Consider the following 143,600-nt stretch of genomic DNA (forward strand, 5'->3'; position numbering starts at 1 on the left):
GTTGGAAGATCCAAAGGGCTCTTCTCAGTCCTTATCTTGACTAATCCCCTATAAGTATTTTACTCTGTTAATTCCTATTTCTTGACTTCCTCTCTTTCTGGGGCTTCTAAGACAAAGAACCCTCCTTTTCTCCCTCTGAGCACTCCTCTTGTGCTTTTTCAGAGTCTCCTTTTCCTCTACCTATCCCTTAAATGGGGCTCCCTCTTCACTCTCTCTTGACACACTCTCATTCCACTCTCATTCACCACCATTGTTCCATACCATCTGGATGCTTATATATCAGTCAGAATTCTTTACTCAAAAGGAATAGAAAGCCCAATCAAACATAATTTAGGAAATATGGCTCACATGATTAGAAAGTCCAGAGACTGAGCACAGATTGACCAGGGGCTCAAACAGTATCCCTTGGACCCACTCATTCCCAGCACCCCTCAGCACTGCTTCCTTTCTTGCTCACAAATTTGCAGATGATTCCTCCTTCAGGGAAGAAAGATGGTAGCAGCATCAGTTTAACTTCAACTAGAAACAAAGTGTGTCTCCCTGAGATGATGGGACAGAAGTATTGGACCTTATTCTCATTGGCCAAATTTGGTTACAAGTCTAACCCTGAGCCAGTCCCTATGGCCAGGAGGAACAGGATATAATAATTAATTGAGTCCACTCAAAGCCTACTTCTAAAGTTGAGAATGGGTTAGTCCCTTCCATGTAGCTAAGAGTCAGGGATGGGGTGCCAAAGGCCAACAGATGTTAAGTGTCAAAAACAACAGATGCTGGGATGCCTGACTGGCTCAGTCATTAAGCGTCTGCCTTTGGCTCAGGTCATGATCCCAGGGTCCTGGGATCGAGTTCCACATCAGGCTCCCTTGCTCAGCAGTGTCTGCCACTGCCCCTGCTTGTACTCTCACATTCTCTGGCTCTGTCTCTCTCTCCCTCTGGCAATTAGATAAATAAAGTATTTTTTTAAAAAAGATGCCAACTGCAAAAGGAGACTTCCAAATCTATCCTTCAACCCAGGACCTTTCTCCTAACTTCAGACCCATGTGATAAATTGCCTTCTGATGGGGCACAAGGGTGGCTCAGTCAGTTAAGTGTCTGACTCTTGATTTTGGCTCAGGTCATGATCTCAGGGTCCTGAGATAGAGCCCTGCATCAGGCTCCATGCTCAGTGGGGAGCCAGCTTGGGAATTCACTCCCCCTTTCTCCCTTTGCCCCTTCCCCTACTCATGTATGCACTCTCTCTCTCTCAAATAAATAAATGAAAATATTTTTTTAAAAATTGCCTTCTGATGTCTCCACTTGAATGATCCACAAGTATCCCAAACTCTGTATTTTCCAAACAAAACTCATTTCCATGAGAGCTACTCTTTCATTTAAATTCACCTTCGTAATGGATGACATCACCTTACACCCATTTCCTGATCCAGAAACTTCAGTGTCATACTTAATCCTTTCTTTTATCCTATCCTCAGATTAAATCAATTGCCACATCCTCTTGAGTCCAGTAAACTGTTAAAAGTCAAGATATATGCATCTTGTATTCCCTACATCAAACATATATACTGTAATACAGCAACCACTAAAAACTACATACAAAGAGATATGGTAAATAAAAGAGAAAATTTTAAATAGAATAATAAAAAAATTTTCAAAAACTCCAAAAGAAGTCAAGAAAAGGAAAAGCAAAGAAAAACAGAAGTCAAAAATGAAAAAAATAAAATAAAATAGGAGACGTAAAGTCGAACATCTCAATAATTACAGTAAATGAAAATAACATAAACACACCAAGTAAAGACAAAGATGATCAGATTTAAAGTTAAAAAATACTTAATTATAAGCTGCATACAAGAATCCCATCTTAAATTCATGACATAGGTAGGTTAGAATTAAAAGGATGAAAAATAATATACTATGTGAATACCAAGAAGAAGAAAACTGGGGTGCCTCTATTAATATTGAAGCCCACCTCAAAGAAAAGAAAACTACCACTGAATAATGATACAAGGGTCAATCCACAGAAAAGATACAACCATCTTTTTTTGAGAGAGAGAGAGAGAGAGAGGGAGAGAAAAAGGGAGAGAGAGAGCATGCACAAGCAGGGGGTAGAGGCAGAAGGAGAGGGAGAGAGAGAATTCCCAAGCATTCTCCCCGCTGAGCATGGAGACCAATGACGACGTGGGTCTCAATCTCATGACACTGACATCACGACATGAGCCAAAATCAAGAGTTGAACAATTAATCAACTGAGTCACCTAGGTACCCTAAGACACAACATTCTTAAATGCATGTATCTAACAACAGAGTTTCAAAATAAGTAAAAACTACTGACTGAGCTGGAAGGAGAAATGAATGCATCCATAATTATGTTTGGAGATGTGAATATTTACTCTCTTAATAACTGACAGGACAAGCACAGAGAGAGTCAGATAGAGAAGAACCAACTCCCCATCAAGGAACTGGATCAAATCTACTTTTGCAGAATACTTCATCCAAGAACAGCAGAATTCACATTCTTTTCAAATGCCAAGGAACAGTCACCAAAATAGACCATATTCTGGGTCACTAAATAAATTTGAAAAATTGAAAACTTCTAAAAGATATCCCTGAAGATAATGGACTTAAATTAGAAATTCACAACAAAAAGTCATCGGGAAAATCCCGCAAATACTTAGAAAATTAAAAAACAAAACAAAACAAATTTGTAAATAATCCATGCATTAAAGAGGAAGTACCAAGGGATATTAGAACAGTTTGAAATGAAGGAAAATGAAAACACATCTCCACATGTGTGGGATAAAGCTAAAGCAGTGTGTAGGGAGAAATGTAGTTCATTAAATGCATGTATGTGGAAAGGTGTCCTATAGGTGTCACAATCCACAATCTAACATTCTACCTTATGAATCTTATGAGGGAAAAAGGAATAAAATAAACCAGAAACAATCAGAAGGAAAGAAATACTAAAGATAGATATAATAAAGTTCAGAAATCAATGAATAGTAGAGGAAATTGACCAAACCAAAAACTGCTTCTGTGAAAATATCAATAAAATTGATATTCTAGCCAGACTAACAAAGAAAAGAAAAGACATGCATTACCAATATCAATACAAATAGAGACTATTACTACAGACCCCACAGACATAAGTGGATAATGAAGAAAAAATACTATGAACAACTTTACACACAAATTTGACAACTTAGTTGAAATGAACTGATTTCTCAAAAGCAACAAACTACCAAATCTCACCCAAGAAGAAATAGATGACCTTAATATTCCAATGTCTAAGAAATCAAATAAGTAGTTTAGTATATTCTGAACAATATAACTCCAGGACCGTGTGGTTTCATCAAAATATTAGCAAACCGTATATATTTGTGTGTGGCTTTACCCATCCCAACCACCCAAGTGAGGGTTATCTGGGCAGTACAGTCTGGGTCAACATTTGAAAATCAATATAACCTACCACATTAATATAGTAAAGAAGAAAACCACATGATCATACTATCTAATGTAGAAAAAGCACTTAGACAGCACCCAGTATCCATTTGTCATTTTTTTTAAGGCTCTCAGAAAACTTAGAAGGGATCCTCCTTATCCTGATAAAGGGCCTCTACGGAACACTGAAAGCTAACATCACACATAATGGTGAAAGGTTAAATGCTTTCCCTAAGACTGGGAACAAAGCAAGGATGCCCACTCTCATTATCGACTCAACATTGTGCTGGTAAGTCCTGACACTGCAAAAAGGCAAGTAAAAGAAATAAAAGCTATACAGATTGAAAAGAAAGAAAAACTGTATTCACAGAGGCTATGATTGTCTATAGAGGAAATTCCAAACAATCTACAAAAAAGAAAAAACTTCCAGAACTAATAGGTGAGTTTAGAAAGTTTGTAAAATAGAAGGTTGGTGTATAAACTGTTATTTTTAAATATGATTATTAATCATATCTATATATACTATCAGTGAAGAATTAGGAGCTGAGGTTTTAAAAACAGTATATTTGTGGTAAGTCCTTAAAAAATAAGATATTTAGGTGTAAGCCTAACAGAACATGTATGGGATCTGTATGCTGAAAATACATAAACACAGATGAAAAAAACTTAAACAAAAAGACACACCATGCTCACTGATTGTGAGACAACATAGTTCAGATGTCCATTATCCCCAAACCAACTGTAGCAAGAGCTTTTCTGTAGAAATTGAAAAGATCTAGAAATAGAAAAGATAATTCTAGGGTGCCTGGGTGGCTCACTGGTTAAGCATCTGCCTTTGGCTCAGGTCATGATCTCCAGGGTCCTGGGATAGAGTCCTGCATCAGGCTCCCCGCTCAGTGGGAAGCCTGCTTCTCCTTCTCCCTCTCTCCCAGCTTGTGTTCCCTCTCTCACTGTGTCTCTCTCGGTCAAATAAATAAATAAATAAAATCTTTAAAAAAGAAAAAAAAAGATAATTATGAAATTTATATGGGTATGTAAAAAAAAATAGCCAAAACAGTTTTGATGAAAAAAAAGAGTTGGAGGGTTCACACTAACCAATTTTAACATTTATTATAAAGCCACAGTAATAAAGGTATTGAGGTGAGGTATTAACAAAGGACAGATACATAAATCAATGGAAGAGAATAGAGAGTACAGACAGGGACCCACCTAAACATAATTGATTGTTTTTCAACAAAGGCATGAAAGCAATTCAATGGAAGAAAGATAGCCTTTTCAACAAGTGATGGTGGAACAATTAGACATTCATATGCAAAAAAAATGAACCTCAACTTATACCTCACACCTTATACAAAAATTAACACAACATGATAATAGATAAACTGTAAAACATAGACCATATTTTACATGGTAACATGGTTTTACATGGTTTTACAAGATAGGAGAGCTCTCCATGACCTTTATTTAGGCAGAGTTCACAGATATGACACCAAAAACATAGCCCATTAAAAATTATTGATAAATTGGACTTCATGAAAATTTAAAACTTTTTTTCTGCTATGAGAATGAAAAAACAGGCTACATATGGGGAGAAAAAAGTTGCAAATCACATATTCTGTAAGGGACTTTTATTCAGAATATATAAAGAACTCTCCAAATTCAGCAGTGATAAGACAAAAAAAATGGGTCAAGTATTTCAACAGCTGCTTTACCAAAGAAGATATATGAGAAGTAAGTAAGTGCATGAAAAGATGCTCAACCATCACTTGCTTATGGACATGCAAACTGAACCATCACCATTATGCACCTAATAGAATGGCTACAATTAAGGGGTGGGGACCCACCTAAAAATACTACCTGCTGACAAGGATTCAGAGCAACTAGAACTCTCATCCACTGTTGGGAAGAATAGTCCAGCCACTCTGCCCTTCAGCAAGTGATAAAGAAACCATAGATCATCAACACAATTTAATACTAATAAGAAAAAATAAAAGTGAAGTATTGCCACATATAATAATAGAGAAGTAATTCAGAAGCATTAAGCTGAATGAAAGAAATCAGAATCAAAAGGTTCTGTGGGGCACCTGGGTGGTTCAGTGAGTTGAGCTTCTGACTCTTGATTTTGGCTCAGATTATGATCTCAGGGTCCTGAGATCAAGTCCTATCCATGCTCACTATGGAGTCTACATGAAGATTCTCTCTTCCTCTCCCTCTGCTCCTCCCCCTTCCATGTTCACTCTCTTTTCTCAAATAAATGAATAAATCTTTTTTTTTTAAAAGGTTACATATGTATGTATGATTGTATGGAATCATTGTATGATTCCATTATATGACATCTATAGGCCAAAATTATAGAGAGAACCAAAACCCCATAATTTTATACCCAGTCAAGCTTTCATTTGTATAAAGGAAATGGCAGCACGTAGACATTTTCAAATGTGTGTGAACTTAGGAGCCAAGACACATTGTGGGGTTTCTTTTTCTTCAGATTTTTATTTAAATTCTAGTCAGTTAACACACACTGCAACATTGGTTTCAGGAGAATTCAGGGACTCATCACTTATATATCACACCCAGTGCTCATCGCAGTGCCCTCCTTAATGCCCATCCCCCACCTAGCCCCACCCCCACTTATCCCCCTCCTTCCACCCTCAGTTTGTTCTCTATATTAAGAGTCAAAGAGACAGTGGTTTTTTTTTTTCCTTTGAAGTATTCATTTATGAAATCCAGCCAATAAAGAGATAAACCAAAGTAAAGAATTCAGGAAACAGACAGTGGTGAGCACAGAATTATTTAAATACATAATCAAGATGAAACAGCTCCAGTAATGAGGAAGTCAATGTTCTAAAATCTTGACAACAGAAAAATAATTAACAAAAATTTGCAAGTTTACAAGGAGAAAATGAAAGGATTTCTAGGGAGGGGCTAATGCCATCATATTTCTCAACAGGGAGTGCTCCATACCCTCTTGAATAAAAACATAATTAGAAACCACTCTAATCTTGTTTGTCAACTGTAATTCAATAAAAAAACTACCCTAATCATTTGTGTGTTTATAATTTTTTTTCTTAAACCAAAAGTGATTTTTGAAAAACATTAAATTTTGAAGTAATTCTAGAATTACGGAGAAGCTGAAAAAATAACACAGAAGATTCTGTGTGTACTTCACAGGTTTCTCCTAATGTTAACATTTTACATGATCATTCATAGAGAGTTATCGAAACCAGGAAATCAACACTGATATAATATTATTAACAAAACTACAGACCTCATTAAAATATTGCCAGTTTTCCCAATCTTGTCCTTTTTCTGGTCCAGAATCCGATCCAGGATGCCACATTGCACTCTGTTGTCACTTCTCCTCAATAATTTCCTAAGAGAGAGCTGTTAAGACATCATATCACTTGTGTGGGGAAAAAAAAGCATTTGAAAATCAGCAATTACTTCAATTTCACTTCAGTTTCTTCTTTTTCTTTAAAGTCAGGTAAAGTTAAATTTAATACTCTATTTGAAATGCTATTGCAATAACACCAGAGTCATGTGAGTTGAGTAAGAGATTAATATCTCAATATTCTTCAGAAAAAACTAATCAAGGTGCTGAGATGCTCTTTGAAAACCCTTATTTAGCCAGAAAATAACACCATGCTTGGGGACGATTGTAGGCAATGAGAAACCTTTGAAAAGTTATCAATCACAGAAGGGAAATGATTTGTTTGCTTCAAAACATACCTGTAGCAGCTATGCAGGGAATGAATTAGGGGGTTCACCCAGAGGGGAGGCAAGTTGGTAAGCTGGGAGGCTGATAACACAACATGAAGACCATGTAGGAATCCATCTAGTTCTCAGTAACAGAAACTCCAAGTGTCAGTGGCTTACCCAAAGGAGGGGTTTCCTCTTTTCACAAGAAATTTAGAGGTCAGCAGTTAGCTATTTCCCCCAAGAATCCAGGATCCTTTTTTTTTTTTTTTTTGGGGGGGGGGGGGGGGGGTTCTTTCTTTCTGTTCTATCTTATTACTTCATGGTTCCAAGATAGCTACCACAGCTCCAGACATCACAATCATGTTTAAAGAAAGAAAAAATTCAGGCAGGGTAAAAGGCAAGCCTCCATGAGAGTTTTGTTTCCCTCTTCTTGGTCACAACTGCCAATCTTTGCTCACTAAGGGCAAAAGAGGCTGGGAACATGAGTAGCCTGAGTTATAATGGACATTATAGACACAATGACACTTCCAGTGTAGAAGGAAAGATGTACATTTGGGGTAAGCAATTAACAATGTCTGTCAGACAGGTGTGACATCAAGAGCCCCAAGCTATGTCAATGAATGGGAGCTGGAGATGAGTGAGTTTTACATATGAGATATTTAGAAGACAGGAAGGGCAGAACTTGGTGACCGACCGGCTCTCAGGGATGAGGAGGAGAGAGGAATGAAAGATGCCTCTCCTGCTTCTGAGTTGGCAGAACAGGTAGGTGAATGGCAGTGTTAGGACTCCAGGGGAAGATGCCACCTGCTACCTCCTTGGGGAGTCCAGTATACTGAGCAGTGTTAGGAATGTGTTCCTTGGTGAATTTTTAAAATAATAATCAAAACAACCACCATCTAATAAGCATATAAAATGGGCCAGGCATGGTATTAACTGTTTTATTTGCATTATCTCATTTAATCTTTGTAACAACTAACGACTCAGTGCATTTGGCCTGTTTTGGTCATTGGAATATCACTAGTGTCCAGAAAAGCACCTGGAACATAGAGTACTCTTAAAATATTAAACAAGGGAAGAAAGACCAACAGGATTATCATTATTTTATAGGTGAAAAATCGAAGGCTCAGAGAAATTTTTTCAAAGATTTATTTATTTTAGAGGTGGAGGGAGGGGTAGAGGGAGAGGGAAAGAGTGAATCCCAAGCAGGGTCCAAGCTGAGCTAGGAGCCCCACTCAGGGCTTAATATCATGACCTGAACAAAAGATTGAGAGTCAGACACTCAACCGATTGAGCCACCCAAGCGTCCGTGAGATTCAGGAAGGTTAAAGGGCTGCCTCACAAGGTCACATACCTGTAGACTGGTGGACTCAAGAGCTCAATTTAGCTCTGTGCTTTTCCATCATGGTTTACCACCTTCCTGTTAAACTAAGATGTGAAACTCCCACTTCAGAGACGGTGGAACCACAGGGAAATTGGAAGCTTTCCAGATACCAAATCCTTTCATAGCTTCCAGATCAGACTTCCCAGTGTCTCCCCACCCAGTCGTTTGTCATTCTAACATCCTTAATGCACTCCAGTCACTCTCTGCTCACTCCGAGGTCTTCTCAACCTCAAAGCAGTCCTTGGGCTCTTCTTGCTGCCCTGAAAGCTCAATTTGGCTCCCAGGTGGATGGATGGCTCTTTCTCACCCATCAACTCTCAGAAGCCATCCCTGACTACAAGACTAAGTCAAGTTCCCCAGGGATAGGATCTCCATACACCACCTACCCCTTTTCTATAGCACTTCTTGGGGCCTGTAACTAAAAAGATACAGGCATGAATATCTGCTCGTTTGCTGAACTCAGGCTAGAATGTTTACTGTATTTCCAGTGTTCAGCACAGTGTGTGGCACATAGCAGATGCCTGAAGGGATAGACTCTGATGGACTTGTGGATATGATGGATGGATGGTGGGTATGATGGATGGATGGATATAGTGAATGAATGAACAAATGGCTGGAGGAACACATTTGGATGGATGCTCTAGGTAAATACCAGATGCTATGTATGGACAGAAAGACAGCTGGATGGATGGGTGGATACATAGATGGATGGATGGATGGATGGATGGATGGATGGATGGATGGATAGATGAGAAGATTTCCTAGACCACCTATCCCAGAATGGTCTCCATCTCACCGTCCAGATTCCTTGGGCTGCGGGTTTTGATGGCTCCTTCTTCCTTTGCTGACAAAGACTGCCTGGTTGGGTATCACCTGAGCCCACACTGCTGGGAAAGTAGCCAAAAGATTCCAAATCTGACTTGGGTGTGCAGCAGCAAGAAACTGTGGGCTAGTGTGGAAATATCCTCTCCCTGGGGAGAAGGTGGGCCCATGGCAATTATGCAGCAAAAAGGGTTCTCAAAGTATATCTGTCTTGCACAACAGGTTAGAGTTAAATTTGACCTGAGCCATACATCACGCTGTCAGGCTCCCATTCAACCACATCACTGAGCCAACAACCTTTGTGAGTGCTACTATTTATACAGATACAAAAACATGTATTTACACAGACAGGGGTATGGGCGCAACTGAAGCATTCTGATTAATTGTATCCTTGGGGAGCAAGACTTCTTTCATCACTCTTCCTTACAGTAGAAGCTGGTTCAAGGATGTAGAGATGGAGGGCTTTGAAAGGCCAGGAGTGGGAGGTGTGGGAGATCATCGATTCACTTGGCAAACACTTCCTGGTACCCACTCTGGGACAAGCCCTTGGGAGTGGGAGTGGGGTGGCAGAGGGTATGAAATTAATAAGACATAATTTTGCCCCCATTAAAGTCTGCAGGTGCTGCTGACTGACAGGAGGAAGGATGGTGGGTGGTTGAGGATTTAGACTCTTGTAATCAAGTAGATGGAGATTGGAATCCCAGCTTCACCTTGTACTTGCTGTGTGACCTTGGCAAGATGTGTCAAGTCTCTGAGCCCAGGCTTTCACGTCTCTGGGTAAAAAGAGTTATAAACTCTGCCTTCCAGAGTTTATGTGAGTCTGGAATGAGACAATGACGGTAAAGCCTGGCACAGAGTAAGCACTCAAGAATTCCCATCATGGGCCCATCATGATCATAGCTAATACTTTTTCCAGGGTTCCTTATGTGCCAGGTGCCTGGGCTAGCTTGCTTATTCCTCACAATGGCCCTAGGGAAGATACTCTTACATCCCCTCCATTTTTCAGATGAAGAAAGTGGGACACAGAGATATTAAGTGACTTGGTGCTCAAGGTCATACTTCTACTAATGAGTGGGAAAAGCCTTGAACTCAGAATACCAATGCAGATCCGGGGGGGGTCAGAGAACCACCCCAGGATTTCTTTAGCACCCTTCCAGCACCCTTTTCTTAACTGCGGTGATCCTTCTGGGGACATTGCTTCTTTGATCATTATCATTGCTAAGAGCCCAGTGTTTCCTAGGAGCCGTACTGTGTGGTGTTCACGATTTGAAAAGATTCATAGAAATAGTGATGAAATGAAGAGTCTAACTCAAAAAGCATCGTGTAAGGAAAGACTTGAACTCCAATCAGGCTCTGATGTCACTCTCCTGCCATTGGGCTTTGGACCACTCACTTACCCTCCAATGCCCTCTCAGCTACTTCTTTAGCAAACACCTCTCTGGTCACTGTTTTGTTTTGTTGTTGCGTTGTTTTGAATATAGTTGACACACAATGTTACATTTGTTTTGGGAGTACAACATAGCGATTCAACAAGTTTATACATGACGCTATGCTCACCGCAACTATATGGACACATCGCTACTATAATACCATCAACTCTGTTCCTGATGCTGTGTCTTTTATTCCAGGATTTTTTCATTCCATGACTGATCACTGTTTTTAACATTTTACTAATATTAATCTTCATAACAATTCTAGGAAGGAGGAACGATTATATCTCCATTCTGTGGATGGGAAAACTGAGACACAGAGAGGTCAGGAAACTTGCCAAGGTCAGACAGCTGGTAAGGACAGAACCAGGATTCAAACCAGGCCACCTGGCTTCATGGTCATCAGTCCTCTTACGCATGATGCTCTTTACTGTCTTTACTCGCCTTATCACATTCTACGTATCCTCCCAACAACCCACAGTGGGTAAACATTTTCATCTCTGTTTTACAGATGAGGATGCTGATGCTCAGAGAGGTAACACCACTGACCTAAGACCTCTGGGTCATGAGTGGGCGGTGCCCCAAGATAGAGGCCAGGTCTGCCATAGTGAGGTGTTCTCCACACAGCTGCACTGGGATCTTCCTGGGGCACAGATCTGATCAGGCCACTTGCCGATCAGATATAGGCCTTGGCTCCTCGACGCCCTCAGGATGAAGTCCAACCTTGCTAATTGGGTTGACCTGATGACCAGTGCGCTCCTACCCGGTCACTCACCATTCTGGCACGATGGGGTCAAAGGAATGACAAGCACCTCCCAAGGGTGCCAGACCCTCTGTCCCAGCTCAGCAGGTATCCTGCTCTGCTGCCCCGACAGATCCTGGAACCTCCCACTCCACACCCTATGGAAACAGAAGTGCCCCACCTCCACCAAGTCCCTGTGACTTCCATGGGGCTGTGCCTGGTCACCTCCGTTGGCTGTATCTGGGCCACTGTCTCTGATATCTCAGCAAACCCCACAGGCAGCCCCCACCACAAGCACCACCAAATCCAGAGGCACAACCACATGTGCTGAAGGGTTTCCCGCTAGCTGGAAATAGCCTGACCCTGCTAGATGCTCTGTAAGGACAGAAGGAGGGAGGGTGGGAGTGGAAAGGGTGGGGATTGAGGAGGGAGAGAGCAAGGGAACAGGGTGGGAAAGAAGGCAGGAAGGAACCCCTGGGTGGCTCAGTTGTTGTCTGACTTCAGCTCAGGTGACAATCACAAGATCCTGGGATCAAGTCCCACATCATATCATTGGGCTCCTTGCTCAGTGGGGAGCCTGATTCTCCCTCTGCTTCTCTCCCTGCTTGAGCGTGCTCACTCTCTCTCTGTGTCTCTCTGACAAATTAAAAAAAAAAATTTTTTTAAAGGAGGGGAGTGGGGAACCCATGGATAGTCCCTTACACCATCACCATTCCTAATTCATCTGAACACCAGAAGAGATGCCCCGCTTTGCTCAGTTCCCACATTACAGCAATCACCTCTCCATGGTTAAGTGATGGTCTTGAGGGTCTCATATCTTATCCCCCTGAGAAAGCCCATCCAGCTGTTTATTTTAAATAATGACAGGGCTCCCCAAAGGCAAACTATGCCCAGGTCCTACCCCAGACCAACAGAAAACAAATCTGCAGGATAGGACCAAGGCATTGGTAGTTTGAAAATGTTTCCCTTCCATCCCCCCATCACCCCTGCACCATTTCCACTCCCCTTGTGTGATTACCTCTCACTGGTCCTTTAGGTCTCTCTTCCTCCAGGAAGCCCTCCTATTATCATTCTCAAAACCCAAGCTGGGTGTGCCTCCCCTGAGCTTCCACAGCACTGAACATTACTGTATTCACACTTACGGCACCCTGGTAAAACTGTACATTTACTTTATTTTCGCCTCTGAACCTTGAGTGTTACAACCAGATTGTGTCTTATTACTTGCATGTGTCCCCAGAGTCTAATACAAATGTCTACCTGATTGTAAAAGGCCTTAATAATGGAAATAAATGGGTGAATTGCACATTGAGGATGCTTCTGGAATTTTACTCCTGTAAATAACAGTGAGCATCTCCATAAATAAGCCTTTTCTTGGGTTTTAGAACATTCCCCCAGAAGTAGGGCTACCAGGACAAGGACATAAAGATTCATGTGTCTTTTGCTATAGATACATGTGTCTTGCTCCATACTTTTCCGTTCCCTCTTCTTTATTAAGACCTGGGATATGCCACCCATAGCATTTGGGTAGAACAGACTTGCCTTTAATCCCTTGAGTAAATTTTCTGTTTAGTCCAATCAGGATATCCTATCACTCCCCACACCTACCCCCTGCCACAGACAGCAATGGATTTAAGGAGAATTACGTGATCAAAGCTAGACCCATGGGGCCAACTAGACTCAGATTCAACACTTCTTTTTTTCACTGTCAGGAAAATGCATGACCATGACCAGACCCAGAAAGCAGAGAGCTCCAATGCTGATGACATCAATTTTGTGGCCATAAGGGGAAGTCCCATTGCTTAGTAAGGATTATCACTACCCACCACCCCCAGCCCCCCGCAAGGAAGCAAAGGTGGGAAATGCACAAAAAGAAATTGACCCTGGTCACATTGCTGCTGGATTAAGCCTCACCTGAAACTTCTCCACCTCTCAGCTTTTGACTTTTGTTAGTCAATAAATTCCCTCTCTTGTTGAAACCATATTAAGTTGCTTTTTTAAAAAAGATGTTTTTTAGGTATTCTCCACCCCCCCCCAACAGGGGGCTCAATCTCACAACCCTAAGACCAAGCATCACAAGCACTCTACTGACTGAGCCAGCCAGGCGTCCCTGAGTTGCATTTTGCTTTTACTTTCAAACATAAGCAACCGAATGTATATACTACAGGCCGCCAGATTGTTTTTCAAGGATTCTTCCACGTTGGCAATTAAGCAGAAATTGTTTTAACCTGTTTGATAAGACAGCTGCTTCGAAGAACTCAATATTTCAGGATATCGGGGTCACAAAGACTCTAGAAAATTGACTCATTCGTATTGCTTACTCCCCCCACCCCCGAGCAGTAGAATAGAAGGTCAGACAATATCTGTCACCGTGACCTGGAGAAACAGGTAGATGCGAGACCAATTTCTGTTCCCAGATGATGCTGTGGGTTTTTTTTTTTTTTATTTGTTTGTTTTTATGTCTGTGACTTTAAAGAATAACCTTTCCTGTTGGTTTTTCTTTTTCAATTCTTAAATATAAAACAAACCTGTTCATTGCAGGATAATCAGAAATATCTGTGTTTCAAGTATCTATTGATGTTAACAAACCATTCCAAAATTTCGCAGCTTAAAATAATTTTATTATGCTCCCACATTCTGTGGGTCAACAATCTGGAAAGGACACCATAGGCATATGGTATATATTAGTACCACAATGGGCCATTAGTTGGGAAGACCCAAAGGCTGGGACTGACTTGACTGCCGGGGGCCAAATTATCTGGAGGTGTCTGAACTTAAATGTCTGGTCCTTGATGCTGGCTGGCTATTAGCTGGGACTTCAGCGGGGGCTGTCAGCTAGAACACATACACAGGGACTGTGTATGTGGCCTGGGCTTCCTCCTATCATGGCTGCCTCAGACTTCTTACATGAAAGCTCTAGGCTCCAAGGCTTGTGCCCCAAAAGAACTGGACCCAAGCTCCATAGCATTTTATGACTAAGCTTAGGAAGTCACATAGCATAACTTCCACCATACTTTAGAGAGCATTCAGTCACTAAGGTCCTCCAGATTCAATGGGAGAGAACAGAGACCCCATCTTTTGCGGGCAGAGGTATAGAAGAATTTGTGGAATGTTTGGGGTTTGGTTGGAGGGGGGCCTTGGGCATGTTTTTAATTTACTACACTGTTCAATCAAAAAGAAGACAAAAAGCAACAACATAGCTCTCGCCACCCAGAGAAAATCACAATCCACATCTTGTGTCTACTTTTATGAGTACTTTTTTTAAAGGCTTTATTTATTTGAGATAGAGCAAGAGTCAGAGAGAGAGAGGCAGAGCACAAGAGGGGGAAGCAGACTCCCCGTTGAGCAGGGAGCCCAATGTAGGGCTCCATCCCAGGACCCCAGGACCATGACCTGAGTAGAAGCAGACATTTAACCAACTGAGCCACCCAAGCACCTAATCCTTTTTTTTTTTAATGAATCTTTTTTGTTACTGATTTTTATAAAACTGGGCTCGTTTTAGTCAAGGCTCTTTTACTTTAAAGTGAGAGAAATCCAATTCAGTCTAATGTAAGCAATAAAAGAAATGCACTGGCTCATAGAATTGAAAATCGTAGGGGCTGACTTCAGGAGCAGATGGATCCAGAGGCTCAATGAATGTCATCTGAATCTGTCTTCCCATATCTCCTGGTTCTACTTTCCCTTGTTTGATTTCATCCCCGGCAGGCTCTCCCACATGGAGGCAAGAAAGGGATACCACAGCTCTTGGCAAGCATGGTTCTCCGGCCTTAGGCCAATCGAAAGAGAGTCACTTCTCTCCTGAGGGTTTTAGCATCATCTAGGGATGGCCTTCACTGGTCAAGCTTGAGTCAGGAGCACAGGGCATCCTGGCATGACATGGCCTGCCCCGAATATCCTGGGGAGATGAAAAGCTCACATCCACTCCAGGGATCATACAAGACATGCAGTTTTGTTCCCTGTTTTTCTCAAATTAACTTTATATTTACATCAATGAAAAAACTTCCAGAAACATCATTTAGAACGACCGCTTAGCCCTATCAGCAGATGCATCCTTATTTATTTACGAATTTGTTGCTGGACGTAGCTCTTTTCAGTTTTTCGCTACAACTGTCAGTCTAGCTTGCCTTTTAATTAAATCTTTGCAAGAATCCACTAAATATTATATCTGGATGTGGAACTGCTGAGTCCAAGGACACACATGTTTTCAATGCTCTTGATGATTTTTTTTTTTTTGTCAGATTCCCTTTATAACAAGTTGTAGCAACTTCTGCTCCCACCTCCATGATTTAAGACTGTTGATATCACCCTGCCCAGACCCATACTGGATACTAAAACTTTAAAAACAAAATCATTACCAAACAGATAAAATGTTATTTTGTGGTTTTCTTTTCTTTTCTTTTTCTTTAAGATTTTATTTATTTGAGAGAGATCACAAGTAGACAGAGAGGCAGAGAGAGAGAGGAGGAAGCAGACTCCCCGCTGAGCTGAGGGCACAATGCGGGGCTCAATTCCAGGACCCTGAGTTCATGACCTGAGCCCAAGGCAGAGGCTTTAACCCACTGAGCCACCCAGGCGCCCCTATTCTGTAGTTTTCATTTGTATTTTTTTTTTCCTTATTGCTAGGGAGGTCTCAGTGAATTTCACTTCCTTCCATCAATTACATTTCTCAGGAGAGAAGCAAAACGCCTGTGAGGGTAGCCCGGCTCAAGGCCCACAGCGCCCAATCCCTCAGCGGCAGTGGGAAGTAACAAGAGTGCTATTTGTGGTGACAATTTAAATAATAGTGGCCACAGTAATCAAACGTTGCGCCCAACACCGTACGTTGGTCATAGTGTCTGACCTCCTGGGACATCATGGGTAGCCCCTTCCACTGGGGCCCCCTCTGGTAGACAGGGAGCTTTGCTCAGACCTCGGTTTCATGGCTATGAAATCCTCTCGGGATTTCCGCCAAGGGGTTTCTTTACTGTGCCCTCTGCAGAAAGTCTCCATTTCATCCCCTCCCTACTCAGCCCCTTCACTTCCAAACCATACAGTCGCAGAAAGGAGGCAGGTGTCTTACCACACAGACGGTCTGGCCAGCTTCACTGTTTCTTGTTTTCTCTCCTCCTCCCAGGGGCAGAATCACCCCCTCTCTGTCCACACAGCAACACACGGATTGCCCTGCGTGGTTTCAACACGCCTTAATTAGGGAATGTGGCTCTCATCCTGCCAAGGTTATGAAGGTATTTATTTCCATACACAGAACAGGAAAGAAGTGGAAAATAAAATGTTCTCTAGGCTTTCAACATCTATAAGGTAGGCTGCTAATGTTGCCCCATTTTATAGATGAGAAAACTGAGCTTAAAAGAAATACCATCATTTGTCTGCAGTCCTCCACTTGCATGGGCTAAGAAACTCTCAGGGATGCTGCTCCCGGAGCCACAAGAACCATCTACTCACCCCAAACTTACAGCACGTCTTCTTGCCCCCAGGCCTTCCCTCCTGCAGTCCCCCCAACCCCCTGTTTCTCACTGACCATCCCACACCCTCCCATTATCCCAATATCTGCTGTGCCAAGAGGCCACATCTGCGTCCTGCAGCCGGCCAAACAGAGCCCAGCCCCTAACAGCTGGAAGGATCAGTCACAGACACAAGTCCCCATGGGTCCGAAAGTTGAGCTGCTTGGGACCCCAAGACCTCTCTGTCCAGCACTCCCCGGCGCTCAGCCTGGAGAACAAGGACAACCTAAGGAACTCCGGAGTGGCTCATAGCTCCTCCAGACAGAGGTAGAGATCAGCCTGTACCAGGGCTGGCAACTGACTCATTCACCCAGATCCCTTCCCATCTTCTCAGCTCAAACAGCTCCTGATGCAAAGCTAATGCTCTCCTCTGCCTCCCTGTGTGCCTGTTCTTGGGGGCGGGGGCTTTGGGTAGATTTCTGAAAAGCAATTATGCTTATTACTGGTTAGGATTTCAGAAACCTTCTCTGTTTGCTGAGTACATTAATTGCCAACCGTTTCCATCACTCATGCTTCCTGACAGCCCCATTTTGCAGGTGGAAAAATGTGCCGATGCAGTGAGCAAGGGAAAAAGGCTGTAACAGAAAACCGAAGATGGAAGGAGAAGGCCTGGAAGACGTTACTGGTGTCCATGGAGTTCCCAAGCCTTCACCCTGGACATCTCAGTTATGTGAGCCAATAAATCCTCTCACTTAAATGGTTCCAGGTGAATTTCTTTCACTTGTAATCAACAGGTTCCTTGTTATGCCTCTTATATGTGGTGTCTTTAAAATATATATCATAAGGGCACCTGGGTGGCTCAGTCGGTTGAGCGGCTGCCTTCAGCTCAGATCATGATCCCAGGGTCCTGGGATCAAGCCACGTATCCGGCTCCCTGCCCGGCAGGGAGTCTGCTTCTCCCTCTCCCTGCTGTTCTGCCTACTTGTACTCTCTATCTCTCTGTCAAATAAATAAATAAAATATTTTAAAAATATATATATGTTATAAAAAATAAAATAGGAACTATATACATTTTTACCAATATATTTCAGTTTATTTTACAAACTAAGGGCTCATGTTAAAAATTGAAACCATCCATCTAAGGTATGGATTTGGGGTTAAGCGTGGGCATGCCCCCTTGCAGATTCCCACTTCAGCCACAAGGGTAAAGTGAAGGAGAGAGGGGACAAGGGCTATCGAACACAGAAGCTCTGCCGCAGTGGACAAATAGTGAGCGATACGGCAGAGCCAGGACAGCTAAAACCTGTACAAAGCAGCAGAGAGCAGGCGAGTCATTTAATTTGTGCCTCCATCCCCTAAAAGGCTCAGAAATGGGAGGTGTCCTACGCTTTCTAAAATAGGGTGTAGACAGGTCAGGAAATGGCCAGAGTGTTAGAAGTCTGTAAAAAGCAGCTGTTAGAGGCCTCTGCCTGAGGACCCCTCACTCCGGCAGAAGATTAAAGGGTGTCTTTGTGGGTTAAGGCAAGAGACTCTGGCTGTGGGAGTCTCCATCCGGAAGCCAGGCAGGAGCCAAGTTCAATGAGAGGTATAATCTGAAGGCTGAGGCCCCGCTCTCCTCTCTACTCTGAGCAAGTCAGGCTTTCCCCCACCAGGTCATTGGAAGATTCTACTGTGGACAAATGAGCAGCGGATGAGAAAAGGCATATCAATACTCAACAGCTTTGCTCAAAGAAAAAGCCCAGCCAGACCAGTCCTTTTCCAGGCAACACCCTTCTCCGATGCATTTACTCACGTGCTTAATTAGTTACAAAGGAAGGAAGGCTGTAATTACCCACACAATGCTGCCTTGTGCTTTTTTAATTTAATAATGTGCCGTGGACACATCCGCGTCTGTATGTATAAGTCTCTTTATGCAGCAGACAGATCCGTATGAAGAACAAGATAACCATGCAGTCTCCAAGAATCACACCACAGGTTACTTATTTACAGAGCACGGAGTGTTCTTTTCCGATGAGAAATCTGAGGACTGCTGCTTTCGTCAAAGGATCGAATTTGGTCTCATCCGTGAGGGACACTCTAACACCACACGCTTCTTCTGTGATGTACTAGCAAGCACGCAATGACTTGCAAGATATTCCCGCCAAAAATGCACATCCCGAATCCAGCCAGGAAGGAACAGACAAATCTAGAATGTGACATAGTCTCCTAGACTCTTCAAAAATGTCAGTGTTATGAGAGGGATCCTAGATTGGCAGGAAGCTTAGCTGGAAAGGACAGTTCGGAGAGAGTTTGGGAAATTTGCATATAGGATGTAAATCTGAATACAGAATGGATGGAGTGTATGAAAGTAGTACTGTTGTCATTCTTGAGTATGGCACAGACATGGCAAATTGTTGGCTATTGGTGAGACCAGGTAAAGGGTATGTGGGTGTTGGTTGCCCAAGTCTTGCAAGTTTGCTAAAAGTCTGAAATTTTTCACAATAAAAAGCTGGGGGATGAGGGATTGGCTTCTGGAGACTACGCGTGATCCATTTGGGCGGGCGACTCAACTTCACAAGCGTGTCCTCTGTCAAGGGGGATAATAATAGAGCCTACCTCACAAGCCTGTTGAATTAAATGAGATAATGCCTGCAAAGTGCGTATCAGAGTTCCTGACATACCAAATGGTAACTGTCACGATCATCAGCCTCATTCTTTTTAATGGATGCATAATTCCATTGTCTTGAGTTTCTCTTGATTTGGCAGGGAAGTCATCGCCCAGCTAATGAGCTGTGCTATTTTCTTGTCAGCTCCAGATAGCGTGGCCACAGATGATGCCGTCTACAAGGGAGTGGAGCAGAAAGAGGTCTTGCCCCGACGGTTGAATCTGGATGCCTGACCAGTGGACTGCCGCCCCTTTCCCTACCTCCTTTGGGTGAGAGCTCCCTTTTCAAAGGAGCACCCATCCAGAATGGTGTGGTTTGGGATAACTTTGTTCTTTCTACTTCCGCTGAGGCAGCCGCCCACCCAGTCCTGGATAACGCCCTTTCCTCCTGGCTGCAGTGGTTACTGTAAGCATCATTTCAGACAGGGTCCTCCCTAGGAGTCGTTTGCCGGCACCATCAGGAATACCTACAGTGAACCGGAAGCACAGACATAGATGCAGCCCAGCCCCGGACAGAGGCGACCCCCAGGTCTAGAAGGGGAGATAGCCAATACGGAGATCCAGTTCCCTAGTACCCCAAATCCCCCAAAGATCGCTACTTTTCACTTCTCTGTCATTCCTACAACGAGGCACCAAAACTGAACTCGGAAACCTACTTTATCTGCAAGAGAGAGGTTTTAAGTTTGCCCCAGAAAGATCCGCCGGGAGCAATTTCCTCCCAATTACCACTAGTTTCTCAACGCTGCTCCCTTGGGAGGCTTTATAGAGGGGCGATGGTGCCGGCTGATAATGTCAGGGGATCTGCACTATTAAGTAACTTCTGGAAATCCCCAAGGCTTAATGACAATGCTTTTCCTTTGAACTCCAAACTTCTTCTTCTTTTTTTTTTTTAAAAAGCATTCTCCAGCTATTTCATTTTATTGTATTCAGACCATCCTTTGACGCAAGTGGGACAAATATAGTCCTATCCGTCCCTGCAAGAGCAGAGGAGGTGGTGCGGTGTCGTGGAGAAGAACGCGGGCTCTGGCGTCAGACCACTGCAGTCACTCTTGGCTCTGCCAATTAGCAGCTTTGTAATCCTGGGCCAGTGACTCGGCTTTTTTTGAGCCTCAGTTCTCTCTCCTGTGAAATAGGGGTTAAAAAGTACCTGCTGTGTGGCATTGTGGTAAAGCTAAAAGGAAATAATGAATGCAGGGGCAAAGCCTGGCACATAGTAAGTGGTCAATAAGTATTACCTATTATTATTATTGTTATTGTGGTTGTTACTGTCACTGCAGACAGTCCAGGGAAGACAAAGGTAGATAAGCAATCATGGATGGCTTCCAGGCAGAAGCATAATATTAGACATGGAGGTAGATACAAGGGCCAAGAAAATTGTCCCTGCTCTCTAGGACCTCACAACTAGGTTAGGAAAGGGGGGAAAAATCAGGAGCAGGCAAATAATAATGCCAACAATTAGAAAGGGGTCTCCTATCAAAGATGTTTCAAGGAGGCATCAACACACAGGTGCACAGTGTAGGCACTGGCATGAGCTCCACGGGGTCAGACGGGAACTCATCAGCAGAGAATAGAGCCCCAGGAGATGCTCGAGTGAACACATATATACATATACAGGTTCGAATGTTCAGAGTGTGGACATTTGTTACAGACAGATGTGATTTGAGAAGTGTCTTGCCAAATTCTCACGGGGAAGACATGCCATGAAGTTAGCCTGGCTTAGAATTCAGGTCTGTCTGATGCCAAAGCTCCCAATCTATCTGTGACATCCCACTGCCTTCACTGATTTCTGCCTACATCTCCACGGTTCTGAAGCATAGTGGGTGGAGAGGTTGGAAGGATAGGTGGATGGCATATGGCGGGTGGATGGAGGAGAGAGGGTAGATGGTGCTTGAATGGATGATGGGGGATAAAGAGAAGGATGGTGGGAGGAAGAAGAGGTGGGTGGTGGCCAGATGTGCCGTGATTGGATGGGTGGCTGATGGCTACAGGAAAGGTAGGGAGATGAATGGATGGGGGGATGGAGGAATGACAGATAGATGGACAAAGACACAGACTTGCTTTATACATAAAAGCTCAGGAGATGTACCCTATATAATGAAGTTTTAGAATATAGGTGAGGTTCAGTGGGGTGGAATCCGGAGCCGACGACCAAGAAAGAATTCTTTAGACATCTTTGGTGCAAAATGGTGGTTTATTAAAGCATGGGAACAGGACCCGTGGACAGAAAGAGCCACTGCCCGGGGTTGTGAGGGGTGGCAGGTTATGTACGATGGTGTTGGGGGGTAAGGAAAAAGGGAGGTTTCAATAAAACTTTCGTATGCTAAAGATCTGCAGAATACCAGATACCAGAGGCCTTGCCATTATCAAGGTCGTTTTTTTCCCTTCTTAGCAAGGTATTAACATTAAGATAGTTGGGAGATTCCTAAGGAATGTCAAATATGTCCCACCCAGGAGTGGGGGTGGGGGAAGGTTGCGCACAGTGTCAGCTTGGGTTGTCAGGGTTGTCAGCTCGGCCAACCTTCTGTTCCCTCATCATATAGATGAGACACTAGCCTGGAGTGAAGTTCAGATGACAGAGCAACAAGGTATAGTCAGGTACTTAAGAGCTCGGTTACTCTTTGTCAACATAACGATTCCATGGTAGTTCGTAAGTCCTATAACTGAGTACTTACTATGTGCCAGAGCCTGTGCTAAGCTCTTGAGAGGGATTATGTCACAAAAATGCTGAGGTCGTTGCTATCATACTCCTACAGAATTGGGAGTTCGGAGGTACGTCTCTAGGTTGCACAGCAAGTAAACAAGTTGGCAGAATCAGGACTCGGACTCAGGCTGTTAAAAACCCCAAACTCCTGTGCTTACCCACTGTGATGGACCTTCTTCTCAGAAGAAGCATCAGAGCACCAGCTAAGGGTTACGACATTTTCCCAGGGAAGAATACACCAGGGCTGAGTCTGAAAAGCCAGGAGAAGGAAGGGCTGTCGAGGCAGAAAGTGCAGAAGGCCCAGCACCAAGGAGCCATGACAAATCCCACCCCACGGGAGAGGGAAGCAGGAAAAGAGATGAGGCTGGAGATGTAGGCTGGGACCACGTCAAGGCGGGCCTCAAGTGCCATATCTAGAATAATTAATAGTAATATTAATAGCAGAGTACTATGAGTCAAGCATTCTACTAAGTACCTTCCTTGTATTAGCTCATCTGATCTTCTTAAATATGTGAGCTCAGTTGCTACTCTTTGCCCAATCTGCAGCTGAACATCTGAAAGACTGAGTCACTGAGCTGTGTGAAGGTCACACAGCTGAGAAGTGGCAGAACCAAGCCTCGAACCCACATCTCTCTGACTCCATGATCCGTGTCTTAACCATGATGCTGGACTGCCCTGTGTGAGCTTGAATTTAATCCATTCCACAAGGGTTTGGGCTTCCTCCTGTCCAATGGGAAGCCATTGGAAATTTTGGAACAGGGAATAACCTGATAAAACACATGTCTTTGAAATGTCCCCAACAATGCAAGTTGGACAGAGAAAGACAAAACTGGCCTCTACTGTAAGCCCACCTTTGATTGGCCTCTCCTAAGTGCCTCATTCTGCCTAGACAACTTGGAGCTCACCTCCCAGCCCCTGGACCCCATTCATTGGGTCAGAGGCCAAAACAACAGCTTCTCTATGGGCCCGTAAGCAGGATCTGACCCTCACTGGGCCTCAAATTCCTAATGGGAAGGGGGTATCTCCTCCATCTTTAAAAAATATCTCTCCAGGGGCACCTGGGTGGCCTTCGGCTCAGGTCATGATCTCAGGGTCCTGGGATGGAGCCCTACATCAGGCTTTCTGCTCAGTGGGAAGCCTGCTTCCCCCTCTCTCTCTGTTTGCCTCTCTGCCTACTTGTTATCTCTCTCCCTGTCAAATAAATAAATAAAATCTTTAAAAATAAATAAAAAATAAATAAATAATACCTGGTTTAAAAAAAAAATCTCTCCAGCTCTAACATTATACTTCCCTCGGATGTCCTCTGGGGCTAGTCCACTCAATGTGTCACTTTTAGCCACTCATAACAGCCTTGGGAAAGTTGACATCTGCATTTTTCCCCACCACCGTGAAATTCCAATGGCTCTTCCTCCCAACATAGAAGAGTTATTTTGGGCCACGGTTCAATATAAAGCTTTGTTCTCCTAGCCCTTGTGTGTCATCACCAGCTTGTCGCTACAGAATCCCCTTCAAGACACCTTTGCCTTCCGGAGCCACTAACTCCAAGGGGAAGTTATTTATAAGCCTCTGACGGTGCATAATTGCTGATTGCGTCTGGCGGAGGGGTTGTCAACAAGTAGCCTTCGCTGGAGACTGGCTTTCTTAATGCCAGCAGATGTGTCAACTGTCACTTTGTTGAGACTCTGGGGAAGGTCTGTTTTCCATTTAAATGTAGCCCGAGAACTCAATGGAGGTGGTGGCAGGGATTGTAAAGCAAATGGTGAACGCCACCACTGGCCTATGTCCTGAGGCGTATTCAGGTAGGCCTGGCGCTCTCAGTCCTTGATGGAAGGGCAAGTTCTGATGAGCCGGATTTTGTGGTATCCAGAGGTGTGGGCTTGGAACCAGACTGCCTGGGTTCAAAGCTCAGCTCTGTTTCTTCGAGGGGCTACAACCTTAAGCGAGTTGCCTAATGTCTCCATGCCTCACATTCCCCATATGGAAAATGGGGATGTTGTGGATTTAAGTGAGTTATTGTGTGTGAAGTCGTTAACAGTATAAGCACATCATAACAGCTCAACAAAATGTAGGATGTTGCCGTTATTAGTATTAGGATTCCAGGCATAGTGAGAGCCCCCACTGGCCTGAAGAAATAAGGATACCACAAAGCAGTGGTCCTTAAAGAGCGGTCCCCATCTTTATGAGAGAGCTTGTTAGAAATGCAAATTCTCAGACCCCACCCCGACCCACTGAATCAGACTCTCTCAGGGTGAAGCCATAAATCTGGGTTTTAAGAAACCCTCTGTGTGAGGGGCGCCTGGGTGTCTCAGTGGGTTAAAGCCTCTGCCTTCAGGGCTCAGGTCATGATCCCAGAGTCCTGGGATCGAGCCCCACATCGGGCTCTCTGCTCAGCAGGGAGCCTGCTTCCTCCTCTCTCTCTGCCTGCTTCTCTGCCTACTTGTGATCTCTGTCTGTCAAATAAATAAATAAAATCTTAAAAAAAAAAAAAAGAAAAGAAACCCTCTGTGTGTCATTAATACACAATGTCATCTGGATGGCATCCCTCCCTCCCTTTCTCCTAACTGGTCATCCCCTAAGATGAATGAAAATGGCAACATTCCCTGTGTGACTTAGGGTGGGCCTTTTCCTTTGCCTGGGCCCTTGTCTCCATGGTGAAATGGGTGAAAATACAGGGCTGGTGTGGGGAGTAGGTGATATTAGGACTATGACAAGCCTGAATGGCCTCTCCCACCTCTCTTTTGTCTTCCCAGGTTACTTGAGGAAAATGTCCCAGGGACAAAAGGCAGCCCCAGCTGATTCCAGCTTGGTTCACTGGCTTTGGAAACATGCAGAGAAGAGAAAGTGAAGAGAAAAACCAACGGAGATGAGTGACTGGGTGGCTCTCAGAAGGCAGCTTCCTCATCTCTGGGATCGAGTTCCTCCTAGCCATTAATAAACATGGCGGCCAAGGGCCTTCCATCCAGATGACTGGGGGCAGAGGAATGGTTTCTGAATGATCAAGACTCAAATCCTGGTTCCAGCTGAGTGACATGGGCAACTTGCTGTACCTCCCTGAGCCTTTCTGTAAGACAAAAATTATCATCCCTCCATTTAGGTGGTGGAGACAAGGAAATGAGATCTCTGACCAAGAGGCCCTTCTTGAGCACATACTGTGTGCCGGCTCTGCAGACAGAAAGGTGACAAGACAGAGGGACACCTGCCCCTGTGGAGCAGATGCTCCAATGAGGGAGAGAGATATTCAGCATCCAGTTACCAAGCTAATTACCTTACTTCAGCGGTGATCCAAACATGGTGGCAGAAGAGGGACTCACTCTGATGCGTGAGCTTCGAGACAGGTGAGGAAATGGTAACATTTGGTCTAAGAGCAGGAACTCCGCAGGCAAAATTCCAGAACCCTGAAGTCCGCCTTGAGAATGCTGAGCACTAAGAAGCAATAAAGGATTTTCAGCCGGGGCATGAAGTGATAGTAAATCTGAGCTTTTTTGAAAAACCCTCTTATTTAATAAATAAATAAATAAATAAATAAATAACAGACCATACCAAATGCTGATGAGGAAGTGAAGCCACTAGAACTCTCTGGCAGGAACGGGAAATGGTAGGACAACTTTGGGAAGGTTTGGCAGTTTCATATAAAATTAAAAGTACTTTTATTACCATCTAATCCAGCAGTCCCATTTTTAGGTATTTACCCAGGTGAAATAGGCCGTATGTTCACACACACACACACACACACACACACACACACACTGGAGGCCGATGTCCATAGCAGCTTTGTACAAAATCACAAAAACCCAGAAACAATCCAGATGCCGCCTGACTGCTCAACAGAGAAACCAAAAGGCCACTGCTAAAGAGTAAAAAGAAACAAAGTACAAGTCCATGCAGAAACATGGCTGAGTTTCCTGAGAAGGCCATGTGAGAGCAGACTAGCCAGCACCCACTGTATTGTCATAGTCACGTGCTATTTGAGACAAGCCAGAGCTCCAGATAGAAAACAGATCAGTGGTTGCCAAAGGAGAGGGGGAGGGAGGGGCACAGGGAGACTTTGGTGGGGGTGTCATGGAACTGTTCTATATACCTTGATTAAAGTGATGGTTATGGGACCGTACATGAAAAAGAGGGAATTCTACTGTGCGTGAATTATGCTTTTTCTTAAAAAAAAAAAAAGTATTTGTTATAGAAAGGAGAATAGTTAGGGCTGGGGGACCATTAGAAGGCTTTTGGGGGTCAGGTGTCAGAGATAAGAGATGACAAGCTTGTGCTCAGGATGGGGCGATAGGGATAGAGAAGCAGGCAGATCGGAGAACTGGTCCAGAGGTGAGTATATACACAAAGTGCCCCACAGCATAAGGATGGGCACCTTACCTCTCTCCATGTCATCTACATGAGCCGTATGTATATATAACTTTCACATACGTATCTGCAACTCCCGCCAATCACAGCATGTTATGGCCTTGCAGTTTCACCAGGGGCAGTGGTCAGGTGCAGGAACAGAGGCATCACTGGGGGCAGAATGGAACAGAGACTCACAAGATGACAGTGGGGCAGGTTGGAGTCGAGACACATCTATGATGTGAACAGGGTCCTGAGCAATGGCAGCAGTGGCACAACCAGGCCTGTCAGTGAATAAAGAGACCCATGTAAGGGTAACAGGTGATCCTGACAGGTCTGTCCTGGGCTGTGATGACCCCTCCCTGTACCTGCTTATATATCCCTCTCCCCTGAGTATTTGAGCCTCAAAGCAAAGCCATGAATCATGGTTCAATTCTCAGGTCTAATTATTTCCTTGGATGACATTACCCTGTCCCTCAAATCGTGGACACAGAGTGAGTCTTGAGCAGTAAGACCTGGTGTAGGAGTCATGGGACCTGAATCATTATCTAGTTCTGACCCTCTGACTTGGAGTGACTTATTTTCATTCTCTGGGCTTTGACGTCTATGTTTGGAAAATGAACTGGTTGATCTCTAAGGACTCACCCAGCCTTTAGAATAAACAAATTCTACCCCCAAAAGTTTTTGTTTTGCCCATCCCTAATTCCAAAATGTGTGTTAAAATATCTTACCAGAATGAACAGAGCAAGATAGAATGAACTGATTAGGAAATTGAGATGAAGGAGGCCAAGGGTAGGATTAAAGGCTTGTACTTTGCTAATGATTAACCTTATCCTTGACCTTGGAGATTGAATTTATCTCCAAGATTTCTAGCAGCCAAAGCAAAGAAGCAATCAAGATTCATTAGATTAGGGGCACTTGGGTGGCTCGGTCAGGTAAGTGTTAGACTCTTGGTTTTGGCTCAGGTCATGATCTCAGGGTCCTGAGATCAAACCCCATGTCGGGCTCTGCACTCAGCTTGGAGTCTGCTTGTCCCTCTCCCTCTTCTCCCCCTGCTCGCTTGCACATGCTCTCTCCTCCCTCCCTCTTGAATAAATAAATCTTTTTAAAGAGTTACATTAGATCAGAACTGTTTGGTAGAAATTTCTGTGATGAAGTCTTTGATAGAGTATTCTATACCTGGCCCGTTCAAACGTAGTAGCCTCTAGCAACACGTGGCCATTGGGAACTTAAATTGTGGCTAGTGTGACTGAGGACTGGAGTTTTAAACCATTACTTAATTTTAATTAGTATAAATTGCAGAAGCCTCTAGTCATAGGTTTCACACTGCTGTTGTATCAGAGAGTGCAGCTTTAGATAATTTATGGTGTTTTCTCAGAGTTCCAATTCTAAATTTACTGTCTCAGTTTCACCCCTCATTGCCTGGTCTGCCATACTGAAGGCAGACCTTGCCATTATTTCCCCTTTGTCAGCTGGTACAATGTTATGTTTTGTCACTAGCGGCAAGAGCAGGACCCTGAAGGAGGAAGGGGTTTCTCTTCTTGTTTCCAGCCCACTCTCCAGGGTAGGCTTCCACAGCTTGCCTGGTTTCTGCAGCCAGGCTCTTGCAACACCTGCAGCTTCTGCAGGTGCCAGCTCCCCCAACACACATGGCTTCTCCAGTGTCTGGCAGCTTCTCCAACATTCAGCCATGGAGAGCAAGCACCAGTCCCTGCAGGGCTCCCGGAGACAAGCAGCTTTCCCCAGGACCTCTTCAAGTGACTTCAGAGTGGAAGGCCACAGACTAAGGACCTCCTTGTGAACAGCCTCCCCTAGCAACCCCCCTTGGGCAACTTTATAGCAAGTTCTAAGGCATTGCATCTCCCGGCAGATGGCTCCCCACTAGGAACCCCAGGGGCAAATGTACAGCAAATCCTGCAGGTGCAGGACTCAAAGACTCATCCACTCTCTCCTTGGCCCTCTCCAAGGTCTGAATCAGAGCCCTAGGGCTGGGAGCCTTTCCTAGGGCACTCTCTTAGTCCCAAAGGCAGCACTACCCTCAGAGCCTTGTATCCACTCTTCCAGTATTCTTCACGGTTCTGTCTCACTAGCCAATTCTTTGTTACTCCGATCTTCTCCTATAGTTAATTTTATATTAAACTTTCTCTGTTCCAATTTCTGTGTAGTTTTTATCTCTCGATTGGACTGTGGCTGAGATAGGAGTAGTCTCTGGAGACAGACCTATAGAAATGGGATTTGGGTGTTGATGTGGTCATGCCCTTGGGCTTGAGAGCAATAATGAGCTCCTCACCACTGGGAAATGGGATGCTAGTGGTCCACAGCAAGCAGCGCTGATTAAATAAGCTATCACCTGTGGTTGACTGTGATGAAGAACCCATTGAGACAAGCGCCCGGGGAGCCCCGTGAGACACTTCACTTGACTCTATGGCCATAATCATGACAAGAATGACTAGAGTGTGGGATATATTCCTTCAAGTGGACTGGAATGCTTACAGAGGGAAAAAATGCCAAGTTCAGTTCAAACCATGGTCTGAGAATTAAAAGGATAGAATTTAAGTGGATTGAGTGTCCGACTCTTGATTTCAGCTTAGGTCATGATCTTAGGGTCATGGAGTCCAGCCCCGAGTCACACTCTACACTAGGCTTGAGATTCTCTCTCTCTCTCTCTCTCTCTCCTCTGCCCCTACCCCCTCTAAAAAAAAAAAAAAAACAAAAAAAAAAAACAAAAAAAAAAACAAGACAAAAGAATAGAAGTTAAAAGAATGCTTTCTTTCCTAAAGACATAAGGTTGATATGACTAAAAATAGAGAATTTAATTTTGTGAGTGGCTGAATGTCAATAACAATTGAATTTACAGCTTCATTGAGTTGTTTATGTGAAACTGGATTGGGAAAGAAGGGGATCATAAAATGGGAAAGGAAAACATCTGATCGAATCCATTTGAAACCTACAATCTTGAACCCCTGTGTCATTCTGAGTACGCATTATCAATGGCAGGAGCTTTCTCCCTGGTGTATTAGGACACTAGCACTTTTTTTTCTTGAACCCTGTAATAACTTCATCTAAGGCAAATGTCTTGAGAGGATAGGCTCACTCTCCTCAACACCCACCATGACCACCCCTAGTTGCCACTAAACCCATTACTAGGGTTAAATATTAGCGTGCTTTATGGAGACAGGTACACATGATGACCTTGGAGGAGACATCTTAAATATCCAAGAATTATAAAATTGTGGTAATATTTATCAGCGTGAATCTGGGATCATGCATGGGTCTGGATTTGAAGAGTGTTAGACCAAGGATGGTGGACTGTAACACTACAGTGAGCAAATTCATTGATGTAGATGAACCTAATAGAGAATCCAGAGTTATTACGTTATCTCATACCCCTGGAGGTATCTCTAACTGCTCACTTGGTGATTGACTGAAACTTGAACTCAACGGTGACTTACATTTAATGAAATTGAGAGGCCACAGCCTGGATTTACACACATAGAATTATATGGAAGAAGAAATGAAAAGATGTGGGGATATGAGAAGGTTTGATTGGATTTGTCATGTACAACCTGCACACCCACCCACCAACTGTGTTCCATGAGAACACCCAGAAGACACTCCCTTGATTAAGGCATTAAGAAATACATTTGAATTGTTCTTGAAAGCTCTGTGGTTGCCCTTTTTGAATGATAGGTTCAACTATAGGGAATGTCACCATTGATATGGGCTCCCTGATTTCAGTGAAAATCATGGGATCCTGAAGTAGAAAAGGACAAATGGCATTACTTAACTCCTGAAGATCAGGTGGGTATATCTAATGGTGGCAGGAATGTACCAATAACTAGATGTCTTGGTACACAAAGATCTTTGGAAATGGCTAATCGATCATGGAATCCTAGGGATGAAACAGATGGACACCCTAGTAGGGAACTGCCTGACTTCTATAACAGGAAAAGACTCTCGGTCTGGTAGCCAAAAAATCTGACCCAGTGTTCACAGTAAAGAGTCATGGCTCTCATCCAATTTTGAAACCTAGGTCAATTCACAGAGTAAAAGCCCTTTGATTGAAGGAGCGGTGGGGTACCCTTGAAGAATGACTCTGCACCATTGCCTCAAATATGCACAGTAAATCTTCCTGTAAGAGTTCCCCAAAAGGACTGGCAGTCATTTGCTATAGTGACTTTTTTAGGAGGAAAAAGAAAATTTCAGAGATAAGTAGATACTGGGTCTGAGCTGATGCTTATTCAGAGACCCAACCACTGCAGCCCAGAGTGGGGTTTACGGTGGTCAAATGGTAGAATCTTAGCTCAAGTCAGAGTCACAGTAGACCCAGTTCATCCACAAATCCATCTTGTACGTTATTTTTCCGGCTTCTAAATTTATCGTTGAAATAGACATAGTTGACAATAGGCAGAGTCCTCATACGGGCTCTCGGACCAATGGGAGGAGGATCATTATGGTAGGAAAGACTGAGTGGAAACCCTCAGAATGTCCCCTTTTGTTGCTGTGCCAAACCAGAAGTAATACCACCTCACTGGGAAAATTGCAAAGACTGATGTCACTTTCAAAGACTTGAAAAAAGTAGGGATAGTGATACCTATCATATATCCCAATGAACTCACCAGTTTGACCTATGAGGAAATCAGACAGACCTTGAAAAATGTGAACTCTTATAAATATAACCAGTGACACTTCCCATGGCAATTGCTGTTCCAGATTTAGTATCTTTAACTGGAACACATCAACATGGCCCCAGGCACTTGGTAGGCAGCTGTTGGATTGTCCAAGGTCTCCCCACACTCCAGATCAACGTGTACAGATAGCTAGAAACAGTTTGCTTTACTTAACAGGGACAACAGTCTACTACCTTCCCAGTTGTGCCCTATGAATACACAAGTTCTGTTCTCTGCCATAAACAATGATCTGTAGAGATCTTAATTATTGTGATATTCCGTAAAATGTCATACCTATTCACTGCATTGATGACATTTTGCTAATTGGATCTGAGCTCTTTTATTCATTTCATATTTTTGTTTTATATGCAAGTTTTTGAAACTCAATCTTACGATTTGGTCTTCCGATAACAGTATTCAGTGGGACCATGACGGAACTGGGGGACAATTAATATAGCTAGCAAGGGATACAATGCCTGTTGGGGATGGTGCTTCTCTTTTGGGAGACAGGCTGAGAACTTCTTCATGTGTAATCAGGAGAACTCTATCTTATTAGATGGGAAGTCTAATCCCATTGGGGATTGCTTGGATACAGTGTAGAACCCACACCTCAGGGTTATCCCCGCCGAGGGTCGACATAGATGGACTGTTTATGTGCGAACTCACACCAGTCAGTGGCTGAAAGCTCCTGGGATTGCTGATGTTCCAGCTCCTCTAGCCTGCCAGGCCAATGGCAACAGGAAGTGCCTGGGCAAAGAAAGGCAAGGGCCCGCTTTTGGAAAGGGTGGCAAGGGCGAGAGGATGCACATGAGGCCCTGATAGGGTCTGCTCCTCTGCAGTTTCCTTCTCTCTAAACCAGGGAGGAGAGGGGCGCCTGGGTGGCTAACTGATTTCAGCTCAGGTCATGATATCAGGGTCCTGAGATTGAGCTCCTCATTGGGCTCTGCCCTCAGCAGGGAGCGCACTAGAGAGTCTCTCTTTCTCTTTCCCTCTGCCCCTACCCCTCTCAAAAATATGTATAAAACAGTGACACCTGGGTGCCCCAGCCAGTTAAGCAGCTGCCTTGGGCTCAGGTCCTGATCCTAAGTTCCTGGGATCAAGTCCCACATCAGGCTTCTTGCTCAGCAGGGAGCCTCCTTCTCCCTCGGCCTGCCATCCCCCCCTCGCCCCCCACCGCTTGTGTGCACTTTCTCTCTGATTAAAATAAAAATTAAATTTAAAAAATAAATTTAAAAAAAATGTATAAAACTGGGAGGAGAATTCCTACTTCATAGGGTTGTTTCTGTGCTGCTAACTTGCGAGCTCCAAGAGTTAACTATTCATCACTTGGGGGCCCTGAATTGCCAGGAGAACTAAGAGAAATGGTGTACAGAGAGCAGCTGACAAAGAGTCCAGCCTCAATGTGAGTCCCTTCCCTCTCCCTTTTAGTAACTGCTTGCCTAAATCCAGGACCTACTCGGTGCCCGTGTGGTACAGGTGTTAATCATTCTATCCAGAAGAGAAAACAGAGGCTGGGAGGGTTTAAGTCACCTCCCCCAGGTCACTGACTGCCTGACTCCAGAGCCCTGGTGCTTGGCCTCCATGTAGCACCACACCACCAAGGGCTGGCTTCTGACATGCTCGCCAACAGTGTCCATCGAGGAGCTCAGGTACCAGATGCCTGGGAAGCATCCGCCCTTGCCAGATGTGACCCAGATTAGCTTTGGGAGAAGCTGCTGCCACGAATGGGCCTGTCTTCTGCTTCTCTTCCTTCGTAATTGGTGTCCCAGCAACATAGCTCAGGTGGGTGGAAGAAAGTCTCCTTTCTACCTGCCCCTAGGCTTTGTCCTCTTCTGCCCACACACGCCTCCGAGGTGTCACACAGCCTCACCTTCTGAGGGCTTCCTTCGGGGGATTAATTTTGAGTCTAGGCCAGGCTCTTTGTTCTGTCAATCTGAGCACAGAAGACATGGACATTCTGCCTGCTTTTTACCTTCTGCCTGGGAAGGCCCAGGCTGTCACTGCTCACCTCTTCCTCACTGAGATTGTAGTCTCGCTGAGGCAGACTAGGCATGTTTTTAGGGTACCAGCACAGAAAGGCACCAGAAAGGAGTGGTGATAGGTGCAAACCAACGTAGTGACCAGGAAAATGGTTCCTACATTTGGGGTGTGCTTCTGACATCAAGGATTGGCTCCTTCAACTCCGTACCCCACCCCTGTGCCTACTTCACCACATGCTAGAGACTGGCGGACACGAGTCTACAGACCAGGTCCTTGAAGAACTTGATTTCCAAAAATGGCCGTGCTATGTGGAAGCGAGAAGTGAAGTAGAGAATGTACTTCCTCCCTCTGCATTAACAAGCGTGTTCTTGGAGCATTCTTTGTTCCTTTGCAGCAGTGACAGCAGAGGTCCAGTGACGGGGGCCTCATTTTGTTTTACTAAGAAGAAGGTCCTGGGACATCCGTTTGCTTGCCTTCAAGCAAGGCAGAGGCCATGTGGCCCTGGAGCCAAGAGTGGTCACAGTTTCCAGATCTATGCATCTCAGCTGAGGCAATGTGGCCTTGGAGCCAGCCAGTGACTGAGACACAGGCTTCCTGAATCTTCATCTTCCTCATCATAGAAGCTCCTTGGGTGGACCAATCCCATTGGCACATTCTGGGAGACATTCCTGAAGGTTCTGCCTACATCTGGGAGGCAGACGGTACATCTTGCTTCTCTGCACTCATGGGCACACACGTGGTCTTCAGCAGATGGCCACAGAAGCCTCTAGACATTCTCTGACAATTGTGGGGCCTACAGGCAATTGTGGAGCTCCAGGCCACCCATCTCATACTGAAAGAGGCTCCAGAAAACACATACCTGACTTCATTTGATTTTCACAACAACCCTATGAAGAAGAGGCTGTTCATAATCCCACCTTACAGATAAATAAGTAGAGGTTAAATAATCACTCTAGGCCACAGATCTGTGTGATAGCAGAGCTCCTCTTCACTTTCTCCTATCCCCAGCCAGCATCCTCCCCTGCTCACCTCCACCCATCATTGGCAAAGGAGAGGAGAGGGCTGGGCAGGAAGGATGGAGAGAGATCTCTGGGAGCCAGGCAGTGTTCAAAGCACAAACTATCCTTGGAATGTTAGAAAGTTCTCTTGGAAAGTCCTTCTCAGCCTGAGGCACATTCTTTTAAAGTACTTTCTTGATTGGAAAAATCTGGTGCTGTGAGGCTGGAATTGAACATGTGGGAATGGCCCAAGGATATTGGGTAGCACAGCTGCAGAGTAAGGACGCATGTCAAGAAGGGGGCACCATCAGAGGTCAGAGCCAGGTGGCATCACCCAGAGACAGGCCCCAGGGGGCAGTCAACATTGTCAGGACCATGGCAGCTTCAAGGGAGGAACCCAGAGGATGAGTGTTCCAAAGGCACTCATTAGCTGTGCACCCTTGGGGAAGTGACTTCAACTCCCTGAGACTCAGCCTTCTCATCAGCCCTCTGCCCGAGAGGCAGAGCATTACAGGGGTTAGGACTGCTGGCTTTCCAATCAGACAGCTGAGTCCTTGGCTTTGTCACTAGTTGCGTGGTTTCTTTGTGCCTGTTTCCACATCTGTGAAATGAGGATGAAACTACCAATGAAACAGCATCATTGGGACAATTCAATGAATTGGCATAGGAAAAGGATTTTGCACTGCACCAGGCATATAGCAAACACCAAATACATGTTAGTTGTTGTTTTTCTTACCTAAGAAGGAAGTGTGAGGATTAAAGAAGACAGTATAGGGGTGCCTGTGGGGCTCATCTGCCTTTGGCTCAGGTTCTGATCCCAGAGTCTGGGGATTGAGCCCTGCATCAGGCTCCCTGCTCAGCCTTCTTCTCCTCTCCCTCTGCCTGCAGCTCCCCCTGCTTGTGCTTTCTCTCTCTCTATCCAATCAATAAATAAAATCTTAAAAAAAAAAAAAAAGAGACAGTATGTATGTAAGGTCTCGTATATACTTTGCCTTTGATGATCAGCTCAGAAAGTGGTATTCTGGTTATCTAATACTGCCTTAAAAACCATTCCAAAGCATAGTGGCTTAAAATAACAATGATCAAGTACCTTGCTCACAAATCTGCAATCTGGGCAGGTCTTAGCAGGGTTGGCTCATCTCTGCTCTGTGCAACATCAGCTGGGAAGGTTAGAGGGGGCCTGAGGGATTCACCTTCCAAGATGGCTCACTCCCATGGGTAGCCCGTTGGTGCTAGGTGATGGCAAAGAGTTCAGCTGGGTCTATAGACCAATGGCCTATGTTATCGCTCCATGGCCACACCATGGCTGCTTGGGCTTCCTCACAGCATGGCAGCTGGATTGTCAGAGCAAGTGTTCCCAGAGACGGAAGGTGGAGCTTCCAGTCTCTAAAGGTGTTAGCATGAAGATGGGCCCAACTTCACTTCCGCTGTATTCTGTTAGTCAAGTACTCACTGATCCTGTCCATTCTCAAGGGGAGGGAGACAGATTCCTCCTCTTGAATGGAAAGAATGTCAAAGAATTTGCAGCCATCTTTAATGGAGGTAATTTGTGTATTCACTCCAGGTACTAGCCCTGGGTCCAAATACACAGACAGAGGTGAGTAAGCTCTTTGTTCCCAAACCACTCCCCAACCGAGAAGTAGATGATCAAAGCAGGTAAGAGGGACCCCCTCCAAATTGGATAAGTCCTATTTGTTATTCCAGATTCAGTAGAAGAGAATTTGTGAGTCTCTCATCTCCCAAGATCCCTGGGTCAAGTGCCTACCTTGCCTCCCCCGAATCCTGCTTCCCTCTCCCTGGGGCTGGTCGGCGAGCCCATGGTTGTATTCAGGGATGCAAGTCACAATGATGAAGCATACAGGCTGTGGAACCTTTGGGTATCTTCCTAAGCTCTGTCAGCCTTACGTATCTCATTCAGGAAATGGGCATGAGATGCCCTACATCACAAGGTCATTCTGAGGCTTAACTGAGGTCATGAGTATGTAGGGTGCAAGGAAATTAACAAGTGACCCATTGGGCTAATTTTTTTTTTTTAATGTGGAGTATTTTTCATTTCAGAAACAGATTTCCTCTTTCCCTCTGGCTCCCCACCCTACTACCTACCAGGTTATAGCGAGTAGGCAGGAGTCAGGAGACTTTAAAGAACCCATTAAAAGTGAGCCTTCCTAAGATAGATAATGAGTATAGATATAAGTACAGCTATTGATAGATAGTATAGTACGTAGAGACAGTATGATCTCAACTATGTGAAAAGATAGAGAGGAAATGTGCGAGATGTTAACAGTGGTTGACTCTGGAGGCTGAGACTATGGCTGATTTTTTTCCCTGCTTCTCCTTTATAACCTTTTTGTGTGCATCCCCATATCTTAGCAGTCCCCATGTTACTTTTAATAAAGACATTCATATGAAATGAATAGATATGTGATGGCGCCCTTCCCATGCACCCCCACACATCCTCCCACACAAACTTGTCTTTCTACAGAGCAGGATTTTCCCAGGATGATGCTATTGGACCTTTGGGCCGACAAGTCTTCCTTGAGCTGGAATAGACCAGGCATCGGGGGACACTGAGCCTCCCTGCCCCTCGCCCACGGAACTGTCAGCAGCGCTCCCCAGTGTCAACTAAGAACGCCCCCACGTCATGCCAAAAAAAATTGTTCTTGCTTTTCAGAGATGCATTTGGGGTGAAATGTCAGGATGTTTGTAATTTAGTTTCAACTACTTCAAAAAAAATGGATAAAACAATTATGTGGAACAAACATAACAATTGAGAAATCTAGGCCATGGATATACGGGCATGGGTTCAATTACTCTTCTTACTTTTCTGCTTGAACATTTTCACAATCAAAAAGTGGGAGGAAACGCCCCCACTCCCCATTTTCCAAATGCCCCCGATGGGTGTAGTACGACCCCTTGCTGAAAAACCTCTGGCCACGTTTTGTACCAGCCTCTTTTTCATAGATGGTGAGTCCTGTTATAAGTCGAAAACTCCTACAGTGGTGCTTCTTTGGTCTTCAAATGTTTCCTCGATGGCATCTGGAGGTAGGGGGACTGTCCTCATGGTAATGGAAAGAAGGGGCCCTTGTCCAGTCCACTGGGCCTTGCTGGTTCCATGAGGTGTCCCCCGACCTGCCTGGCTAGTGGCGTCCTGATGGTATGAGCTGAAACTTGTGATCTGTTCCCACTGTCACAGACTCGATGCCTCCGCCTCTCTCCTGGGCACATGCGTGGCTCGGAGACTCAGCAGCACCCTCCATGCACCCCTGCCTCAACGTGCCACCTGGCCACTCCAGGCTCATCCATTCTTCCCTGGGGGCACATAGGGACCTCTGGGGCTCTCCCGTGCCGTGGCCACCCTGAAATGATTCCTAACCTGGGGACAATACCGGAATGGCATAAGAGGTTGTAACAGGGGAGCCCAACCATCCACCCATACCTTCCTCATCGGGGCATTTTATAGATTTCATGTACACGCTCCCTTCAGTCACACACCTTTCTGAGTGCCTACATTGCGCTGGGCACTGTGCTAAGAGTCTGGGCTCCCCACCGACAGCATATACACACCAGGTGTCTTTTGATATGTGAAAAGGCAAACAGATCCTGCTGCAGCCTTACCGAATATCAAGCAGCTGTTACAAAGAATAAAAGGAATTGATATGTACTGATAAGGAAAGATATCCAAGCAATGTTGTTCAAAGGAAAGGCAAGTTTCAATGTAATAGGCGCAGTAGATTTGGAGCTGTTTTCCATGAAAAAAAAAAAGTATAATAAAAAGAACTGAAAGCAACCCTCTTTCTGTCCCTGCATTAAATAATACTACGACCAAGTCATAATTTAGTCGCTTGCTCTAGGAAATACCTGCTCTCAGAAGATAAGACAGCATCAGACACATGCCTTACTTAACGAAACAAAATTTGCTCATCGGGACTCACTTCAAGTCCCTTGCCTCTCTGGGTCCACAATCCAAAGCTCTTAGGTCATAAATTTTGCCCCGTCTCAACCAGCTACCTGACTTATATGACCCACTTTAATGAATTCCCCACTTATATGATCAGCTCAGCCTTTAATTCCCCGGCGGTGTCCTTCCTTGAGGTCTTCACTTTCTGACGCCACTAAGACGTGTTCTGAGTGGTGTTCTCCCTTCCTGCAGGAAGTTGGATACACTTAGCTTTGTCTGATCAACAAGTTTTCCTGGTAGTCTTTTAAGGAATCAATGATCAAGAATTATAATTACTATGTGCTAGGGGTTGAGCTGATGGTTTTGTAGAGTAATCTTATTCTGTGCGATGTTTAGTCTCACGTGTTCACATTTTACAGGCAAAGAAGTAAGAATTAGAATTTGAACAACTTACCCCATGTTACATGGGGAATAAGTGGCAGAGACAAACTCAAGATGTCGGATGCCGGAGCCTGAGAGTCGAACCCCCTGCTATGACCTCTGTTCTAGGTGTTATTGTAAGGACCTATTTAGCCAGAGCGACTCCATCTTGGTTAAATAGCTATTTTGTTGTTTGTGCAGTAAACTTAAATTGACCCTGCCCCCCAGAGAAACTTACTTAGAAGCAAGTCCAAGAAACCAGTAAAATGTAGTCAGCTAGTTCCTGATAACAGAGCCCAGAATACAAGGAAGAGTCAGGCCAGATGGAGACATCTAATCAGTACTGTTTGTAACGGTGAGAGGTCTTGCCCAAACCAAAGTGACGCCATCTTGGGAAGGATGACCATCTTATTCACACTGAATATGTTAACTGACTAAGCCTTCCCAGAAAGTACTGTTTGTAATGGTTCCTGGTATGGGGTAATCTTGAATAACAAGTCACCAGACCGGATGGAACTAGTCAATCAGCAAGAAACAGACAAACCCGGTGGGTTGAGATACCAAAATATGGGTTGCAGTTTTACCCAATAAAAGGTAGCCTGTAAGATGGCGGCGGCGGGGGGTCACTCTCTTCGGAGACGGCCCTGGCCGGTCAGTCTGACTTCTAATACTTGGCATAGAATAAAGCTCTACATAACTTTCACTCTGTCTCAGTCTCGTTCCTTTGATAACGGACCCAGCATTATGACTATAGAACAAGTTGTTCAAAATCCCAGTAGCTTAAACGTTTTTTCTTTTGTTCTTTTCTTTTCTTTTTAAAAAAGATTTACTTATTTATTTGACAGATAGAAATCACAAGTAGGCAGAAAGGCAGGCAGAGAGAGAGGGGGAGGCAGGCTCCCCCTCGATGCAGGGCTTGATCCCAGGACCCTGGGATCTTGACCCGAGCCGAAGGCAGAGGCTTTAACCCACTGAGCCACCCAGGCACCCCAGCTTAAACAGTTTTTTATTTTGCTTATGGATCTTCATTTCGGGCTGGGCTTGGGTGAGACAAGTGCCTCCACTCCACATAGCATCAGCTGAGGTGGCTCAGATGCTGGAAGCTGGAATCATCTGGAAGTTCATTCTTTCGCTTATCTGGCAATGAATGCTGTCAGCTGCGACCTCAGCTGGGCAATTAGCCATCACACTTGCGTGAGGCCTCTTCCTGTGACCAGGGCTTCTGCATAATGTGGTGGCTGGCTTCCCAGAGTGAGCATCCTAGGAAAAGAGATTTCCAGGTACAGCCGTATTGCCTTTCATAACCTTGCCTTGGAAGTCAGGCAGCGTCCCTTCTGCTGCATTCTATCCGTCAAGGCAATCACAGAGCCCTCTCCAGATCCCGGGGAGGGGAAGAGACCCACCTACGGATGGGGAGTAGCCAAGTCTGGAAGAGCACGGGACCAGAAATATTGATGTGGTCATTTTTGGAAACACAATGTTCCACAGACCCACATACGTAGTGTGCATGCATATAAAACCTGAAATATTATATAACAAATAGTTAGCTAAGGTTATTCTGGAGCAATTAGGGTACTTTTTTCTTTTTAATTTATATGCTGCTTGGATTCTTGTAAGTGGTGTGTAGTACACTAGGGCAACACATTCTTCAAAGTCTAGTGTCCAATCTCTAGAAGCTCATGCCAAAGGTGAATATAGATACTGACCATTGGCTCATTCTTCTCCTATATCCATTTTCTGCCTCCTGCTGCTCTACTTTGTGCCTCAAGAGATGACCTCTATGGATGGTATTGCCTGAATTCCTTTCCCCTCTGTCTTCTGGTTGGGGTGATCCTATGGGAGCTGAAGTCAGAGGGTGAGGGGAGAGAGAGGTGGGTATCTATTCTCCCCTCCCTACCTGCCAATGGTTCTCCTGATGGCCACATTTCCCTATAGGCCAGGACATACATTGGGGAGCCCCTCTTCCACAGCTACAGGTCTCACTGGATTACAGTAATACTTCCTTCATCTCCATTTTTCAGAGATAATGGCTTGCCTCTGTGGCTAGTCCCTGGATCACCTCATCATCCCTTATGGGTTTCCTTAATCCTCTCTATTCCTCTATAATTGTTTCTTCATTAAACTCTCTTCAGTTAAGCCCTTTAAGTGTGCTCTCTGCTCCCTACCAAGCCCCAGTCCCTGATTGATCCAGTAAGACACTGATGGAGACAAACATGCAAACAATGACATTACAGTGTACTGACTGCTTTGAAAGCATGTATAGGAAAAGAATATTTATTATTTTTTTTTTTAAGGGAGAGACAGCATGAGCAGGGGAGAGGGAGAGAGAGGATCCCAAGCAGGCTCCATGACCAGAGTGCAGCGCAACGTGGGGCTTGACCCCATGACCCCGAGACTATGACCCAAATCAAAATCAAGAGTCAGACGCTCAACTGACTGAGACACCTGGCACCCGAAGAAAAGAAGATCTAGGTTTAATTTTTTTTTTACTTTTTTTAAGATTTTATTTATTTGAAATCTTGCCATTTGCGATGTGGATGGAACTAGAGGGTATAATGCTGAGCAAAATAAGTCAATCAGAAAAAGACAATTATCATATGATCTCCCTGATATGAGGAAGTTGAGAGGCAATGTGGGGGGTTTGGGGGTAGGGAAGGAAAAAAATGAAACAAGGTGGAATTGGGAGAGAGACAATCCATAAGAGATTCCTAATCTCACAAAACAAACAAGGTTGCCAGGGGGAGGCGGGTAGGGAGAGGGTGGTTGGGTTATGGACATTGGGGAAGGTATGTGCTATGGTGAGTGCTGTGAAGTGTGTAAACCTGGCGATTCACAGACCTGTACCCCTGGGGCTAGTAATACATTATATGTTAATAAAAAATTAAAAATTAATTTAAAAATTTTTATTTATTTATTCGACAGAGAGAGAGATCATAAGTAGTCAGAGAGGCAGGCAGAGAGAGAGGGGGAAGCAGGCTCCCCGCTGAGCAGAGAGCCCGATGCAGGGCTCAGTCCCAGGACCCTGAGATCATGACCTGAGCTGAAGGCAGAGGCTTAACCACTGAACCACCCAGACACCCCAAAGATCTAGGTTTTAAAGAGAAGAGTCAGAGAAGTCTTCCCAAAGAAAATGATCCTTAAATTGAGTCAAAAAAAAGATAAGCCAGTGTTCACTAGTTTGTGAAAAAGAGAAGACTGTCCCAACCTCATGAGGTTTCCATGGATAAGGAAACAGGCCAAGAGAGGTTAGGTGACTTACTTGTGGCCACACAGGATGTAGCATAGACTCAAGCCATCTGCTTAATCCATCACACTATGGGAAAAGTTTATATTAGTTATATTAGTTGAGATGTTTTTGGCTGCAAACAACCAGGGGAAAAATTACTTAAGCATTAAGGAAAATATTTATACAATACATTTATATAATCTTGTTATATAATAACAAGAAGACCAAGGTAAGGTAACTCCAGGGCTAATTAAATGAAATCAAATGTTCAACAAAGTCATCCAGAAGATCTAAATAGAGGAATATGCCATGGATTAGACGACTGAATATTGTTAAATCAATCCTCCTTCAATTGACTTATAGATTTAATACAATCACAGTCAAATTCCCACAGTTTATGTGTGGAAATCATCCAGCTAATTCTACAATTTACATGGAAATACACAAGAGCAGCCTAGACTATATTGAAGAAGAACATACACTACCAGATATCAACACTTAATATCAAGCTATAGTAATTAAGTCAGTGTGGTATTAGTACAAGGATAGATAAATAGACCAGTGGAACAGAACTGAGGTTCTAGAAATGGAACCAAACATGTACGTTCATTTTATTTCCAACAAGGATTCAGTGGCACTGGAGAAATGTGATGTTCATATAGAACACAGGCTTGGGGAAAAAAATGAATATTTACCTCACACCATATATAAAAATGAATGTGATATACAGATCACAGACCTAAATGTAAAGGTTAAAAAGAATCAGGCTTCTCAAGGAAAATATAGAAAAATATCTCCATCATCTTAGGGGTAGGTAAATATCTCTGGAACTGAGCACAAAAACAAACAAACAAACAAACAAAACCAGAGCAAAACAAAGCAAAAAAACCCTACATGGAAAACATTGATAATTTGGACTTCATTAAATATAAGAACTTATTTTCACCAAAAGACATTACTAAGGAAGTGAAGAAGCAATCTATAGACTGGGAGAAGATATTTGCATTCCATATATCTTATATAGAACTTATATCCAGACTATAAATGAACACTTACAAATCAGTAAGTAAAAGACAAAACAACTAACTTTTAAGAAGGGAAACAGACTTAAACAGGCACCTTTTAGAAGAGGAAATGATAAAAATGCACTTGAAAAACTCATCAGAGAAATACAAACTAAAACTATAACACGGTACCACTACTCACCCACCAGAATGGACAAAATTCTTTTTTTAGATTATTTATTTATTTATTTATTTGAGAGAGAAAGAGAGTGAGAGAGAGTATGAGAGGGGAGAAGGTCAGAGGGAGAAGCAGACTCCCCATGGAGCTGGAAGCCCCATGCTGGACTTGATCCCAGGAGTCTGGAATCATAACCTGAGCCGAAGGCAGTCGGTTAACCAACTGAGCCACCCAGACACCACAGAATGGACAAAATTAAAGACTGGTGATAGCACCTGTTGATGAGCACCTAGAACAATAGGAAATGTCACACACTTCCAGTAGGAGTATAGGTTGGTTAAACCACTTTGGAAACTGGCAGTATCTACTAATTAATTGTTATTTATCCTATAACTCAGCAATTTCACTCCTAGGTGTACATTCAAGAGAAAGGAAGACACCCTTCCACGCAAAGATGGGTACATGAAATGTTTATTGCACCTCCCCCCCCCCCCCCCCCAATAATAGCCCAAAGCTGGAAATAGCTGAAATGTCCATCAGCAGAAAATGAATCAACAAAATTGTGGTACCACTGGAATACTACACAGGGATTTTTTTTTTTTTTAAGATAAACTACTGGTATACATAAAAACATAAGTGAATGTCAAAGAAAACATGCTGAACAAGAGAAAACAAACACAAAACAGTTAAGTACTGCTTGAATCCATTTATATTTATTGCAGGCACAATAATTTATAGAGCTAGGAATCAGAACAGTAGAGGCTAGATATTGCCTGGGAGGGAGCACGAGAGAACCCTCTGGACGGCTGGATATGATCTGCATCTCGACCTAGCAGTGGTTACTCGAGGGTATACATGCATAAAAATTTGCCACGCTCTGTACACTTGAGGTTTGCGTATTTTATTGTATGGAAATTACGCTTCCGGTTTGAAAACCTGCTACTGAGCATTTTCACTCTGCCATCCTTCATGCGTGGGCTTTGTTCCCACCATAATCACAGGACGGCGGCTTCCATATCAAGGCATCACATAGCGTCAAGAATTTGGGGAAAAGGGAGAACCTCTTTTCCTGTGCCTCTTTGAAAAGTAAAGAAACATTCCACAGAGACTTCCTCGTCTCTCATAGACCACAGTCTGGTCACATGTGCTGGCTTAACCCAACCACGGGCAAGGGAAGCGGGAGTGTCCTGATGTAGTTTACCTCCCTCCTGGTCACATGGGAAAGAGAGGAAGACTTGCTGGGTCAATGATAAATGCTAAGTTGTAGAAATCGGTTCTTGAACAAGGAATTGGGTTCACCCCACAGAGGATACCTCACAGGGATAAAGCAGAATTTCACCCCTTACAACCTCTTTTTGTCTTTTTTTCATCTTTTTCCCTTAATGTATCTATCTTCATTGTTTTCCTGTTTAGGTGATTAATATTCATTGTAAAAGTTCAACGAGTATGTGAAAACCAGCTGTAATTAATTCTCCCCTACCCCATACCATGATAAGCACTAGTAAAAGTTTGATCTGTGGTCTTCCAGAATTTTTTCTTGACATACATGTCATTTTATATATTTAAATGATTTTTCCACCGGAAGAAATAGAGGCACATCGTATTTGTCAAATACTATCACTCGCCTACACATTAAACCCTTTTTATCATTTTCTCTGCTGCAACCCTCATTATTCTTCAGGTGTCTAGTGGCCAAGTGTTTCAGGGAAGATAGCCCCCTCCCTGGATCCAGGGGTGAATTATGATTAGTGTGAAAGAGTGGTTCTGATCCATGCTGCCCATCAAAAATACCTAGGAAATTAAAAGATCTATGTGATGGGGACACCTGGATGGCTTAGTCGGTTAACCTTCTGCCTTCAGCTCAGGGTTCTGGGATTGAGTCCCACACTGGGCTCCCTTCTCAGCCGGGAGTCTGCTTCTCTGTCTCCCTCTACCCTGCTTCCCTGCTCTCATGCTCTCTCTCTCTTTCAAATAAATAAATAAAATCTTAAAAAAAAAAAAATCCTATGTGAATTCCTAGGTCCCACCCCCAGAGAGATGCCCAGACCTCAGAGGTATTTCGGAAGATACCCCAGGCAGCTGGGATTGAGATCTGCCGGTGTCAGCTCTTGGCAATGTACCCGTTCCCCCATGGGTGCTGATTGGTTTAAAAATGAGGCACATGACCCAGTTCTTGCCATGGGCAATGAGGGGAAATTGATGGACATTCTGAAGCAAGTTTCCTTAATTTTAAAGACAGACATATTAAGGTCGTTTCTGTCTCTGCACACCGCCAGCAGCATGCCACTTTTGGAATGATGGCAGTCACCTGGGACCGGGAGGGGAGGAGACGAAGAAAATGAGCCAATGGCCTGGAGATGGCAGAGCATAACTGTGGAAAGAGCTTGAGTCCCTGATGATATCATCGTGCCGCCAAATCTGAACTTCTTGAGTGAGATAGTAAGATTTCATTCACCCTTTCACCCCTTTGATTTACATACAGCCAGAAGCTTCCTGACTAGGGTAACAATGGTTCACGATCTGCTTATCTACTTCATTGTTGTGGGTTTTGGTTCTTATTAAGTTGTGGATTTGTTGCTTGTTTGCTCTCAGCCCCCCACACAGGTGCTGAGGAGAATCACTTGTTGGAGAGAAGGACTTGAGACGCACGAGGCACTCGAGGGACTCCAGCTTGGAACCTGGAAAGCAGCTACTCTCCCCAGACTGGGAGTGCTGCAGAGCAAAAAGGGGAGATGCTAGCTAGAATTGGGGAGGCCTAGCTCAGCTCCAGGAGTGAGGGGTCCAGGGGTTGTGCCAAATGTGGTCAGTCAAGGTCAGGAGCCTCTGCAAGGGTCAGCAGGTGGGGAGATCCTGAGCCCTGGGGGACAGAACGGGCAGAACTGAAATTGGGGGCCGGGGAAGCCATGGAGGTAGAAATTGGCCTTAGGATAAGAGGGTCCCCTCCCAGTCCGGGCATATCCCATTTCATCTCACTAAACAGGTCCTAAAAAACAGATGTCCTTAATAAAATATCAAAAGGAGGGCGCCTGGGTGGCTCAGTGGGTTAAGCCTCTGCCTTCTGCTCAGGTCATTATCTCAGGTTTCTGGGATCGAGTCCCGCATTGGGCTCTCTGCTCAGCAGAAAGCCTGCTTCCTCCTCTCTCTCTGCCTGCCTCTCTGCCTACTTGTGATTTCTGTCCATCAAATAAATTAAAAAAAAAAAGAACTCTTTAAAAAAAAAAACAAAAGGAGGGGCGCCTGGGTGGCTCAGTTGGTTAAGCAACTGCCTTCAGTTCAGGTCATTATCCTAGAGTCCTGGGATAGAGTCCCACATAGGGCTCCCAGCTCTGCGGGGAGTCTGCTTCTCCCTCTGACCTTCTCATGCTCTTACTCTCTCTCTGAAATAAATAAATAAAATCGTTTTTAAAAATATCAAAAGGAAACCTATTCCCATTATATTAAATGGGAAAAACTCAAAACTCTCAACAGATTTCCTGAAATTTTACTGAGGTAAACTCTGTAAAATGTATATATGTGTATATATCCGTATACATTCATATACACACACATACATACATACATGTATAATTTTTTAAACTATCACGTTAGGGGCACCTGGGTGGCTCAGTTGGTTAAGCGTCTGCCTTCAGTTCAGGTCATGATCCCAGGGTACTGGGATCGAGTCCTGCATCAGGCTCCCTGCTCTGCTGGGAGTCTGTGTCTCCCTCTGCCTCTCCCCCGCTCATGTGTGCATGTACTCTCCCTTCCTCTCAAAAATAAATAAATAAAATCTTAAAAAAAAAAACAACAACTATCATGTTAGGAGCTGAACAGTCTGGGTCACTTGGCTGACTTTTCAACACTTCTCCATGTATTTCTAACCTAGCCATTTGGGTTGGGGTACAATGTGTGAAACTTTTTCTTTTAATAATTTTGTTCAAAATGTCCTAATGAGTTTTAGGACCTAAATATAAATGTTTTCTATATAAACAATTGCCCCCCTCAAAAGCATTGTTATTGACAGACACATCTACACTATCAGTTTGGGTATTATAACTAGGAATCATTCTAGTGGGAAAACATTAAGGAGGGAAATATTCTGCAGGATATGCCTGAATACTTGGGAGGTATCTCCTTACAGCTCAACCCCGTCTCTGGCAAAAGTCACGTAGTAAACACACCATTGTGTGTCGTAATTGACGTAAACTGTCCTCTATTGTTGGACATTTAGAATGTTTCCAGTTTTGCACAGCTGTAAACAAAGCTGCATTAAACATCTTTGTACAAACATCCTTTTGTCCAATTACCTCTTTGAGATAAATAAAATCCTTGAAATGAAATTGCTGGGCTGAAGATTCTACAAATTTAAAATTTTGATACGTACAGACACATTGCCCTCCAGAAAGGTGGTAGCGACTCCACAACTTCCCCACTGCTGGAACATTGAACATGCATCACAGCGGACACTGGCCCTCCTAGATGGAGAGGAGAATGGATGGCTTTGTTAACATAGCCTTTGGAAGCAGAGAGCTTCTTAATTCAGGTACCAATTACATTTGGAAATGAGGTTAGCACATGGAATCTTCCCATTCATCTCTCTGGGAGTTTCAGGATTCCATTCCTGGGCAGATGAAACAATAAAACAAAACTGGGGAAATGAAGTCAATGCAGAGCCAGGACGTTTACCCTGATAAATGTTTTCATTTAGGACAGATTTCCAGGGCGTGCTTGAGCACTGACTCGAAGGAATATCCACAGCAGCCTCAGTCCCCGGCTGTTCCCCATGAGTGACCCTTCCTCCCTAAAACATACATGCCGAGCCCATTAGCCCCCTTCTTAAAAGTAAATCATGATGCCCCGCCCAAAATGTGTTCTTGAGCATGATGCCCAGCCTCCTAATCGAACAGTTGCAGGTGTCCACTATGCCCTAATGATGAGGACATCAACAATGATATAAAAGTTAGCACTTACATAATGGGGAATTACTGTTTCATGGGTATGAAGTTTCACTTTGGGGTGATTAGAAAGTTCTGCAGATGGATGGCAGTGATGGTTGCACAGCACTGAGCATGTACTTAATGCTTTGGACACTTAAGGATGGTTAAAACGATCAATTTTATGTTATGGATATTTTACTACAATGGAAAAAAAAAGTAAAAAAAAAACAATCCTGGCTTCCAGTTTCAGTCCAGCATGTAAGGAACTTGGAAGTCACCACTCTGTCCTGACAACAAGGAGAGATGCTGAACAAACTGAAAAATCAACAGCTCTTCTTGGATCTGTAAGAGAAATGAGGTCCCAGGGCAGACGGCTGCCCCCAAAATTGGACAGACAGGCAGATACAAAGAATCACAGTTCTCAGGAGCAGAAACCTCCCTGGGAACCAGTGCCAAGGCAGGAACACCTGAATGACAATTGACAAGTGACAGGAGGCTCAGTGTGAATAAGACTTGAGGGATATAGCCTCTTGGGGGCCCCAGTCATGGGGAACCCCTAGACTTTTACGAGTTTCTCTTCTAGGAGCCTGACCAGGTTCTCACAGTGAATACTGGAATTTCAGTGAATATGGGTGGAAAATCCCTTCATGCCTCTCCCAGGGCAAGAGGAAATACACAGAACCACTCTGTTCTTACCATTGCCTATCCTAAGGAGAAACTATGTTACCAGAGCTTGACCTACCGGGGTCTTATCGGAGGCTAACCGATCTAGGGGAAGAAAACACCCAACTTCAGCACTCTCTAGCCATCTTGTCCCACTTGCGGGAAGGAGAAACTGAGAAATGCTTATGAAGTCCACAGCCCAGACACACAGCCTCATTAGAAGACTGAGACCTAATTGCAGGATGATAGCCGGCTTGCCCTCCCCTACACTTTATCACCACATCACTAAAGGCCTATTTACCGAAGTTTCTTTTATCTGGTCTGGATTTCAACAAAAAAATCGCAAGGCATACTCAAAGGAAAAAACACAGTTTGAAGATACAGAGAAGACATCAGAACCAGATTCAGATATAGTAGGATGTTGAAATGATCAGACTGGAAATTTCAAATAACTATGACTATTATGCTAAAGGCACTCATGGAAAAAGTAGACGACATGCAAGAACAAATGGGCAATGTAAGCAGAGAGACGGGCCTTCTAAGGAAGAATAAAAAAGAAATGTTAGAGATGGAAAACAGAAATGAAGTGGTGTCTGTCTCCCACCGAGACACATAACGTGAGGAATTCTTTGAAACTGAGCATAGGGGTTCAGATGCAGAGTGGCTTCCAAATAATAATGTCTATTCCACATATCATATGGGTTAGGGCTGGACCAACTTAAGTACTTCATTCGTACCCTTCTCCTGGCAGGTGCTAGCATCTGGTGCTGACTCAGAGGGAAGGTACTGCCCTGACCTCACTTTCCCTTTACCAAGTTCAGGTTCAAGTTCACAGGATTCAGAAGAACCTCAGTAAACCCAGCCCTAGTAGGTAACCTAAGGACAGAAGCAAAAAGAGTTTTAGTGATTGCCCTGTCTTCCCCTTTTTATTTTTCCAGTCAGCTCACTCTGCCTTCCACCAAGCTTTGAAGTGTAATTCAAAGGCGTGAGGTAACTTACTCCCAAACAGCTACCCAGTCCAGCTCTCAGCCCAATTAACAAGCACTCTATCCTGAGACTGGGCAAGCAGGAGCTGCTGGGAGATTATTACTCAGCTCTCCAACGAGGCTGTTGGGAGAAAGGGGGCTTTTTCCTCCAGAGGCAGCAGACAAATCCCTCTGAAGGGGAGGAGGGAGGTGTGAAGAAGTTTGGCGAAGCACCCAGGGGGTCATCCGACCCAGACATGAGGCTGGGAGTCTGGGAAGACTTCCTAGAAAACCAGTATTTCAGATGAGTCTGGAAGGAGGGCTGGCTGGGAATTAACTCTCCCTACAAGGGAGAGGTACTCCCAGTCAAAGTACTTGTGTGTACAGAGCCCAGAGGTGAGAAGGCAAAATATATGCAAGGAACAAGCCCGGGGTGAGAGCTTAGAAATCTAGTCAGTGAGTGGCCCAGCCCTTAGTGCATCTCAGACTCCCCCCAGAGAATATGATGTGTTCCTTCTAATCCAGTCATGAGCTTGTATAGACACCTATGGAGAATCTGCCACCCACTGTCAAGGACAGCAGGGATCTCGGGTTAAGAATCCTTTCCGTAAGTCAATCCTTAAGCAGCAGGTGTCCAAACAAGCCCAGAAAAGGCCAAAGTGACAACCGCCACAAAGCAATGGCTCTTCAACACTTTTCTTCCCTCTCTCTCATTCATTGGAAAACTTAGTGACTGATCGTCTTTATAGGCAAGTAAAAGCTGACTGAAAGCTTTGCAAGTATGGAGAAGGTTTGACAACGGATACATTTCCCTGTAGAACAAATGAGTGTCCAGCTAGACTTTACGAGACGCCCCAGATGGCACGACGGCAGGTGTTGTCTCTGGGGCACTTGGGTTTCTTCATAAAAGGAAGCTCTGGGCGACTGCTTGGGGCAGGAGAGGAGCGGGGGATGTTGCCAAATGAGCCTTCATGCAAATATTTTGGAGCTTAGCTGGGAAGGGCTGAGAGTGTCATCATTCAGAATGCAGCTTTTTAGACAACCCCTATGTCTAGTTCAGCACCCTCTCCCCCATTCCCGTAAGCTTCAGGAGTATGGTCCCAAAATCTGGAACCTCACTGGTTAAAGTTTTCCAGAGATCAAACCCCTGAAGACAAGGGGTCTAAGTGCCCCATGACAAAGAATTTCAGTCAGTGCTCTTGTTTTTGGCACCCTCCTTTACCTCTACTTCCTGCAAAACCTGGTTCTGCCATTCTGGAGCCTTCCGGGATTCTGGGGTGAATGGGCAGTCCATCAGTATATGCCCCTTCTTGGGCAAGATGGCAGGCGCTCCTCCATTCTGCCAAAGGTTTTGTCATTCCCCAACCCAGTTTCTGTCTTCATTTCTTGTGTTTCACAGTTAGAGATGTATCCTGGTCTCATCAAAGATGGAAGGGGTGTGTGCGTGTTCTCCTTATCGTATGAAGGGGATTCAATGAGAAGAGAACAAGATAGAAAGGAAACCCAGCCATCCTTGAATATACTTAACCCTACTGAATTGTGCACTCAAGCGTGGCAAAGACAGCACGTGTAATGTGAGGTGGGTTTTTTTTTTTTTTTTACCATAATTAAAAACGAAACTTTGGGGCACCTGGGTGGCTCAGTGGGTTAAGCCTCTGCTTTCAGCTCAGGTCATGATCTCAGGGTCCTGGGATTGAGCCCGCATCAGGCTCTCAGCTGGGCAGGGAGCCTGCTTCTGCCCTTCTCTCTGCCTGCCTCTCTGCCTACTTGTGATCTCTGTCAAATAAATAAATAAAATCTTTAAAAACCGACACTTAGCCATCTTAAAAGCAGAAGTCTCCCCATTGAGTTTTCTATGGATTTGGAGAACCAAACACAAGAAGCCATTTCCTTGAAAACCTACTTACGTGTAGAACGTGAATATTTTGATTCCTTCTATACAATTTATCGAAACAATTACTGGGAGTACCTAGAGCAGTTGTTCTCAAAGTGTGTTTTCCAGACCAGCAGCATCAGCATCACCTGGAAACTTGTAAGAAATGCAACACCCACCCTCACCCCTGACCACCAAAAAAAAGAAATGCAAACTCCCAAGCCCTAACCCAGACCTAGTGAAGCAGAAGTTCTGCAATGTGTGTTTTAAAGCCTTCTATGACTTCATAGTGCATATCAGCTTTGTGACAGCTGATACACAGCTAGGTCTGAGAACCACTCATCCAGAGCCACGTGGGGGGAGAAAAGAATGAAGCCAATATAGGCTGGCCATCAAAGCAATGGTCTAACTCTGTAACATGGATAAAATGCAAAGGAAATCATCAAATGGAGAGAGGAGATAATTCATTGGGTGCCTTCCATGCAGCAGGCACCATGGCTGCCAAGTTAGGTACTCAGTTAACCCTCACAGTTCCCTTGAAAAGAAAGAATTATTCCACCCATTCTACAGATAAGAAAACTGAGGCTTAGGAAAAGTAAGCAATTTAGCTAATTAAGAAGGATTTCAACCTCGGTCTGTTAATTCCTTAGGTCCTTTTTTTTTTTAAAAAAAAACATATATTTTTTTAACTTTTCACTTTGCGATCACGGTAGGTTCACATGGGGTTGTTCCCTTTGGCTATAAGGACAATAAAGAAAACAAGGTTTCTTCTCTGCTTGCTAAAGCCTTCTCTTCCTCTGTCACCTTCTCTGGGAAGTCTTCAAGAGAGCTGGCTTGCTCAAAGTTAACCTTCTCATAGCACTTTGCACATACCTTGGAGTACTTCATATACGTTATTAGAGAAGTTCTCAAATCTTTGGTGCCAGGATCCCCTAGAAATCATTGAAATTCAGAGGCAAATGAAACTTGACCTAAACTTCACAGTTTATATAAAAATTAACTCAAATTTTTTCATCATAAAAGGACTAGTGGTAGAATGAAAACTTACACAACTTTTTCAAAAAGATCTATTTATTTATTTGAGAGAGAGAGAGCGAGCAGGGGGAGGGGCAAAAGGAGAGGGAGAGAGAGAGAATCCTTAAGCAGACTCCTCACTGAGTATAGAGCCTGATGCAGGGCTTGATCCCAGGACCCTGAGATCAAAACTCCAGCCAACATCAAGAGTCAGCCACTCAACCGACTGAGCCACCCAGACACCCCAACACTATACAACTTCTGGGGGAAAAAGAAACTTAAAAAAAAAATCTTCATGACCAAGGGCTGGGTTTAAAGTCCTTAGTAAAAGCATTATCCATTAAAAAAAAAAAAAAAAAGTTGGATCATGCAAAATGAAACTCTTTTGCTCCAAGAAAGGCCCTGTAAAGAGGACAAAAGCTGGGGCGCCTGGGTGGCTCAGTGGGTTTGCCTTCGGCTCAGGTCATGATCCCAGGGTCCTGGGATCGAGTCCCGAATCAGGCTCTCTGCTCTGCAGAGAGCCTGCTTCCTTCTCTCTCTCTGCCTGCCTCTCTGCCTACTTGTAATCTGTCTCTCTGTCAAATACATAAATAAATAAAATCTTAAAAAAAAAAAGAGGACAAAAGCTGGGGTGCCAGGGTGGCTCAGTTGTTAAGCATCTGCCTTTGGTTCAGGTCATGATCCCAGGGTCCTGGGATCGAGCCCCATATCAGGCTCTCTGCTTGGCGGGAAGCCTGCTTCTCCCTCTTCCGCTCCCCCTGCTTGTGTTCCCTTTCTTGCTGTGTCTCTGTCAAATAAACAAAATATTTAAAAGGAAAAAAAAAAAGGACAAAAGCACTGGAAGAAAATATCTGCAAATCACATATCTGACAAAGGACTGGCATCGAGAATGCATAAAGAACTCTCCAAACCCAAGAGTGAGAGCAAACAATCCAATTAGAAAATGGGCAAAGAACATGAACAGACATTGCACTGAGAAGGATATACAGATGGCAAGTAAGCACATAAAAATATTTTCAACATCATTAGCCATCAGGAAATGCAAATTCAAATCATAATGAGCTATCACTACACAACTATCAGAATGGCTAAGATAAGACACAGTGATAACACCAAATGCTGGTGGAGATGCAGAGAAACTAGATCACTCATAGATTGGAATGTAAAATGATACAGCCACTAAGAAAAAAAAAATTATGATGACTTCTTACAAAATGGAATATGCTTACTGTACTATCCAACAATTATATTTGGGGGCATTCACCCCAGACCAGTAAAAACTTCTGTTCACCCAAAACCCTGGGTGGCTCAGTGGGTTAAGCCTCTGCCTTCGGCTCAGGCCATGGTCTCGGGGTCCAGGGATCAAGCCCCACATCGGGCTCTCTGCTCAGCACGGAGCCTGCTTCCCCCTCTCTCTCCGCCTGCCTCTCTGCCTCCCTGTAATCTCTCTCTCTGTCAAATAAATAAATAAAATCCTTAAAAAAAAAAAAAAACCACAAACCCTGTACATGAGTGCTCATAGTGACAGTATTTGTGATAGCCAAGCCAAGAATCAGAAAAAATCCAAACGTCCTTCCCCAGGGGCGTGATTCAGTAAACCACAGTCCACACCATGAACACCAGTCAGCCAACGCTAGGGGTGCACTCTGGATACACACAACCCCCCGGGGTGGATCTCAAGGGAATTACACAGAGTGAAAAATCTCATCTCGAGAGGTTACGTAATGTATGATTCCATTTATAGAACTTTCTTGATGACCAAATTAATAATAGGGAGAACAGGGGTCTGGGAGGGGATGGGGAGGGAGGCGGCTGTGGGGACAAGAGGGTAGTGGGAGAGATCCCTTTGACAGAAGTGTTATACATCTTGAGTGTGGTGGTGGACACACAAATCAATGCATGCGAGAAAGTGGTGTACATTAAACAGGCGTGCGCACACACACACACACAAACAACTGGTGGAATCTGGATAAGGGAGTGGGACTATATCACCGCCAGTCTCCTGGTTGTACTGAAGTGACACAGGACGTTCGTCATCCGGGGAAACTGGGTGAAGAGAACACAGCCTCTCTGGGCTGTCTTTCTTACAACCCCATGTGAACCTACCGTGATCGCAAAGTGAAGAGTTAAAAAAATATATATGTTTTGAAGACTACACAGAGATTTTGTTGCTGTGGGTCACATTAATTGTTATCTGCTATATGAGAAATTAAAATGGAGATATCCTTTAAGTATCTATTACCTTTAAAACAATAGTAAGATCAAATCATTTTTTATTTTTTATGAAATATATTTTTTGAAAAGTAGTGAGAAGAGTGACACTGTTGTACAAATTTACAAGTTCTCTTTAATGTCTGGCTTCACGGACAACTGACTCTCCTGTCTGCTGCTGCATTATAATATGTTGTGATATAAGATAATGTGCAGTTTCTGGAAAATTCCACTGTACACACATGAAAAATTAAGAGTGAAAAGGGCAAATAATGTCTTAGTGTTATTATGGAAATAGTTTGGCCTTATGGATCCCCTCAAAGGGTCTCAGGGCCCCTGGGCAGTCCTGGGACCACACTTTGGAAATTCTTGCATTATTGTGATCATTCTTTCATACATTTGTGCCTGCACTTAGTGAGTGAGGACAAGGAGAACATCTTTTTCATCTTTGTATTCCAAGCACCTTATACAGTGCCTGGCAAAAAGCTGATACCCAATAAATATTTGATGAACCAACGGAATATTAACAACTTGTTAGCCCTTGGAGAGAGCGAGAGAAAGCGAGAGAGATCACCCATCTGATTGACAATATAGGCTTTAGACTTTTTAGTTCTGAGTCAGAATAAAGGTCAGAGTGTTCTGGCATAGCTTGGTCCCAAAGAACAAACATCATTCTGAGAAACCAGGAGGCTCCTGGGGCATGAAACATGGGTTTGCAAAGACTGCGTGGCCTTTTGAGAAAGGTCTCACTGTGTCACCATTTCTCACAAGTCTTGACCTTGAGGCCTCTCCACACCATTCAGAACAAACATGGGGAGATGGGGGTTTCGCGGGTTGTGCAGAGACATAATGAATTCTTTCTCTTGCTTTATCATCTTCCTACACCTAACCCCCAGGTCATCCCCCACAGCACCCACTGTTGGCCAGTCTCGGTCCACTTGGTCCAAAGCCATTCTGGGAAGAGAAAAACAGTTCTACCCACCATTCCAGATTACAAATTGGTTCTTGTTTCTCATCCAAAGAATTCACCAAAGCACAATTTAGCAGGGAGCACACAAAACCAGCTGAAGCTGACTTAGAGTTGCCACTGAAAAATGTTCATTAGAATCCACTCTGCGTCAGACACTGAGCCAGACCTGTGTAATGTTCCACCATGACAAAACTCATGCTCCCCAAGCTCCCCATGCGCGCCCCCCCATCCCACTCCCCACCCACCCACCCACCAAGGAGCTCCTGCTCCGGTGGAGAGAGGACTTGACTCTACACTAGCCAGCAACCAGGGCTCTGAGGTAGAGAGAGAAATCATCTCTCCTAGGATCAGGGAAAGGGGGTGCATTTGATTTTGTCCTTCAAAGGCAGGAGAGGGCTGTTGCCAGGCAGATGGAGGAGAGCACACCGGAAGGTAGCAGATTAGGGAAGATAGTCAGTTGTGTTCACAGACCTCAAGTAACCGTGGCTTAACAAAATGGAAGTTCCTTTCTTTTATCACAGTCCAGGCTTTAGTGATCTAGGGCCCTGTGGCCACCCCACCATGTCAGGGACCCAGGCCCCTTCTCTTCTGATGTTTCACCATACCCGATGCCCAGCCCTCATCTGTTCTAATGGTTCCAAACCATCATGCCTATATTCCAGCCAGTGGAAATGGGCAAGTGGAAGGTCAGACGTGTTCTTTCCTTCTGGGGGCACCAGCAGGAAGTTGCACACTCACTTCCTGTTCACACCCCATGGGACAGAACACAGTTGCAAGGGAGGCTGGGAAATGGGATTTCCAGCTGCAAGCTTCCGTTGCTATATAGAAATTGGGCGACTGCTAGGGGTTTCTGCCCCCAGCACGGAGGTGAGAAGAAAGTGCAGGGAGGTTTGAGGAGCCTGTAGCTAGATGTGTTTAGAAGTTGTGGGAAGGAAAGGGAAAGGTGAGTGTGGGGCTATGATGAAGAACAGCCACTTCGTTCTGCAAGTCAGGGGTGCCCAAACGGGAGTGCCCATCAGCAGCACGGGATGGCTTTGTTGAAGCCCAAATGCTGAGCCCCACCCCCAGGAAGTCTGATTCAGCAGGTCAATGGTGGGGCCTGAAAATGCACATTGCTAATCAGCTTCCAGATGCCACCTCTCCCGCACCCCCACCCCGTGCTGCTGATCGGGAACTCTGAGAAAGGTGGGGTCACAGAAAGTTTTAAAGAGAAGAGTGAGATGTCAAGGTCTGCATTTCAGAAAACCGATTCTGTTCAGCGATAGGGAACGAGCTGTACCGAAGCCTCCCGGAGCACTAGGGCTTCTCACCCTCTTGATCCTGAGCGTTCCTGCGAAATCTCACTCAAGAAAAACAGGGATAATAAAGAACCTGAAAAGCAGAGTTCACAGAACTCCAACACTCAAGGGTCGCTTCCTCCTTCCTGGTGGGGCTCATGGCGTCAGCATCACCCCGGACCCACCAGTTCTTTGCATTGTGTACAGAAACCTGGATAAGGGTGAGGGTAGGCAAGTCCTTTTCCTCCCTGGACTTGGGTTTCTCCATCAGTAATAATCATGAGGGTAATTTACCAATCCAGGCGCCAAAGACTGTTAGATGGCACAGATCGAAAAGCTGAACAATGTCCCAAGGCTGTGCGGACTCACAGACCCACTACGCCGTGGGTTGGAGAGTAAATTGGACTCCCCACGAAGGCCAACTTGACAATCAAATCAGAATTTGAGATGCCTATGCCCTTTGACCCAAGAGCTCCATTTCCAGGAAATAAGCCTAGAGATACACTCATGTTTATGTGCAAAAGACAAGTTGTTCAATGCCCATTGTTCGTTACGGCAGCAGGTGGGAAACAACCTAAAAGTCACACACAGAACGCTCATTAAATAAACCATGGGGCATGCACAAAAGGAATAATGGGCAGACCTTAAAAATAAGCTATATCTAGGGGCACCGGGTTGGTTCAGTCAGTTAAGTGTTTGCCTTTGGTTCAAGTCATGATCCCAGGGTCCTGGGATCGAGCCCCACACAGGGGTCCCTGCTCGGTGGGGAGTCTGCTTCTCCTTCTCCCTCTGCCCCTCTCCCCGCTCATTCTCTCTCTCTCAAATAAATAAAATCTTTTTTTAAAAAAAAAGAAAAAAAGAAAAAAGCAACAAAAAATAAGCTAGATCTATGAGCCAGTTTATCTCTCATAGATAGATGTGAGGATAAAGATGATGACGATGGCTAGAGAAAGATATGTGTGTGTCTGTGTATCTCCCTTTCTCATATACATATATATGATATGTGTGTGTAGCTCATATGATACACATATGTATGATACATATATGACTAGGGGCTAAATATTGTCCTGACATGCTGCCATTTAGAAAAATATACATGCGTCGAGAAGATCACACACACACACGCACACACACACACACACCCACACGAATACCCATGTAGATATGCTTATGTATCTCTGGAAGGATTTGGAGAAACAGGTTGCCTTTCAGGATAGGAAGTGGAACAGAAGTCCAGGCTGAGAAGGAAACTTACTTCTCATGGTAACGTTTGTTTTCAACTCCCAGTATGCATTATTTATTTAACTAAACATACAAACAATGTCTTGTGCTTTACATGTTTTATCTCATTATATCTTCAGAACAACCTAGAAGGAAAGTACTCTTACTATTCCCAAGCCACAGGGAGATTCACTCATTTGGGGGAGGGATGTGGGAGTGGAAGGAGCCTTGATGTGTAAGGTTTACCAATTCCCACAGGGTAACTTCTCCCACCGTGGCTAATTTCACGCTGCCAGTGTGATGTCACTGAGCAGAGCTGGGAAGAGATGCATGCACACGATCAGCTCTCCTGGGCCCGGAGGAACCAGATCCAGCACACACCTATAAGGGTCCCTTGCACTCGGAAGGAAGACACTATAGACTTCCCACTTCAAACCTGAAAGGATCGCCTTTCTTTCTTTTTTTTTTTTTTAAAGATTTTATTTATTTATTTGTCAGAGAGAGAGAGGGAGAGAGAGCGAGCACAGGCAGACAGAATGGCAGGCAGAGGCAGAGGAAGAAGCAGGCTCCCTGATGAGCAAGGAGCCCGATGCGGAACTCGATCCCAGGACCCTGGGATCATGACCTGAGCCGAAGGCAGCTGCTCAACCAACTGAGCCACCCAGGCGTCCCAAGGGTCGCCTTTCAAGAGCAAAACAAATGTAAGTAAATAGACCACATCAGGACCTAAGAACAGCTTCCGGGATCTTTAGACAAAGATCCGGAGCATTTATTTATACTGTAAATAACCTTCCTTGTTCTGCAATAGATTTGAAACAGAAACCCAGAAATTAAAATTAAGCATCTGGGTTTTATATTTGCAAATTGCTCTGCCATTCTCTTTATGAAATAGTGCACACAGTTATACAAGCAGAAGGCAATAAAAGAATAATAAATTAATCAGTGTTAGCATTCTGTCAACACAGCCCCACAGACTTACCAGAGCCAGCCATCTAAATTAGGAAGTTGGTTTAGAAACTTTTCCAGTGCTTTAATGGGAGAGGTGGGGGCGAGAGGACCAGATACACTTGGATTTGAGCTGCATTCTAGCTCTGCCACCTGCTAGGAATCTTGGGTAAGTCGCCATACCTTCTGCATCTCAGTATACACATGTGTCAAGTGAGGACAGTGGCGCGGTGCGGATTTGCAGACAGAGGCACCATGTTTATCAGGTGAGGTTAACCTGTGCTATGTACCTGGACATAAGGCAGGATGTTTTTCCCTAAAAAATTACCCCAGGTTATAAAGTGAGAGTTGCCTTATATTTAAGTTCTGACAAAGGCTTACAGAATGTTACATATTCCCTAGATTCTCAATTACTTGATTTTTAGCAACAAAGTATCCTTTGAGGAAGACCAATTTATAGAAGTCACCAATAGAAGTGATTTAAAAAAGAAAAAAAAAAAAGCAAACAATCTCTGATACAGACATAGTCATTATCCTGGGAGTTGGCCTCATGCCCTGTATAATGAAGCCAGCCTTCTAAAGATGACTTTAAAAGCAGATATAAACCGATAGGACCAATGGAAAAACAATAGTGTCCTAAGATTAAGTGAATCAGGACTTCGAGGTTAAAATCTTTCAGCAAGAGAATCAATACAGGCTCAAAAAGTCTTGCATCACACACAATTTCAATAGGAGTGAAATTTATGTGATCTAGAAAGTGAGTTGGGTGATTCAGAAACCATCCCTGGCAATAATAAAGAAGCTAAAATCAAAGACACACAGGAAGAGACGGAATAAAACTGGTTTGTGAAATATGAGAGCAGAAAAAAACCAGTATTTCCCAATTAAGGTATTATTTATTAATATATATTTAAACTTATTTGAATATTATCTTAATCTTGAAAGTACATGCCTACCTAAAATAATAAATATTACACATAGACATTTGATTATTTCATCTCCAGCCCTAAGAATTGATATATTCAAGTGCCCCCCCCCAAATACTTTCCTTTCTGCAATCTTCTTATTGTGAAAAATGAGAGGGTCGCTTTATATTTCGGACTTCCAAATACTGAGAGAAGTGTATGCAGGCACTTAAAACTCAAGATAGTTCAGTGTGATTTGTGACAGGTGCTGTTATGGTTGTTAATACTATTTTTATTGTGATTGTTCCACCACAAGCTGGGCTCTTTGGTTGTGCTCCTCAAAGCACTTACCTAGATTAGCGTTCCCCGATCTTCTACTTCCTAGCTGTGTGATCTTGGGCAAGTTGCCTAACCTCTCTGGGCCCCAGATATTATTTCTATTATTATTCAATATTATTAATATTTTTTAATTTTTATTTCTTTAAGATAGAAATAATAGGAGTACTTCTTAATAAATTAGTATATATGTAAGAAGTGTTTGAACCAGTGCCTGGTAAGTGCTTCTTAAATGTTATTACCATTATATTCACCAACAGAGAACTGTATTTATAAACATGGCAGTTCTCCTCACAATGCGGTGAGATTTTATCAGCAGGGAACTTGTCTTGCTCATCCAGATCCCCAACTCACACAGAGGGCCAAGTGCCCAGTAAATGTTGGCTGAAGCAGTAATGAGTTCTATAGAGAGAGAAAGGCGATGTGCAATGCTGGGGGCCCAGCACAGCACCTGGCTCACAGGTCATTGCAACGGACAACCCCTGGAGTTGGATACCTAGAGTGCAGCCTCATTCCTCACTGGCCAACTAAAATTGAAAATAAAATTACAGTGCAACACAGCTGGGCAAAACTGTAGACTGGGATTGGTGCCACCACTATGGAAAACGGTAGGAAGGGTCCTCAATAAATTCAATATAGACCTACCATAGGATCTGGCAAGTCCACTTCTGAGTTTTTATCCAAAGAAAACTAAAACACGAACTCAAAAAGATACATGTACCTCCATGTTTATGGTAGTGTTATTTATAACAGTCAAGATATAGAAACAACCTAAGTGTCATGTCCATCAATGGATGAATGGATAAAGAAAATGTGATATACGTATATATGAATATATATTTATATATATCTTATATATATATTATATTATATACAGTAATATATATATTATAGATATATTTTTCTAGATCTATAGATAGGAATATTACTCAGCCATAAAAAGAATGAGATCTTGCCATTTGTGACAACATGGACGGAATTTGAAAGCCTTAATGCTAAGTGAAATAAATCAGAAAGAGAAAGACAAATACTATATGATCTCACTTATATGTGGGAACCTAAAAAAAGAAAAAACAAAACACCCAACAACCCAAGCTCACAGATAGAGAGAACAAATAAATGGTTGCCAGAATTGGGTGGGTAGGCGACCTGAGTGAAGGGTGTCAAAGGTACAAATTTTCTGTTAGAAAAGAAGTAAGTCTTGGGGGAGGTCACGTACAGCACGGTGACTATAGTTAATAATACTGTATTACATATTCAAAAGTTGGTAAGAGTAAATCTTGAAAGTTCTCATCACAAGAAAAATAATTTTGTAACTATGTATGATGATAGATGTGAATTAGACTTATTGTGGTGATCATTTCATTACACATACAAATAACGAATCCTTACGTTGTATACATGAAGCTAATATTGTATGTCAATTAGATCTCAATTAAAAAAAATAAGACTATGGGGAGCCTGGGTGGCTCAGTCGTTTACTGTCTGCCTTCGGTGCAGGTCGTGATCCCAGAATTCTGGGATCGAGCCCCGCATCGGGCTCCCTGCTCAGCGGAAAGCCTGCTTCTCCCTCTCCCACTCCCTGTTCCCTCTCTCACTGTCTCTCTCTCTGTCAATTAAATAAACAAATATGTAAATCTTAAGTAAAAATAAACATTTTTTAAAAGACTATAGACTGGATCTTTCTGTCTCCACACTGAGTTCCTTCCTGACAGGAACTGGCTGTTGTTCATCTCAATCCCCCTCGCTGGCAAACAGCAGGAGTCCGTCAGTACTCACGGAGCAAATGAGCGATGAGGTGCACTCTGCATTATTGCACAGTGCTTTTTAACTGAATTTTATTGTTTTATTCATCTCTATAAAAAAAGTGCCTAAAAATTAATAACCAGGGATGCCTGGGTGGCTCAGTTGGGTTAAGTGTCTGCCTTTGGCTCAGGTTGTGATCCCAGGGTCCTGGGATCGAGTCCCACATTAGGCTCCATGCTCGGCCAAGAGCCTGCTTCTCCCTCTGTCTGCTGCTCCCCCTGCTTGTATGTTCTCTCTGACAAATAAAAAATAAAATCTTCAAAAAAATATATATATATACATTGAAAGTTTAAATTATACAAAAATGTTGAAAGTAGAAGAATAGCCTGAAAGGAATTCTTCTTGGCATCTAGAGTATTATTTATCTAAACGTTCCTTTATGGATACATGAAACTAACATGTAAGTACACATGGGCTTATCATGTGATGGTTTCAGACCACAAATCAGATATGCCCAGGTTTAAAATCAAGCTCCACCTTTCTAGTGGCATGGCCTTGAGAAAATCACCCCTCTCCATGCCTCAGTTTCTTTTTCTTTTTATTTATTTATTTATGAGAGAGAGAGCTCTGCAGAGGGAGAGGGAGAAGCTGGCTCCCCGCTGAGCAGGGAGCCCCACATAGGGCTTGATCACAGAACTCTGGGATCATGACCCCAGCCAAAAGGAAGGCAGACGCTTAACCCCAACTGAGCCACCCAGGCACCCCCGTTTCTATGGAAAAATGGAGATGATGAAGCCCTCCCTCTAGGCTTATTGCAATAAGTCTAAACAGAGCACTTAGGCTAGCGACAAACACAGAGAAACAACTCCGTGAAGACTAGCAGTTATGAACTTACAAATATATATTAAGACAAAATATGAAGTCCCATTATAGATCCTAGTTTACATTTCCTTTTCTTTTTTTAATGTAACAGCATGTTGTGACGGTTCCTGTTAGTACATACAGAGCTAATTCCTTCTTTTTGATGGCTATGTTATATTCAAATGCATATGTAACTAATCCCCGTCTGCTACCTGAGTATTTCTAACATTTTACTATTACAAATAACCACAATAAAAATCCTCATTGCACACATATTGCTCCACCCTTGGGGAAGTATTTCTCTAGGATAAGTTTTAGAAATGGGACTGCTGGATCCGAGTACATGAATTTTTAACTATACGAATAAACAATGAGTTATCAAATTGCCTTCCTAAAAGGCTGTATCCTTTACACTTTGATCAGCGAGTGTACTTTGTTGCCTTGTGGCTGTATACACTTCAGCCAGATTCCCCAACCGTTTCTTCTGAATGTCCCAGTTGTTAACAGAATCAGGGACTTCGCCCTGCTACTTCTGCATTATATTCCCTTATCTTTCCCCCAAACCATCAACAACTCCTAAGAACCTAGCAACCAATTTTCTGCAGCAAATGTTCAGGTATATAGCCTGGCGGAGAAGTTTTATACTATTCCCAGACGGGAGAGAAAGCAAGGTTGGAATTCCTGAGCCTTTTCGGAGGCCAATAGGAAGAACAAGTGAAATTAGAACAATCCATTAAGTTTGGGAAACCGGGTGCCGGTATCTGCTTCCATATTTGTTTTCTGTGACTTGGACCCTCGTTAAAGAGACAAGAGGCCACCTTTGCGGAGTCTTGCTGGGGACCGGATGTCTCCAGCGCGCCGTGTCCCCAGGGTGGTGATTTGAGTACTTAACTACTTGAGGCTCTTGTGATGCTTTAGGTAATAATAGAACAACAGGTGGGCGTCAGAGCCGGAAGCTGAACAGCGCCACCAAGAGGACAGGCTGCCTTAGTGGTAGTTAAATCCCTCGCCCACTTTCATTTTTAATTTTGATTTTAATCCAAGTAATAAATATACATAATGGTTAAGAGTGAGTTAGTACTACAAACCAGATCCTATGACAAGGCTTATAAGAAGAATGACACCTCCAGGTCTCATCCGTGAAGCAGTAACTCATTTTGTGGTTGTCTCTTCAAACCTGTTTATGGCAGCACTTCCAAGATTTTTTAATTTTTGGCTTTTCTATTAATTTACAGCAATGGAGAATAAGAACTTAGTTTTCCTCTCTCTCTCCTCTCTTTCTCTACACACACACACACACACACACACTCACACACACAACCGCGCACACAGACACCCTCTCCAATTTTCCCCAAATAATTACGGCATAATTTTTGGTTAAATCAATGGGCTGTTTTTACATTACAATGACAATGTAATATTATTTCCAGCTAAGTGATGTAGTTTATGATGATTACAATGTTTTTCTTCTAAATCGTTTTTGTTTTCTTGGCTTTAATAATCACTGTGTGCCTTATTTGCTTAGTTTTCTCTGTAATAGCTCCAATCCATCTCCCAATTCTTTGTCAGAACACCAATCCTTCATAACGGCCTCAGCTTTGTGCTCAGTCTAGGGGCAGGATAGTGTAATGCTGTGGTTCTTAAAGCCTGGTCAGTCCCTGGACCAGCAACGGTACAGCATCGCCTGGGACCTAGCTAAAAGATGCAAACCATGAAGCCCTACCCAAGACTTACCAATTAGCCTCCACTCTGGGGCAGGGGTCCAGCCCTCTGGTTTTTTAACTAGCCCTCTAGGGGATGCTGGTGTGTACTTGAGTTTGAGAACATCTGTATAAGGGTTAAGAGCTTGGATACCCAAACCCAAGGCTGCTGAGGGCTCGGATCCCAGCTGTAGCACTCCTTTGGGATAGAAGAGCTTCCAGGGCCCAATCTCCCCATTCACTAAATGGGGACAAACCATGTCTCCCACACAGTTGTTGGGAGCTCTTTGGCCTTGGGGAGCGACACCAACTCCAGTTTTCCTTGGGGACACCCCTCCTGGTGCCCAATGAAACTCGTTCCAGCATGGGAGGGGAGTAAACCTGGCTGCAGAGAGCCTCCCCGGGCTTTCCTGGGTCCTCTGCTCAGAACCTGCCCTCCGTGAGCCTCTTCTAGCACCCCCAGGGTCCCCCGAAGTGAAGTTCCTTCCTCTACCCCCTGTAGGAGCCTCACCTCCCCCTGCCACAAGTACCATTTTGAAGCATTCTCTGTCAGAGCCCCCTGCCACCTAGCCCACTCCCCTCCTCCTCCCCACTCACTCTGTCCTAGCCCTCTAGAGCCATCTCCTGCCCCTCCCAGCTTCCATTCCTTCCACAGTCCTCCACACGACACAACCTTCCCCTCCTGGGCCAGAGCTCCCCCCTTTTGCCATGGAACCACCCCCATACTATCCCTAGGGCGTTCTCCTCCCATGAAATACTGGGATGGGCAGGGAGCATCACCATTCTGCCTTCCTCCTCCCTGCAGTTCTCAGGGTGAGTACCTCTGTAAGCCTCAGATTTCCTGCTCCTTCGCTTTCTGTGGTGCTCGGTCTATCACAAGGCTTGGGAAATCCCTAGTCTTCATCCTGGCCCACAAGTTCCCGCCTCACCACCAGCCCACCACATCTCTGTCTCCCTGTCTCCTGCCTCTCTTACCCCATTCCCTGAATTCCAGCCACACCGGCCTCCTTTGCACCGCTCTCTTCCCTCTGACACAAATGCTCTTCCAGTAGATAGGCATTTGGCTGACTCTTTTACTTCTAGCAGGTCTCTGCCAAAGGCTACCTCCTTGGAGAGGTTTTCTCAAGCCACCATTCTAAAATGGCACCTGCTCTGTCCCTTGCTATCCCTTTACAAACTGCTTTAAAGTCCTGTGTAGGAGTGTTATTTACGACCACATAATTCCATTACGTGTTTAAAAACCTTTTTTTTTTTAAGATTTTATTTATTTGACAGAAAGAGAGAGTATGCACACAAGCAAGGGGAGAAGCAGAGGAAGAGAGAGAAGCAGGCTCCCCACTGAGCAGGGAGCCTGATGCGGGGCTCCATCCCAGGGTCCTGGGATCATGACCTGAGCCGAAGGCAGAGGCTTAACCGACTGAGCCACCCAGGTGCCCTCCATGACATTGTATGTTCTCTGTCAGCTCCTCAAAGGCAGGGGCCACTGGAAGGGCCTAGACCTCACAGCTGCCCCTCCCTTTTCCTTCATTTTTCCGGTCACTGAATGCTGGGTTCCAGTCACATGTCTGGCTGGCACCACGTGAGGCTCCGGGGATATGGAGGCGGGCATGCGTGCTGACAGAGAAAGGTGTGGAAGAAGGCTTGCCGTAATTTTCACAGCAAATTTCAGAGTCTGGGGTCTCTGTTCCAATCCTAGCTGGGCAACCTCCTCCCTCCTCAGTCTCTTCATCTATAAAATAGAGCTAATGATATTAGCAACCTCATGGGATTGGCCTGAAAATACTTTAATTCCAGTGGCTGACAGACAACTTCAATAGCTATTGGCAATTGGTTATAAGAAGAAGAGGGTTCCTTCTGTAACTTAAGAAAAGCCAGAATAAAGAAAAAAAAAAAATCAGTCAAGCCATCAACAATGTTTCAAGCAGCCTGGCCCTTCTCACACACACACAAAAAGATGTACCTTCCTCGTGGTTCCCCCAGAACTTCAGATCCAATCTCACTTTTAAGACTCAAGTGGGATAGGGCACATGGGTGGCTCAGTGGGTTAAAGCCTTTGCCTTTGGCTCAGGTCATGATCCCAGGGTCCTGGGATGGAGCCCTGCATCCGGCTCCCTGCTTGGCAGGAAGCCTGTTTCTCCCTCTCCCACCCTCCCCCTGCTCGTGTTCCCTCTCTCGCTGTGTCATTCTCTCTCTGTCAAATACATAAATAAAAATCTTAAAAAAAAAAAAAAAATCTCAGGTGGGATAACTAGCTGGGAGAAAGACTTCGTTGGCCTTGCTCAACCTCTGAGGCCAGTAAACGGCAGACACTGGGCCAGCCTTGCCTCAGCACCATGCAGCCTTCCAGAAGCTCTGAGTAAAGATACAGGTGTTCATGGCATGACAGGATTTGGGTTTGTCTTTTCACCTTTTAAATCAACTTTATTGCAGTATAATCTCCATACAATAAAATTCCATCACCCAGAAGATGTGGGGGCAGTCAACTCCCACCCCCAAAATAACCCTCCAATGCGTTTTCTACCATGGATCAATGTTGCTTGACTTTATATTCATGGAGTCACACAACATGGACTCTTTTTAATCCTTTTTTTTTTTTTTTACAGCTTTAATGAGGTAAAGCTGGGAAACTGACCTCCGTAAACCGCACCTATTTAAAGTGTCTGATTGGAAGCGACTTTCACATATTTCCCAACCCTGGAAACGATCATGAGATAATTTCAAGATAATAAACATATCCATCAGCCCCCAAAAATTTTCCTCATGTGCCTGGCTCCCCACCCCAACCACTAATCTGCTTTCTGTCACTGTAAATTAGTTTGCATTTTCAAGCACTGTAAAGAGAATCATGAGGACTGTACCCTCCTGTGCCTGGTTTCTTTCATTCAGCATCATTATTTTAATTCAACCACTCCGCCCTGGCAGCATCTCACGGGATAAGAAGACCACAGTTTGGGTATCCATGTACTTCCTGATGAACATTAGAGTGTTTTCCAGTTTGGGACTCTTAAGGAAAAAGCCACTACAAGCATTCTTATGAAAGTGTATTTGTGAAGATAAATTTTCATGTATCCTGGGTAAATACCGAGGCATGAGGTGCTGGGCCGTAGGACAGGTGTTTATTTAACTTCATAAGAAACTGCCATACTTTTTGTTTTGTTTTGTTTTTCCCAAAGTGGTTGGACCACTCTACACACTCACCCACCGTCTAAAGTTGAACATCAAGCTTGTTCCGGTCTCGCGGTTTCTAGGCTTCTTCCTGCTTCCTTAAAGCCTTACCACTAGTTTTAGCGTGGCTGGCTTCAGGTGTCCCCCACCCCCACATTCATATGTTGAATTCATAAGCCCCAGTACCTTAGAATTTAACACATTTGGGGATAAGTCCTTAAAGAGATGATTAAGGGGGGGTGTGTGTGCGGCTGGCTCATGTGGTTAAGCGTCTGCCTTTGGCTGGGGTCATGGTCCCGGGGTCCTGGGATGGAGCCCCGCATCGGGCTCCCTGTTCGGCAAAGAGTCTGCTTCTCCCTCTCCCTCTGTGTGCTTGCTTGATCTCTCTCTCTTTCTCTCAAATAAATAAATAAAGCTTAAAAAAAAAAAAATAAAGAGCTGATTAAGTTAACACAAGCCCATTAAGGCGGGACCCTAATCAAATAGGACTTGTGTCCTTACAGTAAGAGGAAAAGATACCTACACAGAGGGAAGACCTTGTGGGACAGTCAGAAGGCAAACACCTTCAGGCCAAGAAGAGAGGTTTCAGGGGAGAAACTAAACCTGCCAACAATTTGATCTTGGACTTTTAGCCTCCAGAACTGTGAAAAAATGAATTTCTGTTAAGCCACCCAGTCTGTAATATTTTGTTATGGTGGCCCTAGCAAACCAACACAGAGGACTTCCCATCACTATTTTGCAACCATTATAATAATAATTGATCCAGGCAAGAACCCTCAATGAACGCTAAAACCAGCAGGCAGAGAGTGAGATGAAAAACAGGATAGTCTCAAAATATCTTCCCCCAAGATACTTTTTTTTTCTAAGATTTTATTTATTTATTTGACAGAGAGAGAGATGACAAGTAGGAAGAGCAGCAGGCAGAGAGACAGGGGAAGCAGGCTCCCCGCTGAGCAGACAGCCAGATGCTGGCCTGGATCCCAGGGCCCTGAGATCATGACCTGAGCTGAAGGCAGAGGCTTAATCCACTGAGCCACCCAGGTGCCCCTCCCCCAAGATACTTATTAATTACAAAGGGGAAAACAGCAACTTTTCAGTGGAGTATGACGATGGACATCATCTTAACCAAATGATTAAAGTTAATATCACTAATTTTGGGACAAACCAAGTTATGTGCCTTCTGATGGGATATACTCGGGACACAGCTTTCTCTCAGTGGCATTCCTACCAAAAATGAATCCAATCGTGAGAAAATAAAAGATTCAAATTAAGGACATCTACAGAATAACTCACCAGTACTCTTCAACAATGTCAAGATCATGAAAGACAAAGGGTGAGGAACTAACTCCTTCTCCAGATTAAAGGAAACTAAGAAGACAGGACAGCTAAATGAAACCTGCGATCCTGAATTCGATCCTGGGGAATGGCTACATTATTGGGACAATTAGCAAAATTTAAAACTTAAAGGTGTATTAAAAGAATCATGTCATCACTAAAATTCCTGATTTTGATCATTACCCTGAGATACTGCAAGACAATGTCCAAGTTCTTAGGACATACACACAGAAGTATAACAGATAAAGGGGCATAACGTCTGGAAATCCACTCTAAAATGATTTAGGGAAGAAAAGTATATGTACATATTATATACACAAACACATGCACAAAGGAGAATATGATAACACAAACATAGCTAAATACAACAATTTGTTATTTGGGTTAAAAGTATATCAGAATTCTTGTGTTCACTTTGGCAGCATATATACTAAAAACTGAACGACACAGAGATCAGCACGGCCCCTGCGCAAGGGTAACAAGCAAATTCATGAAGAGTTCCATAGTAAAAAAGAAATAAGTATATGAGAATTCCTTACTACTCTTGTAACTTATATGTAAATTTTAAATTTTAACACCCCCCCCCTCCCCCGCACCTCGCAGGCCCCGGGGCAAATTATATCTTTTCAATGGCCACGCTATCAGAAGTGGCCAGCTCCCAAACCCAAACCCAAACCCAAAGTGCTCTTTTATTCTTTTTCTCCTTTATACTTATCCATGTCAAAAATTATTGTTGGGCACCTGGGTGGCTCAGTGGGTTAAGCCTCTGCCTTCAACTCAGGTCATGATCTCAGGGTCCTGGGATCAAGTCCTGCATCAGGCTCTCTGCTCTCTGTAGGGAGCCTGCTTTCTCCTCTCTCTCTGCCTGTCTCTCTGCCTACTTCTGATCTCTCTCTGTCAAATAAAGTAAAAATTAAAAAAAATTGTTTAGTTAATAGTACCTGACATTTACTGTGGGCAAGGTCCTGTCCTGTTCCAAGTGTACAACCACAGTGACTCCTCCGGCTGCTGTTCTTCCCATCTTGCAGATGGGAACTAAGACAGAGAAAGTTAATTAACTTGCACAAGATCACTGGTATCATGTCTCCTCCAGGGGCGTAGACCCTCAACTAAGGTAGACATTGTCTTGTTCACTGCTCTTTTCCTCTCACTTAGAACAGTGCCTAGCACATTATAGGAATTCAATAAATACTCAGATTCAGTTTAAAAATAACGGGTACCTACTAGGCAGTGGAGTACAAAGCAGCCAATAAAACAGCACTTTCAGCCTTGCATCCAATTAGTCACTTACATATATTCATGTATACTTAGCCACTCTTAATATATGTATTTATATATAAAATTTTACATACACACACACACACACACATATTTTCTTTTTTTCAATCTGGCGCTATAGACGCTGGGAGGTTAAGGTCAGCCTTGCACCCAATTAGACACTTACATATATTCATATATACTTAGCCACTGTTCACATATGTATTTATATTTTTGCGTGTACTTATTTTTATATTTTTATATATTTGTATTATGCATTTATATATTATACATATAGATTTCATTTGGAGCTATCAACGCTGGGAGGGTAAGGTCCAATCACCCATTCTGCAGAACAGAAAACTGAGGCACCGAACGGAACAATGATTTGCCCAGAATCAAGGGGCTATTGGCAGGCAGGGTGTGGATTCCAACGCCGTCCGGAAGGTTCCCAGGCGCAGCCTATGAATCAATCAAACCGCCCAATCCAATCAACCAATCGGTATTTATTAGGCGCCTACTGCGCGCAGCTCCTTTTCACGCCGCGGAGGCGGAGGGAGGGAGCTGTGGTGGGCAGGCAGCCGCGAAGACCGGAGGACGCCGCGGATCGCCGGAATTTGGCGCCTATTTTTTGTTGGCTGGGTGTTCTCGCCTCTGATTGGGCCGCGGCGCGGCGTGCCCGGTACGCCGGGCTGCGGCTGCTCTGTCGACCTTGGCAAGACCGGGGCGGCGTCGTGCGCGACGGGCCTCCCGGGGGATGGGCCACCAGGAGCCCCCGCTGGCCCAAGTGCGGGCGGGAGGTGCGGCTTATATAAACAGGTTATGTAAAGGGCTCAGCTGGCGCGAACACGTGGAGAGCCGCGGGAGTCCAGACACCCGGGTCCCCCCCGCGAGCGCCGCCGCCACCACCACCCGTGCCGCCGCAGGCTCCAGCGCACACCCGGCGGGACCCGCCGCCTCTCGCGCCGCTCCGTACCAGAGGCAGCCCTGGTCCGGAGCGGACCATCCCCAGCCCCGAGCGCCAGGGGGGAAACGGGCCGCCCGGAAGTGGCGGGACGCCGGCCAGGTAAGGACGCAGGCGGCGCAGTCAAAGCAGCCGCCGAGGCTGGAGACACCTCCGCCCCCTCGGGCGCTTGGGGAGGGCAATTGGGTCCCCAGTTTGGCGGGCTCGGGGACGCGGTACTTTTAAACCAACCTCCTCCACCCGCCGCCCTCGGGGACTTGGGTCGGTCCGCGGAGCTCCACTCAGGCTTAATTCAATGGACTGTTTACACCCGGGAGAACCCAAGGCGGGATGCGAGGAGGGGAATCGCAGAGGGGACCAGGCAGTGGAAAAGATTTCCACAGTCAGAGTTACCTCTTAAGGCAATTTTCTTAAGTCGTGAAGACTGCTGGTCCTCGTTTTTCCTACTCTTAGGCAACAGATTAACTGGGAAGGGGGGGTGTTTTGCCTTTCTTTCCGGTTCCCCCTCTGAGCCACAGCCTAGTGGTTTCGTCCTTCCCGCTTTCTCCTCCCCTCCCCCGTTCAGTCAGCGACGGCGGCTTCCGTCTTAAAGGGGCCGCGGCGGCCGGAGGAGGTGGAGGTGGGACGCCCTTCGGCCTGCGCTCCTTTCCTTCCTGCTTCGGCCTACTTGGTTAACCGATTCTTTCGCCCGCAGGTCACAATCCAGGGTCCCGCTCCTCCGCGTCCCGGGGCCGGACGGAGGGATGAGGCAGGGGGGACCCAGGCAGCACCGTTGCTGCTCCCCCCGCCGCCCGCAGCCATGGAAACGGGGGAGGAGGACGGCGCCCGCAGAGGTACACAAAGCCCCGAGCGGAAAAGGCGAAGCCCAGTGCCGCGGGCGCCCAGCGCGAAGCTGAGGCCGGCGGCGGCCCAGGCCATGGATCCGGTGGCGGCCGAGGCCCCGGGCGAGGCCTACCTGGCGCGGCGGCGGCCAGAGGGTGGCGGCGGGTCGGCGCGTCCGCGGTACAGCCTGTTGGCGGAGATCGGGCGCGGCAGCTACGGCGTGGTTTACGAGGCAGTGGCCGGGCGCAGCGGGGCCCGGGTGGCGGTCAAGAAGATCCGCTGCGACGCCCCCGAGAACGTGGAGCTGGCGCTGGCCGAATTCTGGGCCCTGACCAGCCTCAAGCGGCGCCACCAGAACGTCGTGCAGTTTGAGGAGTGCGTCCTGCAGCGTAACGGGCTAGCCCAGCGCATGAGCCACGGCAACAAGAGCTCGCAGCTGTACCTGCGCCTGGTGGAGACCTCGCTCAAAGGTAGGAGCGCCGCCGGCCGTCCCGCCCACAGGGGACCTGATCCCACAGCTCTGGACGGCTCGGGCCTGGCTGACCCCCAGACCCTTAGGCCCTGTCAGCCTGGGCCCAGACACGCCCTCCTTCTCGGGGGCCCAGACGTTTAGGCCCTTTTCTCCCCTCAGGACCCCGGATCGGTCCCTGGCACAAACGGAAGCTGGTACTTTAGTAAAAAGGGGCTCGTTGAGTGCTCACCGTTATCTTAGTTAAGTGCTCAGTGAAGGTGGACTGTTAGTGTCAAACTTCTAGTATTCTGAGTTTCCACTGGGAGATGAGGGGGATTGGGCTGAGTTGGTGGAAGAACTTACGAGCCTCCTCTAGGACCTCTTCTCTTTCCCTCCCCAAACTAAAAGAACTTTGCTGGACCCACCCACACCCCCTCCCTGCCTGGTTCCAAATGTCCTGACACCCTTCAGCTCCACCCCCAAACTCTTGCTTCTCAGTCTTCCGTTTTCCTCTGAGGACCCCCCCTCCCACCAGCACATCCCAAGGCAGTCAAGCAAACCGATGGGTTTCCTGGCTAAGTCCTCTGGGGCCTGCTGGATAATAACCCCCACCCCAGGTGGGCCTAGAGCTGTCACATAACACAAAACATCTTTTTTCCTCCTTTCCTCCGTTTTACATACTTTTTGTAAACCCCCTGAGGCTGGCTGGCTTGGGTGTTTATAGGGAAGATGGGCTTTGGGGAAGCAAGGGGGTTGCAGTCATGGGAGGGCTAATCCTAACTTCTGGGTTTTAGTTGCAGTTAGTTGCACTCAGGGAGTGACTTCATCTTTGAGTGCCCAGTACTCACATGTCTTGTTCAGACTGAAAATTGGCCAAGGATCTCTAAAGACAGGAGAGGGCCAGGGGGCTGGAAAGATCTTAGGAGACTTTCTTAGGGGAGAGGTTAAGCGTTCCACCTATGTCCTAGATGTCCTGTAGAGTGACTTTGGGTAATAACTTTTAAAAGTAAATTCTCTCCTCTTTCTATACATGGAGAAAGTAAGGATTAGAGGTAGTAAACAAATACAAGTTGATGAGGTTAATCAGCTTGTAAGGAGAGTTGGGATTTCCTTACAGGTTTTCAAAAGGAGCGTAAGTGACAAACCCAGATCTGTCTTGATTCAAGGCCTAGATCCTTTCATACGGGTAATGATGTCCTCGCTTCCCCGAGAATAAACTGGAACTGACCTTTAAGAATGGGAAGGATTTGGGGTGGGGTTGGACAGGGCATTTTGTTTGTGGAGTTTTTGCCCAATTTTAAACATCCTGCAGCCCATCCCAGGAGAACTCCGTCCCATTTTAAGTCTGTTGTTTGACAGTGAACTGGGGGATTTGATCAGTATCACTGGGAGTTCTTTTTCAAAATAGGTTTTCACTTTGTACGCCCAGCCCTGCCCTCATCCATTCTGAAAAGCCCACCCTCTCTCCCCAGGGTGAATATATTTGTTTTGAAAAGACTTTCCAGGAGATTCCTTGAAGCTTACCTGTATCGTGCCAGCTATTCACTTCCATCCTTAGACTGTCTTCTCCACTATGATTAACCAATAGTTTGGACTTCATAATACATGACTGCCCTGGGATGTGGGAATTCACTTTGCCAATGATCCCCTTCTACCCTCAATTCTTTGAGGCCAATCTTGAAACTTCCACCCAGGTGGGGAAGTCTTGGCTTCCCCCTCCTCACACGTAGATACTGCAGATTCTCTCACGTGTAGAATTTCAGAACTCCACAGTGAACGGTGGCAGTATAACCTCCTGGTTAAGAGCCGAGGCTTTGTGTTTGGGCTCACTTTAAGTGATGGCTTGTCTGCACTGACTGGAGGAGGTATGGGACAAGTTGTTTAAAACCTCTGGGGAGCTTTACTTTATCAGTAAGATAAGGGTGCCTGTGTTCTCGAGTTGCTGTGCAGCCTGGGAATGTCCCTAAGTGCTCTGATAAGGAAGAACTCAGCAAGTTGAGTCCACGTTTTGTGTCCTCTTTCATCATCCCCTTTGAGATTCATTCACTGTGCTCTTGTTCAAGTTTGACGGTGGAACACATCCCGTTGTCTGGGTTGTTAGTAACACCAGGTTGAGAGACAACACTGGTATTTTCTGCCTCCCCTTGTGAGTTAAAACAGGTCTAGAGCAACAAAATAATTTTGTTTTAGGTCATACACTTCGGTCGCCCTTTCAGTTGTTGGGCCTCTTCAAAATATTTGATCTCTGCTTTGGGTCAGGCAATGTTGAGGGCTCAGAGAAGGAACAATCAAGGGAAGGGTGTACAGCCAGCTGCTGAAACTGACATTGAAATTTACATGTCAAATGCTAATTTAGCAAGCAGTAAATAGGCATTGTTTTCTGCTATTAGTATTAAAGTGAAGAACAAAAAGACCCATATTGCTCTTAGGTAAGTTTTCCTGCCTTCACCTTCCAGAATTGGGCAGTCTTAATCAGCCCTGGGGCGCTGGATTTACAGCTTGCTGATATCACTCCTGAAAAGTCCCAGAGCTGGGAGGAATCTTAGAGATAATCTGGTTCAGCCTTGTCATTAAACAACTCCTGTGCAGTCACCTTTTGCCCAGTCTCTTGCAATTTAGAATAATTTTGAAATAGACCAAAAAAGTGTTAATCTGTCTTAAAGTCTCTTTTGAACTAAATCTACATAGTTTTACAGAGTCCTCAGAGTTGCATTTTGGGTGGTGGGGGCGTGGCAGCCTTTGCCCCAAAGGAACTCAATTTGGAAAGTTTGAGCACCTGGAGAAGACTTTAAGTGCTAATCAGAGTCACAGGAGGGAAAGGCTAGTTGTCTGGTTATCGAGGGCTTTCCACAGAGTGTTGTACAGGATTAACAGGAATAATAATCTAGAGTTAGCTAGGAGTTGGCAGAGAAAATAGGCTTGAAAGAAGGTAGAGAAGGAGTGGGATTTATTTTACAAAGGGCTGAATAGGGGATAGTTGGGATTTTTTCCCTCTTCAGTATCAGCACTCTAGTGAATACGCAGATGGCATCTCTGTAGTCTTAAGAAATTATTTGACCTGTAAATCCAATATCAAAAAGAAAAAAGAAACTTGTTAGTGCAGTTCTTAGGCTTATTCAGCTTTGATAGCCTGTAGGTCTCCTGTCCTTCCTTTCCCTCTGAATGTAGAACAAACACATAGAGCGTTATGTAGTGAAGAGGAGTTCCACGGTCAGTGGTGGTCTTGGAACCCTGATCTGGCCTTCTGTTTCACAGGGAGGGAAACAAGCCTAGGAAAGAAACAGGACTCACCTCATATGAATGAGTGAGTGGTAGCATTCAAACCAGCTCTGGACTTTCTTAAACCAGATTAACAATCCTGTAAATTACTCTGTTGATGCGTTGATGTCTTTGTTTAGCTTTCAAGTACTTGTCACAAGAAACAGGAGTTAAAGCATAAACAGTTTGCTTTATCGCCTTGTTTCCATTGCCAAAGGACCCTGTCCTGAATGTACCTAAAACTGAATTCTAGCTTGCTGCCACCTAGAAGATAGCAGACAAGCCTCATTGTCAGACTAAATTCAAATTCCTGAATGCTCTCTAACGCACACACTGATCCTTCTGACAGCGATGAATACGTTAATATGTATAATATATCATCTTCAGGACAAACCCAAGGCTCATAAGGCCAAATAAGTTTGGAAAAGCTTGGCTGGGGTCTAGCTTATCCCATCTTAGTAGGACACTGGTTCTGCTTTACCAACTATTTCACGTTTACCATGCTTAAGAGATCTTAGGCAGCTACGCATGGGTAGGAATCAAGGCCCTTGGGAAGTCAGGTCTCTGCCTTTGTGCCCAGTGGTGACTGTGAGCCAGGCACTGTGGAGAGGCCATGCGAAGTTTCCTCCATGAGGCATGCAAGAAGACACAGTCCCAGATGACTGCAGCTCAAGGTCCAAAGTGATGGGTAGCCGCTCAGACCCTAGAAAGTGGCTCTGAATTCTTTTACTATGGCTTGGGGCTCAGAAAGGCAGAGAGCTGGGCAGTGATGTTCGGCTACTCGGACATAGATCCAAGCTGTCATTCAGGGTCTTAGAAATGAAGGGGACACAACAGGGCACGAGCATTGACAGGGAGCCCCAAGGTTTGGCTTCCACTTTTCACCCTGTTAGTAAGAGCTACAGCTTACTGATGGCTGTGGGCCGGTGCTGCGCTAGGCTTTATACCCATTAACTGCTTCAACCCTCACAACCCCCTTTTGAAGTCGGTGCTATAATGACCCCTGTTTTACAGGTGAGGAGACCGAGGTTAGCAGAATTGCTCCGTGTAAAGCAGATAACCAAGCTGAGGTCTGAGCACAGGCTTTCAGGCTCGAGTCCGAGCTTTCCATCAGCTGTGCTGCACTCTTGGGACAGGTGGCTTAAATTCTGGGTTCTTCTGTTTTTCTTGGTTGTTAAACAGGCATAATCACATTTTACTCAGAAATTAATGGCTGCTGTTTATTTTTTAATTAGGTGCTAATCAGTACTGGCACTGGTAGTCTCAACAGGGGGTGTCTCCCCTGTGTCTTGGCTTCCAGGGACCCTGTTTCTCCTTTCTGGTCTGTCTTTGAGACAGCCACGCAGACTTCTCTCTTACTGCTGCCTGCCTGCCTTCTGAGTACACTGGGAATTTTAGATACCAGCTCAGGAGACAGGAACAACCCTTGCTTAATTGAGAGTTTTGGCTAATTGGGTTGCACAGGATAGGGTTTTTCTTGTGTAAATTTCCAAGAATTGCTTAGCCTCCTGTAAAATAATGAGTTCACTCTCCTCTCAGATTTGGCCTTTGGTGGTGTCCTTTGTGACTCAAAAATCTTGGATCCTCACCTGGTTGTCTTTAATGTGCACATTCTACGTGGCTACTACTAGAACTTTCCCTGGTTGTTGGCTGTTTGTTGTTGTTTTGTTTTAAGCCTCTAGCTCACAGTTCTCCTCTTGCTTCATTTCACCCAATTACTGGGCCCCTGGTATGTGTGAGGCGGACCGTGAGGAGTGCAGAGACCTGGTTTCCCTCCCTAGTTTCCCTCCCCTGTGAGCGCGCAGGCATCGAGGAGACTTGGATGGAGCACGACGGATGTTACTTCACCTCAGCCTCTGAGAGATGCTGTAGGGGAACAATTTCAAGGAATGTGGACTCAATTGAGGGAAGGGAAGGATGAGTTGTAAAAGGATAGATGGAAGCAATCCTGGCAAGGGTGAGGTCTAGGTAAGTAGGAAGGCCCTCGTGTGGAGAGAAAAATGGGCCAGGGCCTCCAGAGGTTACTTCCTTCCCACTCTCTGCTTGGCTGGCAGAGTCTGCATTTTACCAAGACCCCTGGAATGTTCCAGGCCTGATAGCTAGGCTTAGTATTCTCATGCTTGTTCTCATTTAATCCCCCCACTTGAAGTTGGTGTTTTTGTAACCTGGTCTTATACAGGAGAAAATCTGGATCCATCAAGGTCAGGTAACTCGTCCAGGACCACCAGCGAAGGGTCAGGGTCTAGATCTACATCCAGAAGCTCTTCCAAGGTTCTGTGTGCTTGACCTGCTGCAACCTTACAACTGCCCAAGGGCTGCCCCTGGTGTCCAGACACATTAACATAATTCATATCGAGTCCTTCGTTGTGTGCTCTGGTGTCCAGGTTCCATGCAAGATGCTTCCTGGATCACAGTTAAGCCTTATGGTAACCCAGTGAGGTAGATTCTCCCTGGAATATGGATAATGAAACAGATTCATAAAGTCTTAAGACCTTTGCCCAGGGTCACATAGCCATGGAAGTGAACCATGGGGGTGCCCACCCTGGGCCTGGGAGGCTCCATAGCCCTTGTCCTGTCTGTCTCTCTTGTTAGGCCTGAAGGTTCTTGGCCCTTGGCCTCTGTAGGACACTGTGTCTTGTCTTGGCAGTCACTGTCTGGGGTTGATTGTCTAGTGCACAATGACATTTGACTAATCTTGTGAAGTGCTTTGAACACACCCTGTGTGTTGATACTGGACCCAGCCTCTTTATAGTGACAGGACACAGCCCAAGGTCATTGAGACAGTGACCAGGGCTTGGTCTGTATGCTCATCTTTCTTTGGAAGAAGAGCTTGTCTTGGGAAGGGGGCCTTGTCTTCAGCTTCTCCGGACTGATTTTCAGCAGAGCCACTTCTTTAAAAAATACATATTAATATATAGCTTTTAACTAAGCAAAAACAGGGCTGGCTATAGTCATAATGAATTCGGAGTTCATTTTTCAAGGTTCCCCCCCCAACCCTTTTTCTTAAAATTGTAATTTTATGTTCTGTTTTTTTCATTTCCCATTAAACTTGCTTCTTACCTGTTATGTGACCTCCTCTTTTGACTCTTTAAGAAAATTAGAAGTAGAACATGGCCCTTTAAAGCATTCAACCAAGTGGCAGTGCCATAATTAACCACTAAGTCTTCTCAGGCCGTTCTTCTCAAACCTTCACTTTGACCCTGTAGTTCAGAATACCCATTCTGGGTGCTTTGGGAGCTTGCCGTGACCTTTTTGTTGCTGTCAATGATAGGGGTTTTGTTTGTTCTCGGCTTGTGTGTTTTTGGTACTCTTAGAAGAAATTCCTCCAGTGAGATTTTTCTTTTATGTCCAGTGGATTGAGCAGTTTTAGGACTTGGTGATCCATACTCCTGAACTTGGCACATTCAAGTCAAAGTCCTAATTAGTGCCCTACTGAGAAATGGATCTGCAGGTGTGTGGTGGGACCCTCAGCATGAAGGACTTGGTGAACGTGAAACTCCTTGGGGGCATAGGTCTGTGAACTTAACAGAGAAACTCTGTCAGCAGTGGACAGTAGAACATCTAGGCTGTAGGATCATGGTTAGGAATCCGGGCCATAGAGCCTGGGCGCCGTCTCCTACTGGCCGTAAGACCACAGGCAAGTAATTAATTTTGGGCCTTTGTTTCCTCCCCTGTAAAAGGGGATGTAATTACGGTCTCAGTAGATAGGGGTTTGGAGTACGAAGAGGGGATTGGCCGGAGTACTCTCTCAATGTTTCCTTCCTGTCACAGAGGACATGTGATGTTACTAAATTCTACTGATTCTAAACCTCCCAGCTCCTTCCCTCTTCTCCCTTGCAAGCCTCACTTCTTGCGGTTTCCGAAACTGACGAATCCCCTCAGCTGCCCGGAGGTCTTCCATCTCTAACTCTCATGCCCGCAGAGGGAACTTGTGGCAGGGATTCTGAGACCTGCTGTCACACATGGCAGCATCTTGGCCGTGAGAACCCAGCGTGTATATACGGTAGTGCTGTTAGCAGCCTGTGTGTCTTACTTAAACAGTAGGTCTTAAAATTGGTCTCTTAAGACTCTGTAAGCAGGCTATCGTTCTAAAACGTGCCAAGAACTTTTAATTCCTGTTGCTTAGCGCCTAAGTTCAAATCCTTCAGTCTGCTGGACTCCCATTTCTTAGGACCCTACTCCAGGGGCTTCTGCTCCAGCCTCCTTTCTGCGCATCTCCTGCTCTATCTCTCTGTGCTGATCCCAGATGACTTGGGTACCTTGCTGTGAGCTCACGCCTGTGGTGTGCTCACTCTCCATCCCAGGAGACACTGCTCAAGGGCCATCTTTGACTGATCTTCAGGCTGCCTCTCTCCCAACCACTTTGTCCACTCCTCTGGTGGAATCACACCCTATTCCTTGTTCTCATCGCCGTAGGCCGGCATTCTGTTTCTAGTGACTGGAAGCCTGAACTAAGGCAGAGACAACTGCTGATCTCTCTGGTGTCTCACAAGCAGTGTGTGCCCAGGAAGTATTTAAATGGAATTGACTAGAGTGAAGAAATTCCAGCTTCTGGAGGCAGCTTGGGAATAGGCTTGTAAGGCCCTGGGTATGGTGTATCCCTTTCTAGGAGGGGCCTGCTGTCCGGAAGCTCACACTGACTCCTCCTTATCCCAAGCCTGAGGGACTTGAGTTTCTGAACAAGGCAGGCCATATTTTATTGGGAGCCACCTGCTTGACTTGTTTTTTTTTCCCCCCTATTTTCTCTGTCTCCTTTTGAACTGTGGCATAGAATGTTTTGAAACAGTTTCTTCTGTGGTCTCCAGGCCATTAGACTTGAGGGGAAGGTAATGAACTTGTCCTGAAGGTAGGCCCGTCTCTCTGTAATCACAGTGTGTTTCTTAGCCCCCTGGACCTGGGTGACAGCATCATGTTGTGGAAGGACTTGGCAGCAGAGGCTCATGTCTAACCCAGCCAGCCATGGCCATGATCTTGGGCAAGTTCTTTAACCTTCCTCTTGGTTTACCCACCTGTACAAGCGTTTCTGGAGAGCTGAAATGACTCACACACTTAGCCTTTAGGGCTTCGAAACCAGTTGCCTGTCAGGTGAATTGACCTCAAATCCTTAACACTTCCAGGGGACATTCCATCTTTTCTCTCTCGCTCTGGGAAGCTAAGTCTTTGACTCCTTCACCTTATAGAACTGCCAGGCTGTACCAAACAAGGGAATTACAAAATTTAAGTTTATTTCTATCCACTCAAAACACTGTAAGCTTCTCGTGGGGATTCTGCCCCACTTGGTTTGTGTGTATTCCAGTTCTCCGTCCTGAAATTGGTGGGGAGGCACAGGCAGATTTGGCGACCGCCGAGACAGATGGGCGCTGAAGCTGCCTGGGACCGTCTGACCTTCTCGAGCCCCTGCTGACTGGTGGAGCCCAGGGATGTGTCTCCAGGAATCCGTGTCCTTGCAGGACCATGGACTGGTCATCCCTGAAAGTTCGAGCACTTTATCTCCTGCAGTGTGTAGTCACCGTGGTAAATTAGAAGGGAAAGGCTTTGGTCAGAGGAGGGAGGTCAGGCAAGCATCGAGTAGGTTGGCATTGAGGCAGGGTATATAAAGGTACACCAGCAGAGATTTGGGGAGAGGGAAGGCTTTCTAGGGAGCGAGCGCCCCAAAACCACATGGTCTGGATAGAGCTTGGGCTTAACTACTTACAGCCTGAGCAGTAGGATATAATGATGCACATTTTCATTTTCTGATTTCAGCATCCTCTGTTCCCTAGCATGTGCAGGCTTCATTCTGTGGCCTCTAGCCCCAGGGCTACTGGGACCCGTGGATTCCTCGGACTTGGCTGAGGCCCAGTGGGGATGTTATGGATGGTCAGGATGTCTGCTCCCTGAAGTACCTGAGGCTCTGCAAAATCTGTTTCTTGTCTGTGACTTAACTCCCAGGAATACGTGGTGGCGGTGTCTCTCTCAGTGTGGTGGTGACGACAGAGGCTCACAGAGCTTCTGCCATCTTTCCCAACCTCTGCCCGAGGTTCTTCCCTTGGTATCCATCTCCCCCATGTTTTCCTTTGAGCTGGGAGATGACCCAGTTAACCAGGGGGCAGAACTGGCATCTGACCCCAGCCTCGCCACCTAGCCTGGGCCCTTCCTGTGACTTTACCCTGGCTGGCTTCTCCACAGGAACACATGAGGGGCCACACGCTCCCCCCCACCCCCAACCCCGCGATGAGGCCGGCAGGGGCCCAGGTGGGCAGTCTGTCTGAAGGAAGGGGCTGGAATTCCCGCATGCCTCTCCTGTTTGTGAGTGGACAGCTGGGGATTCCTGCTTGAAAACACAATGTGTGGTTTCTGATGAAATGAGCCCACGGCCCTGGCCCATGCGGGGAAGTCTTCTTGCCTCCTGGACAAGTAGCCACCCTCCCTGGTTTTCCATTCTGTCATGCTCCCTGATGCTGGGTCTGATTCTGAGCCCGCTTCTTCCTGTCCAGCGCTTTCCTCTGAACAAACAGCCCCTCCTGTAGCATCTCCCGAGCTCAGCTCATTCCCCCCAGAGCGAGCTCTAGGGTCCCCAACCCAAACCCCACACCCCTAGGACACTTGTTTACCCTTCTTTTCTTTCTCTGGGTTCTCATAACCTGGACTTACAATGTAGTCTGTTTTGCAGGCTTGTTTTCTTTTTACTTGGGTTTCCCTGGTTACCAACTTTGTGTGTAAAGTAATCACCATTCCCCACCCTTTACTTCCCCACTGTTGGAGTGAAAAAGTTGTACTGTTTTCTGATGGTAGCCTTCACAGGAGGAATTTGATGGCTTTTTAATCGCTTCCTTTCTGGCTGTACCACCAGCAGACCTTTCTTGCCCTCCTTTTTATGGGTCTTGTCTTTGGCGTCAGGCAGATTTGGGCTTCAGATCACTTCATCATTTCGCAGTGTTTTTAGATAAAGAGCCTCAGCCCACCAGAGCCAGTGACCTAGAAAGAGGATTATGAGATGGGAAAGAGCTAATTTTAAAAAGAAAACACCCCATCTGCCCTAAACTGGTTCTACCTTTATTGTTTTGATTGTGAGTAATACAAACAAATTATATAATTACAGGGGAAGTGAGGTCTGTCAGATCGTGGTCAAAACCCCAAAGCTGTTGCCTTGTCCATCCGTCTGTCCTGCCTCAGCCTAGAACTCCCAGAGCAGTGGCTTCTGTAGACTCTGCTTTGGCAGAAGCTACGTAAAGAGATGTAGCTCTTGTTTTCCTATGGAACGGAGACCCCCATCCTAGGGATCAGAGGAGCCATCCATATGCCTTCTCATCAGAAGGATGACCTCTGCCTGTTTTAGACTTTGGGGACAGTTACAGTCCTCTGATAACTTCCACAGAGGATCAGTGTTCCGTTAATTGCTTTGTAAAGAACATTGGGATTTGTTTGGAGATGCCAGTCACCAGCTTCCCTGGAGTTTCTGTGGTTCAGCAAAAGGAAAGACTTCTGGAAAGGCAGAGCTGGAGTGTCAAGCCAATACAACTTGATTCTAACTTCTGTGTCCGCTGTGGACTCCTGTTCCCACCAGACCTCCTTCCTGTTCACACCTCTCCTGTGTTCCATTATCCATCCCATCTCTCCGCCTAGAATACTCTCTTGCCTCTCTGCACTGATCTACTGCCTGTCCTTTAGGTGGAACTCAGGTCCTGACCCTTCTAGTCTCAGATTGGGCATATCCTACCCACCCTTCCACGGTTCGTAGTAAAAGTTGACCTTGATGCAGATACTTAAGATGCTTGCTGTCTTAGATACTTACCTGTTATCTCCTTGAAGCTAAGCTTTATAGAGGGAGGGGCCTGTTACAAACCTAGCTTGTGCTGGGCAGATATGGTAGTCCAGCAGGAAATACTGGAACATGCCTTTAAGATAAACAAATCTGTAGGACACATTTTTAGGTGCATTGACAAGAGTCGTGCAAGTTAGGAGAGAGGGGAGGAGAGGTCCTTTGCCTGGTATGGATTAACAGACATTTTTTATGGCCTTCTTGCACCCTTGACCTTGTCTCAGCAGCAACCCTGCGAGCCATGGGCCGGGGGAGGTGCGATGCTGCTGGTCTGGAGATGCTAGAAGGAGACAAAGTAGCTTCCAGGTACATGGATTGAGTCCCTGGACTCTTTAAGTCTCTCGGAGCCTCAGGTTCTTCTGTCTTTTAAGATGCGAGTATTTCATCCTTCCTCCCCCGCTGGGGAAGGGGGTGGTAAATACTAGCTTGAAGGTCAGGGTCCAGTGTAGGTGTCCTGTGAGTGATGCCATGTGGCCATGTACAGGTGAGGGAGTGGAAGGAGAAACTTGGAAAGGTGAACTAAGTGCCGTTGCCTCCTGCTAACTCATTGAACCCGTCAGCAGGCAACCAGTTACTCAGCCAGGCACCAGGTAATTCCAAAGCCAGGTGCTTGACTCCATTGCCCGCAGCCTGTGTCATTCCTTAGCTTGCTAGCCCTTGACTCATCCCATGTGAGTAGAGATGGGCCTGCTTGGTGCAGTGTTGGCTCTGTGCGGGTTTTGCTGGTCCCCTTGGCTGGGAGCCTGGTCCCCGTTGTCTGGCGTAAGCTTGCTGTGCTGCGTGCGTGCGGTCGGAGAGTGGTGTGGGTGTGTCCATGGCACTCAAGCTCTTTCCGGTCTTCCTTCGATTTAGGAGAAAGGATCCTGGGTTATGCTGAGGAGCCCTGCTATCTCTGGTTTGTCATGGAGTTCTGTGAAGGTGGAGACCTGAATCAGTACGTCCTGTCCCGGAGGCCGGACCCAGCCACCAACAAAAGCTTCATGCTACAGCTCACGAGCGCCATTGCCTTCCTGCACAAAAACCACATCGTGCACAGGGACCTAAAGCCAGACAACATCCTCATCACCGAGCGGTCTGGCACCCCCATCCTCAAGGTGGCAGACTTTGGACTAAGCAAGGTCTGTGCGGGGTTAGCTCCCCGAGGAAAAGAGGGCCATCAAGACAGCAAAAATGTGAATGTGAATAAGTACTGGCTGTCTTCAGCCTGCGGCTCAGACTTCTACATGGCCCCCGAAGTCTGGGAGGGACACTACACAGCCAAGGCCGACATCTTTGCCCTGGGCATTATCATCTGGGCAATGATAGAAAGAATCACTTTCATTGACTCTGAGACCAAGAAGGAGCTCCTGGGGACCTATATCAAACAGGGGACTGAAATCGTCCCTGTTGGTGAGGCGCTGCTAGAAAACCCAAAGATGGAGTTGCATATCCCCCAGAAACGCAGGACTTCCATGTCTGAGGGGATCAAGCAGCTCTTGAAAGATATGTTAGCTGCTAACCCACAGGACCGGCCTGATGCCTTTGAACTTGAAACCAGAATGGACCAGGTCACATGTGCTGCTTAAAATTCAGGGCAAAGCATCTTGAGTGTTTTTAAACTAGGTGAGTGTACGCTTTTTGTTCTGCATGCCAACTTCCTGGACTGGATTCTTCATCTCAGGCCCTACGGTGGGCCCCGTGGAGCTAGGGGGAGACGGAGGGTGGAAGACACCCGAGTGCTTATTGTGAGAGGACTCACCCAGGTCTTGAGGAGGAGAGCTGTGGGGCGGAGTAAGAGCTGGAAAGTCTAGAGAAGTCCTCTGAGTGCACATCTCAAGTGTTTTAGAAATACTTTTTCTCGACAATTAATAAATGCTTACTGGAGAAAATGTGCAAAAGAGGTACGGACAGTTTTTTTCAGGGAATATATGCTGTCCCTAATTGTGTCTCCAGTTCACATGTCCAGTTCTGCACAGTTGAGATCGTGCTATATTTAGGTCTAGTTTTGGTTCCTGCTCTTTGAGCAGTGCTCTGAGCATCTCCCATGTGATACTCGGGAAGTACGGTTTTCAGTAGTTGACATTCCACTGTACGTACCGTAATGTGACCAGTCGCCTATTTCGGATACAGAAGAGAAGATGGGTCTTCTCTTTTTTAGATAGTGTCAGTGATGTGATGGGTGAATTCTTAGATGGAAGCCTCTGCTTACTTAAGAGATTGATTGTGGGCTTTTATTTGTCAAGTGTTACGCTAGGCTCTGGGGTAACAGCGGTGAGCAAATTTAAGAAAACAGCCCCATCCCCATGAATTCTGCAGCTTTGTTGAATTAGCCGGGGAGAGAAACATTGATCCATAATCGCCGCAGGTGTTTTATGACAAAGGAGAAATGGTAGGACAGGAAATGGGCCTTGGGGTGGGGGGGGGGTTGGTGCCCAGAGGCAGGTGTAGGGAATTGGGGGTGGGGCAGGGAGGATTCCAGGGAAAAGGACACTAACCTCTGCCAAGGACCTGAAGCCAGAGGGAGCCTCGCACACCTGAGCACCTCCACGGGCTTGGGGTGGGGTAGTGAAGAAAGCAGACTCGGAGGAATGGGCGACCTGCCCAGGGGAATAGGCAGAGCTGAGGTGGAAAGTCCGTAAGTGTGTGCAGGAAGGGCCGTGGTTGTTGAGTTGGACCAGAGGCTGAGGTGAGCAAGGGCAGTAAGATCAGAAGTAAGGTGATACAGGGGATTTGACCTTGGTGGGCATTTGGGAGCCATGAGCGGACCAGGGCAGAACGGTGCAGTGTTGAGGTCCTCAGGACAGGTGAGTTGGGTTGAACCAGAGCCTGGGAGACCAGTTGGACCAATGATTTTATTCCCACTGCTAGCACAAGGACATGTTCTTGAACCTGAAATTGAGCAGCACTGAGGATGGAGGAGTGCCTGGATCATCATCAGGGCAGGCCGTTGGCAAGACAGCTGGCTGGACGTGGAAGCAGAAGAAAGTAATACACTGGGGGAGATTGATGGCAGCAGACGCAAAGGCAGGCCGGGGTATTGGTCCCTGACTTGTTTTCAAATAACGCAGCCTCGCTTTGTGGGGAGGGAGGAGAATGTTGACTCCCGGTAGCAATCTGTTCGACTTCACCACCCTGCAAGGGGTTAAGTCTTTTATCCACCGTCCTTCTAAAGTAGGTGCAGGTGTATCTTACTCATGACCCTCCTTGTTTTCTTAATCTGGCAAGCTGGAAATAAGCGACTCAGATTTGCTGAAGCCTTGAGATGAGGGCTGGTGCTAATCCCAGGGGTCACCCTGCACACGCAGCCGCCGTCTGTCACCTGGGTGGGTTCTTAGTCCCTTCCTTGCCGTCTACCACCCCCAGGGTGCCGTGGTGAGTGCTTGCTGAGGGGAGCCTGCTTACAGCCGCAGTGTTCTCAGTCCCTAGGTTTACTTCTTCTTCCCACAAACCTCGAGCTCTTCAGTGGGACAACAGGCCAGGTCGTCCTGCTGCCCACTGGGTAAGCGTGTTCTCCAGAGCTCGGTTTGGGGCTGTGCTGCGTTAGAGCCCAGAGGGTTGGCTAGACCACATTCTAGTCGGATTTCATGCCACCGCTTCTCATTCCCAACTCATCCCTTCTGCTTTTAAAAAACCTCTTACAGGGACACCTGGGTGGCACAGTCGGTTAAGCGCCTGACTCTTGGTTTCGGTTCAGGTTGTGATCTCTGGGTCATGAGGTTGGGGCCCTGCTCAGCGTGGAGTCTCCTTGAGATTCTCTCCCTCTGTACCTTCCTTCCCCCGACTCCCACCCCACAACGTGTGCACGCACGTTCTCTCTCTCAAATAAATCTTTAAAAAAAAAAATAAAAAAACCAGCAAACACCTATTGGAGTTCAAGTTTGTCCTGGGGTAGGATGGAAGTTGTCATTGGAAGAGAGATTTGAATTTGGGTTAGGATTGTGGGGCTATCACAGCTCCTGGAGATCATGCCACTGTTGGGATTTGTGCGGCTTTGCAGGGCAAAGTTCTAGCTCCAAGAAGGGTGATTCCTTCACTTAGGAGAAATAGGTGACCTTGACATAAGAGAAGATGAGGCACATAATTCTACTGAGTGTCCCAGGCTCTGACCACTAGTGATGACAACAGTTCTTGGTCAGCTGGTGCCTATTTGATCGTAGCCTAGCCTCGCCTGTCCCAGTGGGGCACTTAGACTTTGTGAGCCTGGGTCCAGGTCCCTATAACCAGGAGCTGCCCCTTACTTGTGCCAAAAGCTTCAAATAGTTTGCAGTGTCAATGAGTTGTGTCTGGCTGTTCACAGAATCAGAGGCTTGAGTTGGAAAGAGCTCTTATCCAGACTGCCCCTGCTCCCCACTTCAGTTTTATAGATAGAGAAGCGAATTTCATGTATGTTCGTTGTTCATTGACTGACTATTTGCCAGGGATAGTTTTAGTCACAGAAGATATTTTAGTGGATAAAATAGAAATTCTTGCAAGTGTGGCTCTTACATTATGCTGGAGAGATAGACAATAAACATAAGTAATAAATGTTTGAAAATGCTGAGTGCTCTGGGCGGCCTTAGAGCAGAACAAGGGAGATCAGAATGCTGGGAGGTGGAGGGTGGAGGTGTACTTTTAAAGGGAAGAGATCAGGGTGGGTCTCTTGAGACTGAGACATTTGAGTAAAGGCTAGGAGTTGAGAGAGTGAGTCATGAGGATTTCTGGAAAAAGAGCATCCCAGACACACGGGATGACCAGTATAAAGGCTTGAAAGCTGGGTAGAAAGCTGGGAAGGGAGTATAGTAAGAAAAGCAAGAAAGGTAACTAGGGTCAATTAGAGTGGGCCTGTAGGCCATGGTAAGTATCTGGGGTTTGGGCCTGAGTAAGATGGAAAGTCCTGAATACATGTTCATTCAGCTGTGGGATAACTAAGCTTTTGAAAGCATTATCGTGGCTGCTGTGATAGAAGTAAACTTTTGGGGAACAAGCCAGGGGATATGATGGGAGGCTTCTGTAGCAATCCAAGTGAGAGAATGGTGGCTTTGAGCAATGGAGCCCAGGAAGTGATACTAGATTGCGGGTGAACATTGAAGTCAGCCAACCATTTCTTGCTGGATTGAATGTAAGGTATGACAGAAAGGAATCAAAGAAGACTTGGAGGTTTGGCCTTGGAAGCCTTTGGAAGGGTAGAGTTGCCACCAAGTGAGATGGGAAGGACATGGAGAGGAACAGGTTGGACTGGAGAACATCGGGCTTTGCTGCCATGTGTAAGTTTGCAATGCCTGTTTAAAATCCAAGTACAGAGGTGGAGTGTTTAGTGGGATGAGTCTGGAGTTCAGGGGAGAGATCTGGTCTAGAGATAGAAATTTAGAAATGGCCAAGTTACCCAGAGTGGGTATAGAGATTTCAGAGAACGACTGAGCTCTGGGCCATCCCCCAGGGAGGTTGGGGAAAAGGAAAGGAGTCAAGTCAGCAAGATAGGAGACCTGGGCTGTGGTGTCCTGGAAGCAGGTGAAGACAGGAGGAGGAGGAATTGGCGATGTGCTGGTGGATTGAGGGACATAGGGACTGAGGATTGACCTTTGGCTTTAGTGATTGGGAAGTCATTGGCACTTACGAGCAATTTTGGTGGCAGGTAATGAGGGAGAGAGAGTCCCTCAAACCACAGCAGGTTTGAGAGGGAATGAAAAGAGGAATATTGGAGACAGAATTGACTGGAGACTCTCCACTTTTTTTGTTTAAAAGTCCAGTTGTACTTGGAAAATTGAGGACTCTAAAAAGCTTTTGTTTTGGGTTATATCTATGGATACTGGTAGTAGTAAAAATTAAAACTGAGAAATGTTTTAAGTGTTCTTTTCAAAAGAGTAATCAGTTATATGTTAATGTATAAGTATCAAAATTTATGAAAAATATTTCAAACAAAAATTTAGCGAATAGAAGAGAGGCATTGTTTTATATTAACAAATCTTTTTATTATCTGCCTTAATAACTGGGTTCTCACGTTTGCTTGTGATTTTAACCTGGTACCATGTCAGTCAGCATGTAACCTCTAGAAAACAGAGGATGTGAAAAAGCCAAACCCAGCTTGGTGTTACTGTGAACAGGGTTGGCTTCGTGGAGTTCTGCACTCTGGACCACACTTTTGGGAACTGGTGGTATAAAGAAATCTTCTGGAGGAATTTTCTGTGAAGGGGAGTGGCTGAGAAGTAGGGGGCAGCTGGAGACCTAGAAGGAATTATTTGAAGTCCCAAATGAAGGGACAGAACGTGTGTGTCCTTATTCCTTGTAAGCTTTCCCATTAGGCCTCCTGTTGGGACTTAGGCTCCAGCTGCATATAGGAGACACTTGTCCCCAGCACGTTGTGGTGAAGAACAGTGTCACTAGTCTGGTCTTGTAGATTTCAGAGTAGTGTTCAAATCAGCGCTCACCTGTTTTAGGTTTTTGCAACAGTGAATAGATGGCTTTGGGCAGGAAACATGGGATTCCTTTGAAAGGAGTATTGCCTAGTGGACTGTTAAGGACTGAGTGGTTCCATTTTTTGTGGCTTACTAGCCACGTGACCTCAGGCATGTTATATTACCTCTTGATTTTATCATCCATTAAATGGGGGTAGATCATATTTATCTTAATGAGGTTGTTGGAATCACAGGTTGTGAAAGTGCCCTATATAACCTCCCGAATGAAATGCTAAATTTTAGATACACACTTTGGCTTGAGGTGAAAGTATTATCTTCATCTCTGAAGACAGTGGTCTTCAGTAGCCTTGCTTCAGAGGATTACCAAGTAGCCCCTTTTTTTTAAACAACAACAAAGCTGGACTCCAGGCAACTCTGGCCAATTGCTTGTTCCGGAAAGCTTATCTATTTTTAAAGATTACTCAATAGTGGATTCTATCTCTCCCTTATTTGTCATTTTTTAAAGATGTTTAATAATTCCTAATGTTTCCTCCCAGCGAGCCGACCTTACCCAAAGTGCGTAAGCTAAACTGCTGTTCTAGGTGCCACCACCCGCCTCCGTTACCCGGGGTGGGGGGGGTGCTGTGAGATGAGGGAGTCTCCATTCATGGTCAAGTTTGCGGTCTCCGATGAGCCTCGGTTACTAGGGCCTTTGGTAGTCAGGGCCCTTGAATGACATTTATCTGGAGCTGGCAGCTTGGGCTGCCAGGAAATCAGATGTTGGTGTGGCCTGAAGAATCGTAGAAAATATTCTTTGTTCCATATGTGATCTTGGTAGCTACCTAACATCAGAGGAAAAAAAAAAATCCAGCCTAATTTATTGTTGAAGTAATAAAGGATGTATTTATTCTTGGTGTGAGGTCCAAAGATGTGGCTCTGGGCTCCATGCTGCGGGCCTGAGTTGACCCCTTGACCTGGGCTTCAGATTCTTCACTTTTTACAAGATTGGAGGTGGAGGTCCCCAGGCTGCTTGTTGGACCCCTGATGGTCTTCTGGGGGTTCACAGGCTTCAACTTATCTAACTGACAACAGCACGTTGGCTCACAGTGAAGCTGTAAAAACCAATTCAGATGAATTCTTTACTTTTGGCAAAATTATACCCCAATTGTGTCACGTTATAGGTGTTGAGTTAAAAGTGATACTGAAAACTAAAAAATGGAAAAGAAATTCTCTAAAAAAAAAATCTTATTTTTTTAAAAAGATTTTTATTTAGCAAGAGGGAGCACAAGCAGAAGGAGTAGGAGAGGGAAAAGCAGGCTCCTTGCCAAGCAGGGAGCCCGATGCGGGGCTTGATTCCAAGACCCTGGCATCACGACTGAGCCGAAGGCAGATGCTTAACGACTGAGCTACCCAGGCACCCCTGTGTGGTTCATTTTAAATAGCAAAGTTTTCAAAATAGTCCTGGGAGGGTAAATGAGAACCGGGTTTTCGGTGAGCAGGTGGGAACCTGGGATAAATAGGTAGGTATTCAGGACCTGTCTTAGTTGAGTGTGACTTCCTTGTCCAGCTTGAGGACAGATGTGAGCAAATCCAGGAGCACCTAAGACCTGCCCTTCACTCAGGACCTTGTGGGAGGTGGCAGCACAAAACCCGAGGGCGAGAGATCCCCACCTGGAGCCTCTCCTGGGGTGTGTGCAGAGCAGAGGGGTTAGGTTTTCAAGGAGAGCAACAGTGCAGAAGATGTTGATAATCACTGGTCATCCCTGGGTCCAAGTACTTTTTGACCCTTATTTCAACTTCCTGAAGGTCACAGCTGATAAGGAGCCAAGTCTAGATTTGAACCCAGGTTTGAGTCCCTGGTGTGCCCTGACATGGGGTAATGTCTCAGTGAAACACCTATAGAAATCACACATCTTTTTAATGGAATTCAATGAACAGTTGTGCCGAGTGGAGTCTGAGATGCATAACATGGGCACGAGGGCTTGGCCATTAGTAGCCTTCTGGTTGGGAGGGAGTCTCTTACTCCGAAAAGGTGTGCTGTGCTGCTCATCAGGTAGGTAGCTGCTGGGAGGGATGAGCAAGGACATTTCCATGAAGCCGTAGCCGCCAAAGGAACCACAGTTGGTTTGGTTCCTACACCCCAGAGGCTCATCCCACTTAGTCTCTGGTACAGCCTTGAACTTTCCAAAGAGGACAGAAGGCGGGAAATGCCATCCTCGCCCTGAGGTGGGCGATTAGATCCGTACAGAATAGGGGTTTCATTTAAAGTTGAGAGATCGTTGGGAGGGGTATGTATTTAGCCGGTAAGGATAAGTCCTTGGATCCAAGCAGATCTGCTGTCTCTGAGCTCGTTTGGAGCCCCTGTCTACACAGTGGACGTCTCAGCCTGGGCTTCCTTGGCTCGTGCACTGCACAGGATTAAGAGCGGAGGGTTGTGCTTGAGGATCCCGAAGGCTTGCTTCTCTTCTCGCTGGGAAATTAAAACTCTGCCTTCACTCTGAGGACCTGGTGGCCTGAGGTGCCGGCATCCAGGGAGACCGTGGGGACTGGTCTGTCTCCTTGTGGTTGCTCAGGGCTCCCCCAGGTCAAGAAGGCTGGTGTTTGTAAGGCCAGGCAGCTCCCTGGGGCCTGGCTTCTGCCCTTGCCATCCCCTGACAGCTCCAGTTGTACCCATGAGAGGAAGCTGAGCTGTCGGTTATGTAATGGGGCTGGTGGCCTCCAGGGAGAGTCTGTCCCTTGAAGCTCTGCAGGACATCAGAGCATCTGCAAGGGGACAGGCCTGCCCCAGGGCTGTTGTTGCTCACATTCTCCTCCTCCCCAGCATCCCTGGCTCCTCCTGGCCCAGACGGTGACCTTTTGGGCAAAGCAAAATCCCTTTTGTAATCGTCCAGCTATAAGCAAGGCTGCCTGATGATTGGGGTCCTTCCAAGTCCCATTTCCTCCTCCCCCAGGACACGGACACTCCTACCAATGATAACTCCTGGGTATCAAAACCTGCATGCAGATTCCCCTTGGGTCACCCTGATACAGCCTCACACGGGCAGGTGAGGCTAGGCTGGGATAGTGAGACACCCACATAACCAGGGGCCAGGCCCTGATAGGCAGAAGCCACAGGGCAGCAGAAGTCAAAATTATGCAAAGGTTGGAAGGTGGGAGGCTAGAAGCCCGCTCCACACGATGGCCGTCGAGAAAGCACAGGCAGGAGGGAGTGCTGACAGCGGTCTGTGGCACCAGGCCAGGGAAAGGGCTCTGGTGTGACCCAAAGGCAGCCTGCTGTCTCTGTTCCCCCTGCCAGGGATCCTGACAGAAGCCCCTTCCCAGTGAACATGGCTGGAACCTCTTGAGACTTGAGGACCCAAAGCAGAATAGCAGTAGCGGCCAGGTTTCTCCCCAACAAGTCTCCCAGTTCATTTATGAAGTGTGGACTAATAAAGCAGGGGGTCTGTCATTGGTGCCCATCACTGATGTGGCTGCCCACAACCCTGTGTTCAAAGATGCTGGGGCCAAGTCGCATTTATTTGGTGAGCAAGAGCCCTCCTGGTAGATGGCAGGCACTGGCTCAGGGATGGTATTGACAGTGGAGACCCCCAGTGCTGTCCTCTAGGAGTTCACTGTGTAGCAATGGAGAGATGACAGTAGCTGCGGCTCAGGAGAGATCCAGGAAGCCTGGAGGGAGTGGATGGAAAGTTTCCTGGAGGAGGTGGCACCTTGGGCTGGTTCTTGAAGGTCACTTTAGAGGTACCTTGTAAACCAGGTCATAAGCAAGCAGGTCACAGCTCAGGGCTCTCCAGAAACTGACCTTTCGCGACCTGAGGCTTTGTTGGGTACAAGACCCAGCTGGCCAGGGGAGAGTGTACTGTTCTAGTTCTGAAATCCGAACCAGAGATGCCTCCTAGACCCAAGGCGTGGGGAGAAAGCCCACAGTCTTGATAAACAAGGGCAGCGGCATACAAGCTCCCAGCCCCTGGTGAGTCCTCTGTGGTATTACAGAACCCGAGGAAATGGAGACCTCCTCCAGCGTCTCTTGGATTCAGAAGCTTGGCAGGCCTTAAAACTGCCAGCCAAGTTTAAAATAAATCAATACCATAAAATACTGCAATGAATTTCCCAACTTTAAAGGAATTTCACTTTCAGTTAGAGGTGCCAAGGGAAAGCTATAACTCAGTCTGCATCATACGCAGGTCAGATTTCTGTGTTTTGTTTCTTTGTAAAAGAAAATGCTATCTAGGGCCTTGGGGGGCAGCATTAGAGCCACCCAGGCACACCACAGGGCATAGGGAGGAAGGTGAAAATGCTTCTGTTTTTCCAGGATGCAAAAAGGAGCTGGATATGGGGCCCCGGGCAATAAACTCATGAAGGGGAACCTTGGCTCTTTGTCATTCCAAGGCCTGGCTCCACGGCTATGATGGAAGGCCGGTCGGCTTTGGTGTATGGTGTTGGATTTTAGTATTAGCCCGTTCCAATGGGAAAGTCACAGATAGGGTGTGAGCCAGGTGACTCACTCTGCATTTACTTCTGTCCATTTGGAAAAAGGAAACCTTTCCTTGTCATGGACAGCACCCTTTTGTTTTTTGCCTTTCTGCTTTTTTCAGACATGTCTAAGACATGTCCTTCTTTCCAGAAGGCTCTGGTCTGAGGCATGTCTGAGGCATGGGCTGTGGAAGTACAGTGCAGTCAGATCTTGGCAGAGGGCATGGGCCTTACTGGCCCAGCCCAGCCTTGTCCAGACATAAGGAGAACTGGAAGTCACAAGTAAAGACTCATTTGTTGTTAGTAACCAGATTGCATACTTGGATTTGATGAATGTTTGGAAGGAACCGTTGGTTTGCATGGGGCAGCAGAAATGAGTGTGAGTATACCACACCCCAGACAACACAGTGACTCTTACCTTCTAGAAAAAACTATTTGGGAGTTTAAGTCAGTTGCCTAAACTGAAATCCAGATGTCACCGCCGATGTGATCCAGAGCTTCTCCCTCCCCTGCCCTGAGAGCACCAAGCAGGTGTAGGACCAAGAGCCCTTGGAGAGCCTATCCCTCCGGCCTGGTGTCTGGGAGCTGTGGGACAGCTGTACTGGAACTCTGGTTTCCCACCTGCTCATAAGAGTATCACTGAGTTGGGCATGAATTCGCGGTGCCATAGGCAGACTTAGATGTGAGCATTCAGGATCTACAGCCTGATGACGTGGCCTGGGCCAAGTTTAACCAGAGTTCAAAAGATGGCTTCCTCTCTGTCGGTGGGAGGGACGGAGGATATCACGAGTAAGATGTTTCCTACTTGGCAGATCATGATTCTACCCTGCAACCTTGAAGATGTTGACAAGGTACCACCACGCTCCTCCCTGCCCCTCACTAGCTCACCAGCACACACCGTGTCCATGACAAACCTTCTCCGAGTGTAGTCCCCAGACAGGCAGCGTCACCTGGGAACTTCTCAGAACGCATATTTCTGGTCCACTTTATGTAAGAGCTAGGAAAAGGAGGGGTCGCCTGGGTGGCTCAGTGGGTTAAGCCTCTGCCTTCGGCTCAGGTCATGATCCCAGGGTCCTGGGATCGAGCCCCGCATCAGGCTCTCTGCTTGGCAGGGAGCCTGCTTCCCTTTCTCTCTGCCTGCCTCTCTGCCTATTTGTGATCTCTGTCTAATCAAATAAATAAATACAATCTTAAAAAAAAAAAAAAAGCTAGGAAGAAGGGCCTCAAGTCCTGATCCTATCACTGCCTTCCAAATTACCTAGCACTGGGCAAGTCACTTCTCTGTGGGTTGTGGTTTCCTTGTCTAGAAAGCCAGGGCACCTAAAGGACCACTCTCAGCCCCTCTCTGCCTGCTCCCCCATCCCAGTCGTGTTCGTGGGTTGCACCACGGATGAGTTTCTAGGAGTTGGGACTCCTGATTCTTGCTTGGTTTCTCCCTCGGTGCCTGTGTCCTTAGGATGAGGTGAGTCCTGCAGCAGCCCCCTGCTCCTGGGAAGAGAAAGAAAATAATTAAATTTCTCCATGGGCTTCCCTGGCCCTGAGAGACTAGACTTCTGAGCCATAATAACAATGAGCATCTTGGGATGATCTCCAGCAGAGGACCCTCAGGGGAATACGGGCCCTGTGGGGTCTGTGTGGTAGGACGGGAGATCACCCTTCAAGAAAGAGGAACTTGAGAGGCAGCCGGGCATAGGGGATGGGGAAGCAACAAGATGCACAGGTCTGGCTTAGGTCTCTAAGTGGAGTCTCAGACATGGCTTTGAATCCTGCCTAGAAATCTTCACTTGTTCATTCCCCCGACATGCCGTAAGCACATGTTCTGTGCCCAGCTTGGGCCATGGAGACGGAGGTAATCCCTGACCTCGGTACAGTTAAACCAGGCATCTCTCTGAGCCTTCGAGTCCTCATTTATAAAGCAGGTTGCTGATGACATTTACGCCATAGGATTTTCCTGTGGATTCAGTGGTAAATGGGTGTAAAGCCAGCGTGGGGATGCTAGATGTGCATCCTAGGGTTCTACCGTCTTTTCATACTTTTCATACTAGTTCTTGGCCACCTGGTGACAGAGCTCGAAGTAGTCTCCGAATGCTTCCCACCCACCCCATCAAGAAAGAAAACACCCCAGAGGGACCCATTCATGTTTTTGGTAGCTTAGGTATGGTGCAGGCACTGGTACATACTTATAGTACATCGGGGACAGCTCAGACCTGGTCCCCACCCTCTGGGCCCTTAAACCTCAGTTGGAGAGAGCGGTCCGAAGGGAAAAACTACAGGTAAATTTCATGCCTGTATGGATAGAGGAAATAGCAGACCCTCCCCATGGCCGGAGGAGAAGTGCCATTGAACCTAAGACCTGAAAACGCAGATGTCTACCAGGCAGTGGAACAGTGAACAGGTAGGGGCAAGGTGGGAGATCCTGGGAGGAGACAAGCCTGATGTGCCCAGTGTTGGGGGTGGTGGTGAGTCAGGGCTCTGCTGCCCCCATTGTTTTTTTGTTTTGTGTTTATGGGAGCACTCTGGCTCTGCTGCTGGGACTGGAGAGGGCAAGCATGGACCCCGGGGGCCCAGCTAGGAAGTCGAATTCCCTGGGTTAGAGCGAGTGATACACGGGATGGGGCAGAGTGAATTTAAGGTGCCTTTGGAGATTGCTGGAGGACTGAAGGTGGCTGGATTGAGGGGGATGAAGGCAGGCGGCTCCACGGATCACTGCACTGGGGGGCAGAGCTCTTTACAAGACTGTGAACACTGCAGAAGAGGGGCTTTGGCAGGAGTGGAAGGTACACAGATGAATTCTGGATGTTTGGCCATCATCCCATCCTCTCTTCTCTAGATGGGCACTTGGTAAGTGATTATCTGGGTCTTCTTGGGGTGCCGCTGGATCCCAAATTTGGGACTAAGCCTAGGATACCTTCATGAGCCCCAAGTACTCTCCTTAGACCCAGGGCTGCCTTCACAGCTTTCATCTGATGGCTGTGCCTTGCTGTGTTTTGTTCTTTCCTTCGTAATCAGCTTCTCATTAGGTGACTGGTGTGTCTGGCTCTTCTTTGTATTTGCACATGCACCCTGCTATAATTATGTCCCCAAAACATAACGTTTCATTTTTTTGTTTTGTTTTGTTTTTTGTATTTACTTTTTTCTGAGCTGAAAACCTGTGCAGTGTCCCGTCACATGGGCAGGCTGGTGGCTCTGCCAGACAGCAGCTTTCTAGCGCCCGCATCTCTCTCCTGTTTTGTTTTTTTTTTCCCCCCATGGTTATATAATACCGGGACCATGATTGCTGGCTATAAAATTGACTTTGAGAGCCGCTTTAATTTGTGAATTGGCAAATAGTTTCTATTTTGGGGTAAGGAAAGGAGAACAGGGAGAGGTGCGGGTAGCTCTGTGGTCATTTGCCTTTGGGCACTTAAAGTGCAAGAGCTGAGGGGCGACCCCACAGCCTGAACTTGACATCAGGCTAGGGGAAGGGGGCTTCAAGGTCAGTCCTTCAGCCATCCTTGGACATCTTGGTTTGAACTACATGTAGGGCGTGGGGTAGAAGTTGGCCCTACCTGTTTGCTGCATCCTGTTCCCTGGAGAGTAGATCTGTGTGATCTACTCATTTACGAGTGTTTACTGTGTGATACTCATTTACGAGTGTTTACTGGGAGCTTGTGCAGTTTGCTGGTGGGTTTACAGTCGCTGTATTTATTTCAGTGTGGAACAGGCCTGGGGCAGCATGAGTCTTTAGCATCCTAAGGCATGAGGGCGGGGGTCTGGGGACTTCCTCTCAGTTTCTGACTTACTGAGCGCACGCCCCATGCGAGACTTCATACTCTCCTGCTCTGTTTCTTATCTCATCCCATCCTCACATGGGTCCTGGGTAGGATGTCCTTCCCACTCTGAAGACCGTAAGTGATGTGCTCCCCTGGCCAAATGGCCAACAAGGGCCAGCTCTACGGCTCTCTGCCATCACCTTCTGAGGACAGGTCCCACGCACACATGTGTAGTAAGTGGCACCGTGTGCGGTGCTCCCAGGAGATTCGTGGAGGGAACGCTGGCTTTTGGTTGAATAAATCAGTAATGGCAACAAGTAGGACCTGTGGCTTAAGATAGCCCTGGAAGAAAGGAGGGCAGGCCAGGCTGCTGTAAGCAAGGGACACAGTGAGAACATTGAGAATTTGTGTCAAGAGCAGATCTTCAGGTTGGCTGACACAGAGGTAAAGGGGGAGAGTGAAAGAGTGCTAAGTTGCCCAGAGCCTTGAATGTCAGCCTAAGGAGGGTGACCTTCACCCTGGGGGAAAAAAAGTGGAGACTAGTGATAGTGGTGCACAAGACGGTTCTTTCTGGCAGATGAGTAGGTCATGGTGAGGAGAGAGCTGTCAGCTCCCTGAGGGAGGGAAGAGATGCGACACCTGACAGGGCTGGCCCTCAGAAGATGCAAGGTGGCACAGGCACCCTCCTGAGCGAGGAGAGACAGGGCAGGGGCTGATACGGCCATTGGGAGCCCTGTGCTTCCACGTTGGTGTCAGTAAGGGACTGGCATCGAAACCTGGGATGTTGATAAATCTAGGTTTACCTTGTAGCTCTCCCACTGCCCAGCTGGATGACTTCGGGCAAGTCTCCTCTAACTTCTCTGGGCCCCCATTTCCTGTCCTCCAAATGATGCTATTCAACACTGGTGTTCGCTGTCCACAGCTGCAAAGACCAAAGGCACAAGAAGTAGGAAGTACCCACTGCCACTCCATGCACACAGCGAGAGCTCGGGGCAGCTCCGTGCGTTGACTCTGTGTGGCCTGTTTGTTTTTTCCAAATTCTTACAGGCTCATTCATTTTCACTAGCAATCTGCAGTGCTCTTCTTTTCCCTAAGAGAGCTCCAGGCCCCTTCGCCATGCACCCCCTCCCATCCCTACGAGTTCCCCTGGCACACTGGGCTCCGGTCTGGTTGCTGTAACCAGAAGTCCATATGGTCCCCTCTTGCCCAGCCAGACCACTCTGGGCATGACCTTGTTTGAGTCTTGCCTTTTCTAACCACAGATTGTCCTGTCACCATGTGGAAGAGCAACCTCTCCCCTTCAGCTGTGACAACACCTTAGGCATGCTCCTGGCAAAGGGCCGGGGAGGAGGGTTCTCCCGGGAGCCCAGCTGCTCCCCGGAGCCCTTTGCTAATCACAGCAGCCACAGCTGAACCTCAGTCTCTTTGGGGACCAGTCAAGGCAGTTGGCAGCTCTCTTTTCGTCCACACACTTAATAAGTGGAGGAAGGGAATTCGTTAGGGTGTCTCTGTAGCCAACTGCCAATTACCAGGGCTCTTTCTACAGATAGAAAGTTCCCCCCTTCATTTGTCTGGAGTGCCAGCCAGTGCCTGTTTACCCGCTCAGGTGCGTCCCAGCTCCCTGGGGCCCCCCAGACATGACTTCCCAAGGCCGGGGATACTGGCTTTTAAATTGGTCTCCATCCTCCAACCCCGGTGGGATGACTTGGGGTGTAGCCCTGTGGCTTGCTGGTCACCAGAGAGCCCTCCCGATCTCAGACTCTTAGGTCCTGCCAGCAGCTCTTCCTTTGTTTTGGTGTTTGTTTTTTAAAGATTTTAGTTTTAAGTAATCCCTCCACCCACCATGAGGCTCGAGTTCACAACCCACAGAACAGGAGTCACACGCTCCACTGACGGAGCCAGCCAGGCGCCCCAGCCATTCTTCCTTTTGTGCATTTGGCCAGCTTTTGAATACCAGCATTTGGGGCAGCTCGTTTTGGGAAATCAGGAGGTTTAAAACAGTACTGGGCCAGCCCACCACGGTGACAACATGAGCACCGCTATAATGTGACCAAGTCTCAGAGTCTGCAAGCTTCCATGGTGACGTGCTGCCACATCTCCTGTGCGGGCGCTCCCTGGCCCGGCCCTGCTCCCCGATGAGCCGGAGATGAGGCTGGCATCTGTTGGCAGCAGCACACGCCATCTTGCCTTTAAGCTCGGTGCGCTCCCCTTGTCACAGGAGCCCAGGGCCCGCCATCCAGCCGGCCTGCCAGCTGTGGCAGCAAGAGAGCATGTGGCCGCATGGTGCTGAGTGGGTCACCGATCTAGCTCTGCTGACTCGGCGGGGAGCCCGTAACCTCTCCATGGCCTCTGTCTGCTTTCAGAGTCTCAGGTTTGCCTTGAAAATCTGTAAGGAGAGGGGACCCCCCCCCCCACTCCCAGCCCATCCCACTGCTAGGTAGGGCTCTGGTGCCATCAGCTGCCTCCTGCTTCCCCCCACCCAGCTTGTCCTACCCAGCTTGTCCTGCTCCGCTGTGCCAGGGGGAACCCCCCTTGTAGTCCTCCCGTGTTGCTTTCTGGTTAGTCTTTGCTTTGTTAGGTAGGAGCCTGCTGAGGTGCTCGTGGTTCTTAGGTTCCTCGTGCCAGGAGTCGGGGCTGTCCCTCCAGAGAAAGGCACACAACTGACACTCCCTGTGATACTTCATATATGCCTTCCGGGCATTTGGAGACCCTGTGTCTCCTTGGGAGTTTGAAGGACCCCAGATGGAGAACCCCTGCCCTGGTCCCAAGCCCCTGTCAGTGGCACAGGAAGAGACGGGGTCCCTAGCAGAGAGCAGGGAGAGCACTAGGTGGGACTGGTAACCGGGGTCCCCAGCACTAGGCTGGGTCCTTCATTTTTCTTCACTTTTACTTCAGTGTCTTTTCAGTAGGTCTCTGCACAGGGGTGAATTCTTCTGGTGGCATCTGTACTCTTCCAGCCTGGGCACCAGTCTGCCTTTCAGAGTTCACGGGGCTGCCCCTTCTGGACATGCAGAAGTGGGCGAAGAGGATGTGGAAGATGGGAGGGGTGGCCTCTGAGACGAGGGTGGGCCCCCAGCTGCTCCACAGCTGTTGTTCAGTTTCTCTGGGGGGGCTGCCCTGCCCCTTTCCCCCACCCCCACCACTGGTTTCCGTGATCCGTGGGCTTCAGGCATGGGGTGCAGAGTCCGCCCCACCTGCAGTGTCACCGGTCAGCTACGAAGTGGTGTTGGGTATCATTGTGTTTTGCAGGGCGTGGGTCCTGGAACAAGGCCGTATGGGTCTTGACAATCTGGAGAAGACCACAGAGTTGAGGCCAGAGCCAAGGCTTCTGGTCTCGAGGCCACTGTTCTCATTTGCCTCTTCCTGTGGCTGGCCTGCCCTGGGGGACACACTGAACCCAGGCTGGCTCCTGCTGGCCACCCCTGGATTTCAGGCTTCCCTCTCCAGATTGAATAGAAAGCCTTATTTTCGTCCCCTTTGAAAGGTGGCAAGAGAAGGAGTGGCAGACAGAGCAGGCGTTGGCCCTAGAGCCTCCTGGCCCTGTAGCTGGTTAGGGAAACCCTTCGTCCTGTGCCTCACTGGGAGTTGGTGGGTAGCCGGCAGGGTGTGGCCAGGTACAAAATGAGTACCAGCCTCCTCCCAGCTTCTCCCTGCTCCTCCCTGCTCCTCCCTGCTCCTCCCTGCCACCTGCTGGAGCCTGGACGAGTGGCCCGGTTTTCTGAGGGGAGGGTGAGCATCTCTCTCTCTACCTGGCCTTGGTGGTGTTCAGTGGGAACTCAACTCTAGGCAGGGATTTTATAACCAGACTTTTGAGTTAAGATCCTGTCATGCTGAATGATTCAGTGAAGTTTGTAAATTAATTCTTCTATTGCCACCTGCTAGCTCCCGGTTCCTGTCAGTCAGCCAGCATTTGACTTGTGGGCTTGGCAACCTGAGAGGCTCGAGAGAAGCACAGACTGTCCAGTCCTCTTGGGGTTAGGGGTGGAGCGAGGGGAGCACATGGCATGGCTCGTGGGGGTCTGCGGTCACTCTGTTCGCTGGGGCCCCGGGACTGGAGCCCCGGGGAGAAGGCACGTGGAGGGGGCCAGGGAGGTTACAGCTGGACCAGCACTTGCTGAGGCCCAAAGCAGAAAGGAGGCTGGTCTGACGCCAAGTCATCTCATCCGGAATTTTTGTGTGGGCCGGCCAGTGAGGTGGTGAGGTTTAGGGTTGGGGTGTGATCGAAAGCTGCCATCACCACGTATTAACTGCTTGCTGTATACCTCAGTGTGCCCAGGACAGAAAATGTCACTGGACGTCACACTCTGCATGGCGGACCTGGCCACCTTGTCAGCTGAAAAAGCTGAGGATCGGGAACCTCGATTAGTAACAGGGAGAGCTGGGATATCTCTGTAACCCTATGCTCTGTGGGTGACGTTCTCCCCACGTTCAGGACCTGCTCCCTAAATTTCTGCCTTTCTTTGGCCTCCTCAGGGCTCAGAGCCAGTCGCAAAGGATTCCAGAGCATCGTGGCAGCTGTAGAACCCCTGTTGGAGGTGCTTTGCCCAGACTCCTGTTCCCTTTTACCTTCTGTAGACCCAAGGACGGACAGCATGTTCACCCCATCCAGCACGTCCACCCCCAGGTCTTTTAACCCTGACCCCCATGAGCCATGCTGTGGGCCGCTTGTGGCACGGTGGTCCCTAGCTTTGCCCCTCTGTGAGCCACGCTGTGGCCGGGAGAGCCTTCGATAAAGGGAATATCAGAAAGCTTGGCTCACTGGCCTCTGTCCCTCTGACAGATGGGAATGAACAGTAGTGCCGGGGCCGTTGAACCCCCAGGCCTGGCAGGTCATTGTCTCAGTATGAAAAGCTGCTTTGGTGTATTAAGCAAGCGAGGAATGACTCTTTTTGAAGCTAACCCTACTAAGGAGGGGCCCGCCCTCTTCGACCCTGACATTGCCTTGCCTCTCTGTGCCTCCACAGTGTGATATGCAGACGATGTATACTTGAGCCTTGGTTTGCCATCTGTGAAATGGAGATCATTCCTCCATGCTCCTTCGTTTGGGGAAAGAAACCATTGCTTGTGAAGCCTCACATAGTGTCTGACATGTCAAAGGTAGCCTTAACCGCAGGAATAATACCTCCACGCGGGGGTGCACAGAGGACTTACTTTAAGAGTGAGTTCTTGGCTCCCCCACCCAGGAATACCACAGTTTGAGTTTATACTGCAATCTATGAGCATGCCAGCCTGATGCCTTCCTTTTCTGTTGACGAGATGAGAGAGATAGAGAAGACCGGACTTGAGGTTTGAATCCCAGTTAAGCATTGACGAGTTATTGAACCTTTTTGCACTTTGCCGAGTGTCGAGAGTGTATGCGTCACACGTGCTTACGGTTGCTGCCTGCCTCCCCAGCAGGTGGCATGAGCTCAGGTGCTCTTTGCCACCCTGAATCCTGGTATGGGAGCCGTCCTGACACGTGCCAGTGGTCACCTGCTGATCTGGCACAGCCTTTCAGCAGTTAGCTGTGACGTTTTTGTACACTATCACGGAAAATAGATCCTCGCAGACGTCTAGGTTATATTTTAGATCTCGAGACTCATGGGCTTTAAAAATCCTTCCTTAGGTCTGAGCAGGTTGAAAGGTGCTGAGGATACCTATGCCACCAGCTGGCTGTCCTTGAGGCATTACAGCAATGGTGTGAGGAATGCTCCCCAGAGGGCATATTGGGAGAGCTCCCCTCCCCCCCACTACCCCCTCCACTGCCTTCCTCCTGCATGTCCATACTACAGATAAAGGACAGAAAGTTCCTGAATTAAGCCTCATCTCTAGATAAGTTGTACAGTTCCGTCTGAGAACCGAAGTGACCATTAACACAGTGAACAACATGGTAGACCGTACGGATCGTAGTGCTGTGTACCAGGTGCTGGGGTAGGCAGCTTACTTAAATCCTCATAACAGCCCCTGAAAGGGTAGGGCAGCATCCCCACTTTGCTAGCAAGGAAAGGGAGGCTCAGGTATAAGCAGCCAGTAAGTGGCAGAGGCAGGATTTGAGCCCAGAACCGTCCACCACAACCTGTGCTGTTGCCCCACTAGAGCACATGGGTGAAGACGCTCAGTGGAAATGCAGTCGTGGCTCCCAGAGATTCTCACGTCCTGTGGCTGCCGGTCCTGCACAGTTGGAAGGATGGTACCATTTGAAAGTAGGAGACGGGGGACCCCAAACCATTCCCATTTAGTTTCATCTAAAAATGACATTTTAGCAACAGTGAAGTTGGAGGGCTGCGCTTCTAGAGAAGGATAGTCTTCTCCCCCCACAGGTTTCCATCTCTGTGGGCTGGGGGGTCAGGGAGGAGGTAGACGGGGGGAGCCCATCCATCCCACCCCTTTGTCCTCACTCCCCACCCCCTCCCCCACTTCCCTTCTGCAAACTGCTGGTGGCATTCAGGGGAGCACTTTGGTTCCCCCGTCTCCTCGATAGGACCAGACAACTGCTTAGCTGGCAGAGGAACTTGGTAGAAGGCTGCTCACTGCCTGGTGGCTCCACCAGCCTTGTGCGGAGGTACCTAAGCCAAGCCGTCCATGAACCCATTTCTGTGTTTATAAATGAAGGGATTAAATGGGTTTTAAACTCCACTTAAGCTCTTGTCTCTCCAGGAAGGGATTTCTCAGGACAGTTAGATGCTAAAAGCAGGAGGTGTGAGGTGAGACTGACCCAGGCCCAGACCCTTTTCTGTCCCACCCATTAGCCGTGCAGCTCTTCTCTCTGAGCTGCTCTGGAACTGGGTGATGGCAGCGCCTACCTCATCGGGTTGTGGGGTGAGACAAGGCTGTAGCTGGAACATGCGGGCTCCGTGCAGGGACATAGTGAGTGGGAAGCAGCTTGGAAGAGCTGAAGTTTGCCTTAATGGATTGTTCCCTACAAAGCCCTTGGAACGTTCGATGCTGGGTGAGCGATCGCCGGGACAGTAATTACAGAGAACTAAGGTCGGGCGTGCTGAGGGAGCTTTGTCTGGGAGTTGAAAGAAGGGGAAGGATTTGCCAACACTTCCGTATCCCTGGCCCCTCTCCGCTCAGGACCGTGGCAAATGCCTGCAGTGGGGGAACCCCTGGCCAGTGGCTTAGTGGCGTTGTAGTGTGGGCTGAGCCGCTCCATCTCCCTGGGCCTGTCCCCTTATTAAAATGGGGCAGTCAACCTAACAAAATGAGATGATCAGGAAGGCGAAAGATGGGGCGTGCTGATGACATCGTGTGGAGGTGAATCACACACCACTTTTCTTTCTGCCCAGCAGCGTGGCTCAGCCTCTGCACGGGGCTCTGCAGTCAGAGGTACGTGTCCCACTGGAAGGGACGAGTCAGGCCCTGGTCCATTCTGGTCACTGGGCAGGCGGGGAGTTGGGGTGTGACATCTGCTAGGATGAAGTCTGGGGGGTCCCCTCCCCCTCCCCCCACCCCCACCCCTGCCCCTGGGCTGAGCCCTTACTCCATTTACTGCCCCAGCACGGGCCTGGGAGGGTCTGCTGCTCTAACCCCGAAGCAGGTGCTCTGAGCCCTTCCTGCTCATAGCTGCGAAGCTGTCTCCCCGTGCACCTGCCGCCATTGGCTTCCTGGGCCAGGTGGACCTTCTGTAATGGGAGACAGGAGAGGAACCCGAAGCCAGGGTCTGCTCCCTGAAAGAGAGCACTCTTACGTTCCTTGTCCCTGCCCCCAAGAAGGAAGCAGACCCAGACCTGTATGCCATCCTGAGGCATCCTCCCAGGGGGATGGGACCCGGTGCCCAAGCAGGGGGAGGGTGGAGGAGCCTGTGGGAAATGTCAGCCTGGCTTCCTGGCAAGGGACCCAGTGAGTACAGTGGTCATTATACACTTGTGTCGCGGGAGCTCTCATGGGGAGCTTTGCTGTTGCTTTGACCTTCTGCGGGCACACTCTGTTCTCCTAGTTAATTATGTGAAAAGGGACTTCCAGCTTCTGCATCTCTCGGCCTCCTTGGCTGCTGCTTTTCTGCTACCATGGGTCACCTTCCTGCTGACGGGCGTCCCTTTGAGCAGGGTGTCCTCAGCTTGGGTCCTGCCAAGGGAGGGAGGAAAGCAGTGTTGGAAAGGTCATAACTCGTCCCAGAGATAATCTTAGCAGATCACACATTAGCCTCCAGTTTCCTGGGCTTTTCTTGTCCTATTTCACAAGGACGTGGAATATCTTGGATGGTGAGGTTCCCCCCAAGCCCTCCCTCCCCCTGGCTGCTGGGTGTTCTGCTTTGTCTTGACAGTACAGGGAGAAGGTCATGGGCGTGCGGAGCAAAGCCAGTTGGCTTCTAGGTCATCCCAGGATGTGCTTCTGGTGACTTCATTTTACCAAATCAGAAACCAAGGTACAAGAACCACCAATGATTTTTTTGCTGTTGAAGGAGGGGACTTCACAGGCAGGGAAACAGAAGCAACAGAGGGAAAAATTGAGGCTGAGAAAGCCAGTATTTTCTTGTAGATCAGATACTTTTCCAGCACCTTTATGATTCACCCCCACTCCACTCCCCATACGCAGACTGGGTGCCCCCTCCCTCACCTTGCGCTGGAGGAGAGAACTGCACAGTCTAATGTCACCTGACAGCCGTGGAAAATTCTCTGCTGTCCACTGTGTGTGGAGGAGCCCAGAAAAGAGCCTGAGTCTGGTCTCTTGGACTGCTTCTCCAGGGACCTTTCTTTGGGGCTGACAGCTTTTCTTGTCCCTTCAAGTACGCCCATTTTCCCGCTATAAAATAAAGCATGAAAACGTGATGTGTTCTCAGTATTAAGCAGGAGAAGGAGAAAATACACCCACAACAAGTACAACATTTTGATGTATTTCTTGACAGATTTTCCTGTATGTGGAGGTTTTTGTTTGCTACATGGTTCTGCTTCTACTGTATGCCGCAGGACATTGTAGCCTGCTTATTTCTCTTTGATCCCAGGAAGTGCTTCTGCTATAACCTGCCGTCTCATTGCCTCTTTAATACTCCACAGAGTAGATGGATCATCTGCTTAAATCTTTTCCTTTTGGGTTTGTGGGTTGTTGCCTCATAATGTAGATCATAGCTTCAGCGAGCATCTTTCTTTGTAAAGTCCTCTTTGTTTGTCAGTCTAGGTTTCTGGAAGTGAAAGTTTAGGGTCTAGAGGTCTGCATACACCTGAGACTCTGATTGCTCTCTGGAAGGCACTGGTCCATGTCCCTGGCAGGGTGTGCATCCCTTCCATGCCCCCTCCCCAGCTAGCAGCAATTTGGGTGGTCCCGTGGTTGGGGACAAGGACAGGGTGGGTTCATGGAGTCATACAGTTCCTGCTGGGGGCCAGGTACTTCGCAGTCTTTACTCCGGTCAGACCTCGAAGGAGAGCTGACCATTTCCCACAGAAGGAGACAGGCTATCTCCGGTTGCTAGACCCCACTGCCTCCCGTGAGGACCAGACGGGCATCTCCTGGGGACCTGAGCACGGTGGGCCCGGGTGGTCAGACTGCGCAGGGGACAAGTGACAGTGGGGTGGGGAGTGCCGGGCTCCTCATGCTGCATGGAGCTTATACAGGAATGAAGCCAGTGTGGGGGGCGGGGGCCAGTATGGAGGGATTTCAAGTGCGCTTTGAAAGACTTAAGTGATGCTGTCATCTGTCAGGGTGAGAGCAGGCACTCCGGAACCCCAGGGTGAGTCCCTGTGCCTTGCAGAGGGAGCCCTGCTGCCTGGGCTGGGGCCCTGCTCAGCCCTGATCAGGCGACTCTGACTGAGACAGCGGGCTGGCAGCAGGTGCCGGGCCGAGGCTGTTGGCTGTAGGCTCTTGTGTTCTAGGCGTCCACTAAAACAGGTCCCTGAAAGGCTAGTGGCAGGGCCTATTCCTGAGGCCTGGTTCCACGGCAGTTCCCAAACAATAGCTAATCGTGATAGGGGCAGGCACTGTCTCAGGTTACATGTCTTAGTTCATATGTCCTCGTAATAAAGTGATTTGGTGCAGGTGACAAGACTAAAGAGGGCTTAAATTTGCCTGTGGTCAAGTGGCAGAACCTCATTCTTAACTCTAGCCCTGAGTCACCCCAGTTCCAGCTGTGGGATTCTGGCCCCTCTTAAGACCTGAGAGCTTTGGCTAACTGGGACAGGTTCTCGGGGGGCTGAGCCTTAGTTGTCTGTGAAATAGGATAAACCCAAGAGCATGCGCACGAGCTTCGGTACAGCGTAGTTAGTCAGAGAGGGCAAGGAGGGACTTGGGCCAGGGTCTGGAGGGACGGGATGGCTAGGGTCCTGTGGCTTCTTGTCCTGATAGCACAGGGATGGAGTCATGGTGGGATTGCAGCTGTAGCCAGCAAGCCTGGGTTCCCAGCCAGGGTCTTCTGCTCCGTCAGTGCAATATTAGTCACGTGCCTTATTAACCCGTGCCTCAGTTTCCCTTTGTGACAAAGGAGGATAATGTGTATCGACAACAGGGTGCTTATAGCAAAGCTAGATCCAGTCCCTGTAATATTTAGAAACCTCTCGGGGTTGGGTGCTGGCACCAAAGGGGTATGTCCGGAGCCGGGAGGTGCTCTGAGCCTGCCGGCCCAGTGTCTGCTCATCCCCGGCCTTCTGTCTTCTGTCTTCCAGGTTGATCCTCGGGACAGTGTCATCGTGTCTCCCACAGAGGACGGCCGAGGGTGCAGATGGTGGCTTGGTCGGTTGGTGATCTCCCGACAGCTGGATCTCCGGCAATGTGAAGCTTTTATTTGGGTTTTCCCCTCTCCTTTTAGTTCTGCTTAATTTTTTAAAATCTTATTTTATTTTTGTCTTTTTTTTTTCCTTTTTTAATTTAAACGATTAAGACTTCAGAAGAGCAGGAAACTATGCTGTGGAGAAACAACATGGACAGAAGCATATGTATAAATGTCATTTTTAATTTTTGTAAGGGGTTAGGGAGCTATTTTGTTTTGTTCCTTTATTTTCCCCCTGTCGTCTTTGTTTTTACCCATCCTTCTGTTCTGCTTAGAACACCTCACTTCCCCAGAGAAGGCCTGCCTCTCCGTGGAGAGCCGGGGTGGGTCCCGGCCCCGGAGGGTAGGGACACAAAGACAGAAGGCAGCCTGTGGGCCACCTCCCCCCACCACAGACACGGGCACTGCCGGACTCTGGTGGGCTGCTCCTGGCCCACCCTCGGGCCTTAGAAATGGTCAAAGGCGAAGAACCACCTGGAAGAGGAAGACAGGGTTTGGCCAGGAGGACTCAAGAAAGAAATTCTAAACTGCGGGTTTGTCTTCTTTCAGCTGCTGGAAGCCCTGGACCACTCCAGGACTCCAGTGGTGGGAGTCCATTCCCTCTTCTGCCCTTTATAACTGGGAGTGCTGGGGGGACAAAGGTGACTATCCCCCCACTTCCCGGCAGCCGGGCTCCAGACCAGCCCAGCTCTACAAGCCTACCTTTCTGTTAGTGGTTCCCCTCCCAAGGGAAGACCCCCAGGAAAAAAAAAAAAAAAAAACTGTTGTGCCAAACCTCTGCCTGGGACACGGCTGGGGCTTCGGAGGGCATCTCTCACTCCTGTGAGGTCAGCATCCATCACCTCCTGCCTCCTGGATCGTCTCCTTCCCATGTGTGCCCGCCACGTGTCCCAGTTGTCACAGAGACTGCCTAAGTCCCTGAGATCCGATTGTGACCTGGCCATAAGAACAGGGTGTGCTGAACTGGCTGCCACTGTCCTCTCCCTGCAGTGAAGCGTGTGCCCTGCATGTGGGCCCGTGGTGTCCCAGCCGGCAACAACGTCAGGCGCCACCTCCGTCACCCCCAGGGACTCGCTGTGAGGTGCCCTCCCTCAGTGCACACGTGTCTGGTGGGACAAGATTGGACCCACCAAGAGCAAGGAGGGGAGGACGGGGTGGACACCACCACTACCACTGCTGCCATCGCCACCCCCCTACCCCTGCAGCTGTCAGGTGCCCATGCGTGGCCTGCCACCCTCAAGCTTCCCCAGTGTGACCCTGTTGACCTCAGCACCAATGCCTGTGCAGTCATCCCACGCTCTCCAGCAGGCACATGCCGCTCCCTCATCGCAGGCTTCTGAACCTGAGGGTTTGCCCCACTCCACCCCACCCCCAACATCGCAGAGGCAGGTGGCTGGCCCCGTGTCGTCCCTCTCACCCGAAAGCTCCTGGGGCTCCTCCAGAGGCTTTACCCCCATGACGACCAACCGGAACAGGGTCTTGGGGAAGGGGAAAGGAAATTCTGTTAGGTTTGTTTTCCGTTTTCTCTAAACCAGCATAGGGTCGATAGGGGAAGTGGTCAGAGGGTATTCAGGTTAGTGTGTGATCGGGGGCGGGGGGGGGCCTCCCCCCCCACCCCTGCCCCCAGCAGCAGTCCTTTGGCCCTGGGCATTTGGGAAAGACCAGTGCGACACCCGCCTAAACTTGCGAACTCACCACACGTTTGCTGGCATTCTCTGGCCTCTTAGATCCCTCATATCCCGAGGCTGCTGCTTCCTCCTGGGCAGACCATTGGCTGCGGGGAGCAGGGGTGCAGGTGGGAGGCATGCCCTTCCTTGTGAAATCCTTCGTGCCTCTTTGTCCCTTGTCTCTCCGGCTTCTCAGGCCACTAGAGTGAGCCCTGAGCTGCCCCCCTCCCCTTGGGGTCAGCAGATGGGAAAAACAGCCCCCCAGTCCCCTCACCACCGCCCCCACCGTGTTCCCTAGCTACAGCCCCAGTCCTCAAGTTCCTTGTGAAGGCTCGGGCCTCGCAAGGTGTTCCCTTGGCTTTAACTTTGCCTCTGCCCTCCCTGGGTCTCTAACCTCCATCTGATCAGGTCTTGGAGCTTTGGAGCTGCAACCATCCCCCTTCGTTTTTCTCTTGGTGTCAGTGTAGCCCCCGAGGGTCACAGGATGTCTCTGCCTTTTAGGCAAGGCAGGCAGCCTGGGAAGGCTAGCCCGTATCATGCAGGACCCAGCCTACCCTTGCTTGGTGGCAGGGCCTCCTTCCCTGGCTCACGATGGCCAGCTCATTAGCCCCAAGTGCCTGTCTCTCCCTCCTGCCCCCTCAGCCACCCCCCACTTTGTCCATCTCGGGTGCCCAGCCAGCCAGGTGGACGTCAGCCCAAGGTGAACGCCGGCTCGGCCCCTGGCCAGTGGACTAGTCTTGGTTGGACCTGGGTAGCTCCCATGTGCTTCTCAGCCACCTTCCCCCTGTCCTGCTGTGGGTCAGCCTCCTGCCTCTTCATCCTCTGCACCCAGGGCACAGTGGCAGCTCTGTACTGCCTCAGCTCGGTGCCACCACGTTCGTTAAGGCCTGTGCAAGTTCTAGGAGTCTCCACACCTTGAAATAGCAGTCATTCTCTTCTCCTTGGATCTGTGAAACGGCTAGCCCATAGCAGGGAGGTTCTGGGCCGGAGACTGGTGGGTCTGGAGCTCAGCCTCCCCCCAGCAAGAGGACTCAGCAAGACAGATCCTAGTGCCTTATTCCACTGCCCTCCTTTGACCCGACCTGCTAGCTCAGCTAGAAGTCCATGGCATCCTCCTCCCTGACTATGTCTGTCTGTCACTTAACCTCTCACTCCCACCCACAGAGAGCCTCGAGGGAATCGTCCCCCCTGCCCCATCCTTCCCCGAGGGCTGCAGCCAGGCCCAGGGCTCCTGCCACCACGGAGACACTAAGAGCAGCTTTAGCAGAGGACAGAACAACCGCGTTTCCACCAGCTGGCCGCCCTCTGCCTCTCACTATCCAGCAGGCCCCCTGCCTCTTACCTCTATAGCCAGGAGGATGCCGCCGTTTTTCCATTCAAGACTGGCTCCATCTGACTCCTTTCTGGGCACCAGGGACAAAGGGCGCAGGCCTTTGCCCCCGATGGCTGCCTTTCTGAGGGCGTGTATTTAATGTTTACTTGAGAAATACCCTGTTTACAGCTGGAGGAGAAATGTGCCCAACACTGGCGGAGGTCAGGCTCCTGATGGGGCCTGGCCTCCTCTCTGGCACTGCCAGTGGAGGTCCCAGAGCGAATGAAGGTGGAGCCTGCAGGGGCACTTGCCCCGCACCCCCTCTGCCCCCTGACCCTGCGGTGCTAAGACCACTCCCCACCACCTTCCTCTCAGCCTTCCTGCCCCTGGACATTCCCCGCCTCTACCATTCCCTCCCTCGAAGGTTCTCTGCTCCTTGACATATCAGCTGTCTCCTAGAAAACCAGTGTTTGGAGCAATAAGATAATTTTTGCTTGAGTCTTTTTTTCTGAGCAAAGGTAAAGAGCTGGCATTGTAGGAACGTTCTTTCTTTGCCTTTGCAGTATACCTTTTAGAAGACAGATCTTAACAGGATGGATGTCTGGGTTTCAGCCTCAGAGTATCTTTTGGAAACTTGGAACAGAGGAGTTGGGCCTCCATCCCCTAAGAAGGGGTCCCCCCTAACTCTCTGCCCTCCCCTTGCTCCATGCTGCCTGGGCTCTTGGCCCTGCCCACCATGGGCACCTGCCACCTCCGATCCTCCTTGTGCCCCACCCCCACCCCATACTCACCCATCTGGGGGCACCGGTGGCTCCTGGGGCATTGCTTCCCCCTGACTCCCTTCCTCTCCCTCGGCCTGCGTGGTGGCCCCCAGATCACAGTGCTCCTGGAGTCACCTGGGAACTGTCAGCCTGATCTGAGGCTGAGGCCTGGAGAAGGCACCTTGGCTGTCCTCCCACACTGGGCGGAGGTATAGCCCCCAGGACACCAGACCCATCTCTGATCCTGCCTGCCAGGCTTGGAGCACAGGGACTCCCGTCTGGAGAGATGCCCTCAGAGGGGAAGCGAGGAGGTGGGACAGGACCGTTGGCAAATAATGTTAAGCTCCCCCAGCCACCATCGAGAGGAGAATCCACTTCCGTTGGTTGCCTGGAGGCCCCACATCTCCCAGGAGGGAGTTTGTTCAGGAACATTTTGAAGAACTCTTCTGTGCCCCTGGGGGCGTCTTTCATTAGAGCAGGGGAGTACGGGGCCCCAACTGAACAGGCATGGGGAGCCAACTTGGGTTTGAGGGAGGCACAGGGTAACCCAGGCACAAAGTTAGCTTCAAATACTAGTTAATAAATCTATTTTTCTTTATTTTCTTTTTTTGCACAGAAGCTGGTAATCTAGGACCTACGTGTGAACAACTTTATATGAATATTTTTTGTACTTGGTTTACTTGGGTTGGTATGATACATTATATTTAAGTTCCTTGAACACTGTGGATCCCCTAATGTGTATGAATGACTGAGGCTTTGTAAATTATGGGACGTTTGTGTGAATAAAGTTATTTGATGGGGTCAGAGAAGCCATACGTGATTTGAAAACGAGTGCTTCGTGGTTTTGTTGCCCCCTATTTGGGGCAGGGTGAGGCCGCGGCTCCCAGGGCCTGGTGGGTGAGCGGCCTGGAAAGAAGGACCTTCCCGCCCCACCCCGGGAGTAGGCCCTCTGGAGAAACCTGCCCATGGAGCACGGGAGTCCACACTGAGCCTGGGTGGCCCATCACGGGTTACAGGACTGCAGGAGGCCACTCAGAGGCCCTTCCAGGCCCAGCACTGCTTTGTTTCTGCAAGTTCTGCCCTGAGAAGTTCTAACAGATAAGAGGGGTCTCTGAACCACACTGGCAAGGGAAGGGGACAGGGACCTTTTGCAAAGGTCGGGGCGGGTGGGGGTGGGGGGAGCTCTGAGAGGAGCAGGACAGAACGGCTCTGTGAGCTGAAGGGGTAACAACCCTGTCCAGAGAGCACCAGGAAGAACGGGAACTTCTGCCACTTACCACCGGGGACCGGGGACTTTGTCTCATGGCGTGTCACTTTCCTCCAGCAAAATGGTAGCGGCAGTAGCTCACTCCAGAGCAGTTGAGGCTAAATAGGAAGCTTGTGTTGAGCCCAGCACTTAGTAGGCTTTCAACAAGTGCTCCTATAGTTCCATTTCCCCGGAGGGCCAGGTTTGGGATGTTCCCGGAGTCTGCTGGCACGGACTCCCGGCCCTGTGCAGCCTCAGGAAAGCTGCTTGCTCTGGTAGGGCAGCATTTTACCGGGACCCACCACTCAGGCTCCTTGGGAATCAGACCTTGCAGACCCAGGAATCCTAAAGCTGCTGGAGGCCGAGTCAGGCCTCTGGAATGTGTGCCGGAGGAACAGATAAGTCCGCCTTCCGGCCTGATCTGACAGCACGCTGCATTCCAGTCCCGGGTTTTGGTGTCTGGGGTCGAAGCTCCTTGCAGAAAAGGATCCTGATGTGCTTAGCCTGGGGCTTGGGGAAGGACGACCCACAAGTTCACTTTAATAACTTGGCAGAGATCATTGACCCTTTTGGAGTGTGCAAGTCAGTGGTTTTTCATACGTTCAGAGCTGTGCAGCCGCTGCACCATCCAGTTCCAGAACATTCTTACCACCTCTGAAAAGAAATCACACCCGTTAGCAATCACTTATCCCCTCCCCAACGCGCGCACTCGCAGCCCAAGGTCGTGGCTAATCTACCTTTTGTCGATGGATCTGCCTATTCTGGACATTCCATGCGAATGGAATCACTCTGTGCCCTTTGGTGTCCGGCTCCTGTCAGCACGGTGTTTTCAGGCCCCATCCATGTCCTCGCATGTGTCCGCTCTCTGTCCCTGCAGGTTGTTGAATCGTAATCCATTGTGTGGAAACACCGCGTTCCCTGTATCCATTCACGGTCCGTGGACATGGTTTCTGTGTGGGGCCCTTAGAAGGAACACGGCTGTGGTTTATGCACAGACCTCGGTTTCTGACCCCCTGGGCACAGATCTCGCAGAATTGTGGGGTCCTGCGGTAACTGTGCATAGTTGAGGAACCCCCAGATTGTTTTCCAAAGATGCTGCACCATTTTACTTTCCCACCCAAGAGCGGCGAGGGTTCTCCTTCCTCTGCAAGATCCTTGAGGACACTTGATACTGTCTTTTTTTATCGTCATCCGGGGGTGGGGGTTGGGGGTCTTATAGATGTGGACACCATTGCACTACTTACTAATGGCCGATGAGGGGAGAATAGCAAATAGGTACTTGAGACCCAGACGCAGTCACGGGCCCAGCCAGGAGCCCGTACCTCGCAGAGTCCTAAGAATGCAGACTGACTCTGCTACCTACTCGTTCCCTTGACCTTGAGGCAGATCACCTCTCTGACTTCATCTCCTCATCTGTAAAATAGGAAATGCCCACTTCATAGGGTGGTTGGCCCGACCGAAGGTATGTCGTGCAGACGACATGGTGGGCACTCCTCAGGGCATTTACTTGTCCCTGTGTCCTAGGCACCCGGGCTAACTAGGGCGTGGCTCAGAAATGAGGCTCTGGGAGCTCCCAGTGTGTTGGGTTCAATGTGGGTGATGAGGAACAGGTCACTGCAACGTGGGGTCTACCGAGGGCCACACCACGCTGAGCAGAGAAGTGTGTCACCCTGGCCCTGGGAGGGAGGGATCTAGGCGTCCGGAGCTGGCCAGCGCCCACTAAGGTAGACATCTGGGCCCTTGCTGACCTTCCCCTTCTGACCAGCTCCCACAGGACCCCTGGCTCTGCCGGCGAGGAACTCCAGTTTTAGGGGATGGAGGACTATGAAGAGGACAGGTAGGGCAGAGTGGCGGGCTGGGCGGTGCAGGAGGGAAGCTCCAGGGGTCACGGAGTGAGGAGGTGGAGACCTGAGGGGGAGACCAGAGACCTGAGGCCATGCTCGTCCATCCGGTCTGCCTGACCTGGGCCCTGGGCCCTCTCCCGCCCTGCTGGGGCCCCTGAGCCTGCGACGCCTGGACAAACATCCCGCAGCAGACACAGCACCCCGTCGTCTTCACTGGCCTCCACTCAGAGCGTCGCAGCGCCTCCCTGGTTTCTGGGAAGTGTTTGCCTCACCATGTCCCACCCTGGAGCCGAAGGAGAGTGGATGGCATTTGCGACCTAGCCCTCAATCCAGTCTCACCGCAGAGCAGGCCAAGGTGCGAGACCCTCTGGAGATCTCCATTGCACGTAGACCATTTCCCAGACCCTCCCCTTGGCCTGTAGAAAGTGCTTCTCTACCTTACCCCTCTCCAGGGACTTACTCCCCAGACCCAGTTGCTTGCCAGCGCCCCCAGTTCTACCCACTGGTGCACTGGGCCTTATTGTGGTCCTTTATTCATTCATTCATTCATTCATTCATTCGTTTGTTTTTTTGAGAGAGGGAGGAAGGGAGGGGCAGAGGGTGAGGGAGAGAATCTCAAGGAGACTCCCCACGGGCGGGAGCCCAACACAGCTCGATCCCACGACCCCAAGATCATGCATGACCTGAGCCAAAATCCAGAGTCAGACGCTTCCAACTAAGCCCCCCAGGCACGCCTATTGCTGTCCCTGAAGCACAGACGGGACATTCCCATCTCGGGGACTTTGCTCTTGCTGTTCTGTCTGCCCCAAGTGCATGACTACTTGCTTCATCTAGGTCTCCGCTCACACATCTGAGAGATCTCCCCTTAAACCTCAGCACCATCGCTATCTCTGCAACATGCTTTATTTTCCTCTTTAGCACAATCACCAGCAGGAAGTTTTCTGTGTAACACACATATGTATGTACAATGCATATACACACGTGTGTATATATGTAAAGAACCTCTCCTATCCTTAAACAGTGCCTGACATGGCCCAAAGTAGACATTCAAGACATGTTTAGTAAGTAGATGGATGAGAGCAGGTGACATCAGTAGGAACACAGCCCCAGTGAAAGGAACTTGCTCGGGAGCCCATGGTGGGTGGAGGGCAGCATCTGTGAGTGGAGCCTGTGGTGGACAGCATGGGCCATACCTGATTAGTCTGGTTCAGGGACGTGTCCCTGTGTCGTGGGTCAGATCCACAGAGACAACATGGGTGATGGGGCAAGAAGCTGGTCCAGAATCTCTACTTCATCTCCATCTGGTCTCTTGGCCACAGCTCTAGGTGTGTGGGAGGGAAGGGCAGGGTAGGGAGATGGAGATCACTCCCCATCTGACATATGTTCGTGAACCTATAAAAATCTGATTGGAACAAGAGTGAAGAAACCTAGGTCCAGATCCAGCACGGCCTCCTGCCAGCTATGCGGGGTGTGGCAAAATCTCTCCTCTCTGGGATTCCCGGTATCGTGGATTCTGGAATGGGGCAGGAGGGTTTGGATGACTGCTTTACCACATACTTTGGCATGGTAGCCTCCAGGCCTGTCTTCTGACAATACTGGTGCCCACTTCATAGATTTTTCTGAAAATTCATGAGATGATGCATGTACCAATCATAGCACGGCGTCTGATGTGAAGTTAATTGTCCATAAATGGTAGTTAGTGATAGTATTTTTTTTTCAGGATTTTATTATTTATTTATTTATTTGTCAGAGAGAGAGAGAGCACAAGCAGGGGAACAGAAGGCAGAGGGAGAAGCAGGCTCCCGCTAAGCAAAGAGCCCGATGTGAGACTCTATCCCAGGATCCTGGGATCAGGACCTGAGCCGAAGGCTAATCGCCTAATGCCTGAGCCACCCAGGCATCCCCTAGTGATAGAATTTTTTAAAGGGAAAAAAACCTCCTTTAAGATGTTTCTCCAGAAAAAGTGCTTGGACAGTAACAGAATGTTGTGTGTCTCATTCCCGCCCACCATGTTCCAGTGCACACTAAAAGCCCTGAGAAGGCCTGTAGGAGCCCAATTTCTCCAGCTTCTGGGATCACTGATGCTTCCACACGGGACACCTAACAACTGAAAGTGGGGTTCTGGGGAATCTCTTTGGGGCCCACTTCAGCAGAAGCTAACCAAGACCATCTTTGCTGCTCTCAGATCCTAGCCACCCCATCCTGTCTCACATGGGGCCAGAATGACTTCCCTCTTGCAAAAGCCTGCAGCAATTGCCTCTGCTTGGTCTACTGGTTCCTTGAGGGCAGATCAGAATATCAGGAATTTAATAACCGCGGTCCGGATTCCCTGCCAGAATGCTGGAGGGCCCTGGGCCAGCCTCGAATGTGGTGAGAACACAGAGCACCTCCCCCAGCCCTCAGGCCAGGCCACTGCCAAAACACTCAGGCTCCCGGTGCCTGTGTAGCTGAGCCCAGCCACTCCGCAGCGAGCCCTGACCCAGCACACCAAGCATTTAGCCTTCTGCTGGGGGGCACTCGCCCTTCCGTGGGTACGCACGCGGGCCCTGCTGGGAGACCACCAGGGCTCAAGTTGTTCTATCTCATTAGGATTATTTTCCTTAGATGAAAAATGGGCCTCAGAACCACACCTGTGCCTGTGAGCATTAGGATTATGGCTGCCTGATCGGAAGACCCCAGACAGCAGCAGCCAAAGCAAGAGAGAAGCTGGAGCTCTTGCCCATAAAAGAGATACGAGGGGGCACCTGGGGTGCTCAGTCCATTAAGCAGCTGCCTTCTGCTTGGGTCATGGTCCCAGGGTCCTGGGATCAAGCCCTGCGTCAAGCAGGGGAATTTGGCTTCTCCCTTTCCCTCTGCCTCTCGCCTCCGCTCATGTTCTCTCTCAAATAAATAAAATCTTTAAAAAAAAAAAAAAAAAAAAAAAGAGGAAGCGTGAGGCTATCAATCCAGGGCCATCCAGGGGTTCATACATGGGGAAATCACTAGAGATCCCATCTCCTGTCTTCCTGTTGTGACCTTTTCAGCAAGTGGCTCAAGTTCAAGGTCCCTTCCCAGTCCAGGACAGCTGCTGGAGCTTGAGGCATGTTCCACCCAACCCCGACAACATCAAAGAGGGAGGGAGGCAGAGAGCAGGCCCCCTCCTTCCATGGAAGCTTCCCTGAAGTCCCCTCCCATCCACCCCGCCACTTATATCGCATGGGCTAGAGCTTAGTATGGCCATGTGTGGTGCCAAGGAGGCTGAGAAGCAGCAGGGAAAGGTGAGCAGTGGCCTTGTTATTAAGGTTGACAGAGTCTGGGTGTCAGGTGGGCTAGCAGCCATCTGTGCCAGGAGCGTGCCTCTAGCTCCCTCCAGTAAAGGTTAGGTATTATCATCATTAATCATAGTCCTGCAGGCCTGGGTTCAAAAGAAACAAAATAACTAAATTAGGCAGAGGACCTCCTAGGGGGCTTGTTCAGAGCTGGGATAACAGTCACATGGTGCACCCAACAGAAAGTTGTCCACTTGGGTTCATTGTCTGCTGGTATGTCATCTCTTCAGTTAGGGTGCACAGAGCACCCCTTTCTCGGGCTGGGGGTACAGAGGAGATGGCCGAAGAGGCAGTGTCTCATGGTGATTAAGAGTGGAGTCTGAAATACAGAGCCTGGTTAAAGTCCCAGTTCACACACTTCCTGTGTGAACTGGGCAGCTTACTTAACCTCTCTGGGCTTTGTTGTCTTGGTCTCTAAGATGGAGAAGGTGATAAACACTATCACAGGATTATTCTGCAGGTCAAAGGAATTAATACAAACAGAGTGCTTTGAGTACTGAAGGAAAAATCCCTCTGATCTCTCCAGTAGACCCACGAGCTTCTCAATACCTTACCCTCCCTATCCCGCTTTCTTCCTGCCCACTCTGGTTTTTCACTGAGCGTGTTCTCCGCTGCTCACTGGAGGCTCCAAGATGAAATACACCCTTGCCTTAAGTGAATTCCTTCATCATAGGGCTGTTTTCTGAGCCCCTACTGTGTGCCATCTCCGTGTCGCAAGCTGACAGTCCTGAAGGAAACTAGGCATAGGTGTGGAGTCTGGGGCAGGACACACAGAGGACCCTGGCTCAGACATGGATTGGCAGGACTAGGAGACTTGGGGTCTGGGCCCAGCTCTGTTTGTGGCATGCGGCCTGGGGACATCTGTGTCCCGTGATTCTGGACAGGCAGCCCGGCCAGGCCTGTGGACAGGGCCCAGGAGAGGAGGCCACCAATTCTAGCACAGGAAAGTGGTCCTTTATTTTTCTGGGTCATCGGATGGGCAGTAAACCGAGAACAAAAGGTGATGAGCGGTGACTGGCCACAGACCTGAGCCAGTTGCCCTCACCCCGGAGCACAGCCAGTTCTCTGTTGTCAGGCCCCAAGCTCACTTCCCCAGACCGTTCCCTTGACCTCTTCCCCATCCCTGCCTATTCTTGAAACTTCCTACCCCTCCCCTGCCAGCTTCAGAGAGCGGTGGAAATCCGGGGTTCTGCCCACCTCTGTCAGTTACTAATTCATTGCCCCTCAGTTCCAAATAAATGCTCCTTCAATAGATATTCTACGATGAGTAACAGAATTCCTTTAGGCCTCTCTCCTGTAAAGTGAGCACAATTTTAAGACCTCAGTAGAGGACTCTGGAGGGACATTGCAAAGGGAAAAGTCTTCCTGCAATTTCCAGCTTGGGATGTGGGGTTGGTGGGGGTGAGAGGGGGGTGTCCTACAGTGGATTCTTATCCCTGCCAAGGGTCCAGAATGGGATCCACCTGTGACCTTGCAGCCTCGGCCCTTTCTACAGCCCTCCCGAAACCAAAGCCCCTCCATGGCCTGTATACAGTTGTCTGTGGCCTGGGGGTCACTCAGATGCACCACTACTCTCTCCCCAAGTCCATGTGCAGCCCAGGTTGTCTGAAGCCACCTGCCCACCGGCACCCAGTCTCCTGATGCCCATGACGATTGGCTGAAGCCCTGCTGCCCCCTAATTGTACCCTCTCAGGGTGGCCTGTTGCTTCCCCTAGAAACTCCAGGCCAGGTCCAGCCTGGCTAAGCCTCAAAATTCTCAGCTGCCAGTGACTGAACTACAGTGACTGACCTTTCCCAACAAGGTCTAAACCCCTTGCACGGTGTCCTTCCTTGGGCATCTGTGAAAAACTACAGCTAACATCATACCTAAAGGCAAAAGACAGAATACTCTTCCTCTTACGTCAGGAATAAGAAAGGGTGTCCACTCTTACCATTCAACATCGATTGGAGTTTCTAGCCAGTGCAAACAGGCAAGAAATACAATTAAAGATAAGGCATGAGATTCGAAAGAGGTAACTGTCTCGATTAGCACATAACATCACCATCTATGTAGAATATCCAATGCAATCAACGAAAAACCTCCCAGGATTAATTGAGTTTTGGCAAAGTTCTGGGGTACGAGATCAATAGACAACAATCAGTTGTAGTTCTATGTGCTAGCCATGAATAATTGACAATTGAAACAGGAAAAAAAACCATTTACAACATCATTAAAAATGTCAGACTACTTAGGGATAAATCTGGCAGAAGCTGGAAAAGACTTGTGCAGTAAACACTACAACGCATTGCTAAGAAAAATTAAGGAAAGCCTAAATAAGTGGAGAGTTAGAAGTCCTCATCATTTGCAGATTCCACACTTGGAAATTCACATACTTGCCGAAATATATCCATAGTCCCCAAATCAATAAGGGCAGTGCTTTCGCAGTTATTCACAGACGTGCACAGAGCTGCAGAAAATTTGAGGAGCCCAGTGCACATTCCCAGCCGAGGTCAAACCAGGCAATGCTCTGCCTTCTTGTTTCACCTCCCATACCATAAGCAAGTGAGCAAGTGTCCTTTTTGCAATCTATTTAGTTAGTGCTATGTTTTTCACATTTGTAGTCTTTGTTGGTGATTTTTAAATGGCTAGCAAGTATCATGCCGAACTGCTATCTGGAGTTCCTCCATGCAAGAAGGCTGTGATATGCCTTACTTAGAAGATCTGTGCATTGAACTTTATTCAGGCATGAGTTATAGCGCTGTTGGCTGTGAGTTCAATGGTAATAAATCAACCAAAGATATTACGTAAGTTCCCTTTAAACGGAAATACACATAAAACAAGGTTGTTTATTGATCCATTGACAAAAATGTGACCAGAGGCTCTAGGAACCTAACCTTGTATTTCCCCTAGAAGCAACAGTTCAGTATTCGCTAATTCAGCGCTCATGGAGACTTTAGAGACCATTAACTACTGTGAATAATGAGAGGCAACCGTACTTTGTTCGGGGTGAGGAAACTCCATATTAAGATGGCAGTTCTCCGCAAACTGATCTATAGGTTCAGTGCAATCCCAACCAAAATCCCAGGAGGATTTCTGTAAAAATTGACAACCTGGTTTTTAAATTCATATGGAAATAAAAATATCGAAACAGATCTGAAAAAAACCCCCACAAACTTAGAAGGCTAACAATGTCTGCTTTTATGAATTATTATGAAGTTACAGTAATCAGAACAGTATGATACTGACATAAAGATAGACATATAGATCATAAGATAAAACAGAGTCCAAAAATAGACCCACACGTGTTCAGACAACTAATGTTTGACAGTTATGAAGGCAACTCAGTGGAGAAGGGATCATTTCTTAAATATGGTGCTGGGAGGCGCCCGGCTGACTCAGTCAGTGGAGCGTGCGACTCTTGATCTCCAGGTCATGAGTTCGAACCCTCAGGGGGGTAGGGACTACTTAAAAATAAAATCTTTTTAAAAAGGGGTGCTGGAATAACTGGATAAAAGTTATTTAAAAAGTTATTTTTAAAATTTATAAAAGTTATAAAAAAAAAGAATTTCCATTTATGCCTCACACTGTATATACGAATTAACTCAAAACTGTTCATAGAACTAAAGGTAAATCCTAACACAATACAACTTCTAGAGAAAACGCAGGAGAAAATCTTTGTGGTCTACGGTTAAGCCGATACCTCTTCGATATGCCACCAAAAGCACAATCCATGAAAGAACAAGAGAATGAACTGAATTACATCACGATGTAGAAATTCCACACTTTGAGGGACACTTGAGAGAACGTGAAGACAAAGCACAGACAGGGAGAAAATCTTTACAAAGCACATATTTAATAAAGGACTTGTATCCAGAATATTTAAAGAACTCTCAAAACTGAAGAGTAAGAGAAACAACCCAGGACAAAATGGCTAAAGATTTCAATAGACAGGTAACAAGTGGAAATAAACTTAGGACAAATGCACATGGAAAGATGTTCAGTGTCGCTTGTCACTAAGGGAAGTTAAATTTTTTAAGTTTTTAAAGTTTAAACTTAAAAAGGAAAAACACAATGAGATATCACTACACGCCTGATAGAATGGCTACAATTCTTTAGACTGACCATGACAGTCGGGCTGGGGGTTGGATGTGCGGGAACTGGAACTCGGACACTGCCGGCGGAGTAGAAAGTGGTACAACCACCTTGGGAGCACGCTGACAATTTCTTAAAAATTAAATGTACGCCTCCCATGTGATCAAGCCATCCCTGTCCTCGGGGTTTACCCGAGAGAAAAAGAAGTATACATTTTTGCAAAGACTTACACGAATGTTCAGAGAGGCTTTATTTGTAATAGCCCCAAACTGCAAATAGCCAGAATGTCCACCACCGTGTCGACACGTGGACAAATTGTGATGTGTCCATCCAATGGAATGCCATTCAGCCACAAAAGTGATGAAGTCTGGGTACCCGCGGGAACAGGGAAGGCTCTCATTGATGATGCTGAGTGGAAGGAACTAACGTGAAGGAGTGCAGAAGGGTCCTTCAGTTTCTAGAATGCAAGCTCATCCACATGACTCCAAGCAGATCGGTGGTGGCCTGGGGATGGTGAAGGTCTGGAGGGGGAGGGAGACCAGATGAAGATGGAAATGCACCAGGAAATATTTGGAAGGACGGATGTGTCCGCTCTCTTGAACATGGTCATGATTTCATGGGTGTGGACATATGTCAAAACGTATTAATTGTACACTTTAAACATATGCAATCTATTCAATGTCAAGTATGCCTCAATGAAATTATTATTAAAGAAAATGTTGGGGCACATAAGGAGTCAGCTGGAAGGGACTTCCACAGGCCAAACTTGGAACAACCTGAACATCAAAAAGAGAAACGATCATCATAGATTTTTTTTAAAGATTTTTATTTATTTATTCAACAGACAGAGATCACATGTAGGCAGAGAGGCAGGCAGAGAGAGGGGAAGGGAAGCAGGCTCCCCGCTGAGCAGAGAGCCCGATGTGGAGCTGGATCCCAGGACTCTGGGATCACGACCTGAGCCGAAGGCAGAGGCTTTAACCCACTGAGCCACCCAGGTGCCCAGATCATCATAGATTTTTAAAACATTGAGTAGTAATCATGATAAAAGAATCCATAAGTGCATGGTAATAATACAAAATACAATACAATACAAAATAATACAAAACAATACAATAATACAAAAACTTTTCTTTGCTAAGGAACATAGAAAGTTTTATAGAGTTAGGAACATCTCCACATCGCAGTCCCCAGTGCAGTCACTGATTCAGGCGAGGTCTCAGTCAAGGCGGTTGAAGTCAGTGTGTGAAAATTTGTGGGGGAATTCACACAGGACATTCACACAGCCTCAAACATCATAATTCATTACACAGATGGATTACTACTTACAAAGGGAAAGATCAACTTTACAATGGAGAGATCTGTTGGAACCACTCAAATCGAATGATCACATTTAACATCACTAAAGATAGGACAGGCTGGCATGACGCCCTTCTTATGTAACGCACAGGGGCAGGGGGGTGGGGAGTTGGGGGGGGGGCACGACCTCACCTCAGCAGTGTTGTTGCCCAGAATGTTCCACCCAAACCTAATCACGAGGAAACAATCAGATACGCCCAAATGGAGGGTCATTCAAGACAACTGGGCTGTCTCTTCAAAAATGTCAGTGTCATGCAAGAAGGACAAAAAAAAAAGGCTTTGTGGGTGGTGCTCTGGGCACTGTTCATTCTGCATCTGAGGCTGAAGCAAAGGAAGTTTCTAATCCTTGATGGAATCCCAGACTGAGGAAAGGCAAAGTGAAACAGCTGTAGAGGACATGGTGGGGACATTTGGGCTCGATGCTGACTGACTGCCCACTGATGAATGGTACCAGTGTCCAAGGGAGGGAGAGGGAGAAGGGAGAAGCTGTGGGACCATGGGAGAACAATTGGGGTCAAGGGTATGTGGGTGTGTTCACTGCACAATTCTTTGAACTCTTTTGTCGGTGTGAAAACACTACAGTCAAAAATGGGCAGAGAAGCAGTCTGGTAGGTAGCCCGCAGGGTCTTTCTGGCTGGAGGGTCAGACCCTTGACTCTCAGGCAATAAGGGGGCCTCTCCTGACCCAAAACCCACCTATAGGGCCTCTTCTTGCCTTCAGCAGCCACAGTCCTGCCTGATCCTATGAGGCCACCGATGGCGGGACAGGATGGTTATCCCCTCCTTCTGGGCTCTCCCCTTCCAGAGCTCCGCGGGGCTTGGAATACAGCATGACCCAGCTATGTGGAGCTGGTGTGGAAGGGCAATACAGCGGGGGACCGCAGATGCCCTCAGAGGTACTGGGCCACCAGCTCTGTTTGCAGACGAGCAACACTGTATATGCTTCCAGGGGCAGGTTGGACCCAAGATCCTTCACTAAAACCCTGCCTTGGCTTCCATCTCGTGGCGGGTAGTCCTCTCCATTGCATACAGGCCCTTGCAGGCCCTTAGTGGGCCACTGTCCCTATCCTGACCCGAGTACTCTCCTCACCTCCCTCATGCCGTTCCCATCCCATGCACCTTGGTGTTAGTTCTGAGGACTCACATCATAGCCACACACTCCTGCCTCAGGGCCTTTGCACTTGTTTGCTCTCCTAAAATTCTTCCCCTCCTGTCCCTGGCCCCAGTAATCACCCAGCCCCCTCCCTCCCCTCTTGTCTTTTTTGCTGGCTTTATTATCTTTCTCCAGAGAGGCTACCCCCACTTCACACTCTAGGTATTTGTCATGTTCTTTGTCTGTCCCACCCCCCACACCTGCCCCAGAGGGCCAATTCCCTGAGGGCAGTTATCTTTGTCTGTCGAGCTCCTTACTGTCGCACACTTAAGAGAATGCCTGCTGTCCTCGCAGGTGCTCAATATGGATTTCCTGAGTGACTGAGTCCAAAGCCAGGTTTCTACTTTTCTTTTGCACTGTGGTGTGTTGAGCTGTGGTCTGTGTGTGTGTGTGTGTGTGTGTGTGTGTGTGTGTGTTGGGCAGGCTGGGGGGTGGTGAGCCTGGAGCCCAGGAGCTGGGTTAGTCTCCTGAGACTCATTTCCTGGGGTGTAGGCAGAGTTCTCGGAGGGTTGGGTGGATACTGCTCATAGCATCAACACATTACATAATCTGGCACTGGGCAGGGGTGAGAGGGGCGGGCAGAGGCCTTTATTGTGTGTTTGCCCAGAGAAGCGTCCCCGGGCCACATCCCAAGCTGCCAACCCTTCAGCTTTGTGGCCTCTAATCGCCCCGACAGAGTCCACCGCCCATTCACCCTGCCCACTGGCTCTGAAAGGAGCCTGCATGGACGCCTGGGGCCCGGGAGGAGCGGATGGCCCTGGTAGCTGATGACCCTGGTATGTCCCCGACATTGTTGCCCTGGGCCTCAGCCCCACCCGAGCCGTGATGACCCTGCAAGACCGCGTTTGTCCGTCCAGCCACCGGCACAGGCCCTGGAGTTCCAGGTGCGCACTGGGGACCCAGTCCGCTAGCCTGCTGACCTTCTCTGCATGGGGACTCCAGGCCTGAGCTGCCTCTAGGGGCCCCACCCTGTGCCTCAGGCCTCCTCTTACCCACAGAGTGACCCAGGACACATCCTGTCACGTCCTGACCTCCCTATGTTATGGGCAACAATGCCCAGCAGGGGTCTGCTCCCTCTTCGAGGGCAGCAAGCGAGAGCCACTAAGTATGGTCCCAGTCACAGAAGGGCCAATCGACCAGCCCAGGCCGGCAGCCGGGGACCCATAGCCAGTGTGCCTTCAGCTTCCGCTTTCTTGGCACTTAGGGCCCAGTGCAGGGAGACAGATACAAACAAATGGAAGTATGCAGCGGGCAGTGAGTGCTTTGAAGAAGAGAAAGCGGGACAACGGGATAGAGAGTGTGAGGGTAGCAGGGACGGCTCCCCTGCAGAGGGGACAAGGTGCAGAGGCCTGACTGAAATGAGGGGCAAGCCAGGCCATGGCTCGGGAGGGGGCACAGCACGTGCAAAGGCCCTGAGTGCTGGGCGTGGATGCGGCGGGGGCTGGGGTGGCTACACCAGGTGAGGGGGCACCAGCTTTAAGGGCCACAGCAGGGGCTCAGTGAGAGGGGAGTATGCGAACCCAGGGCGGGGTGGCATGGATTCCTCACTGCCCTCCTTGGAGAGGTTCTCTCTGCAGGGAGGCTGTGGCCCAGGCCACGGCTCGCCCACTTGCAGCCACACTCTGTCTCACTCAGGCTGCACACAGCCCTTTACGCCTGGAGAACACTGTGGCCCGACACCGGTTCTGCATCTCATTACAGGCTTCAGGAACCCTCCATGTCTTCTGCCCACCTGTACCAGGGCCTCCCACCCAGGGTCCTGCCCTGCACCCTGGTGTTCCCAGATCTCCACTTACCCACCTGAGGGCACCTCCAAGTCCACAGGTTGAAATGGAGCTGACTTTCCCTCCCACGTTCACCCTCCTCGCACCTCTTGCCCTCCCGGGGTGGGTGGGAACCCTGCACTTCACTCCGCATGCAGGCAGGTTAGCTCACTCCCTCCTGGCATCTAATCTCAGAGGGAGGTACCAGGGCTGGCCCCATTGCACAGATGACAAAACCAAGGCACAAAGAAGTGAGCTGGCTTGCCTCAACTCAGCTGGCTGGTGAGGGGCAGACATGGGATTTGAATGCAGGCTGTCCACTCCAGAGGCTAACCCTACCCTCAACCATCCACCAGCCAGGACTGCGGAGGCGCTAAGCCTCGAGGGACAGGGAAAGTGCCTGACAAACATCCACTCCCCCAACCCCTGCCCTTGTACAACTTCCTGCCACCTGGCACAGCTCCTTATGACACCCAGCGTTGTGTCCGATTCTGTGATGTGCTGTTATTGTGCCCATTTTACAGATGACAAAACCAAGCTCCAGAGCAGGTGAGGCATGAGTCAATTTCACATCAGGAGAAAGCGGCAGAACAAGGATTGACCATGGGTCAGTGCGATATTGGAGCTCGTGCAGATGTAGAGGAAGGCAGTGTCTTCCCTACTTTGCACAGGAGATGACTGAGTGTGCACGAGAGGGCAGGGGGACAGAAAAGCCCGATCGGTGGCAGCCCAGGCAGAGGGAGGAGAATCCAAATCCAAGGCTCATTTTACGCTTTAAGGTTTTCTTCTGGATGAAAAAAAAAAAAAAACGGTTCACAATGGAGACGGCCAGTGCATTCTGCCGCCTGAAATGCGGAGAGCCAAGGTAATTGGGGTCCTCTGTCTGGCCACTTGGTCCCTGGAAAGAATTTCCAGGTAGATTTCAGCCCGGAGCGCTGAATTCTACTTAGAATGTAAAATGTGTGTGTGAAGTGTTTTCTCTGAAGTGGGAATAGGTAATTGATTTTTTAAAGAAGGCGACCTTTCTGGGCTCTGGAAAACGCTTTCAGGTCCCTTTCTTATTTTTCTGTGCATAAAGACAATTATCCCAGGTCAGCGCTCCACGTAGGAAATGGGACTCGCTAATTTTGCACAACAAATGTTTCACTGTAGCTTTTCCTTACACGCTAGAAGGATTATCCTATCAGCTTGTTTCACATCAGAGAGAAAAACCAGACCCTGCCTTAACTCGGGGTGGGGGCTGAGGCCAGAGATTCCAGAGCGTCTGGAAAATCCAGGCTCTGCCGCTACCCACAGTGTACCTCTGGGAGGGTCACTTTGCCCTCTGATCTTAGGGTCTCCTCTGTGCAAAAGCCATCATCAGAGCTCCTACTTCTAAGAATCAGTCCCACTGCTCGTAAGTGATGGAAATGGCTGCACATATATCCCCTCCCTCCATTCATGCCCTTGCTTGTCCTTCCTAACCTGACTCCAGGCAAGACCTTGCCACTTGCTTTGGCCAACAGTACGATAGCAAATGTGACACACACAGAGGCTTGCAAAGCACTTGCTGCTCTTCAGAACCATGTGACTGATCCTGAGCCAGGCTGCTGGAGGGTGGAAGGCCAATCCCGCTGAGGCCCCCCAGACCAACCAGCCCAGTAACTGCCAGACAGGTGCCTGAAGCCAGCCTAACAATCGAACCCCGGGGGGAGCTGGTCCAGACCAGACAAACTTGCCAATAACCTATGAGATTGTGAGGAACCTTTGCTGGTCATTCCAAACCACTCATTTTCGGGGTGCTGTTTTGTTCCATAAAAGCCACTAACTGATACATCAGCTTTTTGTCCTGTATCTGTTAGGTCCTTCGGTAGTGGGGTAAAAGGAGAATTTACTGGGTGATTCCTGAGAATCACAGACTTGGGAGAGTGGGAGAGAACTAGGCTTGGAATCAAGCAGGAGCCAGAATAGTCCCTAGCAGATTGTCAGGCCCTGAGTCTGAAATGAGCAGCACCCCCTTCTTTGTGTCCTCGGGAATCAAAATCCCATACAGCGGAATGAGGTCATGGGTCCAGCTGGATCAGCATGGTGAGAAGCCCAAGGAAAAGACCCCCATGAGTGATACAGCCTGAGGGCCCCAGAGCCTATCTCCACTCAAATCCCAGTCGGCCCCACAGGAGCACATTCATCTCGGGGTGTGCGTTGGCCCTCCGCAGCTGTGCCGGGCGTACTGAGAAGATGCAATGAAGTCTTGTGTGTAAAGGCCTGAGACCAATGCCTGGCATTCCGAGGTCGCTCGGTAACGTTAGTTGGGATTAATATTATTGCCTTCTGCAGTGGGAAGGGAGGACTAGACAAGTTATCCTGAGGGATCTGTCAAATTACGGAGACTCTGTGCCCCATGAGAAAGGTAATTGGATCGGGGCACTGTTAGGAAGGGGAGGACGGGTACTGGGTGACTGAGAACGATACATGTCCCTGTGGGGGACGTGTTGAGGTCCTGACTTCATCTTTTCCAATACTGAGTCCAGCGCTGTGGGGGGACGGGGAGAGCGACAACAGCAAGGTGGACCCAGTCCCTGCCCCCCAGGGCTGGCCTTCTTGCTGGGGGGAGGATGGCTCTGGACAAGTAAGTCGTAGATAACATGATGATTCCTGAGATCACCAGGTGCCAAGATGAGTGAGAAAGAAGGGGACAGGGCACAGCTTAGGTCAAGGTCCTGGTGCTCAGGCATTTTATTAGCTGCTGCTTGGTGCATGCAAAGTCCCTGTGCCCACCATGTTATCTCTCTTCCCCAGGGCAGCCCTGCTGGGGGCAGGAACCCTGGGTCCTAGTCTAGGCTGTGCTGCCCGAGCAAGCCCCTTGCCCTCACTGAGCCTCAGTTTCCATGCTGATGCGATGAAGGTGCTGGAGAAATCAGCAAGTTTTCAAAAACAGTTTACCTTCCAGTGTTCTGTGGGAGAGCCAAATAAAATGGATGACAGGGAGAGGGAGTATCAGAGTCCCAATTGGGATCCCACTCCTCTGTCACCTCCCCTCTGAGGCCCCTGAGACATTCTGCAGACACCTGAGGCTCCAAGGAGACCTGCCTGTGAGCTACAGGCAAGCCTAAGTGATGCCTTGGAACTGGCAGATATGGCTGGACTTCTCCACTCTTCCCCTGAGCTGCTGGGTGGCCTGGGGTCAGCCGTTAGACCTCTCTGACCTATCTGTATCATCTCTGCAGCAGGGATGGGAGGTAGAAGGTCGACCTAGCTTCTAGAGCCCATGTGCCATCACTGCCTTGCTCTGTGTCTTTGGCAAACCCCCTGCCCTCTCCCTTCACTGGTCCCCAAACCTGATGGCAGAGCAGGAGCCCTCCTCCCTCCTCTCCTGGATCTGCCCCTGGAGGGGCATGACAACTTAGGGAGTCCCCAAAGCACAGCCTGCCTGATGGAGGAGAGCAATCTAGGAGGCCCCTGGAGGCCCCCACAGCCCAGAAATAGCAGGCCAGCTGGTGGGCGGCTGACCTTGCGACTCAGGGCCAGAGCGGAGGCCTGTTGCCTGGCAACAGGCACCATCGCACACCGTGGGTGGCCGGGATTTCTGGCAGTGGCCCACACCGCCAGCCCAGACCAGCTTCGCCTGGGTGCCAGAGAGGGCAGGTGGGTTGTCTGCGGGGGCTTTGAAGCAAGGCTTCCCCTTGCAGGGGCATTTCCCGGGGCCCTCCCCATCTCCGCCCTTCGAGCATCTCCTGGAAGCACACAGCTACTACCGTGTGGTTATTATTGTCTTTAATCCTGACAAGAACTTGGCAAATAGGGATCATCAGCCCCTCTGGACAGGCGAGGAAAGTGACACCCAGCCTGGCCATGTGTCGCTCCCCAGATCAGGTGGTGGGCCAGCAGACGGCCCCTCAACGGGGGCCTGAAGAGAGAGGGGGAAGGCAGAAGGGTCGGGGCTGAAAGTGGGTTTCAGAGCACGTTTTCAGTAGTGGAGGTGGAAGATGAGATGAGGAGAGATGGCGTCAGTGGGCCAGTCCCTCCCAGGTCCCAGCTTAAGGTCCAGGGTTTGAGCTCAGCACACGTGGCAGCCCCCAGTGGTGAGCAGTCAAGGCCCTGAGCTACCTGGGGCAGGCCGGGCTGGCATGCCCTGGGTCCTGGCTCTGGAAGGCACTCCCTTCGGTGGACACCTCCAGGACCACGCTCCGAGGAGCACCGAGCCCCTGGGTACTCTCCCTTTCTGCAGAAGCCACTGCCTCCCTTCCTTGGCCCATCTGGCTCAGCCCTTCAGGGAGCGATTCCGGTTTGGGACCAGGACCCCAAGACAACATGTGGCACCAACTTGGGCTCCAGCACCCATGTCTCTGCATGCTCTCAGTGTGACCCTCCACGGATGAGTCCACCCTTCGGGTGTTAGGCGGATTTCTCCTGAGGGGACCTCGTCGTGGGTGTCCGTATCCTTATTCCACAGTCCCGAGACACCGAGCCCCGGGGAGGTGAAGCCTCTTGCTGATGCTCACGCAGCTGGTAAGGGCAGAGCTGGGGTACAAGCTCGTTCATCTCGGTTATCATTGCTGTGTGACCGTCATGACTTACAACAGCAACACTTGCTGTGTGTGTGACTGGGTGACACGGCCAGGCCACAGGGGAAACCACATCACTGCTCCTGTCACTATTCACCGGGGGAGCTCGGAGGCTGGGGCTGCAATCTGCCTTCCTCACTCATGCGTGGGGTTTTGGTGGGGGCTGGTGGCAGTGACTTTGGCTGAGGGGCCCCCTGTGCGGCTGGGGCTCCCCCATGACCCAGGGCCAGGGTTAAAGAGTTAAGTCCTGTGAGTCTGCGTCCAAAGCCCGAGTTCTCCCCCAGGAAGGACTAAGGGAGTGGGGAATACAGCTCCGGGCAGTGGGGAGCTGCCTGGAATGAACAGACCCCAGCAGGATCCAAGCAGAATGTTCTGTCCCGGAACATTCTGGGGCCCCTGGGAAGCCTCCTGCCCAAAGGCAGAGGAGTAAGGAGGACCTGGAAGAGCGGCTGCCTCCCACCCCCCAACCAGCCCTGAGGTCTGAGCTGGTCAGAGGAGCCAGGCAGCCCAGACCTAAGGCAGAAACAGGCCTTTAATATGCAAAGCTGCCCCAGACACAGCTGCCTGTCATGTAGGAGTCCAACCAGGGCCAGGCCAAGAACCAGGGGGGCCCTTGCTTCCTGCTCTTGGTGCACAGTCAGCACCCGCTACAAAGTGCATAATTTCGGGTCCTTCTCAGTTCCACCACCACAGTCAGGGTGCAGCTGGGGCCACTCTCACCCAGACCATTGCAGTAACCTCCTCACTGTCTGTGCTGCTCAGTTCCAAGTCATGTTCCACTCAGTGGCCAGAGAGGCTTCAAACCGTAACCCAAACATCATATCACCCCCCCTATCTGAGGACCTTCCATCCTAGACGACCATTCAAACTGTTCAAACTCTGACTCGTACACACACCCATCAGCCCTTTGCCCTCTTGGCTCCCTCTGCTGGGAACCATCTCTCGCAGCTTTGCCTGGCCGATTCCTCCTTGTCCTTCTGGTCTCAGCTCCAATGCCACCTGCTTGGAGGGGATGCTTTCTGACCTCCTGGTCCAAATGGATCTCCTCCTTCCACCCAAGGCCATCTTCATCACCCTCTGATATCACTCTAGTTGTTTTTTTTTTCTTTGTCTCCCCTCTACCCAGCCTGGTCTTGTGAGAGTAGGGACCATATCCATCTGACTCACTGCTGTGTCCTCTGCATCTAGAGCGGGGCTTGGCGCACTTCATTAAACACTTGTGAGTGAGTGAGAGAGGCAAATGAATAAATGCACCCACAGACACACATGTTCTCACTCCGGGCGCTCAATCACATGCTCAGACCCTCTCCCACACTTGCAAACACACATTCATCCACACCTGGCTGACACGTTCGAACACTCCCAGATGCATCTGGCCAGGGAAGCTCTGGAGAGGCTCAGGTGCCTGTAACCAGGGACGCTACCTCCCCCTCCTGGACAGATTGGGGAAGTGCAGGCAGGGTCTTGCCGCGGTCCGGAGGCTAATTTTAACTCGATTTCCTTGCAGATACCCACCAGCGCATTCCTGCCCGCTGTACCCTCCCGGGTGGGTCTCTGTATCATTTCTAAGCCTTTCCTCCCTACCATGGCATTTGGCCCAGGCCCTAGACCTCGGGGTGTTCTAACCAAAAGTGCAGAAGGAAGGGGAGAAAGAGAGCTCGTCTCTCACCTCTCCAAGCCAAGTTTCAGGATCATTGTCACGGGCCTCATACGGCCCATTTGCAGCCAGTGTCCGTGCTTTCACAGGTTTGGAATAAGATGCAAATGGCTTCGAACGCTGGGAGGAAGGCCTGGATTTTATCCATAGCTCATTAGGAGCCTCTGTGAGTTGCTGAGCAAGAGAGGTACAGGAGCAGGACGGTCCTTTACAAAGATAAAGTAGACCATGGACATTCACTTACTGGTTCCTTCCTTCCTTCCTTCCTTCCTTCCATCTAACAGGCTCTGGGAATCCAGCAGTGGCCAGACAGAGGTGAGGTTGGCCTTCACGGAGCATGGTCTGGGGCAACATGTAGGGGAGGGAGCATTTGGATACAGAGGGACGTCACCCCAGTTCTGGATCCTGCCAAGTCCTGAGATGAGGTGAGGCTCATTATAAGAGCCTCAGCTCCTGCCCAGGTAAGCCCTATAGGTAGAGCTGAGGGGAGGGTCTGCTCGGCCACTGATGGAATGCAGACCCAGGAGCAGGGCCAAGCTGGGTTCTCCTCCAGCTCTTTCCGACAGACCTGCCTTAAAGGCGGCATCTGTTGAGTTTTTTCCCCCAGTTTAATCAAATAGATGCAAATAGAATGCAAATGTATGCAAGAGGTCCTAACTCAGGGTATGTTAAATAAATGTATTATGGTCTGCTTGCTGCAATTATAGTCAAACTCAGCATTTAGGATGTGACTGACATGAAATAAGGAACTGATTGTACCATCAGACAGGATAATCACTTTGGAGACAAGATGAAGCAGAGGCCAGGGGACCCAGACATGCCATATGGAGAGATGCACCTGCAACACTCAGGTGTTCATGGAAGATTCTCTGCGTTTGGGAGGTAAGGAAAGAGAAAGGAGCACATTTTGCTCTCAGCCCGGGCTGGCGCTTCAAGTCCTTCTTTCGAAGGATGAGGAGTTAGAAGTCCTGGGTACTGATCCTGCCCACGTTGCTTGGTGACTTCACATGTCACATATCCCTTCCAGCTAGTCCCTTCCCGACCTGTCTTCTCTTCTGTATAACAGGCGCGATGACAGGGAAACATGAAGGAGACCTTGGAAGGTGCTGAGTTTAGGGTTCCCAGAAGCTGACCCTGAGACAAGGATTCCTACGAAAGTAAAGAAAGCATTCCAGGTAACAAGATGTAGTATAACTATAGATTTATCTCACCACAGAGCACTCCCAGGAAAGCTGGTGGGAAATCAAGCAGGGAATGGACAGAAGCTGAGCAAAGGGTGTGTCATCTCTGAGTCCCACTTCGGGTCAGTCCCATAGTATCTACACTCCTACACTCATCAGTGATTGGAGGAAGTCAGCTCCCCTCAGGAGGCCACGCATTTCCAGGCGCTTCCTGCTTTCTATCAATGTGGGTTCTCTGAAAGAGACAGGTGCTGGCTGCAGGGGATTAGGGGAGGGGGTCTGAGGGTGGGGTGGAAGCATACTGGGAGCCAGCACCCAAAGGACTTGACCAGGTGTGAGCTGCTCTCCCAGCTCACCATGAACTTCAGGCAAGTCATCTTGCCTCTCAGGGCCTCTTTCTTCCCCGGGCCAATAAAAGCAACAAGGCACACAGAGCGTCATGGGGTGGGAGGGGTTGAGCACAGGTGGCTGTTGGGGTCATGAGCCCATGGGGAAGCAGCCCCTCGCATTGAAGCTTGGACTCATCGCTCGGGAGGGCCATGTGGCTGTACCTATCAAAATTACAGATGCCCGAATCCTTCAACATTCATTTCATTTTCTAAGATGTTTTCCTACCTATGTATTCACACACACGCAAAGCAACATATCTATAGGTTTATCCATTGCAGCATTGTTCGTAATAGCAAAGAAATTAAAATAACCTAATTGTTGAGCAAATTTTGTATATTCATGTAATGGAATATTCTGCAACCAAAATAAGTAAATAAATACATAAAAAGGAATGAGGCAGTGCTCTCTGTATGATTATTGGATGATCTCCAAGCTCTATAGTGACGTTAGAAAAAAAAAAAACCAGAATAAAAAAAATCAAGATAAAGAACAGCGTGTATTTTATTTCTTTAACAAACTGACAATCCTATGAGATGGGTGTTACTATTATGTCCATTTTGCAGATGAGAAAACAGAGGCATGGAGAGATTAAGTAACTCAACCAAGGTCTGAAATGGGGATGCGGCAGAGCCAGAATTGAAGGATGGAGGGGCTGGGAAATTTGAACTTTTTGTTGCTCTGCTGGCTTTCCTGTCGGGGGCTGGAGAGGACTGCTAATCAGTCATAATCATTCTCCTTTCCCAGCCAGGGATGGGTTTGGGAAGGGTGCATGGCCCACTTGTGACCAATGAGATACAAGGGGCTGTCTGCTGCGGGTTCCTAGCAAAGTTTCCCTCATTGATTAAGAGAGATGTTTGGCAGGAGCACCAGGGTGGCTCAGTTGGTTACGTGGCCAATTCTTCAGCTCAGGTCATGATCTCAGGGTCCTGAGATCGAGCCCTGTGTGGGGCTCCACGTTTAGTGGGGAATCTGCTTGAGATTCTCTCTCTCTCTCCCCACTGCCCCTTCCCCCGTGTGTGTGCTCTCTTACTTTCTCTCTAAAAAAAAGAAAGAAGGAAAAAGAGATGTTTGGAAGCACAGTCTCCTCTCCTCTGCTCCCTGATGTTCTCGTGGGGAGGCTGTCAGCGGAGGCAGCCTCCTGGTGACCTGGGGAGGGCAGAGCCTGAAGACAGAGGCAGATGCACCGAGGAAGGTGTAGACAAACAGACAGAACTTGGGTCCTTATAAAGCCATCAAGCCACTGAAATAACCAGCCCCAGGCCCTCTTGTTCTGTGAGATAATATGCTTATGTCCGTGGTTCTGGGACGTGAGCGGGCATTACCCTCACCTGTGAAAACACAGGTGGCTGGACGTGCTCTCAGCATTTCCGATTCAGGAGGCAAAGCCAAGAATGTACGTTTCTAACAAGCTCCCAGGTGATGCTGATGCCGGCTGGTCTGGGGAACCGCACTTGGAGAGCTACTGCTGAAAGCATTTTGAGTTAAAGTTTCTATTCTATGAAGCCCAAAGCACCTCGAGGGACACGTGAGCCGGAGCCGTGTGCCTCCCAAATGCTCTGGGGCGGGGCAGGCCAGGGGTCATGAGTCAGGGAGGCAGCTTGGGGGGATGGAACTAGCACCGGGATGGGGATCAGGACCCCAGGGTGACGTACCCACCCTTGTGACCTTGAGCACTTCCTTGCTGCCCTGCACAGTCTGCTTCTCCATCCATAAACGGAAGGACGATGGGGGAGATTACAGCCGACTTTGCTTTCTTTGACGCTCCGTGTTCCAGGATTCACCAGTGAATCTGACTTTGAGGGCTCAGGGGGCATCAAGGCAGTCCTCTTTGTGCCATCCACTCCTCTCTCCCTCTCTCACACCCTGGAGAGGCTCCCGTAGCATCAGGCGCTGGGAGGCAGAGGCAGGCTCCACGGTCATTTTTAACATATTAAAGTTCCAGGCAGAAAGCTCATTTGGAGCTTGTGTTCTAGCTGGGAGATGAGAGGCTGGAGCCAAGCTTCTCTTGCAGGGGTTTCGTCTCCCCGGCTTGAGCTGGGCTGTATCACAAACCAGCATCTCAGGGGCGCGATGCCCAGGCCTCCCTGGGAGCCACTCCCCTGGGGGTCTTGATTTGGAGGTGTAGGGTAAACACAGACTTGGCATGATTTCTCTCTCCATATCCTATCAGTCACTGACTACTAGCCTCCCCTTCCTAAATGCCATTCAGATCTGCCAGCTCCCCACTGTCTATCTGCCCAGGACTCTTGGAACCAGCCCTAACCAGGCTGTCTGCCTCCAGTGTGGCCCCTGTGCCCTCCTACCCCACCGGCAACACCTGATTCAGCCTCTGGACCCTCGCACAGCCCTTCACGGTCTGGCCCCTGCCACCCTCTGCAGCATCCCCATGCCCTTGAAACTCCAGTGGGACCAAAGTACTATAGTTTCCAGAATGTTCTGAGCCTTTGCCCATGCTGGGGCTCCTGCCTGGACTGCAGTACTTCTCATTCCCCTCCCTCCACGCAGAAACCTGACTTGCTACGTGCAGTGCAAAATGGAAATGTGGGGCCCTGTTGGAAATGTACTGAGTTTCCAGACGGCAACAGCAAAGCATCAAACCAGGTTTGGGCCCCTTGTAAACGTGAGCCCTGTATGATGGCACAGGTTGCCCCCCACCCCCATGAAGCCAGGCCTGCTCCTGTCTGTCACCCCACAATCTCCACCCTGGGTCTCCTCTTTGCCCCTAGCTCTCTGTGCATCCCCATCATACAGCAACGGTCTATTTTTATCCTCCTCCTAGACTGTGAGCACCAGGCAGCAGGGCTCACACCTGTCTTGTTCTCAGAAATGTCCTGGATGCCTGGCACGGCACTTGGCAGTAGGCGTGAATTGCCACTCGATGCACAAACGATCTGCTCAACACACGTTTCTGTAGTGTCCCTGATGTGCCAGACACATTTCTAGGCGCTGAGACTACCTCCCTGAACCAGACAGAGTCCCTGGCTCTTGTAGGGCTGACGTTCTAGAAAGGAAGACACACTGTCGGGGGGGCGGGGGAGGCGGTTTCTGTCAGAGGCAGGCATGAGGCTAGGATCTGAGCACTCCTGGATGTTCGAGAGGGACCGTGGGCTCAGCAGGGAACTGGGGGAGGAGGGCAGGAGAGGAAGAGGAGGTATCCAGGGGAGCGGGCATGGGACTCAACTCCAAGGGGGGTTCTGGGAGCTGGTGTCCCCCTGAGGGCAAGGATGTTGGGAGTACTGATCCACACCTCCGGTTCTTGCAGGGGCTGAGAGCCGCCCCTCGGGCCAACAACTCCCAGGGCCTTCTGCTCCTATGCCAGAAGAGGTCTTCTGGCAGTCCTGGGGGCTTGAAGTGAGAAGCCACTGGCAGAGAGGGGGTCCCGCGGAGCAGCGGTGGGGGGGGGTATGACACACCGCATATGCACTCAACAGTGACCACAGTCCATTGGCATGATGTGTCTCGGGGGGAGGGAGTGGGTTATGTGGAGCAGAGCAAGGGGGGCTGGGTGTGTGTGGGAAGGAGGGGCTGCAGAACCCCCTGATCTGGAGCTGAACTTCCCTACCTTCCGCCCACCCTCAGCCCCTCTGCCTCCCTCTCTCCTGCCTGACCCCACGCCACAGTGGTTTTCTTTTAGCCTTTCATCTGGACCGTATATTATAATGTCGTAGGCCCCCAGGGCATGAGAGATGAGGACCCAAATTGTCGGAGACTTTTAATTTGGCTTCTGACAACCCCTCCACCGGCCCTGTTGATCTTCCAGAGGTCTCAGTCTACCCCTCCCTCTGGGCCCTAGGGCCTAGAGGAGAGGTGACTTGCTCCCTTCCTCTGCAAGGAGCTGCTAATGAAGAGAGATGGGAGGAGACCTGGCCCCATCTCCTGCTGATGGTCCAGATACGTGGTGGAGGGAGGAGGCTAAGAACTGTGACTTTATTGAGGTAGCGGCCAGCTTCCACAGAGAGGGTGCCTGGAGGGTCAAGACCGGTCAACCCTGCCAATAATTTGTCTTGATTTTTGCCTTGATTTGCTGTGCTTATCAGAAATAGGATTTTGAAGGCCAGCACCAGGCCAAAGCTCTGATTTGCTTCTGGGAGGGTTTGGCTCACGTACCCGCTTTTAAGCCAACACCTTGCCCTCCCCCATTGCTCCCTCTCCCAACAAAGGAGAATTACGAGCCCCCACATGCCTGTTTTCAACAGTCTTCCACATCCACAACCTCATTTGCCCTCAAAACAATCTTATAGATGAAGCAGAAAGATTAATATTCCCCTTTCAGAAACAGGCAGTCGTCACTGAGGCTGGTTAAGACCAGGTGTGGGCTGGTCTAGAACCTGAATTTCTGGAGCCTTCATGCAAGGCCTTCCCCATCACATCAAGCTGTGTCCACCTTCTGTGAACCTTGTAGTGGGGATACAATCTTTGGGAGGCATTTTCAAGACATTTTTTAAATTGGAATATAATATAGATTTAGAAACAAAAAAGCCAAAGGGATGAAAATTACAGCACAGGGAATACAGTTAAGAATACCGTTAACATTGGGGTGCCTGGGTGGCTCAGTGGGTTAAAGCCTCTGCCTTTGGCTCAGGTTATGGTCCCAGGGTCCTCGGATCGAGCCCTGCATTGGACTCTCTGCTTGGCGGGGAGCCTGCTTCTCCCTCTCTCTCTCTGCCTGCCTCTCTGCCTACTTGTGATCTCTTTCAAATAAATAAATAAATAAAATCTTAAAAAAAATACCGTTTTGTTTTTTTTTTGTATGGTGACAGATGGTGACTATACTCACTGTGGCAAGCGCCAGGTCATGTACGGGATTGTCCAACCACTATGTTGGACACCTGGACCTGATATGATGTTGTGTGTCAACTATACCTCAATTAAATATTAAAGAACAAACGCAAATCGTAAGCACACAGCCCAGCGAATTTCACAAAATTTTCACAAAATTCCTGTCTAGCCAATATCCAGGTCTAGAAATAGAATGTTTCCCCAGAAGCTCCAAACTTCGATGTCCCTGGAAAACCCAGGGAGATGACGAACATGAAAGCCATATGTGAAGCCAAGTTTCATGTGTGTGTGTTTACACATACATATTTACAAATTAATGGACTCCTTTATGCATGCTCATTGCACAGAAGACAAATGATAAAAACCCTCTACAAGCTTGCATTGAGTAGGCATCTATGTAAAGAATGTCGAGACAAGGTGGAGGGCGTGGTGAGCCTCTCTGGGTGGCTGAGCTTTGCCCCAGGTATCAGTGAAGAGAGCCTAGTGAGGGATGTGGACCATGAGGAGCCACTCCTGCCTCAAGGTCCTCCGAAAGAAATAGCTTCCAACCAGTGCTTGCTGGTCTGGCCTCACCACCTTCCCCCTCAGATGCTCTAACTCAGGAATTAATTGAAGCCTCTATCACTCTGCACCACAGTTGGGCATGTAACAAAGTCATATGCTATTAATAGTTGGCATTTTTGTAGTGGGGAGTGGGAGTGGGGATTGTTCCTAACTTGGGGGGAAAAAGTGCCTCAATAAATCACTAAGGGTAGAAGATGGGGGCTCCAGTATTAGCGGGGTCAGGGCACCCAAGAGGAGAAGCCAAAGTGCTCTGACTGAGGTGTTTGTTTTGCTGAGAATTGTGTTCTCATCCAGGGAGGAAGAAGGAAAGGAGAGAGAGGTGGAGAAGGGAAGGTGGGTGGCTGCAGAAAGATGGTGGCCTGGACGTGTGGGGCAAGGTCCCTGAAGGAAGCCCCTTGGAGACCAGAAGGATTTTAAGAACAGGATGGGACAGCAACATGGTGGTGCCTGAAGGATGGTATACAAGGCAACTGCTCTCCGGGACTCACCCATTATGAACATCTGTCACTTTCACTTTGTGTGGTTTGGTGTTCTTTAGGAGGGGATTAGGTGATGGTAGAGAGGACAGTATGGGAACATTTGAAGGGACCCAGAGTGGAACAGAGACAACACTTGGGGAAATGGGAGTCCAAAGCTAGAATTGACGTTGACAGTGTCCGCCATATTCCTACCCCTCCTCCCCCACCCTGAACATTCACAGATACCTCAGGGGAATCTTTGACCGGGCTTGGAGCCAAGAGTGCTTGTCAATCTTATTCAGATCTCAAGAGGCAGAGAGGGCCAGCAAACACAGGGGTTGAATAAAAACCTAAAAGATCGCAACTCTGAGTATCATTGTGCAAACACCACAGCAGCAGCATCTGAGGAAGGCTGAGGGAGACATCCCCAGGACAACTTTGTGTCTAGATTGATGGCATGGATCACAACTGGTCTAAGCCTTTCTCTACAGTCCTGTTCCCCTCTTTCACAGCCGAGGGCTGTGGTTCTGAGGTTCTGGCTGAAGAGACCTACGCCATATTCTACTGAGTTGTGCATAGAATGAGGTTGGAGTCCTGAAAGCTTTGGTTTTCTCCAACCTTGAATGCCGACATGATGATTGGTGTGGTGGCAGACATCTTGTTACCATGAGGGAAATGTCAAGACATAGTTGAGTCACTGAACCAAAACCAGCAGCCAACTACTTCTGGTCTTGTTATATGAGAAAAATAAACCTCTATTGGATTATAACCATTAGAGTCTGGTTTTCTGTGTCTTGCACTAAACACATTTCTAACCAGTACAGAGGTAGATGAAGGAAACTGCTCCCCAAATGACTTGATTTTATTCATATATGAGAATTAAAGACAAATTCGGAGGACAATTTAACCAGATGCCTGGAACTAACAGGCTCAGCTCCAGCTCTGGTAGAGAATAGCAAAGACCTGCCAAATCTCATTACCAAAAGCACAAAACAGCCCTCCAGTGAAGCATCCAAGTTAATAGTGTTTCTCAATCTCATCCACAGGCAAAACCAAGGCAGCAAAATGAAGCCAGTGATAGATGCAGCCACATCAGCTGTTAGCTTGCTATGGTTTTAGTCCCTTCACCATCAACAGCTTCAAGATCCCAGTGGAGAAATGGATGATCAAACAGAAGAGCTGAGAAAAGGTGAGCCATTTCTAGTTTGCAGGAACAGGAATAGGCATTCACGGGCAGAAGAAAGCAACCAAGAGTAGATAACTCTTGTCCTTATTTTATATATGAGAAAACAAATCGAATAAGACTTTAAAGGGTTTTGTTTGGATTTAAATTAATTGATTCATACATCAAGCACTTATTTAATACCCACTGTATACTGTGTCCCATGCAGGTGTCAGTAAGATACTCTGAGTATAGTGGACACAATAAACCAAGGACGCAAATAACTATAACATAAACCAAAGGGATCTTGGGAATCTTGATAGAGGAACAAAATGTGCTGAAATTTTGGGGAAGTGAGACAACTCTGACTTTGGATTTCCTGTGGATGGGAGATAGGCTCCATTTGGCTGCACAGTTACTGTTGGGGCACATGTGACATAAACATATAAGAATAAAAGGAAAAGGAGGGAAAGGAACAGACATCCATGAGGCAGGGAGTCTGTTCCTGACTGGTCCTCAGCAACTAGAATGTGGCTAATGAGCATCCTTGTGTTTGAGAGGCACTGTGCTGGGCACCTTTGATATGTGGGTAGAGTGTTTATTGCCATTTTTCAGAAGAGGACTGGGTCCGAGAAAGAAGAAGTAATGTCCATGATCTCACAGCCTGTGAGTGCTACATCAGAGTATGAACCCAGGTATACCTGAATCCAAATCCAGACTCAATCCACAACACTACCACTACAGACTCCTTCCACTGGTCAGGACCCCTTCAGAAAATCCAGCTGAAACTGTCCTAATTGGAATTTGCAGGATCACATACCCAAAGAGTCCAATGGTAGGTTCAGGCAAGGTTGATCCAGCAGCTTAAATTATGTCACCAGAGGGATAATTTCTTTTTATCTGACAGACTGTGCTGTTTAGGTTTTTTCCTCTGGCTCCATATTTGTCCCATCATAAAATAGTTCCAGCTTCTCTTGTGTACACAATGGTCCCATTGTTCTAGATTTCATATCTTCTACACTCTAAGGGGAGAGAGAAAGTATGCCTTAATAGCTCTTATAGGAAGGAGAAGAAAACAGCTTCAACTTTCCAGAAATCATTGACTCTGGTGGGTCACGTACCCAACACTGAAATATCAGTGTGTATCCCCTATGGGTGAAAAAAGACCATTTTTATTTACTTTAGGTTTTTTTAAAAAAATTTTAATTTATTTCTCAGAGAGAGAGAGAAAGAGCACAAGGAGCCCATTGTGGGACTTGATCCTGGGATCCTGGGATGATGACCTGAGCCGAAGGCAGAGGCTTAACCCACTGAGCCACCCAGGCATCCCTATTTATGTTATGCTTTAAATTTCACATGAAATATATTAAAATTAGATATTAAACATTTTGTTCATTAAACTTTTAAATCCAACCTGTAAATCTTTATTCTACCTCTAGATCTAGCAAACTTTAATAACCAGGTTTCACAGGGCCTTTGCAAT

The 143,600-nt window shown here is 47.9% G+C and overlaps 1 protein-coding gene, 2 long non-coding RNA genes and 1 other non-coding gene across 6 annotated transcripts; 3 read left to right on the plus strand and 1 right to left on the minus strand.

Moving 5' to 3' along the window:
• Positions 1-6,096: 6,096 nt before the first annotated feature.
• On the minus strand, positions 6,097-74,378 carry LOC116868576. Of its 2 annotated transcripts, XR_004382863.1 has the most exons (4): positions 74,114-74,378; positions 26,671-26,788; positions 25,552-25,709; positions 6,097-6,835 (listed from the first exon to the last, which is right to left on the minus strand). It is a non-coding gene; the product is annotated as an uncharacterized LOC116868576 (long non-coding RNA). The 2 variants fall into 2 exon arrangements; XR_004382862.1 differs by lacking the exon at positions 26,671-26,788.
• Positions 69,502-69,605, plus strand: LOC116868817. The gene has a single exon (XR_004382897.1). It is a non-coding gene; the product is annotated as a U6 spliceosomal RNA (small nuclear RNA).
• Positions 71,084-109,402, plus strand: STK35 (serine/threonine kinase 35). 2 transcript variants are annotated; one of them, XM_032859031.1, is made up of 4 exons: positions 71,084-71,418; positions 72,011-72,608; positions 84,501-85,250; positions 108,795-109,402. In XM_032859031.1, exons 1-3 carry the CDS (start codon positions 71,110-71,112, stop codon positions 85,211-85,213), a joined length of 1,620 nt encoding a protein of 539 aa, XP_032714922.1. In that variant the 5' UTR covers positions 71,084-71,109; the 3' UTR covers positions 85,214-85,250; positions 108,795-109,402. The 2 variants fall into 2 exon arrangements, with proteins under 2 accessions (XP_032714922.1, XP_032714923.1); XM_032859032.1 differs by lacking the exon at positions 71,084-71,418 and adding an exon at positions 71,919-71,935.
• Positions 109,403-112,865: 3,463 nt separating this feature from the next.
• LOC116868577 lies at positions 112,866-113,466 on the plus strand. Its single transcript, XR_004382864.1, has 2 exons — positions 112,866-112,975; positions 113,255-113,466. It is a non-coding gene; the product is annotated as an uncharacterized LOC116868577 (long non-coding RNA).
• The last annotated feature ends 30,134 nt before the right edge of the window (positions 113,467-143,600 follow it).

Source organism: Lontra canadensis, unplaced genomic scaffold (assembly GCF_010015895.1).
Source record: "Lontra canadensis isolate GAN:19392208 unplaced genomic scaffold, GSC_riverotter_1.0 scaffold16, whole genome shotgun sequence".
Lineage (NCBI taxonomy): Eukaryota > Metazoa > Chordata > Mammalia > Carnivora > Mustelidae > Lontra > Lontra canadensis.

Bases quoted from the DNA above. Each gene is read 5' to 3' on its own strand.
- STK35 (XM_032859031.1), top strand. From the start codon at position 71,110: ATGGGCCACCAGGAGCCCCCGCTGGCCCAAGTGCGGGCGGGAGGTGCG. The intron at 71,419-72,010 runs GTAAGGACGCAG...TTTCGCCCGCAG, and splicing joins AGTGGCGGGACGCCGGCCAG to GTCACAATCCAGGGTCCCGC. The intron at 72,609-84,500 runs GTAGGAGCGCCG...CCTTCGATTTAG, and splicing joins GGTGGAGACCTCGCTCAAAG to GAGAAAGGATCCTGGGTTAT.